Below are 144,179 nucleotides of genomic sequence, written 5' to 3'. Positions count from 1 at the left end.
GTGCTTAGCACTGTGCCTGGCACCTAGTAAATATGACATAAATGTTAGCTATTATTGGGCCTATTATTACCCCCTACTGCGGTGTTTAGTTGGTTCAACTGTGTCCAACTGTTCTTCACTAGCAAATTTGGGGTTTTCTTGGCAGAGATTACTGTAGTGGTGTGCCATTTTCTTCTCCAGCTCATTTTACAGATGAGGAAACAGGGGTAAACAGGGTTAAGTGACCTGCCCAAGGTCACACAGCTAGTAAGTGCCTGAGGCTGGATTTGACTCAGGTCTTCCTGACTCCATCCATGGCTGGTACTCTATGCACTTTGCCACCCAGTTGCCCCATCTTGGGGACATGTTGGGGACCTGAAAACAGGTCTTCCAGGTTCAAAGGCCAGCTCTTTAACCAGTAAGCCAAGCTGCAACAAATTAGAGTGAGAATTAAGTACTCACAACAGAGATCTGGAAAGAGGTTTTAGTTCCCCAGTCCTCTGCTTGCTTCAGCACGTCATCCCTAGGTGATGCTCAGGTGGGCCCCAAAGGCCCCTAGACCTGGCCAACTACCCCTAGTGTCCCTGGGCTTTGGCCTCTGCCTGTCCTGTACACCCTCCCCCAGGTCATCCCCGACCGTCTTTCCACAAGTCCTAAGGATCTGCCCCAATGTAAGGTCTCTAGGTTCTCGGGCCTCCAGTCGCTACGCAGTGCAGTATAAAAACTCCGGATGCGTTAACAACCTGGGTTCAAATCCCGACTCTCTGCTGCTTTGGGCCGGAGTGACCTTAGGGAAGGCCGCCGCACCTTTCCGGGCCTCAGTTTCCTTCTCTATAAAAATGAAGGTGTTAGGTGGGGTGGCCCCTCCTCCCGCGGGCTCCCGGGACCCGCACAACCCCGCCCCTCCCCGGTCACCCACCGATGGCACAGATTTTGCGGTCGCCCAGCCAGACGCCGGTGTAGGGCGGGGGCCGGGCGAGGGCGGCCGGGAGGCCCAGGCGGCGGCACAGACCCACGGCGCAGGCCTCCAGCGCCGCCACGTGCGTCCGCAGGCGGAGGCCCAGGGGCCGCAGGTCCAGCACCGGGTGGGCCAGCAGCTGGCCGGGCCCATGGAAGGTGGCGAGGCCGCCGCGGCCCGTGCGCCGCACGTCGGCGCCCAGCGCCCGCAGCCGCGCCTCCTCGCCAGGCTCCAGCCCGCCCCGCAGGCCGGCCGTGTAGGCGGGCCCCGCGGGCTCTCCCAGCAGCAGCGCGCCCGCCTCGGCGCCGGGGCCCCGCCTCGCCTGCAGCCGTCGTAGCCAGCGCTCCTGCAGGCCCAGCGCCTCGGCGTAGGGCAGCCGGCCCATGCGCACTAGCAGCACGCGCGGCCCCATGCGTCCGGCTCCGCTCCGGGTCCTGGTTCCGATTCTGGTTACTGGGTCCCGGGTCCCGCGTCCTGGCTCGGCTCCGGGCCCGCTGTCCCACCGCAGGAAGGGGTGGGCGGGACTCTCGGGAGCCCCGCCCCGCCCCCTGCCTTAGGGCGGGGACTTCCGGAACTGGAGCGTCCCGGCGCGTTAAGAACGCTGACCTCTTAGGAGTTCGGTCCGGTCCCATAGTGGAGGAAGGCCAGCGTGGCTTAGCGGATGGAGAGCCCCCAAGAGCTGGGTTCAATCCCGCTTCTGACCCCAGCTGGCTAGGGGACCGCCCGCCTCCCCCTAAGACTGCCTTGAAAAAGTGCCGCCTAGGACCTTCCTCATCAGTGTCCTATCCCCGTGAAATATCACAAGCTTACATCCTCAAACTCTTTAAGCAATGAATAATTAGCTATTGAAATTAATGAGTGTGATCCAACTGGAACTTAGCACTTTAAGGCTTCTAAAACATTTACAAGTATTATCTCGTTGGATCCAAACAACAACCCCAGGAGGTAGGTGCTATTATCCCCATTTTACAGATGAAGAAACTGAGGCAAAGAGCAGGTGAAGTGACTTGCCCAGGGTGACATAGAAAACACAGGTCTGAAGCAGAATTCAAACTCAGGTCTTTCTTAACTCCAGGTCCAGCACTCTAGCCACCGTGCTCCCTAGCTCTTTTAATATTGCTTGTGAATGCCTGTTTTGTTTTCTACCACACTCTTATTGAGGATGCTTTTGGTTCATAAAGAATTTGTACTGGAGAGAGAAGACGCATAGATCAATTAAGTCAATTCAATATGCATTTATTAAGTACCTGCTGTTTTGCCGAGCACTGCTAAGCATTGGGAATGCAAAGAAAGGCAAAAACAGTTCTTGCTCTCACTGAGCTCCCTTGTGATGGGAGAGGCAACATGCAAACAACTATGTATGAACAAGATAAAGACACAATAATGGGAGATAATCTCAGAAGGACTTGGTTCACTTTTTTGGTTTGGTATTTTGGGGGGGTATTAATAAGGTATGAAAAAATTTTTCCCATGCCTTTTGTATCTTTCTCTCCTTCAGATACCTTGTATATCTTTCAATGCCTTCACGATTGTTTTGACTGCAACACTAACCTCCTCCCTATGTACTCACTCCAATCTGACAACTTTCCCTATCTTTGCTCTTTTTAGGGGCACTTCTACCTTCCCTCTAAGCACTGGGGTGCTTCTGTCTCAACCGCATCTCTTCGGACAGTTCTGTACTAAGGAGCTAGCTTGTCTCCTACTGGGACTCTGACAAGGTCCAGAGATCCCACTGGTTTTGGGGGGTGGGTTAGGGAGAAGGAGGTTGCCCAGAAACTTCTGCTCTGTTTCCTTATTCCACCCCCCCCGGGCTACCTCCAAATAGCCCCAGATCACACTGACTTCAGGCTCTGATGTTGTTCAAACTCCTGGTGACCCCATTTGAGGTTTTCTATTTCCTGCTCCGGCTCATTTTACAGATAAGGAAACTGAGGGTTAAGTGACTTGCCCAGGGTCGTAAAGCTAATTAAGTGTCTGAGGCTGGATTTGAATTCGGGAAGATGTCTTCCTGACTTTAGGCTCTGCACTCTATCCACTAAGCCACCTGATTTCCTTCATTAATAGTATTCTTAACAAGATGTTACAAATAGTACATTATAACAGTCTCAATTTTCAAGTAGTTCTTTAGAAATTTATCCAGATGCCCAGTTTCTTCTCTATCAGCTGCATCTTTGAGAATCTTCTAGTACTGAAGCTGTCTTAGGTTCTTCTTATTCAAAAGTGTCCTACAAGGCTGCCCTCCTCAGCCTCCAAGTTCAAAGTGGGAGAGAATTCCTGTCCCTCATTTCTTATTAATCTAATTTATCCAAAGAATACCACAATCCAAACAGATAACAAATCAATCTTAGAAAAAGGAATAGCCGTTGTACCATCTTCTAGTTTAAACAATTCCACTAACGCCAGAACATGTTCCAAGAATCAGAGCACAATACATAAATAAACTGAATGCATAGCTTCCCTTTGGTTTACAATATAAGCTTACTGTAACCTCATTAGTTAGAAAGTAAGATTGTAAAAGCCTATAGCTCCTTCATGGTCCGTATAAATTCAAGGCAAATACCTAAAATCTGTAAGATTGCTGCAATTAAAACAGCAAGCATAGCACTCAGATCCTCTGAGAGGATCCCATCCCAAGTATGTAGGATGGACTTAACATTTCTGGTATCACTAGTATTGTTAATATCCTTTCCTAAACATGAATAGTTTAGATTTGTAATATTTTCCCCAATAATGAAGCACCAAAATTAAATGATTAAAACAGAGTATGATAACAATAATAGTAATGGCTTAGATTTATGTGGAGGGCACTGTGGGTATATATGTAGGGTACAGGGAGTTGGCTGATGCTGGGCTAATAGCTATGCGAAAAATCTATATCAGAAATTAACCCCTAAAATACAATCTGTCTCTCTCTCTCTCTCTCTCTCTCTCTCTCTCTCTCTCTCTCTCTCTCTCTTTCTCTCTCTCTCTCTCTCTCTCTGTCTCTGTCTCTCTCTCTGTCTCTCTCTCTCTCTCTCTGTCTCTCTGTCTCTCTGTCTCTCTCTCTCTCTCCCTCTCTCCCTCTCTCTCCCCCTCCCCTCCCCCCTTGACCTTAGCTCCCACTTTTTACCCATGTATTTGCTTCCCCTTTCTTTATCTCAAACCCTCAAATTTAGGGGAATATACAAATCGATATTAATAGCTGTGTGATTTATTAGCCCTATGTTCTTTGATACACACAGAAAACGCAAATAGACATTAAAACAATGACTAGCAATAGAGGGTACAGCTGGAATTGATTTTTTTCTTTCCTTCTTATACTTCCTCCTAGCTAGTCTGAGGGGAGTATTATAGAAAATGGATTGGAATTTAAAATGTGTGGGGAAACTTCCTCATCACTATCTCTGGGGGTAAAAGGTGGTGAAAGGAGCTGTGGACCAGATTGCACTCTCTCACCAACAGTTGCTGATGTATTCTGATCCTGTCCTGGATATACTTTGTATTTCTCTTCTGATCATCACATCATATGGTAGGAGGGATCAATGAATGTCTTTTTTTAAAAGCTACTGAAAGTGTGCTTGAGACTCAATTGACTCAGGGCAGTTGACATAGATTCCTGGTGCTCAAATACAAAATTCAGAGCTTGAGTAGCTGCCTGGCTCCTTCCTCAGGCCTCTGACCAGCAGCAGACCAGAAGTGTGATCAACGTCAGCATGGCAGCCTGTACTCCCCTGAATCGGTGCTGAATCCTTGCTGAATAGCTTTTTGTCAACTGTCAGATGTTCCAAGAGCATCTTATTTCATTCTAATCTCAAACCTGAGGTAACAGACCAGCCCGAGTCAGTGAGTCTGCTGTTGAATCCTGCCTGCTCTTTGCTTTTTGTCTAATCACAACCTCTCTCTGTTCTCACTGTCCCCTGGTTGTAACCCCAAAGTGGGACAGCATTCATCATTATTTCATCCTACCTCTCTAGACCTGGCAAGTATGGAGTTCCAGAACCATGCTCCTTCCACCTTCTTTTCCTCTTGGACTCATGTAAATCCTGGATGGAAGTTCCCTTTAAGGCCATGAGAAACACAAATCCTTGTACTGTGTGTCTGTGCACAGTCTAGCCCTGTGATCCCCTATGATCTCCATGACTTCATTTCTAGAGGTAACCTTCTTAAGTTTTAAAGATTTACGTAATGTTTTACATGCATTTTTATTTGATTACAAAACAAAAGCTTGTTCCTAACAATTTACTTTTAGCAAAAAAGCTGAATACATCTCCAGATTATCCAGTTAAAACACTCTATGCCTATCTTTCCCAGTTTTAGCATGCTGTGTTGGTTGCATTCAGAAACCACACTAGAGTTAATCAATAAACATTTATTAAGCACCTACTATGTACCATGCTCTGTGCTAAGCATCAGGGATACAAAGAAAGGGAAAAGACAATTCCTGTCCTCAAGGAGCTCACAGTCAAATGAGTATCCACATTAATGTCACAACTTCAAAGGTGTGGGTGGCGTCACTGCATGTCAGTGACTAACCTCAGCAAAGATAAAAAATGCCAAGGGTAAGATTTGTCCCCAACTAATATCACAAGCTAGAAACATTTTCAAATAATGTATTAGATCAAATTAGATTAATATATTTAACCTACTTCAAATCTGTATCTAAATTTATCAAACATAAAATGGCAAATATCAAATTACTTGCCAGAGTGATACTGAATTCCTCAGACAAATATGCCCAATAGTCAGTGCTCAAATATTATTATCGAGTGAGATAATATGTGTAAAACACTTTGCAAACCTTAAAGTACTATGTAAACATAAACGAGAAACTTGAATCCCAGATCTGTTGATCTAATACTAATGATGATCATTATGATAATAGCTAATGTTTGTATATATTAGTTAGTGTTCAGTGATTATTGGGCAAGTGACCATCACCTGATTTTGGCCTCGCCAGCACAGCTGAAGATTTGAAGAATGTTGCAGGTGGTCGCTATAACTTAGTGCCAGATCTCTTACTGACAGGGATCCTGAATCAGGAAGCCTTGTTCAAAGGAAAGGCTATATCTTTGTATTCCTACTTCCTACCTGGGAGATATGAAGCCTCAGAGCCAAGTCCTTGATGAAGCAGAACTAGAGAGGCTTCTTCTGGTCCTAGGCTAAGTCTTCAGTCTTTGTGAAAGGTGGCAGTAGCCCAGCCAAGGATTTTAACTGAGCGTGAAGCTGGCAGTAGAAGAAACAATAGCTGCCTATTAAGGAACAAGTCCAGGGATTTCAATGGATAGATCTGTCCAGCAGAGATGCCGTGCCCTGTGAGGTACTTAGAAAGGTAAGTACACATGCTATGATCATCAATAAACTTTACGAGATCTCTACAAAGTGCAAAAGGACATTGAGACCCTATAGATCTCAAGTTGTGAGATGCTTTTGCCACATATGTATATTACACAAATGGTTTATTACCATCACACTCTTAAGTTTAAATCTTCTCTTTCCTCTATATCTATTATGAGAGAGAATGCCCCAGGCTTATGGGGGAAATGTTTTATATCAACTGTTCTTACTATATATCATCTTAATAAATGCCTTTGCTAAGAGCTGGTTGAATTTACTGACTGATTGTTAATTGGAAGGCACAACAGTGGGGGCTTGTAAGCTGTAGTCAGTGGTGTGCTGGAAAAATGCTTAAAAATTGACTCTGTAAAAAAATGCACACATGACACACTTTTAATCTGCAATATTACAATTTTCTCCATCACTTTCTAAAGTCTAAACAATCAACAAAACAATAACTCAAGTAGTTACTTGTTTGTTGTTATGTCATTTCAGTCTGGTCTGACTCTTTGACTCCATCTGGGGTTTTCTTGGTAAAAATACTACAGTGGTTTGCCATTTTCTTCTCTAGCTCATTTTACAGATAAGGAAACTGAGGCAAACAAGGTTAAGTGACTTGCCCAGGGTCACAGAGCTAGTAAGTGTCTGAGGCCAGATTTGAACTTAGGTTTTCCTAACTCCAGAACCGATGCTGTATCCACTGCATCACCTAGCTGCATCAAAATAGAAATGGAATTTTGTGATTTGGAGTCTTTGACAATTTCCAAGGTATAAATTTTCACAGTAAAAATTTAACAGTCAGCTCCTGTTTGAGCTGGTTTGAACACATCTCTGTGTTCTGAGTTCTATATAAATATTAGCGATTATTGTTCTTTTTAATTTTTTTCTATTTCTGCCTTACACTTATTCTCCAGAAAAGTCCTTATTAGCTGTAAAAGGAGTGGTCAGGGGAACTTCTGATCAGTTTAATTAGTTACCCAATTAAATTGGTGAAATTACGGGGTGTGGATCTTTGTTGAAGGCATCTAAGGGGGACCTCCCCATAGAGTGTGGTCATGCCCAAAGGAAATTTTCTAAGAGGACACACAACACTTAATTGGTTCTCAAAGTTTATATGAAAGCTGGAGTCCTGTTGCCCAACTTTGGCAAAACCTTGACATGAGTTATATCATGGATATATTAGGAATTTTCCTGGAGTAACTCCACTTGGGGTCAATGAGCCAAAGAGATTAAATCCTCCAAAATAAGATCTAGTTCATGTGAGTCCAACATCTTGAGGTTCCAGGGCCATAGGCTGTAGCTTGGGCTTCTAAACTGAGGAAGGCAAGAGAAAGAACAAGAGTGAGCCGGTTCATCAGCTTGTTTGTATAACGGAGGTGGACTGGTCTAGCACGTGCAAATATTCCCTGCCTGCTTCCAGTCCAACTGTGAGGAAGACACTTAGGTAGAGACTGTTTCCTGTCAGCCATGGATGACATATTGCTGAGAAGAGACTGTACTTGGCTGCTTAGCTGGAACTCAATGTACACTTTCAAAGGAGATGACCTTCCCCTTCCTCAATTTTTCCTTTTTGGCTTTAATGAGGGAGGGCTGCTTTGGTCTGCCTCCTAAGTAGGGGAGGGCTGGTTGCCTTGCACCCACCCAACCAATGGTAGCTGTATTCCTTTCTGATCATAGGCAAGCAAGTATTCTAAGGAATGGATCACATTTGGGAAATCCAGGGGTTCCATTAGTGGTCAGTCAGTCAGTCAACCAACATTTATTGAGCTTCTACTATGTGCCAGGCACTCTGCTAAGCCACTGAGGCTGAATGACAGCTAAAGTATCTACCAAAGTTATAGTGGCCTGTGATAGTGTCTGCATTGGGACAGAACGGAGCATAGTGCCAACTCTTAACTGAAGTGTAGACCCTTAGAGGCCAGCTGGGCTACCCATCCAGCAAGGAGCTACATTATCATAGCTAACATTTATATAGTGCTTACCATATGCCAGTCACTGTGCTAAGTGCTTTTAAATAATGAACGTGATAATTAACAACTAGAATTTATATAGCACTTTAAGGTTCACAAAGTACTTTACAAAAATTGTCTCATTTGATCCTTACAACAAGTCCGGGAGGCAGGTGGTATTATTATCCTCATGTTACAGATGAGGAAACTGAGGCAAACAGGGTTAAGTGACTTGCCCAGGGTCATACAGCTAGTAAGTGTCTGAGGCTGGATTTGGACTCAGGTTTTCCTGACTTCAGATCTAGTGCTCTGTTTGCTGTGCCACCTAGAGAAACTTCACAAGGACTCTAAGAAAAGGGAAAAAGCCTTCCAGGACTAGGAGGCAGGAGGTACCTCTTTGCAACTGGAGTTCTACTTCTTAATGTTAGGTGTGGACCCACTCTACCTAGAACTTCATACGTGTAAGGAGAGTTTGTATTCCAGATTTGGGGAAATGTTTTGTATACTTTGATCTTGCTCTACCTTCTCAATAGATCCCTTCTCTAAAAGCTAATGTAATCCGACTAATTGTTAATAGGGACATACCAATGTGGGAAGGGGGGAATCATACCAGAAACCCAGTCCTTAAGGATTACTTCTGGAACCCTGAGAGTAGCAGTAGCATTTGCCCTTCTGGGAACCTAACCTGCTAATGCAAGTATGTTTTAAGGAAGCGTGGATGCTTCCCTTTTAAGGGCCATTGAAAGATTCTAGTTAGCCAGCCCTTTGGAAATCCCTGTGTGCTACCAAGGTGTATGCCCATACTCCATGGAGAGGTGCCTTTAACAACAGTGTTGCTAGCAGCTGCTGTAGGGGTGTAAGGCCAATAACACCAGCATACAGGAGGGCTGCTAGCACAGGTTCTTTGATCTGCTTTTCTAAACAGAGCAAAATAACACAAATCAACAGACAGGCTTCTAGCTGTCTGACCAAGGGAACACATATATCGTTACCAGAGAGAGAAGCACCAATATCTGGGTGTTCAAAGCTGGGGCGGGGGGGGGCTCCCTAACAACTACCCAGAGTCTTCTCTGGCCAAATCACACAAATACTCTTCCCATGAGTGAGCCCCCAAAGCAAAATGATAACCTCAGAGCATAAATACCCTGTTTAGGGTCTTGGGGCTTAGTGCCTACTTAGCAAAAGGGTGTAGGCCTGAGGCTTAGCTTCTACTTAGCAAAAGGGTATGGGAAAAATCTTTAATCATGACTAGCACCACATCATATATATTGTTTCCAATCAATGACTCTTGATTCAAACAAAGGGCAAGACTCAAAGGCACTTGATTGCCTTAGTTCTGAGAAGCACTCCAAAACAAAAGACAACAAAAAGTCCCACTTTGCTTGCCATTACAGTGCCCCTCAGCTGCCTCCAAACAAAGGCCCCCACCTTGTAATCTCAGGTTGATTAAGGAGCTCATCAAATTAATTCCAGACTTTTCTAATCCACCCTTCTCCCCACCATCACCTCTAACATAGCATTCAATTCAATTTCCAGTCCATGTTGTACTCAAGTATTACCTCTCACACGGAGCCTTTCCTAAGCCCCTTCCTACCCCTACTGCTAGTATCCTCCCTCCCAAACTATCTTGTATCTCACATTTTTGTATCTATTTATATTTGTGAATTTTATATTTATGCTGCATGTATTTTTATATGTGTACTTGTCACCCCCATTAGAATATAAGCTCATTAGAAGAACGGATTGGTTTCATCCAATACTTAGCCCAGTGCCTGGACATTGTGTATAAGCACACAGTAGGAACTTAATAAATGCTTATTTGCTGGCTAATTCAAACCCTTCTAATTCTCAGTTTTCACTAACTAACTTTGTTTTCCCATTTAAATTTTTGACTCTCCAATTGTCTACATTTTTTTTTGCAATTTATACTGGCTCTGTTGCAAGTTAATCTTAGTGTTTTCATGTTTCATTTTATTTTGGGTAGATGACTGATAACTTTTTAACCTTATACTTTTCTGTTTCCCAGTTCTATTTAATTCTATTTCAAAGCCTTGTTTTTCTGTTCCCACTTGCAAATCAGCGTATTCCTCTTTATGTGGCTCTTTCCATATCTAAACATACCTGTAAAGTCCCTACCAAACACACTTCCTTCTTAGCTTTATGTGGCTTATGGTTTCTGAAAAATTTTTCATATTTGTTGCGTAATTTGCTTGGTGGATCACCAGATGTGAAATTGCCAGATTTCTAAATACATTTCCCCTTCTTCATAGGTCATTTTTCAGCTTCTACCTCTTCATAAAGTGGGCCCAGCCCTTCCTGGCTACAAAAACATAGAAATTACCTCCTATTCCTGATTTTCTTCAGATAATCAAATGGTTACCACTAGATTGGTACATATGGTGCTTCAATTTGATAAACAATTAAATTCAACCAAATCATTCAGACTAGCTCATATAGCCAGACAAATTTTTGTTTTTTCCAAAATATTTCCTTTTTCTCTTCTTTTCCCCTTGTTGTTTTTTAAGTTTCAGAAAGCCAGAACAAGACCTCAGAAATAGTGAGGAGATTGCTGCTCTATGGATCAGAAAGGCTTTGAGTTCAAGTTGTCCCTTTGAGGCACACTAGCTCTGTGACCATAAGCAATAACTCAACCTCCCAGTGTCTCCAGGTAATTCTTTAAAACTCTAAATTACAAATAAGTTGCTGATATACATAGTTTTCACAGCAGAAGTTTCCCACACAGATGAAATCACAAGTTTAAAAAAAAGCCAACAAAGGGGAAATATGGACCCAAAGGTTAGTTTCAATGTAGTAGGTTGGAGGAAGATGTTGATTAGGGTAATCAATTCAATTGAGTCTTCCAGTCTGCTTGTTGCAATTACAGGGCATTGGGGGCAGAGTTAGGATGGTGGAGGAAGTACAGTGAGCTTCCCCCTAAAAAAACTCCTCCAAACTAATATAGAAAGCCTACCAGACAAAATCCTGATCAGGAAATCCAAGAAAAAAAATCACAATGAGTCATTTTTCCAGCTCAAGTTGGCATAGGGAGATAGAGAAGTCTGAAGACTCTAGGAACTACGTCTGGCCAGGGGCCTCCATAGGAGCAATTCAGCATAGGAAGAGGCTGTTTCCCAGGGTGAGAGGAGGTCCCAGATGCAGCACAGAAAGAACAGGTCAACAGGCAGTTCTGTTGCTCACTGCCCAGTTCTGGGTCACAGATCCCAGGAAGACTAAGGAGGGGACCTGTGCTTAGGGGTGGCATTCCAGGGTAAGGAACAGTCTCAGGCCCTTGGCTGATACTGAGCAGGGGTCAAGTTCAGAAGTTAGCAGCAGCTGTGTGTTTCTGATCCCAGGAACAGATCAGGGTCTCAGTTCCAGCCTTTAGCCCAGTCTGAAGCCTATAGTGGAATAACCAGGGCAGGAATTGCTGACCAAAAGTGAACCTGCACTTCTGTCCCTCTGAATCAGCAGAGCTTTCCAGCGGACAGCTAGTAGCTGAGTCTAGCAGTAGTATACTGGAAGTCCAAACAGGGTAAGTATATTGCTCAGCCCCAAACCCACCCAGGTCAGGAACTTGCAGAGATGAGATTGAGGGTGGGGAAGCAATCAGATTTTGCCCTGGATTATTAACCTCTTTGGGGACACTGAAAACTTATAGGTCACCAGCTTGAGCTATTCCTAAGATCCTAGAATAATGCAACATTCAAAGGTTAAAGAAAACAGCATCAAGACCAACTCATACATTTTCTCCATAAGTGCAGAAAGCCTAGTCCTAACATAAAATCTCAAGTCAGAAAGTAAGCTGGAAGAATGAGCAAATAGAAAAAGAATTCTGCTACAAAAAGCTATTATGTTGACAGGGTTGCTCAATAAAAAAAAGCTAGAAAAAGAAAATGACTTCAAAATATCTATATATGGAAAATTTTTTTAAACTTAATTATTTATTTAATATTTTTATATTTTTAGTTTCCAGCATTGATTTTCATGAGTTTGAATTACAAATTTTCTCCCCATTTCTACCCTTCCACCCACTCCAAGAAGGTATATATTCTGATTGCCCCATTCCCCAGTCAGCCCTCCCTTCTATCACCCCACTCCACCCCATCCCCTTTTCCCTTACTTTCTTGTAGGGCAAGATAGACTTCTATGCCCAATTGCCTGTATATCTTATTTCCTAGTTGCATGCAAAAACTTTTTTTTGAACATCTGCTTTAAAAACTTTGAGTTCCAAATTCTCTCCCCTCTTCCCTCCTCACCCTGCCTCCCTAAGAAGGCAAGCAATTCAACATAGGCTACATGTGTATCATTATGCAAAACCCTTCCCCAATACTCATGTTGTGAAAGACTAACTATATTTTGCTCCTTCCTATCCTATGCCCCTTTCTTCATTTTTCTCCCTTGACTCTGTCCCTTTTCACAAATGTTTGCTTTTGATTACTTTCCCCCTATCTGCCCTCCCTTCTATCATCCCTCCTTTTTTATCTCCTTCCTCCTTCTTTCCTGTGGGGTAAGATACCCAGCTGAGTGTGTATGTTATTCCCTCCTCAGGTCAAATCCAATGAGAGCAAAATTCACTCATTCCCCCTCACCTGCCCCCTCTTCCCTCCCAATAGAACTGCTTTTTCTTGCCATTTTTATATAAGATAATTTACCCCATTCTATCTCTCCCTTTCTCCCTCTCTCAATATATTCCTGTCTCATCCCTTAATTTGATTTTTTTAGATATTATCCCTTCATATTCAACTCACCGTGTGCCATCTATCCATCTATCTATCTATCTATCTATCTATCTATCTATCTATCTATCTCTGTATATTCCCTTCAGCTACCTTAATACTGAGGTCTCATGAATTATACACATCATCTTTCCATGTAGGAATGTAAACAAAACAGTTCAACTTTAGTAAGTCCCTTATGATTTCTCTTTCTTGTTTACCTTTTCATGCTTCTCTTGATTCTTGTGTTTGAAAGTCAAATTTTCTATTCATCTCTGGTCTTTTCACTGAGAAAGCTTGAAAGTCCTCTATTTTGTTGAAAGTTCATATTTTGCCTTGGAGCATGATACTCAGTTTTGCTGGGTAGGTGATTCTTGGTTTTGATCCTAGCTCCATTGACCTCCAGAATATCATATTCCAAGCCCTTCGATCCCTTGATGTAGAAGCTGCTAGATCTTATGTTATCCTGATTGTGTTTCCAATATAGTCAAATTGTTTCTTTCTGGCTGCTTGTAGTATTTTCTCCTTGATCTGGGAGCTCTGGAATTTGGTGAGAATATTCCTAGGAGTTTTCTTTTTGGGGTCTTTATCAGGAGGCAAATGGTGGATTCCTTCAATTTCTATTTTACCCTCTGGCTCTAGAATCTCAGGGCAGTTCTCCTTGATAATTTCTTGAAAGATGATATCTAGGCTCTTTTTTGATCATGGCTTTCAGGTAGTCCAATAATTTTAAAATTCTCTCTCCTGGATCTATTTTTCAGGTCAGTGGTTTTTCCAATGAGATATTTTTACATTGTCTTCCATTTTTTCATTCCTTTGGTTCTGTTTTATAATATCTTGATTTCTCCTAAAGTCACTGTCTTCCACTTGCTCCAGTCTAATTTTTAAGGTAATATTTTCTTCAGTGGTTTTTTGGACCTCCTTTTCCATTTGGCTAACTCTGCCTTTCAAGGCATTCTTCTCCTCATTGGCTTTTTGGAGCTCTTTTGCCATTTGAGTTAGTCTGTTTTTAAGGTGTTGTTTTCTTCAGTATTTTTTGGGGTCTCCTTTAGCAAGTCATTGACTTGTTTTTCATGGTTTTCTCACATCATTCTCATTTCTCTTCCCAATTTTTCCTCTACTTCTCTAACTTGCTTTTCCAAATCCTTTTTGAGCTCTTCCATGTCCTGAGACCAATTCATATTTTTCTTGGAGGCTTTTGATGTAGTGTCTTTGACTTTGCTGACTCTTCTGGCTGTATGTTTTGGTCTTCTTTGTCACCAAAGAAAGATTCCAAAGTCTGAGTCTGAATCTGAGTCCATTTTCAATGCCTGGCCATGTTCCCAGCCAACTACTTGATCCTTGAGTTTTTTTGTCGTGGAATAACTGCTTGTAGAGTAGAAAGTACTTTGTCCCAGGCTTGAGGGGCTGTGCTGTTGTTTTCAGAGCTATTTCTACACAGCAAGCTCTGCCACACCAGCTCTCCTCCTCCCCCAAGAACCACTAACCCGGACCTCAACTCAGATCTAAGCAGGATCCGCCACTTAATTCCTCCCACCAGGTGGGCCTGGGGCTGGAAGCAACTGCAGCTGTGGTTCTGTAGCTGCACCACCTCTGCTGCCCCCAGGGGCGGTGGCTGAACTGCGAACTCCTTCACTCTATCCCTTGCAGCTTTTCCCACTAACCTTCTCTGTTGTTTTTGGTGTTTGTGGGTTGAGAAGTCTGGTAACTGCCACAGCTTACTGATTCAGGGTGCTAGGGCCTGTTCTGTCCTGCTCCTGGTCTGGTTGGTCCGGGCGCGGCCCATGCTGGTTTCTGTTCCGCTCCCAGTTCAGTGCGATAGACCTTACCCAGTGACCATCCAGACTGTCCTGGGCTGGAGCCCTGCTTCCCTCTGCTATTTTGTGGGTTCTGCAGTTCTAGAATTTGTTCAGAGCCATTTTTATAGGTGTTTGGAGAGTCCTGTGGGAGAGTTTAAGCAAGTCCCTACTTTCCAGCTGCCATCTTGGCTCTGCCCCTCTATATAAGCAAAGTCTTTAAGAAATTCATAAGTTGGGTATGAATTCAACTAGAATTCCTGGAGAAGATGAAGCAAGAGTTTAATTCATTTATTTTTTGTTTTCAATATTCACTTCCATAAGATTTTGAGTTCCAAATTTCCCTCCTATCTCTCTCCTCCCGTCACTCCAAGACAGCGTGTAATTTGATATAGGTTCTACATATACATTCGTATTGAACCTATTTTCACATTAGTTATGTTATAAAGAAGAATTAGAACCAATGGGAGAAACCACGAGAAAGAAGAAACAAATAAAAAAAAGGAAGAAACGTGCAAATAATATGCTTCAATCTGCATTCAGACTTCATAGTTCTTTTTCTGTATGTGGACAGCATTTTCCATCACGAGTCCTTTGGAGTTGTCATGGATCCTTGCATTGCTAAGAAGAGACATCTATCAAAGTTAGTCATTGCACATTGTGGCTGTTACTGTGTAAAATGTTCTCTTGGTTCTGCTCACTTCACTCAGCATCAGTTCATTCAAATCTTTCCCAGGTTTTTCTGAAGTCAAAGAAAGAGTTTAAAAAAAAGAATTAAACTTTTTTTTATAAATGAAATGAGAGCACTAGAGGAAAAAATTGGAAAAGAAATGAGAACTATGAAAGAAAGAATTGGAAAGGGAAATAACATCTTGGCACAAGCGCTATAAAAGTTTGCCCAAGCAACAAACTTCCTAAAAATTAGAATGAACTAAATAGAAGCTAATGACTCCATGGAGACAACATGAAATACTAAAAACAAAGTTGAAAGACTGAAAGAATAGTAGAAAATGTAAGGTATGTAATAGTAAAAACAACTAACTTGGAAAATAGATCAAGGAGAAAAAATGAAGAATCATTGGACTACCTGAAAGCCATGACCAAAAAACAAACAAAACCCATCATACTTCAAGAAATGAAATCAAGAAATATTAAATTTCATGAAAAAGAAATATTAAATTTTAATGCAGAAACCTGCTCAGATCTTTTAGAACTATAGGACAAAATAGAAATAGAAAGAATCCACCAGCCAGCCACCTCAAAGAATCTCCAAGATTAAATCTTCCAGGAAGACTATAGTCAAAATTCAGAGCTTCAAGAGAACAATTTATATAATGACAATAATATTTACTCTGATCAGTGTAGTGATGATTCCGTGATTCCAGAGGACTAATGATGAAACATGCTACTAATCTTCTTATACAGAGATGAAAGACTAGGAGTGCAGAATAAGACATAACTTTTTGGACTTGGCCAATGGAGACATTTGTTTTGCTTGACTACATATGTGTGCAGCAGGGGTTTTGTTTTTCTTTCATTTTTGTTTGGAGTGGATGATAGATTTTTGCTGATTGAAAACAATTTAATTTTTAAAAAAGGAATTTCAGGGCATTAGACCTTGAGTGGTCCATTTACTGCTTATGAGGGGTGTGAAGATTTGAGTTTTCTCATATGAAACCAGGACCCTTTTACACTCTTAAAAGTTATTGAGGACCCCAAAGAGTTTTGTATGTGTTTGTATGTGGGTTATATCTATTGTACCATATTAGAAACTAAAAATAGTATGCTTTGAAAATAATTATTTATGAAATAGCATGATAATAAACCCGTTGCATGTTAACATAAATAACATATTTTTATGAAAAATAGCTATTTTCCAAAACAAAACAAAAAAAAACTAGTGAGAAGAATGCCTATTTTTGCAAGTCTCTTAAATGTCTGCCTTCCTGGTAGACAGCTAGATTCTCATACCTGCTTCTTTATTCAATCTGTTGCCATATGTTGTTTTGAAGAAAAAACTGACTTCACACAGATAGGTAATTTGAAAAGGGAGTGTTTTAATAGACAATAACATTTTAATATTATTATGAAAATAGTTTTGACCTCATAGACCCCTTGAAAGTGTCTTAGAGACTCCCAGAATTCCTCAGATTATACTTTGAGAAGAGAACTAACCCTAGTGTAGCAAGTCAGGAAAGTAAACTATGGTGGGAGTTCTGACCTCTTAAGGACTTGCTTTTTCCATCTTGTAGATTGAGTAGAGGAGGGAGATCTCTCTTCTTCCCCTCAGCAGTGGCTTTCTGCAGTAGAAGCAGCTGGCAGTAGGAAGATATGTGTTTGCAGGGAGGCTGAGAGGGATATTTGTGAATGTTGTTTCCTGAACTCTAACTTTTTACAGAGATAGAGATTTGATTAAAGAGAGCCCAGCATCTGGAGAAAGATGCTGCGGAGATCCCGAAGAACTGAGGAGGCCTCCCTCTAGTCCTAAGGCAAGTGTTTTGATTCTCCCTGAAAGAGAATGTCGACTGACCCTGAAGTCAAAAATAGCAGACTAATTCAACCATTAGGGCAAGGGTCCCTTACACAGAGTGGCCCCAATGTGCTCAATTGAGCAAAGCACCTAATAGTGAGAAGAAGTAATGAACCTGGAAGGGCATTTCTCCTTAGCCAAAACATCTTGTCTAGTGAAGAGGAGCATGAGAAAATCACAGAAGGTATCGGGTCCTTCAGCATTGGAAGTACAGGTTACCGTTTTCTGTTCTTCTTACATGTTGGCCAATCATAAGTGACCTCTGTACTTTCTTATTCTCCCCATTGGCCACATATACATTTGTGGGGCAGCTTTACTTTGGGTTGGTTAGGAAATGCTATACTGCAGATCCTTTTACTATACTACTCTATTAATACTTTTGTTCTGAGCTAATTGTGTCCTCTGGATGACTACTGAAAGGTAAACACATCAGTTAGGGTTCATGAATTATAATTTTAGGATTTTAAATTCTCCAGGGAACTCAAGCCACTCACCATCCTTGTGTTCAGTTGTTTCAGTCACATCTGACTCTTTGTGATTCCATTTGGTTTTTTCCTTGCGAAGACACTGGAATGGTTTGCCATTTCCTTGTCCAGCTTATCTTACAGATGAGGAAACTGAGGCAAATAGGATTAAGTGACTTGTTCAGGGTCACACAGCTAGTAAGTGTCTGAGGTCAGATTTGAACTCGCTGACTCCAGGCCAGCCACACTATCCACTGCCTGCCTACCACTCCTTCATATCTGAGGTCTTCCCCATTAGTGTAAGCTCCCTGAAGGCAGGGGCTGATTTTGCTTTGGTATTTGTCTCCCAGCGCTCAGCATAGTGCTTGTCACATAGCAAGTGCTCAGTAAATGTTTTTGTCATCATTCATTTAAAACATAAATTGATATCTTTTATTTTCCATTCCCAACATTCTCCCATCCCTTTCCCTTGTGGAGAGCTATCCATTACAACAAAGAATTTTAAGAAACAGGGAAAAAAACAGATAAGCAAAACTAATATTCTAAAAAGATCTGGTGTTATTTGCTGGGTTCTACAACCATAGTCTCCTACCTCATGCAATGTTCTTTTCCTTACACCACAGTCCAGGGGTATGATGGTAAACTATGGTTCTCCGAGTGAGGTATTCAAATCCTGCCTCCGTCACTTACTTAACTGTGTAGCCCTGGGAAAATAACTGAATCTCTCTTAGCTTCAATTTCCTCATCTATAAAAAGGGACTAATAATAATTTTAATGATGATGATGAAAATGATTGACATACGTCATAGAGTTGTTGGGAGGAGCAAATGAGACCAATATGCTGGTAAATGTTTAACTACTGGCTCTCCAGAAAAGAAAAATGTATTCATGTGACACTTTTAACTTTAATCTACATTATTGACATTCCCCCCATGGCTTTCTTAAATCTAGACAATTAACGAAACAATCAATCAAGCCTTGATTTGTAGTGTTGGCCAATTTCTGAGATATAAATGCTCCCACTGACAATTGAACAATTGGAGCCAGCCAATCTGAGATGGCTCCAGCAGATCCCTGCATCACACCATTGCATATGTGGATGATAACAGTAATACTTTATTTTAATCAGGCCTATTATTTCATTGTTATAGGGAACTCCAGACCAGAAGCTTCCTCTGCCAAGGAAGACTGGCACCTTCTCTGCAGCATATAGTCTTAGGGAGTCACCTGGGGCATCGAGGTGAAATGACCTGACCATGGTGTGTCAGAGACTGGACTTGTGCCCAGGTCTTCCTCACTCTGAAGCTAGCTCTCTATATGCTGTGGGTACACTGACTTTCAGTAATGATGATGATAGTAATAAATAATATTCATATAGCACTTTAGATTTGCAAAACATTTTACAGGTATATCAATCTGGGGAAGCAAGTATTATTATTATCTCTATTTTACAAATGAAGAAACTGAGGCAGATCTGAGGTTAAGTGGCTTGCTTAGGCTCATATGGCTCATAAGTGTCTGAGGCTAGATTTGAACTCAAATCTTCCTGAGACCAGGCCCAGTGCCTCTTATCTGTTATATGACCTAGAATAACCCTCCAGAGGTGGGGAACCTGTGGCCTCAAGGCCACATGTGGTCTTCTAGGTCCTCAAGTGCATCCCTTTTCCACATCCATCCCTTCCAATAATTGAAGCCAGCTGTCATAGCCTCCCTAAGCCTTCTCTTCTCCAGGCTAACTAAGCACCTCCAATTCCAGCTCCCACTCTGTGTGTCTATGACTTGATCCTTATATGGCATAATCTCGAGGCCTTTCACCATCCTGGTCTGCTGGATGTTAACTGTCTTATCAAAGCCCCTCCTAAAATGTGGTTCCCAGACACAATATGTCAGGTATGGTTTGACCAGAGAAGAACATGGCAGGACGATTACTTCCCCTGCCCCCCTTCCCAGATATTATGCCATTTTTGAAGGTGGCATCACTAGTCATTGGTTCTTTGGACTGCCACCTCACATGGTTGACTTCTCTCAATAACGCTTTAGGTAGTATCAGTATTATCCTTATTTAGCAGGTAGGAGGGGTGGTCCTAGGGCCTTTGATTTTGTTGGTATAAGGAACTACTTCTGGTGAGCGCAAACTCCCTTTACCAGCACAAGCAGGCATCTGTTCTGAGACCTATCAGCTTAGAATGAATGAAAAACCATGTCAGTGTCCATTGTGTGCCAATCATTGTGTTAATGTGTAAACATATAGGAGTGAAGCATGGCTAAAGTGTAGGCCTAAATGATATGGACGACTGAAGCAACTACTAGTCAAGACAATAGGACCCCAGAGTAGGAGTTTCAGGCCTGAAAGGGTTAAGTTCTTGAAGATGGCTTCCTTTCTGTTTTGACATGACATTTCCATCATGCCCAGACCTAAAGAGGAGAAATATCCAACAGTGGAGGCTCCCCACAGACAGATCAGTGCAACTAGATGGATTCCCATTTAGCAAAGGTAGCAGTTCACTTGATGGCATCACCAGAGGACATCAATTGCTCAGCAGGGCCAGAGGCATGAGTTGCTTTGACCCGAGACAAACATATTTTCTATGTGTATGTCTTCCATGTGTGTACCAATTAAGAGGCAGCATGGCTGAGGGGAATATCATCCTGGGCTTGGAGTTGAAAAAGGCCTGGGTCCAAATCCTGCCTCTGACTTATAACACTTATATATACTTATAATAGCTAGCATTTATATAGCGCTTCAAGGTTACCAAGATGCTCTGGAAGTATTATCTCATTTGATCCTCACAGCAACCCTGGGAGATAGGCGCTATTATTATTCCTATTTTACAGATTAGGGAACTGAGGCAGACAGAAGTTAAGTTACTTGCCCAGAGTCATAAAGCTAGAAAAGGTCAGAAATTGGATTTGAACTCAGGTCTTCCTGACTCCAAGTCCAAATTCTATCTGCCTAGCTGCCTCCCTGAGTTGTTGTGAGGATCAAATGAGACAATGCCTGGAAAAGTGTTTTGCAAACCTTAAAATGCTCTGTGAATGTCAGTTAGAATTCTGGTTGTGACTCAATTTCTGCCCCCAAGGACCTTAAAATTTTTATTATAAACTTTAAAACTATTGACAGAAAACTCCTGAAGAAACATGGACAAAGTCATAGCCTTTAACAAGGTGGAATCCAATGAATTAAAAAACAACAAATAAGCAAATAAAATGTTTTTGTTACACATCCCTTTCCAGGCTTGACTGGTCACCTGCTGCCTATGGCCCTGTTTTCCTTCAAAGAGAAGAAAGAGTCCATATACAGACAATTATGGTACAAGATAGAATGTTCTAGGGGCAAAGGGAAGATCTAGACCAAGTGTCCCCAGAACATGTAAGGTCAGAAGGGGCACCTTCAGCTGGGTGGATCAGGGAAGGTTTTACTGAGTAGAGTGCACTGACTGGAACCTTGAAGGATGGAGATTTGGGAGAAAAGGGGAAGACAAGGTGAGGCAAACCCCAGAAGGAAGGCCAAAAGCAAGATTGGGAGGCAGTAAGCGTATTTTAGCCAGGGAGGCCACCTATGGGAACTCACAAAAGTAGGAGATATCATGACAAGTTCTGTTTGGCTGGAACATAGCATGGGTGAAGGCCATTAATGAAAAATAAAACAAACAGAGTAAGGTACAGTCAGATTGCATAAAACCTTAAAGCCAGACTCTCATAGCTTATGGGCAGTGGGGAGCCACTGAAGCTTCTTGAGCAGGGGAGTACCACAGTCAGATCCATGATTTAGAATGATTACTTTGACAGATTTGTGGTGGCTGAATTGGAGAGAGAAAGACTAATTAGGAGACCTGGTGAGAGGTGACAAAAGCCTGAACTGGGATGGTGGCAGTGTTAATGGAGAGGACGGGACAGATGTGAGAGATTTTTGAAGGCATGATCAATAGGACTTTGAATCTGGTTGTGTGTGTATGCATGTGTGTGGGGGGAGGTGTTTAGGGTAGGGGTAGGGGTAGGGGTGAGAGTGAAAAAGTGCTGCTTAAGGTTTTAAGCAAAGCAGTAACTAGGGAAGACCAGAGTGGGGTTTCCCTAGGGTGTTGACATTCAGCTTATACTGATGGCACCTGTACTCTAACACCTGAGTATCTAGTTAGCATGAAGACTCAAATATACCAATGGATCCCATCTATGTGATTTTTCCCTCTTACAATTGCAATTCCTCCCTTTTTGCCGTTCTTGCCCACGTACTCCTATAAGTCCATAGCAGGAGGTTCCAGGCACACCATTCTGGGGGACTTCTTCGTTTTCTCTTGACAGTTTGAGGAGACTAATGGGGCACATGGGCTACCCATTGGTTACCTCTTACGCTCACTATGTAACCAGCTTATCTTCTTTTTCATGCATATATTCCTTTGATTACATGCTTTATGCCATTTTTGTAGGTCACCTATCCACTGCCTTTTGAGTGATCCTCAATTTCAGGACTTCAGAGATGATAGTGTTCCATGACTCACAGTCATGTGAGAAACAATGGATCATAGACTCAAACATTTAGAGGTGGGAGGAACCATGGCATTCAGCTCCTTCATTTTACAGATTTGGAAACTAAAGCAAAGAGATTAGGTGACTTCCCTGGAGAAATAAAACAATTAGTGTTTGAAGCAGAATTTGAAACTAGGTCAGAGGCATCTAGGCTGCACAACAATAGAAGTCTGGGACTAGAGTTAGGAAGACTTGAGTTCAGATCTAGCCTCAGATACTTTCTAGTTGTATGACCCTGGGCAAGTCACTTAATCTCTATCTGCTTCAGTTTCCTCAACTGTTAGTTGGGGAAAATAATAGCACCTTCCAGGGTTGTTTTAAAGATCAAGTGAGATAATATTTGTAAAGCACCTGGCATGGTGCTCGGTACACAGTAGGTACTTAATAAGAACTTGTTTCCTTTCTTCCTTCCTTTAAGTCTAAAGTCCTATCCACTATACCATGTTGCAAGACTTTTTTTTTTTGTTAGGGTGAGGCGATGGTGGTTTCTGGATCTGTGACTTCATCACAGTGTATAGAACATCCAATGTGGAAAGCTCCTCCTTTGATGCGAACCAACAATTCACCTGTAACCAGTAGAGTGTAAAAGTTCCTGAGGTTGGGAATGGGATGAGCAGGGGGCCTCAGTGGTGGGGCAGGGAAGGGGTGAGATGTGGTGCTATCATTTGGAAAGATCCTGTAGGAGGGATTTGCACAGTTAGACCCTTGAGGGACAGATGTAGCACGCTTGGCTCTGAGAGAGGGAGACACAGCATACTCCTTACATATGGATCTGTGATTCTAAAATTCCATAGCTCTAGGATTCCATGCTCTGAAATTCTGTTTTTCTAAAGTTTTGTTTCTAAGGCATAATAGCTACTGACCATAGTCATAACTTTAGGCCATTTTGAAAATAACCAGACCAATTAAGGTTCATTTCTAAAAGCTGCGTGTTCATGTGGGAGCATTCTCCCTGGGCAAAACATCTAACTTAATCAGTAAATTCCATTCCTTACAGTGCCAGAGCATTCCATTCCATCACCCCGCTTCACACTCAGGAAAGCCTGGGGCTCTCCCGCCCTGCTGGAGCTTCTTTTGCTCCCACTTGTCCATCTCCTATAGTTCTGCTGTGGCTTTCCTGTTGAATCTTCTGTTGTTGCTCCAGTTCCTAAATCCCTTCCCAGGCCTCTCCTTGTGAGCTGAATGGCAGAGTATATACTTCTTCTCTTCTCTCTTCCTTCTTCTAGAGTCCAATTTCCTTTTATCTCTTAGCAGTAGGTATAATTCCTCTAGTTATCATCCCTTTATCCAAATCTGTTTTAGCCAGAACTTTACCATGGCCATGCTCATCTCACTAGTTTCTGATACCCAGAAATGAATTGTGTGTCTTATAATATATGATGTAGGAGAGAGGACAGAATATTCCTCTCAGCTTCCCTTAAACAAAAAGGTGTGTAATCTGATTTTTTTGGTTTTAAATAATATTTTATTTTACTCCAATTACATGTAAATTTTTAAACATTTTTTTGAAGTTTTGAGTTTCAAATTCTATTCCTCCCTCTCCTCTCCCCTCCCTGAGGTAGTAAGTAATCTGATGTACGTATAACCTGACTTTATGTGCTCGGACCTGAGCCAGATCTTGCTCAGGCCCATCCTGCCCACCTCAGCCTTCTAGACTATTTAGCATGTTGGGCACTGTAACATAAAGTACTATGATTCTGTGATTCTTACATAAAGGAGAAGATTTAACACCCCCACTTCAGTCAGTCAATCAATCAATCAATCAACAGACGTGTTTAGGTTTAAAAATTTTTTATATGTCTCTATATCTATACTTAGGCAATTAGGTGATGCAGTGGATAGAGCACAGAACCTGGAGCCAGGAAGACTTATCTTCCTGAGTTCAGATTGGGTCTCAGACACTTACTAGCTGTGTGATCCTGGACGAATCACTTAACCCTGTTTGCCTCAGTTTCCTCACCTGTAAAATGAGCTGGAGAAGGAAATGGCAAACCAGTATCTTTGCCAAGAAAACTGCAAAAAAGTTGGATAGGATTGAAACACTGATGTCTATACTCTGTGGTCCTTTTATCAGATGTAAACTTCTCTTTAATTGGGTTAAGACAGGGAATGCCAGTTTTGGCTAATCAAAAAAGGCTAATTTGTGCCCCCAGGGATTTTAAATAATGTTGAGTCTAACTGAGAAGCAATCCATTGATGAAAAACTCTAGGTTCAGGTCTCTGACAAGGGATTACTGTTGGGAGAAGAGAGGAGAGAATTTCTTTTTTCTTTCTTTCCTCACCCTGCAATGACCAGGTCATTGGAGAGAAGAGGCCAGTAGGAGACAAGGCATCCAGATGAGAACAGAGATGAATACCAGGACAAACAGACCCAAAAAAGGAAAGGCTGTACCTGGGAGCAAAGAGAGCCTCACTGAGAACAAGCAAAATGTAGACATATGGAAAGATAGCCACCCAGGGAAAGAAGCAGCTTTAAGGAGCATTATCTTTAATGAGAAGAATGGACTCAAGAAAGAACTTCCAAAAGCCAGTAATGTGGATTTACCCTTTGGCCACATGTGTGCCGCTATATGTGTGCCTCACTGCCATCAAATGCTTCAAGTTTAAGCCTACTCTCCCTGTGGATTTTGTGTGTACTTGTACTAGTGTTCCTAGGCTTTTGGGGGAACTGTTTTGTACAAACTCTTTTTATTAAACTATCTTGGTGAATACTCTTTCTAAAATCTAGTTATTTCTTGCCAATTGTCAATGACAGGCATACTAGTGGGGGCTCATGAGTGACATGATGAGAAACCCAGCCCCTCAAGGATACCCCTAGACATTTTAGTAGTAGTCAAACTACATTCTTGGAATGTGGCTGGCCAATGGGAGTGGGAGCTCTTGAGATTCTCCTAGGTGAGGAAAACAGAGACTAAGAGAGAAGAAGGAACAAGCCCAAAGTTACAAGGCAGTAAAGTAAGTAGCAGAGATGGAATTCCAACTTCAGTCCTCTTGATTCCAAATCCTGCTCTCTTTCTACTCTGTCACATTCCTTCTGAGGAAGGATCTGCCCTCCTTGTTGTTTTTTGTTGAAAGTCATAGGTGCCAGCCCCCTACCTCCTACCACCCACTCCCCCTGCTTTCAGAGTTCAGACCTCATTCATGTGTCCTAGGGTCCCTGGAGGGAGGTAGGATAAATTCAGAAATAGGGCCAACGAGAGCAGGATGGGGAATTAGGAGGGGAAGTGATTAAACCTTGAATGAGGATCTGGCAGGGGAGAGGTCAAGGCCAGGTTGACCTTCTGGGAAGGCTGCACAGGTGGGGGCCAATAGCCCCCTTCACCAGGGAGGAAGAAGGAAGTCGGGGGTCAGGAAGGACACTGATGCTTCTGGCCATGAGAGAGAGGTTAGGAGTCTAAATTAAGCAAAGTGGAGGAGGGGGGGGAGTAGAGTTGGGGAGGACAAAGAACATTTATATACTCTCATGTTGCCAAAACAAATGCTTCCGAGCTCCTTCCCTAAAATAAAAATGAAAAATGAAATGCCCGTCACCCAGCCCTCTTGCTCAGATCCGCCAAGGGCGACGTGAGCAGAAAGAAAAAAACAAAGGCATTTTAGAATCCAGCTGCCAACGGGAGATTACACACCGGAGCGGACATTGCCTTTTTTTTTCTCTTTTCAATTATGAGCAATACCTTGCCCGCCCGTGGGCACCTTGCCACCATTTGGAGAACCGTGAGAAACTGCAAGATATGTTCCCCAAACACTATGGCACTTAGGTCACAAGGGATCTTTGTTCTCCCTGGAGGAGCCCCTGGCCAAAAGCAGGAGTAGCTGGGGAAGATAGCGATAAGCTGGAAAGAGACCCTTACAATCCTAAAACACAAAGCTAAAAAGGACCTTAGAATATAGTCTATAGAATGTTAGAGCTGGGAGGGTCCTGAGAACTCAGAATGTCAGTGCTGGAGGGGATGTTAGAATATAAAACTCAGAAAATCAAAGTTAGAAGGAATCTTAAAACATAGACTATCAGGGCTGGAAAGGAACTTAGAATTCAGGAAGACAAGGTGGGAAGGGACATTAGCAAATTGGATATAGAATTCAGAAGCTGAAAGGAACACAATGCCAGAGGTGGGAGGCACCTTACAAAACCAAATGTCAGAGTGGAGATCTTAGAATATAGAGCAAAGAGTCTCAGAGTCAAATGAGACCGTTGAACATAGAACACAGTTGAAAGGGACATTACAGCATGGAATGTGGAATGTTGTCATTGTAAAAGAGTGTAGGATGTAGGACACACAATGTCAGAGCTGGAAGAGACTTTAAAATACTGAATGCTATAATTAGAATGAATGGCCCTTAGAAGCAGAACATAGAACATAAAATCTGGCAAGAACCTTAGAACATAGGGCATAAAATGTCAAAGATGAAAGGGGATCTAGAACACAGAATGTTAAAGCTGGAAAATACATTCAGACATAGAATGCCTGAGTTTAAAGGCCTTAGAACATAGTAAAAAAATGTCAGAGGTGGAAGGCACTTATGAACACAAAATACAGGATGCTGGAGTTGGAAGGGACACTTGAACATAGAATATGGAATGCCAGAGTTGGAAGGGACTGGAGAATATGGAACAAAGAATGGCAGAGCTGGAAGCCCCTCTTCTCAATGTTGGTATTGTTGTGTGGCTATGAATCTTAGGAAACCCTAATCTGGGAAGAATTCCAATTGCAAATGACCTATGAGCCAATGGAAAGGTATATGGTGGGTACATATAGTGTGACACCAACAATGACGTTTCCACAAGAAGGAGCCCAAAGGACATCACCAATGGTTTGTATGAGGAGAAAAGCAAATACCATTAATAATGTGTATGAGAAGAAAAGCAAGCATGTGCTAGGAACTAAGACACACACACACACATACACACACATATACAGGCATGTGACGGAGCTCCTCAAGAAGTTGATAATCTAGTTTGGGTATCAGTGGTATGTTATGGCAATAAAAACAAGCTAAATACATTTTAGGTTGCATTAATAGAAGCATCTAGCCTGGCGTTTGCTCTAGTCAGGCCACATGTGGATTATTGGCTTTGGTTCCAAGGCCGCATTTTGGAAGGACATTAACAAGCTGGAGTATGACGATGATGAAGAGATTGGAAACTCCAGCATATAAGGATTAGATGAAGGAACCAGGTACATTCATCCTAAAGAATAGAAATCTTTGATCTGTCTTCAATAACCGAAGGACTGTCATAGGACAGAGGGAGCAGATTTGTTCTGTATGGCCCCAGAAAGCCAAACTAGGGCCAATGGGAATAAGTCATGGGGAGGGAGCTCTGCGATCAAGGCTGCCCAATATGATAATACTGTACCTCACATTTCTCTAACACCTTCAGCATCCTTACAACAAGCCTCTGAGGGCAACATTTCAATTCAGTTCAACAGGCAACTGTTCCCTACATGCCAGAAACTATTCAGGGTCCTGGTGATCAAATGTGTTGTTTAGTTGTTTCTCAGTTGTATCTGACTCTTTGTGACCCCATTTGGGGTTTTCTGGGCAAAGAGACTGGAGTGGTTTGCCATTTCCTTTTCCAGATAGTTATACAGATGAGGAAACTGAGGCAAACAGGGTAAAGTGACTTGCCCAGGATCACACAGCTATTAAGTGTCTGAGGTTAAATTTGAACTCAGATCCTCCAGACTCCCAGTCCAGCACTCTATCTACTGTGCCACCTAGCTGCCCTAGTGATATAATAATGGCTAGCATTTCTAGAGCACTTTTAAGATTTATAAGGTCCTTTATAAATATCATCTCATTTAATCTTCACTAATGGCTTAGAAGGGAAATGCTATTATTATCCTCCTTTTATAGATGAAGAAACTGAGACAGACAGAGGTTAAGTGACTTGCCCAGGGTCATATAGGTAGGAAGTGCTGGATTTGATTTCAGGTTGTCCTGACTCCAGGTCCAGTCTTCTATCCACTGCCGTACCTAAGTGCCCAATATAAAGACAAAAATCGAAACAGTTACAGAACTCAAGGATTTTATATTTTATTGGGGGAAAACAACATGTATAAAGAAAAGTAAACACAAGATCTACACAAAATAAACACAAAAAAATTTGAGTGGGGGGGGAGAGAGCACTAATTAGGGGATCAAGGAGGGCCACATTTAGAACCTGATACCTGAGCTAAGATTTGACTGGATGGATGGATTCTAAGAGCTAAGAGTGAGTTCAGTGGCAGCACTCAATCTCAGGTCTCTTGAATTCCAGTACTCATGCAGTTATACCATGCTTCCCACTGAAATATAAGACTGGGTTGTGTTAGTAGGTAGTCAGCTCTCCAAGCACTGGAGGTGTTCAAATGGAAGCTAGAACAATGCATTCTCTATTACTGGAATTGTTCAAGTAGAGGGCAGACAATTGCTTGTTGTGGCAGAGATTATTGCTCCAGGTACAGATTGGACTGGAGTCTTCTAGAAAGTCTTACAGTTCTAAGATTCTGTGCTAAGAAGGTAGCACCTACAAAAGCCATATGAATAATCCAAGCTCAAATTCAGATGCTAAAGGTGATCAGTATGGGTTGGAGACAACAGGGAGGTCTTGGAAAAGGTGAGATTGACCTGGGCTTTGATGAATGTGTAGGAATTAGATAGCTGGGAAGAAGCCATGATGGTAGGAAAGATCATTCCACGTAGGGGCAATTGTATTCACAAGGACCAGTGGATTTGAGTCAAGGAGGCTGAATTTTAATCCTAACTGTTCAATTTCCTTACTTACAAGATAAGAAGGCTATTCTTGATGGGGGTAGGAGGGTTGCGGAGGGAAGGATCTTAACCTGGGGGTCTGTCAATTAAAACAATATACTTTGATAACTGTATTTCAATATAATTAATTTCCTTTGTAACCTTATGCATTTTATTTTATTCATTTAATAACATGATTCTGAGGAGGGGTCCATGTGCTTCACCAGATGACATAGGGGTCCATGACACAAAAGAAATTAAGAACCTCTTTCCTAGATCATCTCTGAGGTCCCTCTTGGCCCTAAATCCAGCGAATTCTTTGTGCCCAAGTACCTTGGGGATGTCTGAAGGATATTCCCACTATCATGGTGACAGTGACGGAAGCAAAGAGAAAAGAGGAAGTCCACTTCTTGGCCTTCTCTCCCGGCTCTATGCACAAGGGGCTGCCTGGAGGAAGTCGTTAAGGAAATTCCCTGGAGTGACTGAATTGTGTAGGTTGGCCAGAAGTGTGGATTTCCTTGTTTTTCTTTGCTTCTCTCCACCACTTTAAATATACTTTCCAGCTAGTTATCAAGACCCATTACCTTATCACAGGCTGGGATTCTGGTAGGGCCAAAAACCCCTGATTTCCTGCTTATGATCTGGTACAGTGGAAATAAAACTTGTCTTTAAATTGGAAGATCCAGTTGGGTTCAAGTCCCAGCTTAGCTCTTTCCGAGTTGTGTGATGTTGGACAAGTCCCTTCTCCCCTCTGAACCTCAGCTTTCTCCCCTGAAAAATTAGGGGGTTGGACTAAATGAGCTCCCAACTTTTTAGCTTGCAAATCTGAAGTCATACCTGTGTCTCTATGCCAGTATCCTTTGGATTTTTGCCTTAGCATTGTACATAAAAATTGAGAAATCCAAACAACAATGTGATGTCACTTTGGATGTAAAGCCTATGAAATAGTAGCTTTGAAAACATGAAGTTTCAAAAGGAAAAGATAAGGAGTTAGTCTTTAACTTTCTGAGGTTCTTTTTGTGTGAATACACTCTGTGTGATTTGTGCCAACTTTGGAAGGAATAATTTTACCACTACCTTCATTCTCAGGTTTTTTTTTTTAATCATCTCATTGTAAGTGGTGTTATGTTCATTTAATTTTAATGCAGTTTGAATTTTCTTTATTAAAATTACAAGTTAAGCATCTTGTTTTTTTTTAAAGATCTCCCAAGTTCCAACTCCATTCTCCTATGATCTGAGGGGGTCATTCTCTCAGAACCAGGGCAAGAGAGCAGCAAATGGTTTTGGTGACTGGCAGCTTGTCTCTCCCTTGGAGTCAGCCTTGTTAGGAGAGCAGGGGAGTCCTTGATGTGGCTCAGCTTGCTCAGCTGGAGCCTGGCCACAGCCCACTCTTATTTCAGCAGGCAGCACAGCATGCTCATTTGAAAACCAGTGGAAAGTATGCTGGACTTGGGATCTGAATTGGGGTTCTGTTCTGGCTCTATGACCCTTGAGTCTTGTACACTTGGTGAAGTCAATTAAACTCTATGAGCCTCAATTTCTTCATCAAGAAAATGAGAGATGCTTATTTTCCAAGTCCCTTAACCTTTTTCTGAATTTCTATTTCTTCATCTGTAAAATGAAGGTGGTGATAGTTCAAAAGGACATCAATTCAGAGTGGGAAGTGACCTTAGAGGCCTTCTATTCCAACTCTTCATTTTATAGGTGAGGATAGAAGGGTTAAGTGACTTGCCCAGGGTCTCACAGCTAGTAAGTAGCTGAGACATAATTTGAACATACTTCACAGAGATGTTGTGAGAATCAGATGAGATCATGAAGGTAAAGGTCACTTCCTTGTGGTATAATGGAAAACATACTAGCTGTGGAGTCAAAGGGTTTGCGTTCAAATCTCTGCTTAGCCATTTTGCTTGTTGTGTGACTGTGGGCAATTCAACAGACATTTATTAGGTAGCTGTGTGACCTGTCTAGGCAAATCTCTAGGACTAGAAGTTGCAGAGAGGGTGCCCATCTGCATCAATGGGAGAAGTTCCCCACACCAATAAAATCACAGGTCCTAGTCCCTTTTCCTTTCCCTACTCTATAGTCAACAAGATACTATCAGGTGCTGGTGATATAAAGTAAAAAATGAAATGATGTCTGCCCTCAAGAGGTTTATATTCTATCTAAGGCAAGTCACTTCTAAAAGCCTCAATTTCTTTAATCTGGAAAATGAGGGTAGTATTTAAACTGCCCACCCTAAGCAAACCAAGCACAAGAGTCGGTGTTGATACATTTTTGGTGTCCCTTAAATGCCCTTGTCACTTTTTGGACCTAGCCTTTCTTGCTATAGCTAACGTGTATAATGCTTTTGGCAAAGGATTTTGCATATGTTATCTCATTTGTCATTCACAACAGCCCTGTGAGGTAGGTGCTGTTATTACCCCCATTTTGCCTTTGGTCTATTTCTTTGCTCACCCAATAAAAGCTTTTTTTTAGGCTTGGTGTATAGGCTGTACAAGTTTATGGATGAGACAGGATGTGAAAGGCCCAGACCCATGGAGTTAGCGCACTGTCACAGAGTTGGAGGTGTAGGCTCTCATGTCTTCCATAGGGATCAATGTGCTGGAGGAGAGGAGAGGAGAGGAGACCCCAGCCATCATCTGTGTAGATTTGGAGGGATAACTAGAAACCTGGAGCTAGGCTAAGAAGTATGATCATCCTCGAATCCTTTTTCTTCTCTCGGCTGGCCCATAGATCATCACACCCTAGTTAGATTCCTCTCTTGTTGCCCTTTCCTTTGCCCCTGTGCTTTCTTCTCCATACTCCCTTCCTTTTCCCTCCCTCCTCCATCGCCACCCCCTTGAGGGTGTTCCATCAAGCCTTAAATCTTACCTTGAGTGAATTAAAATGAGCAAATAAAGGCCTCTTGTTTTTGGCATCATCGTCCTGTTTGGCTGGCTTCTAAGTCCTCAAAATAACTGTAATGAACCAGGGTGGCCTATCTCACCAAAATGCTGGCTTGTAGAATACCTATTGGGATTAGCCAACCTACCGGCCAGTTAATTTTGACATGAACCTGAATCCAACTTTACTCAAAGCCTATGTAATGAAGACAGAGCATATTTCACAGACCATGCATGGAGCTGAGCTAAACTTCTGTAGGCCACTTCTGGGGATAGATCCATGTGTTCAGTCTTGAATGATTTTGGGATGTCCTAACAATCCCTTGGTCCCTGAGAACAGCTGTATCCAAAAAGGATTGGCCACTGAGCCAGGTAGAGCAGTCTATTCAGTAGATTTTAAAGGGTGGATCAACTTCATTTCTTACCCCCATCTTCCTTTCTCTCTCTCTCTCTGTTGGTCTTCCTATGAAGGCAAGAGGGGCTTTCTTCTTCCTTTCCCAATCTTAGCTGTGGTAACTGTTCACACGCGGCATCATGCATATGTGACCCTGAGAATGGATCTCAAGTCTAGTCTGTTTTGGGTTTCTTTCTCTGAGCATTGGTGATTGAACAGTAATCCTAAGATGAGGCTTTCCAACTTTGGAGATAACCTTGTGAGTTTGAGAAGTTGGGAGATCCTGGCAGTTGGTGCCAGCTGCATTGTAGGAGTACTCCTTGAATTTTCTACAATGCTTCTTGAAGGGGTCAGGAAGATGAGCCCATGCCGTGCCCCGTGTTACAGAAGATATGGACTTTAAGGGAATTGTGGAGAGCTGAGGTAAAAATGAAATAGTTGGTCAATAGTCCCACTGTGTCATCTTATAATGCTTAAATATCAACTTCCTGGAAAAGTATAATAGGAATTATGGACTATTGTTTCATGTTTTAAATACCTGTCAGTGCCCACCTATGGGGGAGGGGGAGGGGAATAAGCATTTATATAGCACCTACTATAAGCTTGATACTGTGCTAAGCACTTTTTATGATGATCTCATTTGATGTTCACAACAATATTGGAAGGTCAGTACTATTAATTTCCCCATTTCACAGTTGAAGAAACCATGTGACTGGTATTTTAAGCATTCCTTTAGTAAGGAGGACCTAAGAATCTATCTGTATTATATATTGAGTACTTTTCTAAGCTCTTTCATACTTAAGATTTAAGTGATTTTTTTCCCCTTGGGAATCTGGGGTGGGAGCTTAAAGAGATAATTAGAAAGAGTCTGACCTCTCTCTCTAGAGGTCATGTTCTCCCAGGCTTGAATCTGGCCCCTTTGGTTGTAGAACCTCTTATGGGGAGAGAGTACCCCTACCCAACCTGGGCCAGTAGGATCTGTCTTACACACACACACACACACACACACACACACACACACACACACACACACACACACACACACACACACGAAGGCCCTATAGAACATACAGCATCTGAATTTGAAGGGTCCTTCACACAAAGAACATGTAATGTCATACTTGGAGAAGGGATTTTAGAACTCAGAATTTCAAAACGAAAAGGGACCTCCTTTTTGGTTTTGTTTTTGGCTCATAACAAGGATTTCGTTGGAATAGGGAATGTATCTCAGCAACTACGTGGACAACTTATGATCTTAGAGACTTGCCTGAGGCATTGAGAGGTACTGCAACCAGGTCCCACAACTGGAATGTAGCAAAGACAGGACCTAGAACAATGTCATTCTGACTCTACACATTAGGCCAACCTACCTCAGGAGGGTCTGCAGAACATACAATACCAGAGTTGTAAAGAGTCTTTAACCATCAAACAAAGAATGTTAGCTTAAAAGGAGGTAGGAACACCACACATAGCATGTCAGAGCTGGAAGAGACCTTAGAAGATAGAACATAGAATATTAGAGCTAGAAATAATTTATTCCAACAACCTCATTTTACAAATGGAAAAAAAAATAAAAAAAAATAAAGGGATGGGGTGGGGAGGGAGGGAGGAGGGAGAGAGCAGAAGGAGAATTGACTTGCCTAGGGTCACACAGTGAGTGAGTAACAGAGCTGTGGTTCCGTGTTGAGCTTCCTTTCTAGACTGCATCGCTATCTCTGCTTCCGTCCACCCATCCATCCTGGAAGCCCTGCCGACGTACACGGATGCTGTTTGTTTATCAAAGCCAGGAAGTCCCCCATGTGGCCCCCCAGGGGCCAGGAAGGCCTAAGAGGAAAAAACAAAGGATGAAACCTTCAGGATGGCCTCCTGCTTTCAAGTCACCAACAACACCTTGGGCCTGAGGATTCCTTTGGCTCGTGTTGCTCCAAAACCTGCGTGTGTGTATGCACGGACACACACACACACACACACACACACACACACACACACACGCCACTTTTCTAGGAAGCCAGAAGGATTTTGAATCATATGCAAGAGGAAAGAAAGATTGTGAGCCTTTGGGCAAGAAAAGTATGCATGACATTTCCTCCCAAATTAAGCCCATGACTGTGAAAGGGAGTTTAAATTTGCTGAGCAGACAGAATAATGACAAACAGAGCACCCATATCTAAGGTTCTTTAAGGTTTATTAAAGCCCTTTCCTTGAAATTTTTTTTTCCTGTGAGGTAGACAGCACAAGTATTATGCTTCCATTTTATAGATGAGAAAACTGAGGCTCAGAGAAATTGAATAACTTGCTCAATACCACACAGCTAGTCAAGAGGCCATGTGGCATATAGTGCTTGACTCAGAGTCAAAGAGATTTGAGTTCAAATTTCACCTCAAACATTTACTAGCTGCATGACCCTGGACAAGTTGCCTCACTGAGACTCCGCTTTCTCATCTGTAAAATGGGGATAATGATCCCAGTAATAGCTACTTCACAGAATTGCTATGAGATTCAAGTGAGATAAAACTTTTTTTTAGGGGCAGGAATACCTTACATTCCGTACCCTCTCTGTGTTCCATCTCCTCTCCCCCAGCAAGTCTCCAACATACACTCGCCCAGAACAAACTGCTTCTAAGAGCTGTACAGACAGGTGAGATAGAAAAAAAAACAGCAGCAAGCATTTATGCCCTGTCCAGGAGGAAAAGGCAGGGCTGGGGACTGCTCAGGGTCTCTTAGGTCTCTCTCTGTCTCTCTCTCTGTCTCTGTCTCTGTCTCTCTCTCTCTCTGTCTCTCTGTCTCTCTCTCTCTCTGTCTCTCTCTCTCTGTCTCCCTGTCTCTATCTCTGTCTCTCTCTCTCTGCCTCTCTGTCTCTCTCTCTCTGTCTCTCTCTCTCTCCTGTTCTTTGTCCTGGTTCTTCTATAGACCCAGACTCTCCGAGCTACAGGGGGCCTCAGGATTCACCTCTACAGCCTCCCTGAGAAAGGGTCCATCAGACTCTGCTTAGACACCTGTGGTGATGGGGCCACCCCTGGCAGGAGAAGGTAGGGATGGGCAGCAGGGAGAGGACAGGAGCCAGAGCTGCTCTTAGCTCTATCTCTCCACCATCCTGCACCTTCATTCTCACAGTCTCAGACCTCAGAACATTTAGTCCAACTTCTACAGATCTCCTTGATGAAGGGTCATTCAGGATCTATTGGAACACCTGCAGTGTTGGGCAGCTCATTCACTCTCTTATTGCCTGATTCTGGGGGATAGGGTCACTTTGCAGAACTCTGAGGAAGTATGCTCAGGGGATGTCACCTCTTACTCTTTTAAAGGCCTAAATCTGTGTTGGCATCTTTAGAAACCATCCCTAGAGACCCAAAAGGAAGATGCAGCCTTGTTCAGGGGGTCTGACTCATACTGGAGTTGGAATGAGTGTCTTCAGAACTTTATACACCAAAGAAGCATAAGGTAACTGTGTAAGTGTGTGTGTGTGTGTGTGTGTGTGTGTGTGTGTGTGTGTGTATGTGTGTGTGTGTGTGTGTGTATGTGTGGTGGGACGGGGGAAGAGGGTACAAGCAACAGCAAAGTCTTCATGTAGAAGATGGTGCTTCATCAGATTTTTGGAGAAAATAAGGAATTCTAAGTGGTAGAGAAGAGGTGAGAATGCATTTCTAGGCACGGGGTCAGCCAATGCAATGGCAGGTCACAGAGACAGGAGATGGAGTTTCATACGCGAGGAAGAATAAGAAAGCCAACTTGGGAGAATTGTAGAGTGCACGAAGGGGAGGAATGGATCAGAAGACTGGAAAGGTAGGTTGAGACCAGGATGTGAAGGACTTTAAACATTAAACAGAGGAGTTTATTTTTGATCTTAGAGTAAATACAAAGCTATTGGAGTTGATCCCCTGGGGAACCCCTTCCCTTTTTGGATAGCTCTACTTGTCAGGAAGCTTTTCCTCCTCCCAAGTTATGTTCTAGACTTTTACGACTTTTTCTGTTGTCAACCTCACTCCTGTTTCTTTCCCAGTCCAATACTTTAATTGGGCTTCTGAGAACTCCTCTGGACTTAATGCTCTCATTCTCCTCTGTCTTGATAAGAAGTTAATATTGATAGAAGCCCATTGCCTAAGAATCAAAACATTCATTTTATTGGGGTCAAGTTGTTTGGGTCCACAAGGCTGAATTGTTCTTTTATTAAAATGAAGCAGGAAGCACGAAACCAAAATGTAAACATTGTTTAGGAACATCTTAATCACCCAATATAAACAATAGTGTTTTTGTAAAATAAAAAAAAAACCTAGGACTATGAATTTGTCATTGACGTTGTCCTTCAGGGATGGATGAGCCAGGGACTTAATCCAGACTTCTTTGAGGAGAGTCCCCTGGTTTGGCATTTCCTAAATTCTTAAACAATTAGTGTTCATTCATGGTGTCCCTACCTCATTCCTCACCCTTAGCCATACCTTTTTAGGACCTTCCAACCATCTCCAGCCTCATGATTCCCTTATGTTCCAGGAATTCCTACCTTAGTATTTGAAATTTTATTTGAAATGTTTTTCTTTCATGAAAATTTATCCATATCTCTGCCAAGCACGCTAACCTGGGATTTGGGAGAATCTGATTCCAGTTCAGGTTCTGTATTGACTTTATATGCAGAATGAATCAGTCATTTTTCTTCCCTGAGACTCAATTTCCTCGTCTGAAAAATGAAGAGAATCACAAGACTAGGGAAAGGCCTTCCTATTTGACAAGAACTCCTAAAAAACCTGGGAAGAAATTTGGCCAAAAAATGGTTTAGACAGGCAACTCTTATCCTATACTATAATATATGGTTATAAAAGCTAAATATTAAAGGTACTATAATTTTTTAAATTAGAAGATAATGGAAGATTGTATCTTTCAAAATCACGATTATAGGGAGTACTCATAATCAGACAAGGAATAGAGGAGATTATAAAAGCCAAAACATAGTTCCAATCACACAATATTATAAAAGCTTTTTCACAAACAAAACAAAAAAAGTAGAAAAATAGAAAAAAAATTTAAGTTATGAATTAGGGAAGAAATTCTCAAGTATTTCTGATAAAGGGTGGATCTAAAACATGATAGGGAAATGGACACCAATATAAGAAGACTAGGGTCCATTCTACTTTAGATAAAATGGTCAAAAGTTATGAGCAAACAGCTTTCAAAAGAATAAATTCAAGCAACAAAAATCAAATGAAAAATATTCCAAATAACTAAAAATGAGAAAAATGAAAATTAAAACAATCCTGAGGTATCACTTCATAGGTACGAAATTATCAAAGATGATAAAAGATGGGAATAGTCAGTGTTAGCGAAACTTTGGGAAGATAGGCACACTAATGTTTGTTGGAGCTATGTATTGGACCAACTATTCTGAAAAACAATTTGGAATTATTCAAGAAAAGTTACTAAATTTTTCACATTCTTTAATCAAGGGATGCCATTATTGGGTATAACCTGAGGAGATCTATGACAGAAATAAAGGTCTTGTATATGTCAAAATATTTTTATTATTATAGTATTTTCCCAATTACATGTAAAGATAGTTTTCAATATTCACTCTTGTAAGATTTTGAGTTGCAAAATTTTTTCTTCTTCCTTCCCCTCCCCCCTTCCCAAAAGGTCATGCAATCTGATATAGGCTACACATGTACAATCATATTGAACATATTTCCACATTAGTCATGTTGTGATAGAAGAATCAGAACAAAAGGGAAAAACCAGGAGAAAGAAAAAAAAGAGAAAGCAAATAGTATGCTTCCATCTGCATTCAGACTCTATAGTTCTTTCTCTGGACGTGGGTAGTATTTTCCACCATCTTTTGGAATTGCCTTAGATCATTGTGTTGCTAAGAAGAGTTAAGTCTATTGAAGTTGGTCATTGCAAATGTTTCTGTTACTGTGTATAATGTTTTCCTGGTTCTGCTCACTTCACTTAGCATCAGTTCATGTAAGTCTTTCCAGTCTTTCTGAAACCTGCCTGCTCATCATTTCTTACAGAACAATAGTATTCCATTGCATTCATATACCACAACTTGTTTAGCCATCCCCCAACTGATGGACATCCCCTCAGTTTCCAATTCTTTGCCACCACAAAAAGAGCTGCTGTAAATATTTTTGTACATGTGGGTCCTTTCCCCTTTTTTATGATCTCTTTGGGATACAGACCTAATTGTGGTATTGCTGGATCAAAGGGTATGCACAGTTTGGTTGCCCTTTGGGCATAGTTCCAGACTGCTCTCCAGAATGGTTGGATCAGTTCACAACTCTACCAATAATACATTAGTGTTCCAATTTTCCCACATCTTCTCCAACATTTATCATTTTCCTGTTTTGTCATGTTAGCCAATCTGATAGGTGTGAGGTGGTACCTCAGAGTTATTTTAATTTGTATTTCTCTAATCAATAGTGATTTAGAACATTTTTTTCATATGACTATAGATAGCTTTAATTTCTTCATCAAAAAGCTGCCTGTTCATATCCTTTGACCATTTATCAATTGGGGAATGACTTGTGTTGTTATAAACTTGACTCAGTTTTCTATATAGATGAAGCCTTTATTAGAGACACTGGCTGTAAAATTATTTCCCAGCTTTCTGCTACTCTTCTAATCTTGGTTTCATTGGCTTTGTTTGTGCAAAAACTTTTTAACTTAAGGTAATCACAATTATCCTTTTTGCAAGCATATCAAAATATTTGTTGCAGCACTTTTATAGCAGCAAAACACTGGAACCATCTGAACCAATCACATGAGGAATTGCTGAACAAATTGTTGTATATGAACGGAGTGGAATTATTATTGTGCTATTAGAAATGATGAATGTGATGAATTCAGAGAAACATGGGAAATATGGACTGATTCAGAGTAAAGAAATCAGAATCAGGAAAACAATATGCATGACTACAATAATGTAATTGAAGATGACATCGAAAGACAATAGAATTCATATCAAATCAAATGCAATGACCAATGTTGGTTCTAGGTATGTGATGTGTTGCATCACACTTCCTTTGTCTCTGCTGAGAGGTGGTGAATTATTGGTGAGGAATTTTACTTACTGTCAATCGTGGTCCCTGATGCTTAACTTAAAAAAAATTAGGGAGGATATAATTGTTGGTTAATATTTATTGAGAAATGATTATTGTGTTAAAAAAAAGTCCTAAAGGTATCAAGAAAACACATAAATAAAAAGAAAAAAGAAAAATAGGGGATTAGGGTTGGACTAGAAGTGCTCTTAGGCACCTTCCAGCTTTGACACTATCTGTTCTACATTCAAAGGACCTTTCTTGCTCTAATAGTGTGGGTTCTATATTTTAAAGTTCTTTCCAGCCCTGAAATTCTATATTCTATGTTCTTAGGGCTCTTCTAGGTTTGAGTTTTTCTCCACATTATTATCATTCTGCTAAAGCAGAGCTTGCTTAAGGATGGGAGAAGTTAACAGATTATGCAACTCTGCCATCTGCTGTTCATTTGGGTTATACATTAATTCAGCTCTTATTTGCGGTTGATCTTACAATAATTTGGAAACTGGTTCATCTGATGACAGCCAGGTCCAGGAAACTTTCATACTAGAAGTAAGGTAGGTTCAGAACCCAGAGGTTGGTGAATCAAAATTATTTTGATACTCCTTCCCCACCCCTCAACTAGAATGTGAGTTTCTTTTATTTATTTCCTTTTAGTTTTCAACATTCATTTCTATAAAATTTTGAGTTCCAAATTTTTTCCCCATTTCTCCCCTTCCCCCTCCCCCAAGATAGTGTGCAATCTGATATAGGCTCTACATATAAATTCATATTAAACATCTTTTCACATTATTCATGTTGTGAAGAAGAATTAGATCCAGTGGGAAGAACCACGAGAAAGAAGGAATGAGAGAGAGGGAGAGAGAGAGAGAGAGAGAGAGAGAGAGAGAGAGAGAGAGAGAGAGAGAACAAATAGTATGTTTCGATCTGCATTCAGACTCCATAGTTCTTTCTCTGGATGTGGATGTCATTTTCCATCATGAATCTTTTGGCGTTATCTTAGATCCTTGCATTGCTGAGAAGAGCTATAGACTATGAGTTTCTTAAGAGTAAGGTCTGGTTGTTGGACTGAATGAGCCCTAGAGATGGCTTAGGTACAAACTGCTCCCTGATATTGCCTCTGCCATTGGCCTATCATGAAGGCTCCCAGATCTCTACCATTGGGTTTACACCTTTGCATTTATAAAATTAATCCAGTTTTCTCTAGCTTTTCATAATTGACAAAGCACTTGAATGAAAACAACATGGTGAAAAAGAGGCAAAACCATACAAGGAAAATGCACTAGATTTGAAGTCAATGAGACTTGAATTTGAATCTTGGGTCCACTATTTGCTACCTATATGACCTTGATGAGTCATTTAGTCATCTCCTTGGGCCTCAGTTTCCTTACCTGTAAAGTGAAGGAGTTGGGTTAGATGACCTCAGATGTATCTGTCAGCTCTGGAGCTAGGCTTTAATGATCTTCTGTGAGAAGCCTCAAGGCACAGTGGTTAGAACACTGGCCTTGGTGTGTGTGTGGAGGGATATATATATATATATATATATATATATATATATATATATATATATATATGTGTGTGTGTGTGTGTGTATATATATATATGTATGTATGTATGTATAGTCTGTACCTATAATATGAATACATATATAGTCTATACCTATGTATGTATGTGTGTATGTATGTGTGTGTGTATAGTCTATACCTAATCCTGTGGGAATATACATAAGATGGAGGCATGGTTCTTATCTTCATAGAGCTCATAGTCTCATGTCAGATTGAGCAGGAGTGAGGTGGTTGGGGAGGGGTAAGGCAGGAAAAAATGTTGGTTTAGAATCTAGAGTCACTCTAGATGAGCCCTAAGGTTCTATGAAGCTATGAGTAACCCATATGAAAAAAGAGCACAGTTACTGCGGGTGTGTGTGTGTGTGTGTGTGTGTGTGTGTGTGTGATACAAACAGTACATGCTATAGGAAGGATTTCTGAGGAGTAAGAGATCAATGTGAGATGGAATCACAGACCTAGAACCAGAAGGGAATTCAGAGACTATTTAATCCAACCCCCTCATTGTATAGATAAGGAAAGGAAATAAATGACTTTCCCAATGATACAGAGGGTACAAATGGCAAGGATTTGAACCCAGGGACCCTGACTGCAGAGGGCTCCTTCCACTGTACCATGCTGCTTCACTTAAGAAAGCCTTCCTGGACAAAGGGAGATATGCCTGGGCTTTGGAGGATAGGGGAAGATTTAGAGAGGTGGGAAAAAATGGAGGGAGGCATTCTTTTTAAAATTTTTTTTTATTAATTTTCTAAATTAAAAAAAAATTTAGTTTAGAACACTCAGTTCTACATAATTTGGAGTCCCAGATTTTCTTCCCCCCTCCCCGCCTCCCTCCCCAAGATGGCGTGGAATCCGATATATCTTCTACATATAACTTCACATTGAACTTATTTACACACTAGTCAAGTTGTGAAGAAGAATTATGACCAATGGAATGAATCATGAGAAAGAAGAGACGGAACCAAAAAAAACCCCATAAACAAAAACAAAAGAGAGAAAAAAAGGGGAAAAAAGGCAGGCATAAAGTGTGCCTCAATCTGCATTCATACTTCATAGCTCTTTCTCTGGATGTAGATAGCATTCTCCATCATGAATCCTTTGGAGTTGTCTTTGCACCTTGTGTTGCTGAGGAGAGCAAAGTCTTTCAGGGTTAGTGGAGGGAGGCATTCTTAGAACCATGAGATCCTAGAATGCTGATGCAGCAGCAACAATCCCATCCACAACATCCTTGGCAAAAAAGTCACTTAGCCTCTGGTAAACACCTCCAGTGATGGGGAGCTAACTTCTTAAGGACACAGTTCATTCAAGGGGGTTGTGGGATAGCTCTGATAATTTGCAAGTTCTTCCTTATATTCAACTGAAATGTGCCTCCCTGTAACTTTCCCACAGTGGTCTGGTTCCTTCCCTTTGGAGTCCCACAGAATCAACTGACTTTAACCCTTCAAATAGCTGAAGAGCAGAGATAAGCAGCAGACAAGAGAAGGAGCTGATGGTGCAGACAATACCACCGAGGCCAGAAGAATACTGGTGTATAGATGGTTTTCTGGTTATCATCAGGTATAGAATGGGTGAAATCAAGAGTGTTTCTTGGTGTGGAGGAAGTATTTGTTCTGAGTTATCACAGAGTGACACTTCAAAACTCAGATCAAAGCAGTGATAGATCATGACCTCAGGAGACTCATAGTGGAGTATGCCTCCTATCTTTTGGCAAAGAGAGGTGTGCTTCCCAATTAAACAAATCATTCACAATGATACCATTAACTCAATCATAAAAATTTACTAAACAAGAAGGTAAAAAAGCAAGAATAATCATAACAGTCCACCCATAAACCTGAGTCACACTCTCACAACAATGCAATTGGATCTATGGGGGAAAGTGGTCACAATCTTGTAGAAATGTAGCAGAGAGGTACATGAATGGGGAAATCCTCGTACTCTGGGCATCTCACAGCTCTGGACTATAGTACTTGATGATCTGAACAGAAAATGGTCTGTATATGAAGTGTCACCTGCTGGGCAGGCCCACTTTTCTTTTAGACTTCTCTGCTTTCCTGCTGGTAGAAACTGATTCTCTGATGGCTGTTGCTCTTGGACCACTGAAGCAATGCTAAGCTCTTTTAGTGGAAGCAGACACCCTAGAATAGGGTCTGCAAGATTATTTAGATGCACTCTCTTGTCTAGGCTCTAAGACAGCATCCTAGGAACAATTTTTTAAAAAAAAGTTTAAATATTTTATTTTTTCAATTACATGTAAAAACAAATTTAACCTCCTCCTCCTTCCAATTTTAAATTCTAAATTCTCTCCTTCCCTTCCCCCTTCCCCCCTCATTGAGAAGGCAAGCAATTTGATAAAGGTTATAAATGTTCAGTCACGCAAAACCTATTTTCATATTAGTCATGTTGTAAAAGAAAACAAAAAACACCCAAGAAAAATAAAGTAAAAAAAAATATCAGTATGCTTCAATTTGCATTCAGATTCCATCAGTTCTTTCTCTGGAGGTGGATGGCATTTTTCATCATAGGTCCTTCAAAATTGTCTTGGATCTTTGTATTGCTGAGAATAGTTAAGTCATTCACAGTTGATCATTGTACAATATTGCTGTTACTATGTACAATGTTTTCCTGGTTCTGCTCACTTCACTTTGCATCTGTTTATGTAAATCTTTCCAGATTTAGGAAAAACTTCTTGAATCTGGTTGCTGACTGATTCATATCTTAATAAGAGTTTCCTGGTGTGAAGGGATTTGCCTCTATCTTGTGGTGAGAAATAAAAGTCATGTCTTTGTTACATACAATACAAATAAGCCGTTTATAATTATATGGCAAAGCTGGTCATAAATGCATCTGCGATCTCCTTGATATGGGAGTTCCCTCAACTAGGCAGATTACAACCCATCTGTGCCTTCCCATTCTGTGCTACTCTTATCCTTGTCCTCCCAAAAGTTCACCAGAGGGGGCCCACTAAATGTACTGGAGGACTTTCTCACTTTCTCCATGACAGCTATTCAACATGTCATGCATTGCTCTTTCCATGTGATTTGCCCATCTTTTCTTTCTGTTATACAATTGTTTGATGACATCCTTTGCTCCTGTTCTACTTCAGTGTTTTATTATATATATATATATATATTTATATATTATATACGTTAGAACCTGTTCATACCCACTACATACTTTTCCATTGCCCTTTGTGTCATGTTAATTTTTTAATTCTTTGGGGACAATGGCATTCAGCTAACAACAATTCTGGCAAAAATGTTTGTATTAAAAAGTTGGACCTTTGAAATTATGAGTAGGTTGGACTCACAAAAAGTCCTTTTCAATTTTTCAAAAGGAATTCAACATGGTTTCCTCCTCCTTCTCAACTGTGGGCCAAGCTCACTGTCCATAAATATTGTCTGTGTAAGATATATGTGTGTGTATATATATATATATATATATACATATATATATATATATATATACACATACATACATACACACACACACACGCACACACACACATATATATGTATATAGTGATCAGTAAAGGATGTGTTCAGCATTTCTGCTTTTTCTACATTTGTTTATGAGGTTTTTGTGCCAAGATAGATGGTCAGTTTTTTTAAAGGTGTTTTGCCCATCTGAGAAATATATGAACTCTTTTCTGTTTCTTTGGTAATTGTCAGAGGTCTATCATATCTATATTTTTCCTTAAGTTCTATTCAGGTAATTAATGCCTTGCTTATATTTTAAATGATTTATCTAGGTTTTACAGCAAATGGAGAAGTTTTGAATACTATGGATAAGTTCACTAATCTTGACAGTGTACTTTCTGGGGATCTATACATTGATAATGAGGTTGACACACACACATTACCAGAGCTAGCTCAGTGTTTGGGAGGCTCCAAAGAAAAGTGTGGCAGAGAAGAGGTATTAGACTGACTACCAGACTGAAGGTCTACAGAGCTGTTGTGCTGACCTCATAGTTGTATGCCTGTGAAACCTGGACAGTCTACGAGCGCCATGTCAGGAAACTGAATTGCTTCCATTTGAATTGTCTTAGGAAGATTCTGAAGATCATCTGACAGGATAAGGTAACAGACACCAAAGTCCTTTCTTAAACTAAACTGCCAAGCATTCAAACTCTACTGCAGAGAGTACAATACTGATGGGCTGGTCACATTGTTCAAATGCTAAATGTATGATTGCCTAAAAGATTATTTTATGGAGAACTCACACAAGGCAAGTGCTCACATGGTGGTCAGAAGAAGTGATACAAGAACACTCTCAAGGTCTCTCTTAAGAACTTTGGAATTGATTGTGTGACATGGGAGACACTGGCACAGGACTGCTCAGCATGGTGTGCCCACATCAGACAAGGTGCTGTGCTCTATGAGCAAAGCAGAATTAAAGTAGTTTTAAAAAAGTGAGACACACAAATTTAGAGAATACACCCCAAATGTTCACATAGACTGTTTGTGCCTAACCTATGGTAAAGTATTCCAAGCTTGTATTGGTCTGATGAGCCACAGTTGGACATACTGTACCTTGACCCTAACATAGTGGTGTCATTTTGGTCTTCTTCAAGAACAAAGGACAACAACTAACCAACCAACTATGTCTGAAAGTGATATACTGTGTTTCCCCACGTGGAAGAATATTAAAAAGCTCCTCTTTAGTCTTTCTAAAAAATTAAGAAATAATATTTTTTTCTGGCTTAGAAAACCCTTTCCATACTTCTCTGCTTAAAGATGAATTAGGCCAAGGACAAAAAAGAAGTGGATTAAGAGTGATAATCAAATTTAACTCTCGTCTAAGTAAGACCATTATCTCTCTAACCTCCAGAAGCATTTGATATTATGATCCACCTAAGGGCAGTATCTTCTTCACATTAAAGGTTAAAATACTGATTGAAGGAGTAAAGCCTTTTTCAGTCCTTGAGGGGGAGTAACCCAGAAAGGAACTGAGTAGTGACTATTGTTTTGGAATAACCTGAAACTATATTTTAATATATTATGATCTTTTCTTTATATTTTAAAGATTCATGATTCCTATAGATGTTAGTTCAAATCATCTTGGGATAGGAAGTCATGTCCAAGGACACGAGTACTAGGTGCTCCTTTTCATGATTAAGAAAGGTTTGGTTAGAAAGAAATACTGTGCTTAACACTAGTGAGTATAGTATAGTTGAAGAGATCTTCTTCCTTTCCCCTCTTCTGTCATCTTTCCCCAGTCCCCAAATATGGGTTTTCACTCTGTTTTTCCTTTTAATCTCCCCTTCATACTCTACTCTGATGCTGGAGTTTTTTGGCTTTTCATTATGTCCTCACCTACCCTGCCCTCCTTAAACTTTCCTTCCCCTCTTCTCTCCCTGACTCTACTTCTCTGTTGAGTTTAATGTATTTCTACACCAAACCATTTGTGTGTGTGTGTGTGTGTGTGTGTGTGTGTAGGGTTATGGGGAGAGGAGGGGGAAAAGAGAAGGGGAAGAGAATAGGGAGGAAGAGAGACAAGGGGTGAGAGACAGAGAGGCAGAGAGACAGTGACAGAGAGATGATTGAATATTCCTTTGTCTGGTTCAAATTAAAATGAGGTTCATGGAATTCATGTTTCTCCCACTCCTCACTCCACATTTATATTCTAGACCTCACATACACCTATTATGTGTTCCCTCCCTTTTCTTTCCTCCCTAAAATATTTCCATCTCTTTCCCATTATCTTTTTCCAAGACCATCAAAACTGAACAGAACCTGTCCCACCCTGCCCCAGTCTTCCATCTTATTTAACACTCTCTATGTTCCTTGAAGATTAGAATTCCAAGAGGATATTTGTTTTTCTTCCCCTACTAGACTGTAGTCTGGGTCAAATAAATGTATGAATGTATTTCCCTTTCTATGTTTCTCTTGGTTCCTGCATTTGCTTTTCAAAGATTTTACGCAGTTCTGGCCTTCCCATTAGGAATTCTTGAAAGTCTTCTATTTCATCAAAGATCCATTTTCTCTCTTTAGAATGATACTCAGTTTTGCCAAATGTGTTATTCTTGGTTGTAAATTTTTATTATCCTCTCCATTTTTGAATATTGTATTCTGAGCTCTTCTCTTCTTCAGATGGCAGTTGCCAAGTCTTGTGTAATGCTGACTGTGTCTCATTGGTACTTAAACTCTTCTTTTTAGACACTTTCAGTTTTTCTTATGTAACCTAGAAGTTCTAGATTTTAGCTATGATGTTCTTGGAAGTTTTCATTTTTGAATTTTATTCAGATGGTGACTGTTGGATTCTTTCTTTTTTACTCTCTCTTCTGTTTCTAATATTTCTGGGCAGTTTTCATTTATTATTTCTTAAAAGACAGTGTCCAGGCTTATTTTTTTTGGGGGGGGGTCATTATTTTCAGGTAATCCTATGATTCTTAGATTATCTCTCCTTGCCCTATTTTCCAGGCAGTTGTTTATGATAATATATATCTTACATTTTCTTCTATTTTTTCAATTTTAAAAAAATTCTCGTCTCATAGAGTTATTGCTTTTATGTTTGGCCCTTTCTAGTTTTCAAGAAGACCAGTTCTTGGGTCAAGTTTGCCACCTTCTATTCTAAGCTATTAATTCTTCTTGCCTTTCTTTTTTCCCTAGTTGCCATTTTATTTAGTATTTTATTTTATATGCTTTATTTCCTCCAGGTATTCTTCTTTTCACTGAGGTTCTACTTGGATTTGTATAGTTACTCTCTCCTTTTGGGCTTTTCTCAATCCATAGTGTTTCATCATTGTGTTTGGCACTTTTTTCTATATACTCCTATCTCTACCCTCAGTTTCTGGTTTTGGGGGCTTTGCCCCTGGATCAGATTCTGCTTCCTCCTGTACTTTTGAATGGTATCGACAAGCCTTGTTTAGACCTGAAGTGGGTAGCTAAGACTAAGCCTCTACCTTCTTCAGAAATTTCTGGGGTTTGGCTCAGTCTTTTGGTGGCTTGACTAAGATTTTGGCCTTGGCCCCTTCTCCCTCTTTCTCCTTCCACAGCCTGAAACCTGAATTTGGCTCCACTCCTTTGTGTGACCCTGTCAGACCCTGGTCAGATGTTGTTGATGGGGCTGGCCCCCACAAGGCCTCAGATACTTTTATTCCCTGGAATGTCCCTGCCTTTTTTTCCTACTGTAGTTCCTGACATGGATTCGGCTTGGGCTCCCTGAGTGCTGGCTCGGTCCTGTCTCCTTTACTGATTTGCATGTGGACTGCCTATGCTCTAGGTTTGGCATGGGCTGCCTGGTCACTGGATTGGGAGTGGGCTGCTTGAGTATTGGTTTAGCCCTGTCTCCTGCTGTGGCCAGGGGCTAGGCTGCATGGGCCCTGTGCTGGGTGCTGTTCTGGCCCTGTGTCCAGCTGTGGTTCTGGCTGCTCTGCTTTGCTTTCCCCCTGCTCTGGCTTGTCTTTGCCCAGAGCCTCTGCTAGAATCTGGCATTCTTTTTGTGAAGTCCTGGATGGGATAGAAAAGCCTAGAGCTGTTTCTCTTTGGTTTCTTTTTAACTGTTCTTTCTGGTTCATTCCTGGGAACTTTATTGTGGGGTGTGTGTGTGCGCGTGTCTGTGTGTGTGCATGTGTGTTGGTGAGGGAGATTTGGCCTACTCTAAGTTATAATATGCTTCCATTTTTTTACCATTCCCTTTCCAGGACTTTTATCTGAGGGGCCACTTTCTTTCAGGTTCTCAGAACTCTGTATCTCTGCCCTTAAAAGTCTACTTTTCTCATACAAATGTCTTAAAAATTTTTTTTTGCCACTTTCATCAAATAAAAATGTCCATATAAAAATAGACTACAGGGGAACCAAGACTCAGTGAGAGCTGTGTTCAGGAGTTTTCTAGGGCAACTCATCAGAGCAGGACCAGTCCACAGAGAAGGGTGGTCAAGCCACGTAATACCACAGTGTTACAGTGCCCAGAATGGAATGGAATCCTTTAGACATGGTCAGATTGGGGCAGAGGAGAGGGGTACTATCAATTCTCTCTCTTTGGACGCTGTAATTTTATTGACTAACCCTAAGGTAGAAAGGAAAGGAATAAGTACTTATGTAGCATGTACTGTGTGCTAGGCACTGTGCTGAGCACTTTACAAATATTATCTCATTTGATCTTCCAACGACCCTGTAAGGTAGCTGCTATTACTACCCCTATTTTGCAGTTGAGGAAATTGAGGCAAAAAGAGGTTAAGTGACTTACCCAGGGTCACATAGCTAGTGTCTGAGGCCAGAATTAAAATTAGGTTTTCCTAACTCCAGGTCTAACGCTCTATCCACTGTACCATCTAGCTGCTTAATTAGCTCATTAGCTAACAAGTTCATTAGCTTTCTTGGTTGCCATCTCATGCTCCTGACATATACAGCTCAGAGATTAGACTCGGGGCAAAGCATGGGCGAAAGCTAAGAGCATGGTAAGTGTGGGGAACAGGGTGGCAGCCATGGAGTGTATTAGTGAATACCAGGATACTTTCTATTCTCCCCTCCCGTTATCTAATCTCTGGATGAGGGTCAGCTCAAGACCTACCTCCTCCATGAAGCCTTCCCCAACTACTCCAACTCAAAGGCAAGGGATGATAATTATTTTATTGCTACAGAGTAATGAATTCTGCACTACTGTACACTAGAAATTGGTGTAGTGAGAGGCAGCATGGAATAGTGGATGGAGAGGTAGCCTAACAGTCAGGAAGATCTGGGTTTGAGTCTTGTCTTTGATGCACACTGGCTATGTGACTGGACAATTTATTGAAGTCTTCAGCGTCCTAGGCAACTCCCAAAGTTGCAAAGCAGATGCTGATCTCCACTCTTCTATAGGTATTGTCTTCCTCTATTAGAATGGAAGTTCCTTATGGGCAGGAACTTTATATCTGAATCCTCATAATTTTGAATCCTAGGCACAGTGCCTAGCACTCTGTCATTCATTCATTGGGGGATGAAAGACTGTTACAGGTATGAGGAACTGGGAAAGCAAAAGTACAGAGATAAAAGAGAGCAGGATGAAAACTGGCATTTTGAAGACGGATATAGAATGGTTCAATTTGAGTACAATATACTATATGTGAAAGAGGGGGTGTGGGTGAGATAAGGCAGGAGCAAATAGACTGAAGCCAGATTAGGGAGGGCATTGAATGCTAAAATGAGAGTTTTATTGTGAATACCAGATTGGAAAGATAAAATTTAACCAGGATAAATATAAAGTCCAGCTCTTGGGTTCAAAAAGTCCACAAGTTATGTAAAGGATTAGGAAGATAGTGGCTTAAAAGTAGTTTCATATGAAAGAGATATGGAGAGTTTAGTTGACCAAAGACTCAATATAAGTGAAGACTGTGATTTTTATTCAGTAGGTAATAGAGAATCACTGAAGGTTTTTGAGTTTAGGAGTGACATGATGAGAGAAGTGCATTGTGAAAAACATTGTGGAAGCTAGATGAGAAAGGCGAGACCAGCAGCAAGGAGGTTAGAGAGGAGGTCATTAGAACAGTCTCAGTGAGCAGTGGTGAGGAGGATCTGAATTAGGGGGTTCAGCATGGGAGAGGAGAGGAAGGTTAAGATATGAGAGAGACTAAGGAGCTAATGAGGACAGGATTTTGTTCACTGACTGGATGTGTGTTGTTGTTGAGTTGTTTTTCGGTCTTGTCTGACTCTTTGTGACCCCATTTAGGGTTTTCTTGGTAAAGATACTGGAGTAGTTTGCCATTTCCTTCTCCAGCTCATTTTACAGATGGGGAAACTGAGGCAAACAGGGTTAAGTGACTTGCCCAGGATCACATAGTTAGTTAGTGTCTGAGGCCAGATTTGAACTCAGGAGTCTTGCTGACTTCAGGACCAGCACTCTAATCTACTGTGCCACCTATGTGGATGTGTATAGAATTATTATTTTTCACACCTGACCCTGTTGGTAATTTTACTTCTTAGATTCTGAAATTTGGCTCAAAATGAACTTCCTGCCCTCACCCTCATTTCTAATCTCTGAGGGCCAGGCTGTATATTTCCCTGAAGGCTACCACAATTGGGTCCCATCCTTTGAACCTGAGCTTCACTGAGTTATCTTATCAATGCTATATAACCCTTGGCCACTGATGTAACAGAATATTGAATGGGAGATCAGTCAAGTCTTTGTACTAACATTGTTCTTTAGAGGCCTTTTTAGACAAGCAAAAAGTACCTTGTAGATCCTCTAGTACAGTTATTAGGCAGAACACATGTTTCATTCATTTCTCTTTTTGGAGTGTTTACCGAATATAGATTATATGCCCAGCCCTTTGATAAGTACTACGTAGGTAGGGCTTATAGTTTGGATTTGAAACCCTACATAGTTCAGTCTGAGTAATTGCTCCTAGGAATTGTGCCTATAATTGTGTTAGTTGCCACCAAGTGAACAGTGGTATCTTGAGTTATGATATCACAAACCAACTGTGTGGGCAACTATAATTTAAATTATGAAAGGTCTTAAACTGAGGAGTTTGGAGTTAATGCAATGGGCAATGAAGAGCCGTAATAGCTTCTTGAGCAGGGGAAGGAGGTGTTAGAAGTACTGTTTTATTAGTGTAATAGGCCTTTGGCCACTCTCACAGGGGAAAGTGATTCAAGAGACTTGGCGTGAAGTACCTGCTGCTGTTGGCAGAGTGGACTGATCTTGATTCTTAACCTTTAGATTTATGGGAGCAAGTGGAGCAAAGTTTAAAACTAAGGAGAGGAGGGTTCCCATTGAAAGAAAAGTGGGGCAGATTAGAGACAACAACCCAGCTGAGTTCTCTCAACATTCCCCTCCAAACAACTTTAAAACAATACTTCAGATCAAATTGTGGAGTGACAGAGCCAACAAAAGGTCAGAGTGAGGCATTTTTCCAGCCTAAGAAAAAGTAGGAGGTCAGCAGGAGAAGTCTGTGACAACAGGGTAGAGGTCTGTCCAGAGCACACACATGCAGTGTCAGCAACAGTGCTTGCAAGAACAGCAGCAGCAGCTTCAGGAATTCTCAGTCCAGATATGGTAAGGGGGTTGGACAATCAGAAAGAGATTACAGGGGACCTGTTGCTGACATTGGGTACAGCTGGCACTGATTGGCAGCTCTATTGCCCATACACAGTTCCAGGTCAAATTCCAGAGCGGAGAGGAGTACTTGTGATTGGTCACAGGGGAACAGGGGACCTGCTCATAATTCCAGGGCCAAGAGGAGCACTCATGCTTGTGGCTGCAGGGGAGCAGGAGCCCTTCCTGAGTAAAGACTAGAGCAGAGGGGCAGCTAGGTGGCGCAGTCAGTAGAGCACCGGCCCTGGAGTCAGGAGGACCTGAGTTCAAATCCGGCCTCAGACACTTGACACAAGTACTAGCTGTGTGACCTTGGGCAAGTCACTTAACCCCAATTGCCCTGCCAAAAAGCAAAAAAAAAAAAAAAAAAAAAAGACAAGAGCAGAGACCAAGAGAGCAGTGACCACTCTCCCCAGATCACACCACCTTGGAAGCACTAAAAACTTGCAGACCCCCAGAATTTAGTTCTGAAAACAGCAGAACAAAAAAGCCTGAAGCTTGGGACAGTGCCTCCCCAGCTCCAGGTGAGCAGAGTTCAACTTTAACAAAAAGTTCAAAGTCAAGAGATAGGCTGGAAGATGAGAAAATGACAAAAAAAGAACTTGATCACAAAAAGCTACTATGGTGGCAGGGAAGATCGAGACACAAACTCAGAAGAAGACAACAATATGAAAATAGCTATGAACAAAGCTTCAAAGAAAAATGCTAATTAGACTTAAGTCCAACAAGAATTCCTGGAGGCATTAAAGAAAGCGATAAGAGTAATAGAGGAAAAATTGGGAAAAGGAAGAAAAATAATGTAAAAAAATTATGAGAAAACTACGAAAAGGGAATTAATAGCATAGTAAAAGAGGCACAAAAATACTGAAGAAAATGACAGAATTAAAATACAGAATTGGTCTAATGGTCAAAGAGGCACAAAAATTCACTGAAGAGAAGAACTCCTTAAAAATCAGAATTGGCCAAATAGAAAAAGAAATGCCAAAACTCACTGAAGAAAATAATTTCTTAAAAATTAGAATTGGGCATCTGGAAGCTAAAGACTCCATGAGACATCAAGGAAACAAAGTCAAAAGAATAAAAAAAATTAGAAGAAAATGTAAAATATCTCATCAGAAAAACAACTGACCTGGAAAATAGATCAAGGAGAGATGATTTAAGAATTATTGGACTACCCGAAATCCATGATCAAAAAAAGAGCTTAGAAATAATATTTCAAGAAATTATCAAGGGAAACTGCCCTAAGATCTTAGATCTAGAGGATAAAATAGAAATTGAGAGAACCCACTGATCACCTCCTGAAAAAGATCCCAAAATGAAAACATCCAGAAATATTATTGCCAAATTCTAGCATTCCCAGTGTGAAAAGAAAATATTGCAAGCAGCCAGAAATAATTCAAATATTGTCAAGCCACAGTTCAGATCACACAAGATTTAGCACCTTCCATGTTGGAGGAGTGGAGGAGTTGGAATATGATATTCTGGAAAGCAAAGGAGCTAGGATTACAACCAAGAATAACCTACTCAGTAAAACTGAGTATAATCCTTTGGGGGGTTGGAGGGAGGGATGTGGATATGGATATTTAATGAAATAGATGACTTTCAAGCATTCCTGATGAAAAGACCAGAGCTAATAGAAAATTTGACATTCAAACACATGACTTAAGAGAAGTACAAGATGGTAAATATGAAAGAAAAATCAAAAGGGAATTAATAAGGCTAAACTGTTTACATTACTATATGGGAAGGCAATACATGTAACTCCTAAGAACTTTATCATTATTAGGGCAGCTAAAAGGTGCTTACATAGACACGGGGCATGGTGTGAGTGGATTGTGTTGGAATGTCAAAAAAAATGAGGAGGTGAGAAAGAGGGATGCACTGGGAGAAGGGAGAAGGAAGAGGTAGAATGGGGATATTTTTCTTACATAAAAGAGGTGTGCAAGGAAGAGCTTTTATAGTGGAGGGGAAAATGGGAGTGATGGTGGCAAGCTATGCTTGAACCTCACTCTCATTGGGATTAGTTCAACAAGGGAAGAAAATATATATATATATATATATGTATATATATACACACACACATATATGTATGTATGTATGTATGTATACACACACACACACACACTCTTTCAGTTGTATATAGAAATCTATCTTACCCAATACGGAAATAGAAGGGGAAGAGGACAAGAGAAGGGGGTAGGGAATGATAAAAGGGAGGGCAGATCAAGGGAGACAGTGGTTAGAAGCAAAATAGACTTTTGAGGAGAGGAGGTACAGGGTAAAAAGAGAGAGAAGAATAAACAGAAGAAAATGGGATGAACAGAAATATGCAGTTGGTAATCATAACTGTGAATATGAATGGTATGAGCTCACCCATAACACAGAAGTGGATAGCAGGATAGATTAGAAACCAGAATTCAGTAATATGTTGTTTACAAGAGGCATGCTTGAAACAGCTAAAATAAAGGGCTGGAGCAGAATATAATATGCTTCAGCTGAAGTAAAAAAGGCAGAGGTAGCAATCATGATCTCAGATAAAGCAAAAGCAAAAAGTGACCTAGTTAAAAGAGAGAAACAGAGAAACTACATTTTGCTAAAAGGTACCATAGACAATGAAGTAATATAAAAATTTTTTTACAGCAAGTTTCTCTGATAAAGGCTGCATTTCTCAGCTAGATAGAGAATTGAGTCAATTGATATATCTTGAACAGGCAGTTTTCAGAAGAAGAAATCAAAACTCTCTATAGTCAAATGAAAAAATGCTCTAAATCACTATTGTTTAGAGAAACTGGTCCAACCCTTTTGGAAAACAATTTGGAATTATGCCCAAAGGGCTATAAAACTGTTCATACATTTTGACCCCATAATACCATTAGGAAAAGGACCTATATGAACAAAAACATTCCTATCAACTCTTTCTTGTGGCAAAGAATTGGAAATTGAGGGGATGCTCAGCTATTGGGGAATGGCTAAACAAGTTGTGCCATATGATTGTGATGAAGTACTATTGTGCTATCAGAAAAGATAAGGTGAGGTGGTTTCAGAAAAACAGGGCAAGACCTATACAACCTGATTCAAAGTAAAATGAGAAGAACTGGGTGGTCATTGAGCACAATAAGAGAAATGTTGTAATGATCAGCTGTGAAAGACTTGGCTACTCTGATCGACAGAAGATAATTTTCAATAATATACCTGAGATACTTTTCTCTTTAGTTTTGTTTTGTTTTCTTTCTCATGGCTTCTCCCATTCATTATATTTCTACTATGCAATATGACTATTGTGAAAGTGTGTTGAATAAGAATGTATGTGTAGAGTACCACAGATTGCATGCTGTCTTGGGGAAGGAGGAGGGAGGGAAGGGGAGAAAATTGAAAACTTATGGAAATGAGTGTTGAAAACTGAAAATAAATAAATCAAATATAAAAGAAACAACTAGAAAAAATATACCTGAGATAATTACAAAGGGCTTATGAGGGGATAAAAGCTAACTACCTCCAGAGAGAGAACTGATGAACTCTGACAGCAAACTGAAGTATCATTTTCTCACTTTTTTTGCTTTTTTTTGGTAATATGACTAATATTGAAATGTTTTGCATGATTTCACATGTATAATTGATATATTGCTTATCTTCTCAGTTGGCGAGGGAGGAGGTGGAAGGGGAGATGAGAATTTGGAACTCAAAATTTTAAAAGAAAATAATGTTAAAAGTAAATAAATAATAAATTTTAAAAAGGAAAGAAAGAAAAGTAGAGATGTGGGATTTCACAAAATTTGAGAGCGAAGCTAAGCCAAGAGCTGTAGCTTCCCACCTGGCTAGACTTGGGAGCCCTATTGAGTGGCAGAAATACTGTGTGCAGAACTGGGAACAACCCAGAAATGCCTGGCTTTGATCTGACATGTCTGTATCTGGTGTCTTTTGGTGAGGGAGATCTTTAATGTTCTCTATGGATAGCACTCCTGCTCTCGCTTACTTGTCCTAATCTCATAGGCTTTTATCCTTCTTCACAGAGCTAGATAGAAGGAAGATATTGAGCTGCAAGCCTCCCCTTTTTCTTCCCCTTACTCGCTGTAGCCTACACAGATGTGACTTAGAATTTTAGTATTACCTTTTAAGGTGGTTATGATACTTTGTGAAATTACATTAAAAAAAGATAACTATCTGATCTCTGTCAGGTGCATTTTGTCTGAATGTCATTCAGTTGCGTCCTATTTCTCATGACACCATTTGGGGTTTTCTTGGCAAAGATCCTAGAGTGATTTGCCATTTCCTTCTCCAGCTCATTTTACAGATGAGGAAACTAGGCAAATAGAGTTAAGTAACTTGCCCAGGGTCACATAGCTAGTGTCTGAGGCTGGATTTGAACTCAGATCTTCTTGACTTCAGGACTGGCACTCTATTCACTGTGCCACCACTGGAAGAATAAAAGGTCATGAATATCAAGGAAATTAATGAAAAGAAATGCAAAGGAGGGTGGCCTAGCTGTACCAGATCTCAAACTATATTATAAAGTGGTAACCATCAAAAGTATTTGTTACTGGCTAAGAAATAGAGTGGTGGATCAGTGGAATGAATAGATTAGCTACACAAGACACAGTAATTAATGACTATAGTAATCTACTGTTTGATAAGCCCAAAGACTCTGGCTTCTGGGACGAGAACTCACTATTTGACAAAAACTGCTGGGATAGCTGGAAAATAGTATGGAAGAAACTAGGCATAGATCAACAACTCATAATGTATACAAACATAAGGCCAAAATGGGTACATGATTTAGACATAAAGGGTGCTACCTACCATAAGCAAATTAGGAGAGCAAGGAATAGTTTACCTGCCAGCTCTATGGAGAAAGGAAGAATTTATGACTAAACAAGAGATAGAGAACATTATGAAATGAAAAATAGCTAATTTTGATTACATTAAATTAAAAAGTTTTTGCACAAACAAAAGCAATGCAACCAAGATTAGAAAGAAATCAGAAAGCTGGGAAATAATTTTTATAGCCAGTGTTTCCAATAAAGGCCCAATTTCTCAAATATATAGAGAACTAAATCAAATTTATAAGAATACAAGTAATTTCCCAATTGATAAATGATCAAAGTATATGAACAGGCAGTTTTCAGAGGAAGAAATTAAAGCTATCTATAGTCATATGAAAAATTCTCTAAATCACAATTGATTAGAGAAATGCAAATTAAAACAATTCTGAGGTACCACCTCACACCTATCAGATTGGCTAAAATGACAGAAAAGGAAAATGATAAATGTTGGAAAAGATATGGGAAAGTTGGAACTAATTTAGCATTGTTGGTGGAGTTGTGAACTGATCTAACCATTTTGGAGAGCAGTTTGGAATACGTCCAAAGGGCTATAAAACTGTGCATTATCTTTGATTCAGCAATACTGCTTCTAGGTATGTATTCCAAAGAGATCATAAAAAAGGGGGAAAGGACCCACATGTGCAAAGATATTTATAGTAGCTCTTTTCATGGTGGCAAAGAATTGGAAATTGAGGGGATGCCCATCCATTGGAAAATGGCTGAACAAATTATGGTATATGAATGTAATGGAATACTATTGTACTATAAGAAAAGATGAACAGGTAGACTTCAGAAAAACCTGGAAAGACTTACATAAACTGATTCTGAGTGAAGTAAGACGAATTAGGAGAACATCGTATACAGTAACAGCAACATCATGTGATGATCAAGTATAGATTTAACTCTTCTCAGCAATGCAATGATCCAAGACAATTCCAAAGGACTCATGATAAAAAAATGCTGTCTGCATTCAGGGAAAGAACTATGAAGTCTGAATGCAGGTCAAAGCACACTATTTTCACTTTGTTTTTGTTTTTTCTTTCACATGTTTTTTCCCTTTTATTCATATTCTTCTTTCACAACATGAGAAATATGTTTAACATGATTATATGTGTATAACCTATATCAGATTGCTTGCTTTATTGGGGAGGGAGGAGAATAGGGAAGGAAGGAGAAAATTTTAGAATTCAAAATCTTATAAAAATTAATGTTGTAAACTATCTTTATATGTAATTGGAAAAAATAAAAAGGTATTAAGTGGGAAAAAATCCATACAATGCCTGGCACATAGCAAATTAATAAATAACACATTAAATAAAGCACTAATTTTTTTAGACATTGATAAAAGAAAAAGAAATGAATTGCACAAATACAAGATGGAAAGAGTGGCTTAACAGTAGTTTGTCATGGGTCATAAAGTCAGAACCAGAAGAGATATTAGAAATCATGTGGTAATAACAGTGCTTTATAAACATTATTCCCATTTTATTATATCCTCATTACAAAGAAGGAAGGAAAGAAACAAGCATTGCATTTGTTAAGTTCCTACTATGTGCTAAGCACTTTACAATTATTGTCTCATTTGATCCTCATAACAACCCTGAGAGGTAGATCTTATCTCCATTTTACAAATGAAGAAACTGAGGCAGACAGTGATTGTGTGACTTGCCCAAGGGTCACGTAACTGGTAAGTATCTGAGGACAGACTTCCTGAATCCTAGTCCAGTGCTCTATCCACTGTGCCACCTGGCTGCTTAATCTACCTTTTAATCCAAATAACCTAATAGTGATATGGAGAGATAGACACACATGTTTACTTTCTGTCAAACACCCTAACCATTCAGTTCCTCAGTAGTCACACCCCTGATGTCGCCATTACCTACAAATACACCATTTCCATATTGCCAGTTGTGCACCACCAAGCCTTGGATCACTCCTATCATCTGCTGCCTTCACTCCTGTATATGTACTGCTGAACAAAGGTGGCGAGAATCAGTCAACCATTCTAAATGGGTGCACCACAAATTTATGTTACACAACCTCAACTGGACACTCATTGCTGCTAGGCAATCTTTCTATGCGTTCCTTATCAGCTCACTGTCCCACTCTCCATAGCGGCTCTTCCAAACCTTTTCATTCGTTTCCTCTCCCTCCATCCTCTCTTCCTCCATCCTCTCAGCTGAGAATATTGCCTTATACTTTACAAAAAAAAAAAAATTGAGGCCATCTGCTGTGAGCTCCCTCTTCTTCATCCCATATCACTTAAATAACTTCTTCCACCATCTCCTCCTTCACTTTTGTCTCACACCAAGTGGTGGCCTTACTCCTTGCCAAGACAAACCCCTTACCCTGCACAAGTGATCCCATTCCTTCCCATCTCCTCCAACAGGTTGCCCCCTCAGCCATCCCCACTCTTTCACTTACCTTCAATCTCTCCCTGTCTACTGACTCATTCCCTAATGCCTACAAACTTACCCATGTCTTTCCTATCCTCAAAAACCCCTCACTTGGTCCTTCTGTCCCTGCCGACTATCATCTTATCTCTTCTGCCTCTCACTCTTAACCCCTTACAATTAATTCTGCTTCTGACCTCGTCTATTTATTTCAGTGAAACCATTTTCTCTAAAGTTACCAATGTGCTCTTAACTGCCAAATCCAATGGCCTTTTCTCAATCCTCATTCTTCTTGATCTGTCTGCAGCCTTTGACACTCACTGGTTGATACCCGCTTCTTGATACTCTTTTCTTTCTAGATTTTTAGGACACTGATCCCTCTTTGTTCTCCTCTTACCTATCAGACCACCCCTCAGTCTGTTTTGCTGTATCCTTATCCAGGTAATATCCCCTAACCATTAGGGTTCCTCAAGATAATACATATCAAAATAGAGATGTAATTATGCTTTGTCAACAAAGCAGAACTTAGACAAAGGACAATAAGTGTTAAGAGAAAATTAAAGAGTTGGGTCTGTACCTAACACATTTAGAAAAGCATCAAAACAACAGAAAGAAAAATGGCCAAGATCAGATTAGAGATCAACAAAAAAAATGAAATAAATAATTGGAATGATACATAAATCCTAAGACCTGTTTTTGAAATGCTAAAATAGATCTGTGATCTTATCAATGTGTGTATTCTGTCCAACAATTCAACCATCCATGCCCTACCAGTTTTATAGGAGGAATTTTTTTTAGGTCAAGTTGTACCATATGGCCTCTGAGGTCCTTGTAAATCTATGATTGATCAATCAATCGATTAGCATTTATTAAATAACTATTATGAACTAGGCACCCACTTCTGGTATAGAATCAAACAGATTGATTCCAAGTGGAAATGACCAAGTATTGGTAATAACCACTAGGACTAAAACTTGAACATGTTTTCTTTTTATAACCCCACTGCTACTAAAGATGGAAGGTCGCCTGGGACAACTGCCAACAATCTGCCATGGGCTAGCCCTGACCTGCATCCCTTCATATTGACTCTGACCCAGAATATTACCAGTGATGGTTTGGGTGTAAGCAGTGATGTAAAAGAAATCCTTCTGGATGTGTATGACTGGAAGAGGCAGACTAATTATGTAAGGGGAATGAGGAATAATAGATGGACAGCTTGAATGTAGCTCTGGTATCCGCAGCACACAGTAGGTGCTTAATAAATGTTTGTTGATGGATTGATCCATGAAATATTAAAAGGCACAGAGGAAATCCTTCAGTATGTTAAGCAGATCTCCTGCCACCTCAGGCTATGGAAAATGTAGGTCATTTTCATAAATCCAACATACCTCTTGGGCATGGGAGGAGATATGGGTTATTTGTTAGAGAATGGGCTGATGAGGTCAGTTAGAATGGGCCAGCTAATCCAATCCTAGAAAACCCTCTACAACATAATCAGTGGTCATATAACTTCTACTTGAAGACCTTAAATGAAGGGGTACTGAATCCTTCCTGGAGCATCCAATTCTATTTTTGGACAGGTCAGGAAGGAACCTTAGAACACAGAATAGCAGAGTTGGATGAGCTCCTGATAAGATCATAGAATCATAGATTCAGATCCGGAAGGGACCCCTCTAGTCCAACCCCCCCCATTTTATGGGTGAAGAAACTGAGGTCCAAGAGAGGTTTATTGACTCGCTCAAGGTGACACAGATAATAAGTAACCCATGTTCTCTGACTCCAAATACAATCCAAGTTTTACAGAACAAATCCTTTTATTTGGGGGATTTGTTCTGCGAAGTTCGGATTCGGCCAAAGGGCCGCACCCGAGGACCTAGAGGGCCACATGTGGCCTCGAGGCCGCTGGTTTCCCACCCCAGCCCTAGGCGATTTCTAAGGCGTCTTCCATTTATAAGTTTGGGGTCATGACCTCCGGCCTCCGGCAGCTCTTCTCTGCTCCCTCCCTCTGTCAGCCTCCCCTTAGCCCCGCCTCTTTCAGGTCACGTGCACCCATTCCGTCTCCAGCGACAGCTGGGCAACCTCGCCTCTGGTTTGATCCCTCGGCGGCCGCCGTAGTGCTTCGCCCTCGTTGCCAAAGAAACGCTGACCCCAGCGGAAGCACTCGTTCCGGCCCCCAGTGCGCGGAGACTCGTTTCCCGCCGGCGGGAGCTGTGGAGGTCGTGGCGGCGGCTGCTGCGGCGTGAAGGAAAGGAGATGGGGACTGTCGAGCCCCGCGCCATGGCGGACCAGCTGTACCTGGAGAACATTGACGAATTCGTCACGGACCAGAACAAGATCGTGAGGAGCCCGGGGCAGCGCACGGGGGGAGGGGAGGGGCTTCTGCCCTGGGGCGGTGCGCCGGCACCTGGGCCGGGAGAGGCTGGGAGATGTGGAGAGCCGCGCTGCACTGCCGCGGGGTTTGAGGGAGGGGACCGGCACGGCCTGAGCTGGTACCCCCAAGGCTTCGTGCCCTCGGGCGGGCGCATGCTGGGGTTCCATCCCCCCTCCCCCACTCTGTGAAGAGAGCGGAGGAGCTTGGGACCACCCACCCGGGGGCTGGCAGAGAGAGAGTGGGGAGGGGAAACGAAGAGTCTAGGTCTGTTACCACTAGAATAATAAAACATAAATTTGTCTTCCTGAGGCCTTCGGCAGCGCGGTCTGCCTCCAGCCCACCTTTCCTGCCTTAATGTCACATCCCGTGGCCTCTCTTACGACGCTCTCTATTCCAGCCCAGCTGGCCTGCTCGCTTTGCTCTCCCCGCAAAGAGCCGTTGCACAGGCTGTCCAGCGTGTCTAAAACGCCCTCCCTCCTTACCTCTTTGTCTCTTAGAATCCTTCGGATTCCTTCTCGTACCCTCTCTAGCGCTATCTCAGGTCAGCGGTCAAGTCAGCCTGCATTTATTAAGCACTTGCTGTGTGCCGGGTCTTGTGCTAAGGGCTGGGGATTCGAAGAGAGGCAGAAAGAAGCCCCAGCTCTCCGGGAGCTCACAGTCTAATGGGGAGAAGACAGCGCAAAAACAACCACCTGTAGACAGGATAAGTTGGAGATAATCAATACAGAAGAGGCTCTAGAACCTGGTCGTGAGATAGGAGGAACAAGGGGAAAGGAGCTATAATTGGATTATTATTTTTGAACCAGATCTGAGATTTCATGGGTATGAGTTCACGCTCACCCGGCCAGATCTATACCTCCTCTGCAACTTAAAGTGTTAAGAGGTTGTGCCTTCCTCAGGGTCACGCAGACTGGACTCTGTATGTCAGAGGCAGGACCGCAAGTCGGGTCTCCCTGACCCTGAGACTGCCTGTAGCCACTCCTCCACTCCTGCTTTGCGTGGGGCTGTGATAATGTAATAGTCTGCCTGATTGTGAGACTTTACAGAGTGACCTTTGAATAGAAAGCACGACTTATCCACTCAGCTGGTATTCCAGGCAAACCACATTGCAATAAAAATAAAAGGAGTCTATTTATCTATTTATTTATCTAGACTGCATTATTTCTTTTGCCCTTTGTAGCTAAACTCCTCAAAAAGACTGTTACAACAGGTACCTCCACTTTCTTTCTTCTCTCTTACAGTCCGACTTCCACCAAAATTGCTTTCTCCAAAGTTACTAATGCTCTCTTAGTTACCAAATCCAATGTTCTTTTCTCAATCCTCATCCTTCTTGACCTTTTTCCAGCCTTTGACATTATCGATCACTTTCTCCTCCTTGATACTCTCTTTTCTCTAGGTTGTCGAGATCCCATTCTCTCTCCTAGTTCTTCTCCCACCTCTCTGACAGCTCCTTTTCTGTCTCCTTTGCTGGATCCTTCTTCAGATCATGCCCTCTAACCATAAGTGTCCCACAGAGTTCCATTCTGGGCCCTCATCTCTTCTTCCTCTATACTATTTTTCTTGATCTCATTAACTTAGTTACTATCTCTATGCTGGCAATTTTCAAGTCTTTTGTACCCCAGCCTCTCTGCCGACCTCCAATTTCACATCTCCAAATACTTTTCATACATCTTGAAATGAATGTCCAGTAGACATCTTAAACTCAACTCCTCCAAAACAGAATTCATGATCTTTCCCCCAAGTCCTCTCTTTTGCTTACCTTCCCTATTATTGTAGAGCAGGGTTGTCCGCAGGCGATTTATGTGGCAGCCTACAAGTGTAGAAATTTACATAAATGCTTTAGTAAATGAAACCGACCTACCGCAGAGATCTGACTAAAATGGCAAATCAAAATATATTATCTATTGATTGTTTCAATAAAAACCTAAAGTTGGACAGCACTGTTGTAGAGGGTAATAATATCTTTCATTTTTTTTCTTAATAATATTTTATTTCTTTTCCAATTACATGTAAAGATAGTTTTCAGCATTCATTTTTGTATAAAATTTTGAGTTTTCAGATTTTTCCCTCTCCCTCCCCTCTGCTCTCCCCAAGACAGCAAGCAATCTGATATAGGTTATACATGTACAATCAGGTTAAATATGTTTCTGTGTTAGTCATATTGTGAAGGAAGAATCAGAACAAAATGGAAAAACCATGAGGAAAAAAACCAGAAAAAAGTGAAAATAGTATACTTTGATCTGCATTTAGACCACATAGTTCTTTCTCTGAATATGGGTAGCATTTTGCATCTTTAGTAATTGTCTTGGATCATTGTATTGCTGAGAAGAGCTAAATTCATCAAAGTTGGTCATCACACAGTGCTGCTGTTGCTATGTACAATGAATAACGTCTTTCTAATACTTCTGGATCACAGCCTCGGAGTCATCCTGGATTCCTTGTTATCTCTTGTCGCCCCATATCCAAGCTCTCGCCAAGACCTGTCAATTTCACCTTTGCAGCATTTCTCACGTGCTCCCTCTTCTCTCCTCTGACACTTGCCACTGGGATGCAGGCCATTGTCACCTGGACTATTGCAATAGTCTATAACAGGGCTGTCCAACCTTAGGTTATCTTAGGGACGCATTAAAGTGAAATAATTATTCAAGGGTTGCACCCAGAATAAAAAATACAGTACACTAATAGAAAGTGGGGGAACGCACATCATCAGTATGACAGGTGAAGGTGTGAAGCGCTAAAGCAAACACAAAACAACAGTATAAAGATACGTGCATATTGACTAGTCTGCCTCAAACAGATGGAACGCATCCCACAGATCGATTGAAAATTCTGGACAATATGTTCCATCCGTAATACTGCTTAAAAATACCAAAGAAAATTAATATCAATAAGATTATTATTAGTGATAGAAGACTATTATTAGTGATGGAATTAAAAATCTAATACACATTCCATGCAAATTATTATTTTATTTTTTTGCTTGTGAAAATTAAAACCCACAGGTGGGCTGCATAAAATTGCACTGCGGGCCGTATGCAGCCTGTGGGCCGTATTTTGGACAGCCCTGGTCCGTAAGGTGGCTCTGCCTGCCTTAAGTCTTTTCCACACTCTTAGTCATCTGCCATTCAGACACTAAAGAGATTTTCCTACAGCTCAGTTTCATCCATGTCACCCCTCCTACTCAATAAACTTAAGTTACTCCTTTTTATTTCTGTGATCAAATACAAAATCTTCTTTTCAAAATCCTTCAAAACTAATTCCCTCCCACCTTTCTGGTCTTCTTAAACCTTATTCCTCACCATGTATTCTTCCATCTAATGACAGGAGATTTGTTCTCTGTCTCCAGGCCTTAGGCGTTTTCTCTGGCCTGGAATGTTTTCTTCTCATCTCTGTCAACTGGCCTTCCTGGCTTCCTTCAAGTCCCAATTAAAACCTCACCTTCTATAGGAAGCCTTTCCCAACCCTTCTTAATTCTAGTGACTTCCCTCTTTTAATTATCTCCTATTTTTTCTGAATATGGTTGGGTATATATCCTGAATATTTTGTTATTCAGTTGTTTCAGTTGTGTCTGACTGTTCATGGGTGCCTTTAGAGTTTTCTTGATAAAGATACTGGTTTTCCATTTCCTTCTCTAACTCATTTTACAGATGAGGAAACTGAAGTAAACAAGATTAAGTGGCATGCCCAGGGTCACACAGCTAGTGTCAGAGGCAGGATTTGAACTTGGGAAAATGAAAATTCTTCACTCCAGGCCCAACATTCTATCCATTGCGCCACCTAGCTGCCCCATCATAGAGGATATGCTGAATGTGTGTATATACAAACACATATATATGTATGTATGTATATATATGTATATGTGTGTATATAAATATGTAAATATTCCTCTATATCCTGAATACAGTATTTGTTATGTTTTCTCCCCCATTTAGATTGTAAGCTCTTTGAAGGCAAGGAATATCTTTCGCCTCTTTGTTTCCCCAGCACTCAAGTACAGTGGCACATAGTAGGCATTTAATAAATGTTTACCAATTGATATTGCTTAATAGTAGTTCATATATCCTTAAATCTTCAAATTGATCTGTGATCTTACCTATTTGGGAGTTCTGTCCAACTAGGCAGGCTATAATCCATCCAGGCCTTCCTTTTTTGTGCTGTTGTCATCCATGTCCTTCAGAAAGCTCATCAGAGGGCATCCACCCTCATTTTCTCTTTTGCATTAGCACTGTATGGGTGTCATCAGATGAATGTTGAAATCTGGGAGGTAGACGTTCTCTGTTCATTTGGGTTTCCTGGTGTGGTTGGACAGAAAGTCCCTTGGGCTTCATCATAGCTAAGTGATTATTATGATAGGTGTCATTATTTCTGTTTTCCTTTTCCTACTTCTGATTTTCAGTGGCATGTTTAAATGATTCATGGTTGAATCTTCTTAAATGTATGTAATATTTTTTTGTGAAAATCAAATAAGATAACATTTGTAAAGTGCTTACTACAGCACCTGGCACATAGCACATGCCACATAAATGATAGCTATCATTGTTATTATTCTAACAGTCTTTGTATTATAAATTCTTATTTTAGCTCTTACAGGAAGATGGTCTGACTGTGCACAGACAGCTGACAAGAATAATGTCCACATCCATAATAAATCTTTTTCTCTCTGTTAAAATGCATTCAGTTTCATTCTTTGTGACATTTGGTGTTTGTCATGTCCAGATCCCATCATTTCTTTTTCTGAAGAAAGGTTTCATGATAGAGGGCTGTGAGGCTTCTCTGTAATCTGAAATTCTTTGGCTTTGCTTGTTTCTTTCTCCCGAACCATGCTTTATTATGTATTTTTCCCTATCCTTATTTTTTTCTACCTTTGCATTGAAGTCATCAAGTATCAAGAGTGTGTGTTGATTTGATTTGGAGGGTCACATGCTTCTGGGAATTTTCTCTACCACTTCTTCCTTAGTGACTGATGTTGATGCATAAGCTGCAATTATTTTTCTCGTGGGTTTTTTGCAAATACTTGTCATTAGTACAATACATGATGATTGTAAGTCCCAAGACATAGTATTTCTTATAGCTTTGGGGTATAAAATAATAATTACAGCTGACATTTTTGCAATGCTTCATGGTTTGCTAAGTGCTGTGTTAGCTCTTTTCATCCTTAAAACAACCCTTTGAGGTAGAGGTGGTTATTATCCCTGAGGCCTGAGAAGGTTAAGTGACTTGCCTAGGTTCATACAGCTGGTTAGTTTCTGAGGTTGGATTTGAATTTAGGTCTTCTTGACTCCAGGTTTAGCACTCTGGCCACAGCATCACCCAGCTGCGATGAAACCCAATCTGCCTTCTCCTTTCTTGGCCTCCCAGGAATGTTTGTGAGCCATTTTCCCAATTACCTATAACTTCTTTCAGTAGCTAGTAAGTGTGTCAAGCAGTATGTGAACTTAGGTCTTTCTTCCTCTAAGTCTAGCCCTCTATCCAGTGTGCCACCTAGAGTGTAAACTCCTTGAGGGCAGAGACAGCCTTTCTTTTTGTTTATTGTAGAGTTCATAGGAATGGGTTCTTAGGGCTAATTTGTGTTCTGCCATCTATACATGATAACATTTTGAAAATTGTTTCTTATAGGTGACCTACAAATGGCTTAGCTACACACTAGGCGTCCACGTCAACCAGGCCAAACAGTAAGTAACCAGATTGCTCAAAAACTTTACTTTGCTTTTTTTATTCTTTTTATAAGCTCCAAGTTTCTTTCCTATTAAAAAAAACCCAAATGAGTTAGGTTACTATTATGAATTGTAACTTATTTAGGACAAGTGCAAAAGAGCATTTACTGATTATTTTATTACTTTTGTTACTGTTGATAATAACCATTTATGAAGCTCCCTACTATGTGCTGGGTGGGCACTATGCTAGGTGCTATGGCTACAAAAGCAAAAGACAGTCCTTGCTTTCGAGGAGCTCACAGTCTAATGATGGAGACAATGTGCAAACAACTCTGTACCTACAAGCTGTGGATAGGGAAAATAGGAGGTAATCTCAGAAAGAAGGCATTGCCATTAAGGGGCATTGGGAAATACCTTTTGTAGAAGGTGGGATTTTAGCTGTCAGTTGACAGTACCCAGGAGACAAAGAGGTAGGAGGAAGAACTCGTTTAGCTGGCATCTTGCCAGGGTGAGAGGTGGGCTCCCACTGGAAAAATGTGGTGGACTTGTCTGTAAGGTTCTGAACCTTGAGTCCTTGGCAGTGTTTCTTGGTTCTGTCCCTTTTTTTTAGTATGCCCTCCCCTCCACCCCGTCTGCTACTAATGCCTGAACTATGACGATACTTAAGTGAAGGTACAATATGGGTGCTTTCTCCCATGCTGTGAATTGTTACCTATCCAGCCCTGCTTTCTTATTCTGTGTGCCTCTTGTCTATTTTTCCCCGTAAATTCTCCACATGTGATCCACCCAACAAGTCTGCAACAATAATAGAACTGACACTTATGTAGCACTATGAAGTTTGCGAGGACTTGACATTTACAAAGATTTTCTCATTTGACCCTCACAACAATTAGCTAAGGTATAGATAGTACAGGTATTATCTGTGTTTTACCTGTGAGGAAACTGAGGCTCAGAGTGGCTAATTGATTTGCTGAAGTGTCTCAGCTTGAAATTGTTCAAGGTAGGGTTTAAACCAATCTTCCTGACTCCCAGGTTCAGCGCACTCTCTGTGACATCCACTGCAAGCTTTCAGATTGTTCATCCCAGATTTGGATTGTTTGGAGATTGTTGTTTCATGATTTGTTGCCATGTAATATGACCAGAAGACTATTGATGTTTAAAGGATGGGCTTTTGTGACAGGGAACAGGTTAGGCTATTTCCCAAATTCAACCTGGCTTTCTCTCTTCCTCTGGTTCTGGGCCTAACTCGTTGTCTATCTGTGGTACTTCTCTGAGATGCTCCAAGTTCTGGCAATGTAATTGCCTTGATGTAATTGCCATCTAGTTTCAGTTGACCATCTGTACAGCAGGCCTTGCCCATCCGTTTGGTTCATCGTCTGTGGATTATTCAGCTTTTCTCTGGAGTGTTCTTGGGATTCCTTGAGGAGGTTTGAGGGCTCGTTTGAAACAAGAGCATCTGGTGGACTATATTTCTCCCACTTGGATTCTGTGACAGAGATGAACGTGAGTGCTGTCAAGCAAACATCTTTCTTATTGCTTGTCAGGGGATTATTGTCCAAAGATCATTTTCTTGTTGCAGTTCTCAAAGAATCTTGTAAGATTTTAATATTTTTGTGGGAGGCGGTTTGTTACAGGAGAGTTTGGCAATCCATTTTGTCTCCTGAATTAAATACCTTTAAAAAAAATCAGCAAACAGTGAAATCTTGTATTCCTATATCTTTCAGGCAGTTGGAACTCTGAAGATGTCTAGAATATTGTGAAAGCCCATGTGTTCACTTTTTAGTTGTCCTTGAGGATAACTTTGTGTGTGTAGATAATTATTATAAAAATTCTGTAGTTATTAGAAAATAGGCATATGGGTCAGTAGTTACTGGTGTTATCCCAGTCAGTTTTAGAGGAGTAATGATGCCATTTACAACTTTTTCCAGTCATCTGATATCTTTTCTTCTTTCAGATATTTTAAAAACTTTACCGTCAATACTTTCATCATTGCGTTTCTTCCATTGTGGATTTATACTCATCCTTGATTTGGTTGAGCTGCTCTCTTCCCAATTTCATTTTTAAAGTTCTGTTTCCACGTCTGTGTAGCGTATTTGGGACTGAGATTTTTTTGTTGTTGTTCCGTCATTTCAGCAGTGTCTAACCCTTTATGACCCCATTTGGGGTTTTCTTGGTAAAGACACTGGAGTGGTTTGCCATTTTCTTCTCCAGCTAGCTTTACAGGTGACAAAACTCAGGCAAACAGAGTTAAGTGACTTGCCCAGGCTGGATTTGAACTCGGTGCAGTGCTCTACCCACTGCACCACCTAACTGCCCCGGACTGAGATGAGAGAGCAGATATGATAGTTCTCCAATAGTAGAGAATGAAAATTGGTTACTATAGAAAGAAAGTCTGGCATATTTCTTCATTTTTTTGGTCTGTTTTTTATTCTCCCAGTTTCATCTGAAACTGTTCTTAGAATAATCTACCTCTTTTGGGTTTCACTGCAAGATCTTTGTGGTCATTTTCCTTTCCGCTCTAAACCTACCCCACTTTTAAAAAAATTTTAGACTCAAACACCAGGACACAAGTATGGAATGGAGAAAAGGAAAAAAAAGATACCATAAACTTAAATAGTGAAACTTAAATACAAAGTAAGAAAGGAAAAAAAAAAGCATGTCGTGTGCATAGCAGAACATAAGAGAGGATTCAAAATATGTAGCGACACGTTTTCATTTCAAGGAAGCCCGTGTGATAAATACTACATGTTGTTTGGAGAGCTGTCCATCTTTTCTTTGCTTCCTTTTAAGTTTTCTTTTGTTCTCTGCTGTGCACTTTTTACTTTCTTCTCTCCCCTCCTCCTGGGCTACAATTAAGTGTAGATGTATTTTTATATAGATATATACATGCACGTATATACATACATACGTACCTGTGTAGACATACACTTTCCCTAACAAACTCTACTCCTGATCTTCGTTTTTATGTTTGTGTATATCTCTTATTTCCCATCTCTCCTGATTCTTCTACTGTACTTCTGTCTACTATCTTCCCTACCTATTACTTAGCCTATTCCCCTCCTCCCCCGACTCCACCCTCCTGCCCAGGATCCTTCCCCATCCTCCCATTCCCATAAATCTAAACACCCTCCTATACCCTCCTTTTAACCTCCTCCCTCACACTTCCCTCTAGAGATCCCTCTGGTATCTTTCCAAGGATCCCTCCTTTATCCTCCCATTCCCGTTGATCTAAACACCTTTCTATACCCCCTTTTAACCTGTTCCCTCACCTTTCCCTCTAGAGATCCTGCCCTTGTCCTCTCCCCCCTCCCTATCATGTTACTGTTTTATTTCTTCTGAATTTAGAAGACTTATACTCTTCTAAATATATATGTATTGTAGGTTACCAGAACTACCAGCCCTCCTTCCCCATCTAATTCCTTTGTGTTGATTCTTCTTCTTCTCATTTGTATAAAATAATTACTCTTTTTAGCTGTTCCTAAATGGTTTAACTTTTTAAAGTCATATCATACTCAGGGCTACCCCAGTTCTTTCTTACAAACTACCCAATTACTTATGTCAATATTAGACATACATTTTACATATATAAAAGGTAAATGGTCTGTCCTTATTGAATCTCTTGGAATCAGTCTTTGGTATATACCTTATGTTTCTCTTGGCTCTTGTGTGTCAGATCTTCTATTAAATTCAGGTGGTTTTTTTTTTTTTAAACAAAATCCTGAAAGTCTGACAGTTGATCAAATGTCCATTTTTTTTTCATTCAGGATTATGCTTAGCTTTGCTGAGTATGATATTTTCAGCCAGAGCACCAGTTCTTTTGCTCTTCAGTATATAGTGTTGCAAGATCTGCAGTCCTTTAGTGTCTCCACTGCCAGGTGTTAGGTGGTTCTAATTGCTGCAATGTCATGTTTAAATTTTTTTCTTGTTGCTCTTAATATTTTATCCTTGAGCTGGGGGTTTCAGAATTTGACTATAGTTTTCCTGTGGGTTTTCCTTATAGGATCTCTTTCAAGTGGGGATTGATGGATTTTTTTCTATTTCTACTTTCCCCCTTTGTTCTAATGCTTCAGGACAATTTTCTTTAATTATTTCTTGTATTATTGTATTAAGATTCTTTTCTTTCAATCATAGCTTTCAGCCAATCCAGTTATTCTTATGTTTTCTCTTCCCTATCTGTTCTCCCTATTTTTTCATTCTTTATGTTTTATTTAATTATTTCTTGATCACTTATAACTGCACTGGCTTCACCTTGCCCAGTTCTATTTTTTTTTTTTTTGGCAGATGAAATAATGGAATTCCCTTATTTGAAAAATGATACTGAACGTCAGAGATCAGTTAAACGTACTACTGGAATGGGGGTTCTTTTTTAGACTCTGCTGTTCCCTTTCTTTAGCTGTACACAGATGGTCAGAAAGCAACAAATGAGTGTTTTCAGGACACAACTCAGCTCCCACAGCTCCCATGTTTCCATTCATCTAGGTTTTATTTCTTCTTAGCATTGATGTTTTTGCATACGCAGTTCATACCATCCTGGTATTCCTGCTGTTAGGGCTGAGCAAGACTCCATCTGCCATACCCTATCGCGGATTGTGTGTAGGCTCAGCCCTTCTGCAATCTCTGAGGCAAGTCCTAAGTCCTGCTTGTTAGCAAAGATGAGCACAGGGACACCACTTAGCTTTTCTTTATCCAGTAATTCAGCTAGTTCCTGACCTATCTCTTCAAATCGTTTTCTGTCTGCACTATCAATAAAATATATAAGTGCATCAGTATTTTCGAAACAATTCCTCCAGTATGGCTTGATTTTCCTCTGTCCACCAATGTCCCATACGTTCAGTTTAAAGTGACTGTGTAGTTGTAATGTGACTGACGTCTTCAGGTGCAAGCTGCTTCAGGAGTGTAGTTTTGCCAGCATTATCCAAGCCCAGGAGAAGAATTCTTACTCCTGGTCTGGTGTACTCTTTAATTTTTACAGGATTGAGAGTAAACCCATTCTCCCTCCTCCTCCTGCCTCTCCTGTTACCAGGGGCAGCTCCAATTCTAATTTTCAAGGTGTCATTTTCTTCCTTAAGATTCTGGTTGACTTTCCTTTCATAATCTTCCTGTTTTTCTTGGAATGATCTTTTTGTTTTTTTTTTTATTTAGTTTTTCCTCAGTCTCTCTCATTTGATTTTTAAAGTCTTTTTTAAGTTCTATAAATTCTTTGTGAGTGGGTGACCATTTGACATTACTCTTTGGAGTGAGAGAGGGTTTCTTTGCTTCAGCATTCTCCTCTGAAGATGAAACCCAATCTTCTGTATTCCCATAATAACTTTCTATGGTTGGATCCTTTTTCCTTTGCTTGTGCATTTTTTTAATAGTAGCTTAATTTTTGTAATCACTTCTAGTCCTGGGGTATGGGGGATGGTGCCTCTTGCCCCAGATCTTCAGTTCCCCTCTCTAGCCTGGAACCAAAGCCAAACCTCCAGCCTCCTGTAAGTGCCCACAGCCAGGGGCATTCCACCCCACTGCTTCTGCAGTCACCGGCCATGTGCTGGTTCCTTCTCACCCCCCGTTGCTCTCCTCAGCATAGCTGCTTCTGGCGTTCCCTGTCAGCAGAGGTTCCCTCAGTCTTTCCTGGCCCAGAGGCCCAATTCCCCTCACTATCCCCAGGGTGGGTGGTAGGAGAGTAGGGTACAAGTTTCAGTGGCTGGGGTTGAGGCAGCTTCCCAAACCAGCTAATCCCAGAGCTTGCTGCTTGTTATTAAGGGGAACCTAGCCTGGAGGTGTTTATTCTTCACAGGGACCAAACCTCATCCTGGGATTTTTCTTCCGACACTTGTTGTGCCTCTATTCTTATTTATTTTTACCGCCCCCCTTTCGTTCACCCTGACTCTCTATTTTATCTCTTTTGGGAGGGGGGATCTTGAGAGCTTGGAATTTTCTGACCTACTCCACCATCTTCCCAGAATCCTCTCCCTTTCCACCCCTTCTTAAAAAAATCATCTTTCCCTGTAATGTTTTTTCAGTCTTTTGCTTCAGTTTTAGCACTGGGGCAGCTGACCTTAGTTCAAATCTGGCCTTAGACACTTAACTAGCTTTTGTGACCCTAGGTAAGTCACTTAACCTCTCTTTGCCTCAATTTCCTCATCTGTAAAATGAGAATAATAAAAGCACCTCCCTCCAAGGGTTTTTGTAAGGACCAAATGAGATAATAATTGTAAAGTGCTTAGCGCAATGCCTGGCACATAATAAAAGGCATATAAATGTTAGTTATTATTAGCTATTATTAATTTTCAGTTTCCTAATTTTCTAATTTTTCCAGGAGTTTGTTATTCCAGTAAGGTTTTGCGTAGGTGGTGCAGTGGATAGAGTGTTGGGCCTGGAGCTAGGAAGACTCCTCTTCCTTAGTTTGAATCTGGTCTCAGAAACCTACTAGCTAGGTGACTCTAGGCAAGTCACTATTTGCCTTACTTTCCTCATCTGTGAAATGGGCTGGAGAAGGAAATGGCAAACCACTCCAGGATCTCTGCCAAGAAAACCCCAAGTGGGGTCACGAAGAGTGGGACACGACTGAAAAATGACAGTTAACAACAAAGGTATTGCACCTCTTTGGCTAAGCAGTTTATTCTTTTGCTTTCCTTTAGAGATCTCACTTTTTTTCTCATTCTTACCTTTACAGTTCTCATTTCATTTGTTTTTTAAAATAACAATTTTATTCAGAACTTAACAAACACTAAGTAAAATGGACACATACACATGATAGAAAAGAAGAAAAAGATTGCACATGAAATTGCAGGTCTCTGTTATGAATTTGTTGTCTTTATTTTTAAGTATATGTTAAACTTAACCAACAGCTTTCAAAGCTGTCCTGCTTGTTTGTGCTTCTTTCTGGCCTTTCTTTTGTTGCCTTCTCAGCATTTAAAAAAAAAAGCCTTAATGACCCTCTTTTCTTCTTTTTGGCTACTTCATTCTTATCTACCCTTGAACTTCCATTCCCTGTCTCATTTGGGACAAAAAAAAAGGCCCATATAACAAATATACATAATCAAGCAAACAAATTCCAACATTGGCTGGGTCTAAAAACCATGTGCCTTATTCTTAGCCCTTCACCTCTCTATCAAGAGGTGGGAAGTGTGTTTCATCCTCAGTTCTCTTAAATTGGAGTGAGTCATTTCGGCTAGGTGGCACAGATGAGCATTGGGCTTGGATGACCTGAGTTCAAATCCAGTCTCATTCTTACAATCTATGTGGCCCTGGCAAGTCACTTAGCCTCTCTTTGCCTCAATTTCCCCATCTATATAAAATGGGGATAGTAATAGTACCTCCATCCCAGGGTCATTGTGAAGACAAATGGTGTGATGTTTGTAAAGTGGTTTGCAAACCTGAAGCGCTGTGTAAATGCTGTCATTATTGCTTCATTCAGAGTCTTCAGGTCTTTCAAAGATGATTTTCTCTATAATGTTGTTTTTACTGTATACATTGTTCTCTTCTTTCTGCTTGCTTCACTCCATATCAGTTTATACAAGTCTTCCTAGGTTAATTTGAGATCCTTTTCATCCTTTTTCTACAGTGGAATAATATTCCACTACATTCATATGTCATAATTTGTTTGGCCGTTCCCCAGTAGATGGGCATCCCTTGGTTTCTAGTTCTTCACTACTACAGAAGGAATTGCTATAAATATTTTTGTACCCTAGGGTCTTTAAAGCTCTTTTGTGTTATAGGCCTAGTAGTGATACCTGTTGTGTCAAAGTTTAGTAAAAACAATTCAGTGAATTTTTGGATGTTTTCTTTTTTTGGCATTTATTTAGTATTTAATTTTTCCCCAGTTACATGTAAAAACAATTTTTAATGTTCATCTTTAAAACTTTTGAGTCCCAAATTCTCTCCCTTCCTCCTTCCCCACCTACCCTCATTGAGAAGTCTAGCAATTCCATATAGGTTATACATGTATAGTCATGCAAAATACTTCCATATCATAGTCATGTTGTGAAAGACTATATCTTCCTCCATCCTATCCCTCCCCCCATTTATTCTATTCTCTTCTTTCACCCTGTCCCTCCTCAAAAGTGTTTGCTTCTGATTAACCCTCTGCTCTCTCTTCTGTAATGCCCGCATTTCTTATCCTCTTCTCCCCTACTTTCCTGTAGGATAAAATGGATTTCCATACCCAATTGAGTGTGTATGTTATTCCCTCCTTAAGCCAGTTCTGATGAGAGTACGGTTCACTCATTTCCTCTCACTTCACTCCTCTTCCCCTCCACTATAAAAACTTTTTCTTGCCACTTTTGTGTAAGATAATTTACCCCATTCTACCTCTCCTTTTTTCCTTCTCATGGTACATTCCTTTCTCACTCCTTAATTTTATTTTTTAGATATTATCCCTTCATATTCAATCTACCCTGTGCCCTTTTTATATATATACACACCCATATATATGGGTGTGTATACACATATGTGTATATACATACATATATACACACATACATACACATATACATATATACACGTGTGTGTGTGTGTGTGTGTGTGTATTCCCTCCAACTACCCTAATGAGAAAGGTCTCATGAGTTACAATTATCATCTTTCCATGTAGGAATGTAAACAGTTCAACTTTATTAAGTCCCTTGTGATTTTTCTTTCCTTTTCATGAGTCTTATATTTGAAAGTCAGTTTTTCTATTTAGCTTTGGTTTTTTCTCAAGAATGCATTAAATTCCTCTATGTCATTGAATGTCTATTTTTTTCCCCTCATTGATTACACTCAGTTTTGCTGGGTAAGTGATTCTTGGTTTTAATCCTAGCTCCTTTGACCTCTGGAATGTCATATTTTAAGCCCTCTGATCCCGTAATATAGGGGCTGCTAGATCTTGTGTTATCCTGACTGTGGTTCCACAATACTTACATTCTTACTGGCTGCTTGCAATGTTTTCTCCTTGACCTAAGAACTCTGGAATTTGGCTATGATATTCCTGGGAGTTTTCCTTTTGGGATCTCTTTCAGGAGGTAATTGGTAGATTCTTTCAATTTCTATTTTGCCCTCTGGTTCTAGAATATCAGTGCAGTTTTCCTTGATAATTTCTTTAAAGATGATGTCTAGGCTCTTTTTCTGATCATGGCTTTCAGGTAATACAGTAATCTTTAAATTATCTCTTCTGGATCTATTTTCCAGTTCAGTTGTTTTTCCATTGATATACTTCACATTGTCTTCTACTTTTTCATTCTTTTGGTTCTGTTTTATAATTTCCTGATTTCTCATAAAGTCACTAGCTTCCATTTGCTCCATTCTAATTTTTAAGGAATTATTTTCTTCAGTGAGCTTTTGGATGTCCTTTTCCATTTGGCTGATTCTTCTTTTTAAGGCATTCTTCTCCTCATTGGCTTTTTGGAGCTCTTTTGCCATTTGGGTTAATCTATTTTTTAAGGTGTTATTTTCTTCAGTATTTTTTGGGGTCTCCTTTAGCAAGCTGTCAACTTGTTTTTCATGATTTTCTTGCATCACTCTCATATCTCTTCGCAATTTTTCCTCTACTTCTCTTGATTTTCAAAATCCTTTTGAGCTCTTCCATGGCCTGAGGCCAATTCATATTTTTTTCTTGGAGGCTTTGGATGGAGGAGCTTTGACCTTGTTGTCTTCTTCTGAGTGTATGTTTTGATCTTCCTCGTCACCAAAATAAATTTTTATAGTCTGAGTTTTTCCTCTTGTTTGCTCCTTTTCCCAGGAATTACTTGACTTTTTAACTCTTTGTTAAGGTAGGGCTCTGCTTCCAGTGTGGAGGGCATACTGTCTTGAGCTTCAGGGGGCTCTAGGGACCTGCAAGTTTTCAGTTCTTCCGGGTGATATGATCTAAGGAGAGGTCTTTACTCCTCTCCTGGCCTGTGTTGTGGTCTGTGAGTGACCATAAGCACTCTTTTCTGCCCTGGAACTGTGAGGAGGGTTCCATCCTGTAATCTCTTTCTGATCAGTTGTTCAACCCCGTTACTGTCTGTGGGCTGAGAGCTCTGGAAACAACTGTTGCTGCTGCCCTGGGGCTGTGCTGGGGCCTGGTCTGTACTGTGCTTCTCTCTCACCCAGGTCCAACAGACCTTTCCTACTGACCTTCTAAGTTGTCTTTGGCATTTGTGGGTTGAGAAGTCTGGAAACCGCCACAGCTACCAGTGATTCAGTCCCCTGAGGTCTGCTGTGGGTTTGCTGGCACAACCTGCACTGGACTGCATTCCTCTCTCAGCCTGGTGCAACAGACCTTTCCTCTGGACCTTCCAGGTGGTCTTGGGCTGGAAATTTGTTTTACTCTCTCTTTTTGTGGGTTCTGTTGTTCTAGAATTTGTTTAGAGTCATTTTTATAGGTATTTAGAGGGGTTTGGGGGAGAGCTCAAGTGACTCCCTGCTTTTACTTCGCTATCTTGGCTTTTGCCCAAAACTGGACTTATTTTCTAAAGCAGCTGGACCAATTCATAACTCCCATCATTAATGCATTAGTATTCCTATTTTCTCAGCCCCTCCAGCAGTTATCTTTTTCGTCATCTGGTGAATATGAGGTGCAGTCTTAGAGTTGCTTTAATTTTCATTTCTCTAATTATTAGTAATTTGAAGTGTTTTTTTCATATTTAGTAATTTTAATTTCTTTCTTTGAAAACTGCCTGTTCATATTCTTTGACTATTTATCTGTTAGGCCATTGTTCTTGTTTTTTATAAATTTAAATTAATTCCTTATATATTTTGGATGTAAGACCTTTATCAGATATAATTGCTACAAAGATTTTTCTTCAGTTACCAGTTTTCCTTCTAATTTTAATTGCATTGGTTTTGTTTAATTTCTTTTCCCATGCTTTCCTGTAAAGCTTTCATTTTATTTATATAATTCTTGTTTTATTTCTTTGAAGAATTCTGTATCTTTTTTGAGACTTTGTAGATGTTGGGGAAGCATACTGATTTTCCTTTACACACACACACACACACACACACACACACACACACACTCCTTTTTCCGCCTCTTCTTTCTTTTCAGGCTACGTGTTAAGACCTGATATTAGGACAGTATTTTAGTCTGAAGTCTACTTGGTCTAACCTGATTTAGAAGCTCATATCAGTCTTTCTTTAACTGAAATAATCCAGCTCTTAATCCCTTTTCCATCTTACCGAAGGCCCAACCACATTCTTTGAGGGTTAAAAAATTATGGGAATGCTCTCTGAGGACAGCATTAGGGACTGGAGAAGGCCAGAAACTCTTGATTGATATCCTGTTTCTCGTTGCCTGGACTAGATTAGGGTAATGATCGGATTAAGAGAAGTCTTTGATCACTTCAGTTAATGGGATTATCTCTTGAGTTCACCTTAGAGCGAGTGGTAAAATGATTCTCAGAAAAATGATTCTCTAGGGTCCACTGATGTTTTAAAATTTTTTTTCAACTAACTAGCATTTTTGTTTTCCTTCTCACCTCTCCTACACCCCAAGGAAAAGGGAAAAAAAAACTGGAACCCAAACCAAAATCCTTGCAACAAATAAACTGTCAAGCAAAACAAGCCCTTCATTTACTTATTTCTCACTTTTTGTTTGTTTTGATCAGGATGCTGTATGATTATGTTGAAAGAAAGAGAAAGGAAAATTCAGGAGCCCAGCTACATGTCACCTACTTAGTGTCGGGCAGCCTTGTTCAGAATGGAAACTCTGTAAGTACCTAAAATCCTCTGCTAAGTTGAGGTATGCTTAAACTACAGGTGTTGTTGCTTAGTCATTTCAGTTGTGTCCAGCTGTTTATGACCTTTGGGGTTTTCTTGACAAAGATAATGGACTAGTTTGCCGTTTCTTTTTCCAGCTCATTTTATAGGTGAGTAAACTGAGGCAAACAGGGTCAAGCGACTTGCTCAAAGGCACACAGCTTGACTTGCAAGTCAAATCTTACTGACTCCACAGGCTCAGATCTCTATCCACTGCACCATCTAGCTGCCCTTGAACTATAGATAATGTATAGTTAATGGTACATAGAGAATGGCTAACATCTTATAGGACCATTGACAATTAGAACAGGAAGGGACCTGAAATATCAACAAATCCAGCTTTTTTTTTTTTTTTTTTTGGAGGCGGGGAAGGTAGGGGAATTGGGGTAAGTGACTTGCCCAAAGTCACACAGCTAGTAAATGTGTCAGGTGTCTGAGGCTGGTTTTGAACTCAGGTCCTCCTGACTCCAGGGCTGGTGCTCCACTCACTGTGCCACCTAGCTGCCCCAAATCCAACTTCTTTATTTCATTTCTTGCTTTTCATATTTCCCTTAGGTCCTTACTTGACATTATTAAATTATGCCTTGTTTCCTACTGAACTGTGCATGTGTTCTCTCCCTCCAAAGGGACTCTTGTTCTTCATCAGGTATCTCCAGCACTGGGCACAGGGCCTTGAACATTGCAGGTGCTTGGTCAATTTCTGTTTGATTACAGGTGAAGAAACCAGAGGGCGAAGGGACTTAGCAGGTCTGCACAGCTCCTGGGAACAGGGCTGGGAGGCTGGTGCTCTTCACATTAGACCACACTGTTTTTGGTGCACAGAAACTTCAAAGCTCATTATGATGAGTGGTTTAGATTTTTAGATTAAGTTTGATTTGTTATTAAGAATAACAGCTTTTATTCGCAAAGTGCTTTGCATACATACTCTCATTTGAGCCTTTACCACAATACTAGTAGGTTGTGTGAATAACACCATTCCTATTGATGAGGCCCAGAGAAGTTAATATGACTTGCCTGTCATCACATAGTTCGTAAATGGCAAAATAAGGGGGAATGACAAGCATTTATTACGCACCCAGTAAATACTAGACACTGCTAAGGGCTGCACAAATCACTCCTGGGAGGTAGATGCTGTTATCGTCCACATTTTACATTTGGGGAAAGTGAGGTAGACAGGTGAAGTGACTTGTCCAGGGTCCCACAGCTGGTCCCATGCCTGAGACTAGATCTGTGTTCAAGACTTCTGACTATAGGTCTAATGCTCTAACCTCTGCCATTTATCAGAAAGTAAACCTAATTCCAAGCCCAGTACTCTTTTTAGTACAGGCCATCTCACCAAAATGATTTGATATAGTGAACGTTATAAAACTGAGATCTTTGGCAGCTCGTTTCACGATTTGCTGATGTTTTCTGAAATGGAGAAAGAAGGAGTACATTGTAGTGGAGAGAGAGCTGGCATCAGAGCCAGGAAGACCTGAGTTCAAGTCTCATCTCTGACACATACTGACTGACTGTGTGAATGGGCATGTTCCTTAACTTCTCCATGCTCTAGGCAGTTCTCTAAGGCGGTCAGTTGGAAAGAAGGTGCTAACCTGCATTGAAAGAGAGAGTTTCCTTGTCAGGCAGTTCTGTCTGTCTATGAAATCACTGATCCAATCCCTAGCCTCCAAAACAGGCAGTTAGGTGGCTGCTTTTGAAATTTCCAATTCACCTTTGTCCTATGGCCTCCTTTTTCCTTAAAACTGGGAGAGTTAGGTCATTCTCATAAAAATATAAAAGTTTCATATGGAATTTAATTTCTTATTCTTTTTAAGACTTCTGTAATTGTTAATTGTTTATGGCATGGTCTCTGCCTTAGGAACCATGAGATAGGTTCATGCTTCTCTCTCTAGAGAGATGACATTCTCAAGAAATATGACTTAATGCATTTGTACAGTCTTTATAGGTTACAAAGTTCTTCCAAATCTAATAACCCATTTGGGCTGGTGGTATTAGAGGGGAGGTCACTGAGGCCCCCAGAAGTTAAACCACATACTAAAGCTTGTAGATCAGGTTAATGGCAGAGCTAGTATTAGAATCCTTGGACCTAGCTCAGTGTCACATGACATAGCTGACAGAGATAAGACTACAGTCTGCACCATCATATCTCTGGCTCACATCATTGGACAAGTTATCGATATCTTTCAGCGATTTGTTGTGTAGAACTCTTCATCATTGCCCTAGAAATTTTCATAGTGAGGCATAAGAAGTCTGTAAATGTGTCACCTTATCATACTCCCCTCATCAGACACTCTTCCCCCCCACCTTAGAAAACCCTGTGAAATTTTCCGTGTAAACATAAAATGGGTTTAAGAGATTTCTTTTGAAATACAGGCACCAAGACAAAGTCCAAACATACTTAACAGTAGTAAAATTAATTAGGAAGAATTGTGGGAAGATGGTGTGTTAGGATCTAGAGGACCTGAGATCCCTTTACAGATACCCTAGTAAAGCTCTAAAAAAATCACCAGAAAGAATAAGACAGAAAGCCAAAGCCAAAATAGCTATAATCTTTTTTATCCAATCCAGGGTTGCACAAAAAGACTGCCAGAATTTTGTGAAAGCTCTTGAGTGGCTATCAGCCATGGTGGGCAGATGGATGCAAAGATTGCAAGCAACACTGACCCAGAGTAGGAGATAGGGCCAGATCAGTCCCCAGGCAGTCTCACCCAGGGTGCAAGAGACTCAGTGGTGCAGCACCCAGTAGGCCTGCCTAAGACATAGTGGGAGACCAGGCTAGATTAATTTCTGGGCAGCCTATACCCAAGCAACAACAGGAGAAAGGACCAGGGTAGCACCAGGGAAGAAAAGCACCTGAGGTCTTGCAGGAGGCCTGAAACCAGTGTAGTCAATAGCATCTGGTTAAAGTCTAACAGGGTTATAGTAAGGGATAGAGACAACTGCAGGTTTAGGACTGTGCAAGGACACATGAAGGACTCACATCAAAACCTAAGTTTGAGCCACCAGGAGACTGAGCCAAAACCCAGGAATTCCTGCAGAAGGCAGTCTAGTTTGAGCCACCCCATCCAGAACCAAACAGGGCATGTGCCCAGGCCATGACAGAATGTGGGAGGAACAGAGTGACTTGAGTACAAGGCCCTAAACCAGATGCTGAGGCCCAGTGTTCCAAGTAAAAAGAAGAAAATACTGTACACAATGAAGAAATGCAATGGATTTAGAGAAGCCCAAGAGGTGAATACAGAAGAGGAGAATAACCCTGCAACAGGTGCCTCTGAGAAAAGAAGGCCTGGCCACAACGTTGAAGAGGACTTAAAGGACGTATAACAGGATGAGACACAAAATGTGATGTTAAACGAAATGGCCACTGGAGAGAGAAAATGGCAAGAAGAATCAGTAGTTTAGAATGGAAGGTGATAAACCTTACCCAGGAATTGAACTCTCTGAAAATAAGAATGAGCAGACAGAGAGCAACAATTCTAGTAGACAACACAAAACTAAAACAAAATGAAAAGATGGAGAAAACAGAAGAAAATGTCACAAGCAACTGACCTGGAAAGCAAGTCAAGGGGAGATTAGTCCAAGAGTCTTTAGGTTATGTCAGAATCATTACTTTAAAAAACCTGGTTACCATATTTCAAGAAATTATTTTTAAAAATCTGCCCAGGTTTATTAGAACCAGAGGGCAAAGTAAAAATAGAAAGAATCTACCATTCACCTCCTGAACTTAACCCCCAAATGAAAATTTCTAGGAACATCATGGTTCAAAAATCCTAAGCTCCCATGTCAAAGAAAAAATATTACAAACAGCCAAAAAGAGAATTCAGGTACCAAGAAGCCATAGTCAGGATCACTCATGATTTGTCAGCTTCCATTACAAGGAGAGAAGTTGAAATTCTGAATTACAAGAGGCAAAAGATAAAGACTTGGAACAAAAAATAACGTACCTAACAAAATTGAGTGTAGTCCTGCAATGGAAAGAAATTGACCTTTGATGAAATTGAGGACTTGAAAAAAATTCTTCCTGAAAAGGCCAGAAGGGCATAGGAACTTGGAAAGGCAAATGCATGAAACCAGAGAAGTACAAAAAGGCAAATATATTTGATCATTTAGTAACAACGAGTTATTTTCTACTGAGAGAGAAGACACGGAAGACCTCTAATTGTCTTCAAGAGTCATGGAAAGAGTTAAATAAGGCAGAAAGTCCGGGTATAATTTTGTTCTACTTTAATAGTTTTTGGAGAAGGACAAGGAGGAGAAAACTTCAAGGTTGTTTTTAGTTAGTTAATATTTCATCTATTAATGCACTGAGAGGAGTGGATTAAGAGTCGATTACATTGAAAAAGGGTCAGGGAGAGTATGCATCCCATGAATCTCACTTTCATATGAACTAGATAAGAAAAGTTGCATACATTTGCCACACACACACACACACACATGCACGCACGCACGCACGAAAAGTTTTGTGCAGAAAAACTTAAACTATAAAGAAATATGCTAGGGCAAGGAGAGAAGAGAGAGAGGTTGGAGAAGGAGCCCAGGATAGGTGAGGGAATAGTCATAGACAAAACATACTCCAGCATTGGAGGGTAGAGTGTTAAGAATAGATTAAAAGAAAGAAAAAAAATGTTAGAGACAGTGAGGTGAATAGAAGAGGGACAGTGGATTAGAATAGATCTCTTCAGTTATGGGTTACTAGTGATAAGCAAACTCCTCATTCATCTCCTTCTTTATAAAAACGTGGATATGGGAGAGAGAGGGAGAGGAAAAAGTACAGGAGGACAAGATGAAGAGAAATACACAGTTAACAGTCATAACAACATGAATGGCATGAACTGATCCATGAAAATGGAGGAGGATATCGTGGATTACAAAGCAGGTTCCAACAATTGTTATTTATAAGAAAAACATTTGAATGATAAAAACTTACCCAGAATAGGATAGAGGGTTGGAGCAAAGTCTTATGCTTCAAGTGAACTTAAAAAAAAAGGCAGGGGTAGCCATCATGATTTTAAATAATACAGTGGTGATACGGACACAAAAACATAAGCACAGAAATTGCATTATACTTAAATGCACCATAGATAATGAATCAATACTTCCTATATATGCTCTAATGGTATAACATAAATACTTAAAGGAAAATTTTATTGAATTGCAGGGAAAAATAGTAAAATTATAATATTGGGGGAACCTCATTGTACTCCTTTCAAACCTATACAAATCTAACAAAAAGATAAACAAGAAAGACATTAATGAATAGAACTTTTGAAAAGTTAGATGTCATAGATTTCTTGTGATTAGGACCAGAACCTAGAAACAGAATAGGAACAAAATAGGAACACAAAGGGGTTACATATTTTTCTCACCAGAACATGGCACCTTTACAAAAAATGATCGTGTATTAGGGAATTAAAAACCTCACAAATGAGGAAAAGCTGAAATATTAAGCATCCTTTATTGACCACAGTACATCAAAAATATATTCAATAAAGGACCTTTGAAGTTTGGATTAAAATAAAACTACGTTAATCTCAAGTAATTAGTAAGTCAAAGAACAAATCATTGAAACAACAAAATATTTCATTAAAGAAAATGTCAACAGAGAGACAACATACCAAAACTTAGGGGATACAACAAAAGCAGTGCCTAGGATAAAATTTATTTCTCTAAATGCTTTCATCAATGAAGACTAGAGAAAAGATTAATAAATTGAGCATGTAACAAAACAAAAAAAAAAACAAACCCTAGAAAAGTAACATAAAAAATTCCAAATGAACACTAAAGTAAAAATTTTGAAAATCAAAGAATTTAACAAAATTGAAAGCAAAAAACCATTGTTGACAAATAAAACTAGGAACTACTTTTTTTAAAAAAACGGCTAAGTAATCTTAATTTTTTTTAAAAATAGAAAAGCAAATGGAAGAAAAACTGAAATGAATAAGGAGAATTTACAACTATTGAATATGAAATAAGGGAAACCTTAGTTAACTTTTATCCAATGTGCCAGCAAAAAGGATAACTTAGATGAAATTGATGAATATTTACAAAAAGACATGAAATTAGCACATTAGTGGAACACGAAATACAGTATATAAATAAATTAGTATCAGAAAAAGAAATGAAACAATTCATAAATGAACAATTCATAAGAAAGGAGGCACTGGATGTATTTACAAGTAATTTTTATTAAGCTTTAGAGGACAATTAAGACCAAAATTACACAAACAATTTGCAAAATATAAGAGAAGATATACTTCTAAGCTCTCAATGATGCAGATATGCCTAAACCAAGGAGTGACAAAGCAGAGGAAGAAAACTATAGCTCACTATCCCTGATGAGTAATGACACAGAAATATTAAATAAAATATTAGTAAAATAGTAACAGTATTTTAGAAAATGTTGGAGGGGCTGTGGGAAAACAGGCAGAATAAAGGACTGTTGATGGAATTGTGAGTTGGTAGAGCCATTTTGGAAAGCACTTTGAAACTATGTCTTAAAAACTCTAAACTACATCACTAGACTTTGTCATAGTGATACCATTACTAGTCCTAACACCAAAGAGATCAAAGAAAGAGGAAAAAGCTCTGTATGTATTAAAATTCTTATAGTGGCTTTTTCTGCAAAGACAAAGAACTGGAAACAAAGGAGGGTGTGCATGGATTGGAGAACAGTTGTATATATATGGTATATGCACGTAATTAGACTATTATTTTGTGAGAAATTATGGAAGGGATGATTTCAGAGAAACTTGGGAAGACTTATGTGAACTGATGCCAGGTGAAGTGAATGGAATCAGTACAGTTTAAACAATAATAACCGCATTGTAAAGAATAATAACTTTGAAAGACTTAATGACCAGTCTCAGTTCTGTCATGATGATGCATACTACCCACCTCCTAACAGAGAAGTGACGGCCTCAAAGCGCAGAATAAACTGTATCCAATTTGGGAATTTGTTTTTCTTGACCATCCATTTTTATTACAAGGACAATGTTCTTAGTTTTTTTTCCCACTGGGGGTGTGTGGGAGAAGGTCACCCCCCCCAAAAAAAAGAAGAAAAAGAAAAGAGGGTTGAAAGGACAGAAGAGAATAGAAGGCCAGAGAGAATCACAGTTAAGCAGGATGGGTTTGAAAGTTATGTGTTGAATTTGTTGAATACTTTAAAAGAAAAGCAAACTGTGCATTATAGAGATTTGCAGTTTCTCATACAATCTTCTTTCAGTTCTGATAGCTATCTACACACATATATAATATGAAAATTCTCATTTATTAGATTCAGAATGCAATTCAGAATTATTTAGTTATGGCTTTTAAAATATTTGTAATATTGAAATAAGCCTTGTAACTTTCCTTAATCTAATTTAGAAGATTCATAGTGGGAAAGACTTAAAAGGTTTTTTTTTTTAAACTTTTATCATGGCATTCAAGGCTCCTTGTAGTCTGGCTCCAAGCTTTTTTAACTTGTGCTAGTTCCCATCATGCACTTTGTGTTACAGCCAAACTGAACTACTCTTTGTTACCTTACTCTTCCTTCTCCCCATTCTCAGTGTCATTCTATCCAGTTATTGGAATAGATGTTCTTTCCCTGCCTTGACCCAGAACCTCTGTTGAAATTCCTCCCTTCTTTCAAGGTCCCCTCTGCCTCTACAGATTTATCATGGTTCCCTGGTGGAGGCCCTCTTTTACACTTAGCATCCTGTCCTTTGCATCATGTTTATGGGTGTATGTTTTTTTTTCTCTCTCCCTCTCTCTGTCTCTCCCTTTCTCCTCTCTTCTCTCTACCTCCCTTCCCTTTGCCAATTAGAATTAAAATTCTTTCAGAACAAATCCTGTGCCATATTTATCTTTGTATTTCTCAGTGCTGAACGTAGAGGTTATCACATATTTTTGAGGTATCCATCGCTGTCCTAATATTCTTTCCAAGTGCTCTTGAACTATTAGAAAGAGAGCCTTAAAATTCTAATGAAGATAAACTGTTATTTCTTGCAGTGCCACAAGGTTGCAGTAGTGAGAGAAGATAAACTGGAGGGTAAGTGTTTGAGTTGTTAAGCAAGTTTTTCCTCTTAAGGTACCAAAATGTAGGTATCATAAAAAGCTACTTTAACATCTGCACATAATACTTTCAGCTGTTTAACTGAAGAGTTCTGTATTCCTTTTATTACCAGTTTCTCAAACCTTTTAAAATATGATACTCCATCTGCCTAACCTCACACTCTTATAACTTAATAACAACTGACATTTATATAGCACTTTTCATCAGAAGACCTCAGAACTTCTGATGGACATTCCAAACTACTGAAAGCTCGATGGATTTTCTTACCAATCATGGAGAGACAGTAGCCTTTCATCAGTGCACTGTGCACTTTGACAGTTGTTTGGGAAGGAAATGAAATATAGAACTTCTCTGGAAATCCCAAAGGTCTTCGTGTCACTTCCAAATTAAATGTTTGAGCACCATAACAAGACTCTTCTGTTTTGTTTTGTTTTGAAGCAAAAAAACAAACAAAACCCCAACAACCTATATTTAGGAATCTATATTTAACAGTGAGTTGTTAAGGTCTTGGATTTCTGTTTCCTACCAAAGCATTAGCTATTGTCTTTGTATGTCAAGATTTATTTCCATATCAGACTTTCCATTGTTAGCCAAAGTTAAATTTGATGTATTAATGTTGGTAGTTACTTTTTCCCCTCATCTCTTTGCTTATAGTAACATTCTTCTGGTAGCAAAAGCAAGGTGGCTGATCTAGGGTCCTAGATGTATCTTTTCCCTCTGTTTTTTCTTTATGTGATTGGCAGGTACTGTTGTATCTACCTTACAATAATAACTTTCATTTAGATGAGTGTAATAGGATCATAGATTTAGAACTGGAAGAGACCTTAGAGATCACTAAGCCCAACCCCCTCTTTTACAGATGAAACTGAGGCCCAGAGAAATTGTGACTTGCTCAAGGCTATAAAGTAATAGGTAGAAGAGTTGGATTTGAAATCAACTTTCTGACTCTACACCATACTGTCTTCTCAGGCAAGACTTTATGAGAAGACTTATTTCATCTTTCCTCGATGCTGGGCTCTCATAATTCTACTAAAGTGCCTATTGATCATTGTTAAATTTACAGTAAAAATGAAACTTAAATTTAAAAAAATTCTGAGACTTTAAAAGCCCTTTGTTTCCAAAGGATTGTGCTTTTATGATTTACAGCTGGAAGAGACCTTGGAGATCATCTAATCCAATCCCTTTTGTTTTTACAGAGCAAAACAACCACAGAGGTGGTAGGTGCCTTGCCCAAGGTGGCAGAGCCTGCCATGTCTTCCACCTCCAATCCCAGCCCGTCTTTTTACTCCATTATGCTGTATTCCTAGGAGTAACCCTGAGGAGTAGTCAGGGAGGGATTATTGTTCTGTTTCACTGATGAAGACACTGAAGTGAAGCAAAACTGGCCCTCAAACCTAGTTTTCTGTCTCCTCTTCTACTACCCTTTCCACTATACCGTACTAAGCATCTTCCTAAGAGAATAGTATCTCTGTGCAGAGATTAATAGATATTACTATATATTGGTTCAGGCAGAAGTGACCTTCAGCAACCTTGTTTCCCCCCAGCAGTATGCTAGACTACAAATCCTCCAGTGACTGAGGGAAAGAGAAGCCCTGGTTGTCATCATCAGTCATCAGTTACTGTTTATTGAGTGCCTACTGGCTGTGGGAGACGATAGTGGGTTCTATACTGCCTGAGTCACTACCACCTACCTTGTCAGAATGTCCCTGTTTGCAGACAGATGAGCTGATGTTATTGCAGGGTGGCTTGTTAGCCTTTTAAAGCTGTTGGACTACCACAGACTGCGAATGGTTTAATGCAGAAGGGTTTCTTGTTATATTCCTCTTCATGCCATGAAGACTATGTATTAACAGCATGTTCTTCCTGTTGACTTGTAGCAGTGAAGTCCAAGCTTGCTGTGACTGCCAGCATCCATGTGTACAGTGTCCAGAAAGCCATGCTCAAGGACAGTGGGCCTCTGTTCAACACCGACTATGACATCCTCAAAACCAACCTGCAGAGCTGCAGCAAGTGAGTGCTTTAAACCTTCTCTGTGGGCTTCTTGGCTAATTGGTCTTGTTTGTACAGTGGCTCCCTCTTAGAGTCAAATGTCAGCTATGGTTAAACCCCCATTGCCTTACAGGATAGCCACTACCTGGTTTGCTAATGCATTGTAAGCTGAAAAAACCAAAAGGTCTGTAAGAAGGATGACTGAATTTCCCCAGGACCCCCCTACTGAAATCCCAATGAAGTTCCTTCTCTCAGAAAGAACTCCAGTGTTTACTACCATATGCCTCAAAATGATTATTTAATAGAATCACAGAACCTTGAAGTTGTCATGGATCTTAGAAAACTGTTGTAGTCTGATCCTTCCCTTGAAGCAGGAATCCCCTCTAGCACAGACTCAGAGAATCTCAGTGTTGGAATGGTTCTGGGAGGTCACCTGGTTTAGTCCCTCCCAGATGCAGAAATACCCTTTGTACCATCCTGATGAGTGACAGTCCAACCTTTGCTTGAAGGGGTGATAGGGAAACTATCTCCTGAGTGATGCAGCCTGCTCCACTCATGTTGAATTGAAATCTTCCTCTGTAGATTGATAACTTTCCTCCTTTCCCTCCCAAATTCTGTCCCACAGGAGTTAAGTAGTACATGTCTGTTTTCTCTTCCATGGGTTGATCCTCTGGATATTTGGAGACAGTAATGTTATCTCCCTCATTCCTTTTTCATTTCACCATGTAGGGTGAAGTTCACAAAATCTTATTTCTTTTCTGATGCTGACTTTGTAAGTCATCATATAATCTGAGTTTAGGCTAAACATCTGTAGTTCCTTCAAGATGTCCTAGTTATCTGATAAGTAGTCTTGCAGCCTCTCTTTGAACATCTCTGATGATGGGGAGCTCAGTAACAAGGCAATTTCTTCATAAATTTAATAATCAACAAACATTGATTAAGTACCTACTATGTATAGAGTACCTGTTGTGCTAGGTACTGGGGAGGATCTATAGTTTATATCAGATGTGGTCCCTGGCCACATTTGGTTCACGGTCTAGCAGGGACATCTTTTCAGTCAGCCTAGCTAGGAAGTAAGTTCTGAAAAGATAAAAAATTTGTATGATTTTTATGAGAATTGAAAAAAATATTAGAAGTCGGTAGGTGTCAATCAAGTTGAATGATTATTGGTTTTTGAAAAGCCTTCTATGTTACAATTTGGAATGACATGTTAGGTTCCAAAAACTAGTCACCGTATTGCAAACAGCATGTCAGTAAGTAAGAAGAAAAGAGACTCAAGCAATTTGAAAATGCAGTTTGCTCAGGGCCCCCTAAAATCAACAAGGCAAGTGGAAAACTTGGTAACAGGAAGCATTCTAATGAAATTTCACTTAAGCTATTCCCAGTAGAAATATGAAAAATTTATCTTCAATAAAGAAGTTTGTATTTAGCTCTGAGAATTGTGGGTCACCAGGGAACTGACTCATTTCTAAGATTGTTTCATGTGTTTGAAGAAGTGCTATGGAATCAAGAGTTGAAACTTTAGAACTGAGCAAAGGGCCTTTGTATCCTGGCTCAGATTTACAACCTAACTTGCTCTTTGCCCTGTTGCCGTTTCCAGCCCATTCCTTAGGCTGAGAAATATAGACTGAGAAGGGAACAGATTGTCACTGACCCATCAGTAGATATAGACAGTTCTGTGAAACATAGTCCCCTTGATTGAGAAATAGACATTTTTCCATTTTTACTTGTATAAGGGAGCAGAGTAGCTGGGGAGGTTGAATGGTTAATAGCATTGCTGATACCCTGTTCCTAACTTTAAGTGGACAAAATTATTTTTTAAGTATAGATTCTTAAGAGGTGATCTCCATGTGGGAACCTTATGTTTATATAGTCTTTGGAAGACTTTTACAAGGGTGGCTATAATAATAGCTCTTATTTGATACTCACAACCACCCTGAAAGGTTGACGCTACTATTATCCCCATTTTACAAATGAGGAAACTGAGGCACACTGAGGTTCAGTGATTTACCCAGGGTCATTCAGCTAATAAGTGTCTTGAGGCTGAATTTGGATGCAGATCTTCCTGATTCCAGGCATAGTATTCTATCCACTCTACCACCTAGCTGCCCTGTAGCTTGGGGTGGTTTTTGAAATTTAATGAATGATAAGTAGATTATAATCCATCAGTAAATCTTGAAGCCAGATCTTCTTGATATCCAAAACAGCAACTACCACCACACACTCTTCTCTATGACTTGAGTGATTCCCAGTGAGGGGGACCTCAAGTTGTTGGTATTCTCTTCACCTCTATCCCTCTCCAAGGATCTTCATAATACTAATAGCTAATATCTCCATAGTACTGTAAGGTTTACAAAGTACTTTCTTCATAACCACCCTTTGAGTGGCAGTAGCACAAGTATTATTAACCTTTTTTATGAGGAAAATCTTTTACAAATGAGGAAACTGAGACTTGTAAGTTTGATTGACTTATCAGGGTCATATAGTAAGTGGCAGCAGAGCTGATACTCAAACTTTGAGTCTTCCACAGTCTGGTCTGTACTCTAAAGTTGGGGTCAGGGAGGTGGGGGAAGTTAGGGAGGAAGAAATCAAATGTCCTCTTTCAAGCAGAAAACCTTGATGACTCTAGCTTGGGTCAACCCTGAACAGTGTGTCTCCTAGAGACCCCATTTTCTTTAATCCTCAGCAATGATGCTCCTGGAATAGTAGTGCCAATGACAAATTTGAGATGAGTTCTCATGAACTTGGGTCTTTGTTCTAAATATTAGGAGAAAAACTTAACCTCTAATTTCTTTGTTTGGTTCTATTTATGCTAGGGTTAAGTTCACTAAAGTTACTCTTTTTCTGGTGCTGACCTCATAAATCATCAGAGACTAAGTTCTTTCTTACTTTCTTTTTTAAAGGGGGCTACTTCAGTAGATCAGGGGATTGCTATAGACCTAGTTTATCTAGATTTTTTTTTTATGGAAAAGGTGGAAAGCTCTGGGCTACATGGTCTTCCAGTGGAATCAAGTGGCTGTATTCACAGCTGTGAGAAAGTAAATTGGCCAGGTCTCAAGAGGAGTCGGTAATGGCTGGATGTCAGCTTGGAAGGAAGTCTCTGGTAGAGGGTCCCCCAGGGAGCTGTGCTGCTTAACGTCTCAGGCAGAGAAATAGAGGCATCTTTATCTAATTTGGAGAAGGTCTAGTTAGGAGGAGTAATAAATACACTGCACCGCAGGATCCAAAAACATTAGAACATTGGGCTGAATATGAGAAGATGCAATTCATTATAGGTTAATGTAAAGGCTTATACTTGAAATCTGATTTCATACTCACAGGATGGGGAGGTAAAATTATACAGCAATTTTAAAGCAGTCTGGGAGTTTTAGTGGACTGCAAGTTCCTTAGGAAATAGCAGCATGATATTATATCCAGAAAGGTCATGTGATCTTGGATTAAGGGAGGCAAAACTTCTGGGACTAAGAAAGGGGTCATTCCACTATATTCTGCCCTCATCAGGTCACATTTAGAGTGGCAGGTTCAGTTCGGGATACCATGTTTTGGGAAGGGCATTGGTAAGCTGGAGCGCGACCAAAAGATAGTAACTAGAATGATGAAATACCTGGAGTCCGTACTATGTGAAGATCAGCTGAAGGAACTGGGGATGTCCAGCCTAAAAAGAGGGTGGGGATGGAGGGAAGCAGCATTTACATAGCACCTGCCATGTGCCAGGCCCTGTGCTAAGTGCTGTATTATCCCATTTGATTCTCACAACAACCCTGGGAGATAGGCACTACTGTTATCCCCATTTTACAGATGGGAAACCTGAAGCAGGTATCAATTAAGTGACTCCCTCAGGGTCCCCCAGCTAGTGTCTGAGACCAGTCACGTCTACTGCATCACTAGTTGCCTCCAAAAAGAGAAGTCAGGCAGGACATGAAAGGACTTGAGAAGCCATCTTTTTGTTTCTTTTGGTTAAATAATTTTTATCGATATCTTTTGTTTTTACGTTGTCTACATTTCTCCTATTATCCTTCTACTTCCTTGTTACCAGAAAGCCATCCTATATAACAAAGAATTTTTTTTAAAAGGAAATAAAAAGAGGAGGAAAAAATCAACAAAACTGATCAGTACATTGAAACAGACTCAAAATACATGCAGTGTTCCATACCCCTGAGCCTCTTACCTCTTCAGAGGAGTGGAAGGCAGTATTTTCTCATATTTTTTTTTAGAGTGATGCTTAATTTTTTTGTAATTTTTCAGCACTCACTTTTGATTGTTTTGTAGTGGCTCTTTTTCTATTGTATAGTGTTTTGTTGACTCTGCTTACTTCTCTCTGCATCAGTTCGTGCGAGTCCATTTTTCTCTGTATTCATCATCGTCATTGTTTTGTATGATACAGTAAGATTCCATTACAGTCATGTACCACAATTTACTTAGCCATTCCTGAATCAGTGGACATCTACTTTGGTAGGCTTTCTTGTGGAGAAAAGATCAGACTTGTTCTTTTTGGCCACAAACTAAGATCAATGGATAGAAACCTTCAGAGACTCCTTTTGACTTGATGTCAGGGGGAAAAAATCCTAACGATTAGAGCTCTCTAAAAGTGGAATGGACTTCCTTAGGAAGTATTGGGTTTTCTCTCTCACTGGAAGTCTTCAAGCAAAAGTTGGATGACCACTGGTAGGTGTGTTGGCCATTGTGACTCCTTCCAACTCTGAAATTCTATGATACAGAGTTGGAGGGACATCAGAGGTGTCAAACATAATGGTCCTCTGCACTTCCCTGGTGCAGAACCAGGTTAAAGTATAACTGGAAAATGTTTCAGAAGATAAATTTAAAAACAGTAGAATGTAGTATATAGTGTGACTCTTAAGTTATATTCATGTTAATTTCTAAGTCAGTATGTGGTCTTAAGGAATTCTTATGTGTGGTTTAGTGGCCCCTGTTTTCGTTTGAGTTTTGACACCTCGGATCTAGCATGCCTCACTTCAAAGGTAAGAAACCCTCTGCAGGCCACTGCAAGGCTTAATTAATGAGAGTAAAACCACCATTTCTTTGGTTTATTTTTGGTAGTCAGTTAATAAGTCTTAAGCACTTACTGTGTGCCAGAAGCTGTGCTAAGTGCTGGGGACACAAAGAAAGTCAGGAATATTGGTTCCTGCTCTTAAGGAGCTCACATGTTAATCAGGAAGACAGTATGCAAATAACCATATTGTACAGGACATGCACAATGTAAAAGGAAAATAAAAATCTTAGAGGGAAGGGACCAGCAGTGGTGGCGGGGCAGGGAGAAAGAGGTGGGAAGAATTCGAAACGTGTTAGAAAGTTAGTCCTTGTTTTGAGCTAAAACCTGCCTCCCTATAACTTCCCCATGATTTTAAATTCCTAGAATCTTAAGAATTGGAATCCTAATAATAACAGCCACAATAATAGCTGGCATTCATGTCGCCTGTTATGGTTTTCAGAGCTCTGATCCTCACAGCTAGGAGCTCGGTGCTATTATTTTTCCCATTTTACAGACGCCCAGGGTCACACAGCTAGTCTGTGTGGCAGAATTTAAACTGGGGTCTTCTCGACTCCAAATTCAGCTTTCTTACCTCTGCCCTACTGGCTGCCCTCTACAGATGCCTGCATCTCCTTGGTGATATCTCTGACCAGTGTTAATCCACCCTCCACTTGAAAGCTTCTAGCCATGGGGAACTTACTGCTTAACCGAGGGAGCTCAGGCTACTTTGGGGCAGTTCTTATCATTAGAAAGTGTTCTTTTACATTGTGCTAAAATCTGCCTTTACCTGTTAACCCGTTGCTCTTACTTCAGCCAGTAGAGGCCAAGCAGAACAGATCTAATCACTTTTCTGCCGACAGCCAATTTACTTTCTCACAGCTGTGAATACAGCATTTGATTACATTCTCCATAAGACTTTTTATCTATATTTAATATGCCCCTTTGCCATTCATTCCATTGTTGCCCCATTTGAACATAAGCTCCTTGAGGACAGGGGCTCTTTCTTTTTTAAAAGCCTTTGTGCATCTAGCTTCTACTACAGTGCTGTGCAAATAGTAGACATTTCAGGTTTGTCAAATTGAATTTTTGAATATAGTAAAATTATTATGTAACACTGTATTCAAAATAGCATCTGTTGTAATATCAATTTAATTTTGTGTAAACCTCAACTTAAATTATTTGACACATCTCGCTTTTGTTTTAGTCAGATGCATGTGTGTGTGTGTGTGTGTTGTGTATATGTAAAATAAGATGCTAAATTTAGTTCAGTTCACTAGTATTGAACTGAATATTTTTATGTTTTAGAGTTCCATGAGAAAGAAACATACAAAGAAAGAGATTGTTTCTTTATTATCTGTGCAAAATATTCCAGCATATTTTTCTACCTGTCCTGGGTGTTCTTGCCCATGTGGTACCACTAATTGATATTATGGAGAATTAAGTATAGCAAACAGATATGTAGCCATAGGTCATTGGAGTTCCATGACTCAGAACCCAGCTACTTTCTTGTATTAAATCATGAATAGTACCAGCAAAGAAATTTGCCAGTAATTTTGATGTTTAAGCCCCTTAGCTTCGTATTTATTAATTATTAAATATTTGCAAGATAATTGTTACTATAGATTTAGGATTAAGAGCCTAGTAAGACATTCAGTTTCACATTAATAGTGGCTTTGCTAAGGGTGGTTGTTGTTATTTGCTGGTTTATACACCATCCTGGATTGGGTTGCTTCTTTTCCAGAAACTAAGTAAGTAGAGTTAATTGAGAGAGTATTCTTTTGGGGGAAGGTTAAGATGGAAAGGAAGGCCAAGGTTGCCTTCATTTTGTTATGAAATGAAATTAATAGAATGCTTTCTTGTCCCAGGTTTAGTGCCATCCGATGTGCAGCTGCTGTCCCCAGAGCCCCTGGTGAAATTTCTTCTTCGGAAAAATTTGGACAGGCTGATCCTCAGACATCAAATGAGGCCCTACCCAATGGTGGGCCTGCTGTCAATGGCCATAGTCCTCCTGCTACCAAACAGACTTCACAGCATCCCAAAGGAATTATGGGAATGTTTGCCTCCAAAATGGCTTCCAAACCCCAAGACACTAACAAAGAGACTAAAACAGAGTCAAAAGAGGCAACAAATGTAAGTTAGTCATTGGATCATCCTGCCACTTAAAATATTTTAAGTGATATTTTAATATTTCATGGTAATTTAACATCAATTTCAGCTTCAGTCCCATAACGCTTATAGTTTTTACCTCATGATGAGAGAAGGGGCATGATATGGTGGAAGAAACACTGAGTTTGCAGTGGAAGACCTGAATTTGAATTCTAGATCTGCCCCTCTCCAGCTGTGTGACCCATGGCAAGTCTCTTGATCCCTTGGCCTGTTTCCTCCTCTATGAAATGGGAGGAGGTTGGACTAAATGGTCTTTCTGCCCTTCATCTATGATTCTCTGACTGACTGGTTTTGGTTAACCTGCTTTGTTTCTCTATCAGGTTGGAATTCTTATGGATTTGCCCTTTAAATGTTCTTCACTTGCAACTCTTGGTTTGTCCTTTGTTTTCTCTCCAACGTTTAATTGCATTGACTTCATTAATAGAGTGATAAGGTTCATCATTCAGTTGGGTGCCTGCCTATACGATTATCCCCACTGCTTTACCTCCCTGCTTTGTACACATCTACCAGATAACATTTGGCTCAGGTGTTTTAAACATCATTAGAGAGAAATTTAGTCGTGTAAAATAAAAAGTAGCATTTCTGTCAAACTAGGGAGAAATATTTGTTAAGGGTCTGAGGTTTCCATGTTGTGGGTATTGTCTCCAGCAGTGTGAACTACAGTCTCTTTGTACCTTACTGATCGTCTTCATCTATTGCTGGGGCTTAAAAAAAAATTTTAAGAGTGGCCTACTCAGTAATAATTCTTTCTCCATGAGCTGTGGGCTGATCCTTACCCAGGAGATGTTGAGTCCTTCACTAGGGCTCAGTTGGGAGCTTTTGTGGCACAGTGGGACTAGACACACAACCTGTGTTCCACTGTGTTCTACTCAAAGTCCCCCTACAGTTAGCATCGCAGAAAGATGTGACAATTATAGCGCTTGTTCTCTGAGAGTGACACCAGGGGAATACTCAGAAAGTGTCTTCAATTTATTATTTTGTTTGAACTTCACAATAGTCTTATGGAGTAGGACTCGGTTTTCTCATCTGTAATATAGGGTTGCTAAATATTTTACTACCTACCTCATGGGATTTTTATAAAGGGAAGTGTTTTGTAAAATATTATATAAACATGAGCCCCTTTTAGTGTGATCTGAAGGTTAATAGACTAGATTAAATAATTTATCACCAGTTAATGGTGGAACTTGAACCCAGGTCCTCTGACTCTAAATCTGGGTTTCAGAACAGCTTAAATATATTTGCTAATTATATATCTATAATGGATTACTAAGAGGAACTGGGCCATTTGGAAGTTTATCTCAAACCTTTGGTGGTTGTTAGAGAGACAGACCACTCATGCCCTCTCCCATCTCTTGATATTACTGTCAGACAAGTATTGAGTTAGGTGGACACTTGGCTCCACCTCATACGTGCTTTTGTCTGAGCCACAGATAGCCCATCTAATTTATGAATTCTTCCACCCTGGATGATATCTTTACTGTTGGAACGGATGGTGAGGACTGCTTTGCATAGGTAGGATGAATTTGACACCAGAATTGTGAAACAAACTGTTTTCTTTTCTGTGCTTTCAGACATCTTCAGCAAGCAGCAAACCACCAGGGAAAGGGAATGTGATGAGCAATTTTTTTGGGAAAGCTGCTATGAGTAAGCATGCCTTTGTCTTCCTAGATGCTTCTGCTAATGAATAGATTTTTTTTTTATTTTTGTTTTGACCTGTGATTTCATTAGTTTGGGACCTCCCTGTTATTCAGACTTTCTCTGCCCTGCAGACCAGCAGCTTCTCTGGAAGTTAGCTGAGTTAGAGTTGCTTGTGCCCTGGAGCAGCAATATGACTTGAGTGAGATGGTGCAGCTGATGTGTATGTCAGAGACTGAGCTCAGGCTCCTCTATTCACTACACCAGGTTGCCTCTAGATAATGATTCTTTACCTTTTTGGAGTCATGGACCCTTTTGGGAGTCAGGTGAATTCCACGGACTTCTTCTCAGAATGTTTGTAATTGAAGAGAGAAGCCTAAATTTTAGTCAGACGCTAGTAAAAATAAAGATGTAATTTTTTTCCCATCCAAGTACAGACAGACCCCCCCCCCCCGAAATCTATCCATAAACCCTCATGCATGGATCCTAGGTGAAGAGCTCCTGATCTAGTCCAGCCCCCTTATATTAAAGAAAATGATGCTTCTCTTCTGCCTCCTTTAGTCCTTTATGATTTCCAAAGCACTTTGCTTATAGTAGTCTAGCAAGATAATTATTGCAAGTGGGTTATTCCATTTGGTAGATGAGGAAACTAGGCCCAGTGAAAGGAAATCAGTTGCCTAGTGTCTCATTGTTAGTGAGTGTCAGAATTGAGACTTGAACCTGCATTTCCCGACTCCAGATGGAGTACACTTTGTGTGATGCTGTGTTATGAAGTCGGGCGTAGGTGGCAAATCTGCCCTTCTTTTCCATATGACCTTTTATTCTAATCTCTGTGCAGCAGGAAAGACAGGTATGCAACCAGCAGTTTTCCTCCCCACATTTGCATCTGTATAACTTCTTCAGTTCATAGCTAAAACTACCATTTACAAAACCTAGTGCTGCTTTTCAAGTTTCTCCTTTGTCTTAAGCCAGGGCAGAGCAAACCCAGGGCCACCATAGCACCAGACAGTTTTATTATGGTGCCTGGTATTCAGAATGAACCTTTGGAAAGGGCAGATGGGTTATTTATCCTGCCAAGGGAGTGGCCTAGCTATGTTAGATTGGCCCTCTTCCTATTTGAAGGAGGCCTTAAAGTGGGTGGGGGTTGTGAAATGTCTTAGGTATCAGTAACTCCATCTTCTGTATCTCATCTTTAGAGAGGTCAGAAATCCTGATCAGAGTGAGGATTGGAAAGAGGACTCCAATTAGAGTTGAGATTTAGATTTAAGGATCAGTCATGGGATTTTAGGAGTACCCCTTACCCTCTTTGAGCCTTGGTTTTCTCAGCCATAAAATAGATAATAGTATTACCTACTTTCTAGGGTTGTTGTGGAGAAAAGTATTTTGTGCTATGAAAATGTGATTTTTTTTTGTTTGTTAATGTAGTTAGGATAGAACTTCAAAGTTAGAAGGATCCTCAGAGTCATATAGTATAATTTTATTTTTTAGTGCTTGAATCATCTCTGCAACATCCTCCACAAATGGTACTGTCATCTCTGCTTGCACATTGCTGGTGCTGGGCAACCCCCAAGGCAGTTGATTCTGCTTTTGGAAGGTTACTTCATTTTGTTGCTCTGTAATCTGTCTACCTGATCTCTCACCATTTTTTCTCATGAAGGTAAAGAGAGTTGTCAGTTTCAACAGGTAGAGGAGACTTCAACCAGCTGAGACAAAAAATGTCCTACTCATGTCGAAGCTAAAATATTAGGTTCTCAGCTTGTTTATGTGTAAAATCTAATATATTTTGTGTGTCTTTGTTGAAATGTGCTTGCCGTGTAGTTGGACAGGCAGCCCACCTAATTGTCTGTCAGTAGGTATGTCTTAGACAATTGGTGTAGATAGACAGTGACCCAAGCCAAGAATTGAACGAGATTCAGAGATCCAGAAACCCCATATTTAGAAAACTGCATAACACTTTCATTGATCTGTTCACTGCTCTTTAAGCCAAGCATTCCGCTAATGAGGTCTCTGGATTACAAAAAGTCTGCACCTGCAGAAAACTCAAACTTGCCAGGTACTCACAGGGCAGTGGAAAGCTCTGTAGAAGATGGATAGGAATAGACTACACCATGCCCATGACTTCCCATGAAAATGAGAAAGTACATCCTTGAGGACATGCATGACTGGAAAATGGGTGGTTCATTTGTGGAGCTAGAGGGAGAAATAAAAGACGGATAGCCTGAGTGCTACCTTGGTGCCTCTGAGAAAATCATTAGAAGGTCTTCAGGATTTTGGGTGACTCCTGCGGAGGATTTAGGAAAAGAAGGCATAGAAATCAGTGATCCAAGAAAGTGTCACTGTCACTGAAACATACATTTTGAAAACTAGTCTCCTCTTTTGGCCTGCTCTTAGGTTCAAAGCAAATTTGTTGAGCCCATTTTTATACTGTTTTCAGGGTGGTTGGGTTTTTTTTTTTCCAACCCAGTCCAAGCTATCTGTGCCTGTAGTGTGCCAGGCTAGTCTGTATGCTGCATTGGTTTCCCACAGCTAGGCCCCATTGTTTGAATTTGTGCTTTGGTGCATCCCTGAGGGTTTTCCCCCCTTTTCCATCTTAATTTGCATTTGCCCTAGTTTGGTGCACCATACAATGGCTATTTGGGTATTCTTTTATCTTTTAGCCAGTGGAATTATATTGTAACTGGGCTGTGCTTCAGGGCTGGTATTTGGGCTCTGTTCTAGGATCTCTGTGTTGATGATCTTCCTTTGCCCTTTAATGTTAATTGCAATTCATTGCTGACACTTATAAGATTCCTTAAAGAGATCAAGTGTCAGGTCCAGCCATAAAGAAGGCTAGACACTACCACCTCACGTTTTAATTTGATCTGCAGTGTGATGCTGGACCAATGCCACAATCCATCTTCCAGATTCACAAAAGATGTGGTGACTTGGTTTTCTTTTAGTTGTTTTCCTATTCCCTTGTCAGTTCTTAATGGCCATTTGACATTTTATTGAGTACTTACTATGGGGAAAACCCTTAACAGAAGTTGGGAATGACAATGTTAGAAGTAGAGACCAGTGCCACATATTCCAGGTGTTTAGTGAGATAAGATTTAATCTGGATAAACATAGTCCTTGGTTTAGTTTAAAAGAAATCAGTTATGCAAGTATAGGATGAGGGAAGTGTGGTGAGATAACATTAAAAAAAACAACTTAGGCATTTTAATTACTGTAAGCTAAGTATGATTTAGCTGAGTGATGTGATTGCCAAAATAATATAAATAAAATAAAAGCTAATGTGATCTTAGATAGACTTCACTAATGGAAATATAAAGTCCAGTGAAGTCTTATAGCCCTTTCCCTGGTCATATCATTCTCAGTGCCACATTTTGGAAGGGACATTAACAAAATCAACCATGTCCGCAGAGGAGAGGGAAGGCAAGCAAGATGGTGAGGGGACTTGAAAATATTTCATAGAAGATAAGATGGAAAAGACTGGGGAGGTTAGGCCAGAGAAGAGAAGATATAGCAAAAAGGTGACTTGATTTCTGTCTCATTTAAAAGGCTACCATAGTCTTATCTATGTGGCTTCAGAGGGGAAAACTAGGTCCATTGGCTAGAAGATAAAGGGAAGTGGGCTTAGGCTCGTTTAGTACTTTGCAAAAATGGAATAGCCTACCTTCTTAGGTTATGTTCCCCATTACTGGAACAATTCAAATGGGGTGGATGACCCCTTGTTGGGTTTATTGTAGAGCTTTGGTTATGAATTGTACTAGATTGCCTCAAGGGAGAATGAAGGGAAAAAGCTGAGGATGTGCTTCACATGTATAAATGATAAAATTATAAAAGATAGTGATTAGATTTCTACTCTAAAAGAGCTAAAACTCAGATATGTGCTTAATAATACTGATAATTTATGAGGTGACAGTATTGACCGGTGTGCTTGATCGAAGAGGTGATGATAAGGTAATTTAGTATTACCTGACAGAATAATATTGCCCTTCAATTATATATATAACTTGCCCTGCTGTGTTCACAGATAAACTTAAAGTCAATTTGGACTCAGAACAAGCAGTAAAGGAAGAAAAAACATTGGAACAACCTCCAGTTTCTGTCGCTGAACCAAAGCTGGCATGCACTGGAGGCCTGAAGAAACCCTACAAGAAAGTAGAGCCTGTTAAAATGCAGCAAAAGGAGAAAAAAAGGTAGGAAAGTTTTGTGGAGCTTGGAGGAAAAGCATCTCTGCTGGGGGCCGAGAGGTCTGAGCTTGAGCTTGAGTGGTTTTTAGCTAAGTGGTGAGGCCTTCCTGGTACCATAGGACAGATCCATATGGTCAGAATGAAGTAAAAAGCCAGTGAGTACCACTGTATCTTGTGAAGCCAACCCTTTCAGGCCTGGATCATTGTCTCCCCACCTTTATTTTAGTCTTGTAGACATAGCCTAAGAATGCCTATTTTTTCTTTTCTTTTTTAACTTCAAATTGCCAATTGAGGGTTTACTCAGGGATACTGTTTCCAGTCAAGTTTAAGAGAAGACTTTTCTGTGTTTACTTTTTCTATCAATGAGTTTATTTTTCAAGTGGTAAAAGGTAATTAGAAGAGAAACTAAAAAGCACGTAAGCTATTAAAAATGGGTCCAGGAGTTTGAGACACTACCTCATAGTCAGTAGCAGTAAGTCTGTTGAAAGAACCTCTGAGCAACTCTGTCAGGACCGATAGGCCCTAGAAAGGCCTGACTTTTGTGCGGAGGTTGGGGCTGTTTCTTTGCCAGGCAGATGTTAGCCAGTTCTCCTGAGGTTTCAGGCTGAGCTAGAGCACTATCCAGGGGACTTCACCTTGCCATGAACAGGTGATACGGATGGATTAAAATGTCCCCAACTGTGGGTGCACCACTCACTGTGATGGCTGTTGTTGGTTCTGTAAGTGGGGCTGGCAGAGTTTCCAGGGGTGGGAGGTGGGGGAGAAGAGCTATTGTATACTAGTGGAATATCTCATTTACAAAGTATACTGTACAGAACTTGTGGTTTTTATGGTCCTTGAAAGAACAGGCTGCTACCTCCCAGTTAGGGACTGGGGGGATTGGACATCTAAGTCTCATCCCAACTCGAACTCCTGTGACTCAACCCATTCCATCTTTTATGTTTTTAGGGATGCTTTCAGCAACCTTTAAAGGATTTTGGGGTTTGGCAGCCTTTTGTAAATTTATTCCCAATGCCACTAGACCACGTCTTTGCCTCCTTCCCTCCATCTACCCAAGCCAGCCATTGAGCTAGCAGTACTTTACCATCTATTAGGGAAAGGGTAGAAGTACACTTTAGAATACTCGAGAAATCATGGAATAGAGAATCCCAGGGATCTTTCCTGAAGCTCCCTTCCCTTTTGGTCTGTGTCTGTTCAGTTTAGCTTAAAGAGTAAGTACCACTAAGCCTCGACATCACAGAGTGTTTCCATTTTGCTCCTGGGAGCTCAGATAAGGGCATACTAACCTTAGCTTTCCTCAAGCTTAACTCCATGAGATCCTGCGGGCATTATTTAGCCTTTTTGGGGCTCATTTCTCTCAACTATAAAATAAGAGGATTAGATAATTAGATCATCTCTAAGGTCCCTTCTAGATCTAAACCTTATCGTCATCCCTTCTTTCTAGAAGCCCTTGTGTCTGTTGAATTTATGAGCCAATAGCCGTATCTATACCATAAAAGCTGAGTTCTGTTTATTCCTCAAAAGTGGGTTGTATGTCATTACACATGCTCCTCCTTAAGGTACTAATTATGCACTTGGTAGAATGGACTTGTATGTTGTAATATTTATGAAAATAGCCATATATATATATGGCTATATATATACGTGTATGTGTGTGGGGGGGGGTGTATTCAGTAGTTTCCTCAAGACAATGTGAAGTCAGAGAACATCCCATTTTATAGATGAGGAAACTGAGGCCCAGATGAAGTAGTTATGGACATAGGAGTAGTAAGTGGCAAGGCCAGAATTTGAATTTGAAGTCTTCTGACTCCAAATCCAGTGTTGTTTCCTCGATATTAGTCCGTCACTTCATCCAGAATACTTGAAAAGGGTCCACTTTTTAACAGACATGTGAACTCATAGTTGGCTGTTTTGACACAAACAGAGTTATAATGGGTGATAATGGGAAAAGCATTGGAAAAAATAGAGGAGCAGGCATGTAGGTTTTAACCCTGATGATTCTATTCTAGTTCTCATGAAATTTTCCCATGGAATTTTTAAGGTGATTCAGAATAGGCTTCCTGGGAGAAGGGCCCCTTGGGAATTGTGCTTTGAAGGGACTTTAGTTAAAAGGTCATTTCAGCCAATTCCTTGTCTGCAGGCACAGTTGTACCTAACCGGATAAATCCCTTTTTTTTCCTAACAACTTCCAAAGAAAATTTGTTGTTCACATTTATATAAAAAGGATTATGAAGTTCTTAAAGCTCCAGGATCCATGTCTTGTATATGGTTTTTGTCCCTTACAACGCCTGTCACTGCAGAAATACTCATTGAATGGATGAAAAGGTCTGGTAGGATGTGTAGGAGAAGTAGCCCTGGAGAGGACTGGAAAGGACAGTGAGAAGAAAAATGGAAACTCCTCTGATCATCTTTGAGCACCTCTTCTGGTCATGGGATGGCGGTGGCAGTGCACTTCAATTTCATTTGTACTTAAATAACTATCTAGTCTTCTTTCAATTCTCATCTTGTTAACTTGGATCCACTTTTCCCTCTCTGGTGCTCATTTTATGGGCTTTATCAAGCAGGACTGAGGGACCACTCCAGCATGAACAGTGGAGCCAATGGATTCTTGCCATGTGTGACATTTTCTGTTTTTGAAAGTAAAGGCACTTACTGAAATGCAAACAAACAAGCAAAATATTCTCCCATAAACTTGGGATACACTATCTCACAAATACACACAAAGAGCTGTCTCACAGATTGCCTTAGTAGAGAGGCACATGTGTAGGGAGAACAGATCACCAAGGCAGCTCACAGCCTTGGCACTGCGGCTGCTCTGGAGTCTTCCTGCAGCTGCTCTTGCACACTGTGTACCTGCTAGGTGGTAGGTGGCTTCCTCACCTGCTCCTTTATGCAGCTCAGTCCCAATCAGTAGGGCCGGCTGCTGTTCTGAAAGATGCTGTGGTTGCGGGTGGGCCAAGGAGAAGAGGTACAAGGGATAGTGTGAAGAAACATGCTCATTTTTATTCTTGGATGGCAGCAGGGGAAAGCGGGCAGAACTCTCAGATGATGAAGCAAAAGAAACTGAAAACCTGAAGAAAAAGAGGAGAAGAATTAAACTTCCTGAATCCGACAGCAGCGAAGATGAAGGTGAGAGTTATTCATCTTTGGGCTGTGGGATTGAATCTTTGCTCTGGTTGTTCATCTTTTGCTCACTTACTATATGGTTATCTAGGCTCTAAAAGTGGCTTTATTTTAGGTATGATAAGGAAGGTTGTCCTGGTTAGGGGTTCACAATTGTGGCTCTTTATAGAATTCCTTCCTTGGAAAACATATCTTATTCTTTTTCAGAAATAAACAAAGTTCTCCCAGCTTAATGGTGAGATAGCACATCTAGTTGAATATTAGACTACTGTTTCTGAGGGATTCCTTCTTCCTTAGTAGACTTGTACCCTGGGTTATGTGGGTTCTTCACCTTTCCTGACCCAGGGAAGCAACAAAAATCCCTTCTTCCTTTAAATTGATAGACAAACAGTAAGGATACAAAATCTAACTTTTTTGTTGTTCATTCATTTCTGACTCTTTGTGACCTTATTTGGGGTTTTCTTGGGAAAGATACTGGCGTGATTTGCCATTTCCTTTTATAGATGAGAAAATTGAGGCAGATAAGGTTAAGTGACTTGCCCAAGGTCACACAGCTAGTAAGTATCTGAGGCCATATTTGAATTCACAAAGATAATCTTTCAGACTCCAGGCCTGAGGCTCTTTCCACTAGCAACTTAATAAATATTATTTGACTGTTAACTTACTGTAATGGATTCACATAGCTTTGAAAAATGTACGTAACTTTCCAAAAATGGGTTTTTATCATCACAGAACCTTTTAAACTATAAATTAAATAAATAAATAGCTGCCTCTGAAAATTTTCCTCAGCCCAGCTAAACTAAAAGGAAGACACCTTACAGTCACACACAGTTGTTCAGCAAACAAAAGCCTAAATGTAGATAGAGATGCTCTTAATTTCCTAGGGGAAAGAATTCTTGCCTCAAAACTTCTTGTCTTGGATAACCTTCTGATGATGAGCCTCTCTAAATGTAACTAGGCTAGTTCTTTGATGACAGACACTCTGTCCCTTGCTGGGCCTAAATTTGAAGCCTTTCAGCCTGGTGCTTAACCAGAACCTCCTTGAGAACCAAAGGTATCTTCATGCTGCAGTAAGGCGCGGAAAACTTATTCAGCTAGTGAGCTCAGAACTCGGTCAGCATTGACTGGTTACTCTTCAAAGTCTGCCTGTGAAGGAGATCCGAAATGATTCCATTTTGCCAGTAGGGAAATGGAGGTCAGAGCATATTAGGAGGGTTCTGTAGGGCTACGAATGAACTCAAGAAGTTCTCATTTTCATCTTCTCTAGACACCAGAGTGGATTACATTTCTATAGCACTTATAATATTAAGCCTAGACAAAAGAAAACTTAAATGACATTAATCTTTAAATATTTGTAGAGCAAACAAGGGGAAGAGACATTAGATTGGTTCTTCTTGGGTCTGGGGGCAGGGAAGGGTAGAATGAGGAACAGTGGAGGAAAATTGCAGAGAAGTAGATTTTGGCTTGATGGGATTTCAAAACAAAACAAAACTTCCTAACAGAGCTCTCCAGAAGTGAAATGGGCGAGCTTGAGAGATAGGTTCCCCTTCATTGGAGGGTTTCAGGTAGAAGTTGGGTAGTCATTTATTAGGGATATTGAAAAGTGATTCCTTTTCAAGACTGTATTGAACCAGATGATCTTGAGGCACTTGGGGAGTTTTGATATTCTGTCGGGGCTTTTCAGTTCTGTGATTTCCTCAACACCAGAAGGATTCAGGTGGAGGCTGGATGGTAGCTTGTTATGGATTGTCAAGGGTGATTTATTCTTTATGCTGGAATTTAACTAGAAGAGCTTCCTGGTCCCTTCCAACAATTTTGTCATTGCTATTATGGTTCTCAGAGCTATAAAACCTTATACAAATAACTTAAATGAAATTCCAGCAGTGGACATTTCTAGTTTTTTAGCATTGAAAAGTTATTAGAATGAATTGTGCTCTTGATAAGGATATTTTTAACTTGAAAAGTGATTGGTTAGGTGTCTTGTTTTAGTCTAAAACAAGCCAGTTTAAAAAACCTAGAAATAGATTTTAGAAATGAATCATTTCATAAAATTATTAAGTAGCTTTTCTTTGACTGCTGATTCAGTTCAACAAATATTATTTTAAAACTTTTATCGTTGAGTTTTGTTTTCCATTCATGTTCTTGGAATAGGTCCTTCTGGGAGCTCTTTGAATTTCAATGCCAGCTCATTCAGGGTGTTAAATTCCAGTGGTGGGAAATGATACCAGTGCTCCGAATGTGGCCAGAGAGCTATCTTTTGAAAGAATTCCTCCAGATAATCCTTGGGTAAATTCATCTGTCTTACAAAAATCAGAACATTTCACATGTGAAAGAATGAATAGATTCATTCTGCTTGGCTCAAGAGGACAGAACTAGGACCAGTGGGTGGAAGCTTCAAAGAGGTCCATATCAGCTTGATGTCAGGAAAAGAGCTTCCTAACAGTTAAAGCTCAGCTGAAGCAGCATACTCTCTCTTAGGGTATAATCAGTTCCCCTCCTTGGATGACTTCAGGAAGAGGCGAGATGGTCACCAGTTCAGCTTGTTGCACCTTGATTCACTATGGATTGGACTAGAGAGCACCTGAGATTCTTTCTAACTCGGGCTCTGGTTATCCTGCTTTTGTTTTATAAGCAGTAAAAAACAGGAGGCTTAAACTCTAAATGGGGAGAGTGAAAAGTCTCCTCTGCCCTGGAATTCACCATCACGGGAGCCCTAGATAGCAGATGAAGAAATGGCTTTGATGTTTTTGTGTTTTATAGCAGTCTTGATGAGGTTCTTAAAAATGCCACAGTCATTGGTTTGTCATGTAGTTCCTTCATTCTCCAGTCCCAAAGGAACGTGTTCATTGTTTATAGTGCTCACTTGCCCGACACAGCAGTATGCAGGAGAAGACACCAGACGCCCTTGGGTCAGTGGATCAAAATGTGATAGGGGGTGAATGGGGAGAGCCCTATAGGGATTCCTCTCCCTGAGAGCTGGCCAGGAGGTCTGAGGGGGTTGCTGGGAGAAAGACCTCTGGTAGTTCTTTTGAGGGATTCAACTGTCAGTGTATTTCATTATTTTTCTTACATGTAATTGAGGTTGATAATGTATAGTTTTCTGGAGGTAGAGAACATTTTCAGTCATTTTGATGTGTGTATGTGAGTGGTTTTTTTGAACCTAAAACACCAAAAATAATAGCATTTCCATACATATAGCAGAATACAAAGATGAAACCATGAATCTCTATTTCATACCCCTTGGTTAAAAAAAGAAGCCTATAATAAATTCTACATATTACTTTCAAAACTGCCTCCTTCTGAAATTCCTTCTCTTCTGTGGATTAAAACAGTTGTTTCAGTGGTCTTCTGTTCCTTCTCCTCTTCCTCTTTTCCAATAAATAATAATAAAAAAAGGTGCCAACAAAATAAAGGCGACCCACTAGCATCTAAGACTAAAAACTATTTTGGAATGTGTCAAAACAATGAAAAAAATGGAAGTAACAACATAGTCCCAAGGACCCTTTTCAGTAACAACAAATGCATAGTTTCTCCCCTTCTGCTGGATGTGGAATCCAGCTTCCAAGGAGGCAATAAGGAATGAACACACAAGGTTTTTAAGGGGTGGAGGCCCTGGAGCATCACTATGGCTAATTCCTCCCTTTTAACAAGCATAGTGAAGCAAAACCAGATTGGCACATGTCCGAGGAATAGGATCCTTTTTGTACCTTGTGTCATCTAGAAGTAGATGACATGCTCCATCCGTCCCAGGTCCTCAGAAATCCTGATTGGTCAGGGCATTGATCAGAGTTCTCCAGTCTTTCAAAGGTGTTTTTCTTTACATTGTTACTATCCTCATATAGGGTGTTCCTAAAGTCTGGACACATAGGCAGTTGATGGCAATGTGGAGTTACTGCATCGAGTTCATGTGAATTTTGCAAAGCACATCAACCTTTGCATCACAAATGATGGAAATCATATTGAAGATGTTATTTGTTAATATTCCAATTAAATAAAAATTTCATTCATTTCATTTCCTGAAAATATGCATTTTTGCCAATGTGTCAAGACTTGAGGAACATCCTGTATAAATTGTTCTCCTGGTTCTGCTTACTTTACTCCTCATCAGTTCATAGTACCCAAAATTCTTTGAAATTTCTTTTGCTTATGACTGCTTCCTCCCAGACATTATCCTTCCTCTTAACACTTCCTCTCCCCTGTGTCTTGCTGTTGAATTTGATCCGTTTCTACCCTAGACTGCCCGTGTTTGATGTGTTCAACACTCCTTTGTCCGTTTCAGAGAAGAGTAAAGGCTCTTCAGGTGCCCATTTCTCCTACCCTGTCTTCCACAGTTGTGTACTTTTCTTCTCACATGCTCCAAGTATGAGCAGTGGCAAGTTCCATGCCCTTCTTCCTCTTTGGAATACTCTGTATTCTTTTCCCTCTCCCTAGAGGCGGCTAGGGAGTTCCATAGTGCACAGAATGCTGGGCCTGGAGTCTGGAAAAGCTGAGTTCCTATATGGCTTCAGACAGTTCCTGGCTGTGTGACCCTGGGCAAGTCACTTAACTCTGTAAGCCTCAGTTTCTTCCCCTGTAGAATGGAGATAATAACAGCACCCACCTCACAGAGTTGTGGGGTTCAAATGAGATCACATTTGTAAAAAGTTCTTACTAAAGCATAGTGACTGCACATAGTAAGCACTAGAAATGTTGATCCTTTCCCTCTTCCCATCCCCTTTCCTTTCCCCACTTAAAGCCTCCAGGACAGTAGTGATCATCCCCAGGAACAAGTTCCTGGCCTTAATACCTTTGAAGATACCAAGGTTTTGAAGGATGCTTCTTTTTTTTCTCCGGTTAGAATGTTAGTTCTCTATCTTTGCATTTGCTTAAATAAATTTGCCATTCTAGGTTTCTCTGGACTCTTGTGTTTCTGAGTGCAAGATTTGGTGTCAGAAAGACCTGAGTTCACACGTGACTTCTCATTTAATAGCCATGTGACTTGGGGAAAGTCATATGGGAATAACAGTAGCACTGATCTCGCAGTTGCTTTGAGGACCACATGAGATAACTTAAAAAACAAAAGCTTCCCAAACCTTAAAGGGCTGTATAAAGAATTCTTTTTATTATTAATTCATTCATTCATTCTTTCACTTAGTTATTCATTTCCCTGAAGTTCCTACTCAACTCTGGTCATTGCATTAGAATGCTTAAAATCCTCCTTTCCATTAAAGGCTCATTTTCCCGTGTAGCTTTGCAGACTAAGTTGTTCTTGGTCGTCAGCCTAGATCTCTGACCTTTTGCAATTTTCTACTATCAGGATCTGCTGGTTTAGCGAAAGTGGTCAGGCTTTGTTTGCTGCTAGCCATAGCTCCCTAGTACTTGAGCTGCCTCTTTTTGGAAGGCAGTGGTATCTTTTCTCTGAAGTGGGTCCTTTCTGGAGGGGACTTTTCCTTTTGGGGTTCCTTCTATGAGGTCATGGGTAAATGCTTCTTACCTGCACTTTGTCCTCTGGTTCTAATGGATCAGCAGTTTTCGTTTATAGTTTCTTGAAATTTGGATTGAATTGAACTGAATTCAATTGAAAATTGAATATTTCAATTTCTTGAAAATTGAAATATTGATACCATTCAGGTTGTTTTAGTCACGATTTCAGGCAGTCCACTGATGTTAAAATGGTCTCTCCTTGAGCTATTTTCTATTTCAGAAAGTTTTTTTTATTCTTTTCTGTCATCTCTTGCTGTGTCATGGAGCCATTGTTGTTTATTCTAGTGTCCAGGCAAAGCCCTTCTCAGCGCTATGGGGTTGTTCCCCACTTGTCTTCTGTCTCTGGGCTTCCGAAGCCCTCATCCTGGGGTTTTCTGAGCACTTCTGCCGCCATATACACAGAGCTCTGCTGGCTCCCAGGGTCCCTGGCCTGTCTCTGGCTACGTTTTGCTCTGAGAGATTACCTCAGACAGCTGTTGCCCTTGATCTTCTAGCTGACATGTTGGGCATTTGGGGGAGTGCAAGAAGTCACTGTAGTTTCCTGATCATTATTCAGTCTGGTGGGAGCTCAGGGGTTTGGCTGGAGAGGTATGTGGGAACCAGGGAGTCTGCCTCCCTGTTCAGGCAGCCATCTTGGCCAGAAACCATCTCATCAGACATTAAGTGACTGCTATGTTACAGAGCACTGTGCTAGGGACCAGGGGAAGACTACTAATACACAATAACAAGTGACACATTAGAAAACAAAAACTAAAATGTGATCTAAGTTCTGAGAAGGGGGAATGGTTAAGAGTCATGTGATATGGTTTTTTCCCCTCTTGGGAAAAAAAAAAATTAAACAAAAACATGATAGTTTGCCCACTTCAGCACCTTTACTTTCGGGGAAATAAGTTGTTTGGTTCTCTGCTTTCTTTTTGTCCCACTTGAACTCCTTTTTCTGTTGTGGCTGTTTAAAGTCCGATATCCTTCTGGGCAGCATCCATCCCATTGTGGTTCTGTATCTTTTATTCCAAAGTTCACTGTCTCAGTTCATACTTGCAGTGGATAATTTATGGTTTCGTGTTGGCTGCTGCTCAATCTTCTTCACCTCTGCAGGTCATTTGGCCTAGTGCCCTGTATGGTCGTAATTTTTAATACTGACTGACCTAATCAGTGGGGAGAATAGTAGATCCAGATTTTGTGTTGAGTTTGAATCCAGGCATGAGATTCAGGGAGCAGGTGAGGCAAAACAGCTACTTAGTCCTCTGTCCAAAAATTTCATTATGCTGATTGAGCAATAGGTCAGTTGAGGATTTTCAACTTCTCTACTCATGGGCTTTGCACATTTGCTAAAAGATGGGATCTCCTCAGTGACACCGTCCTTCATTTTCCTGTGATACAAAGGCTTCCATAGGCTAATGCTTTCCCTCTGAGATTACCTTCATTTTACTCTGCAGAAGTCTTATATGCACACAATCATTTTCATACTGTTTTCTCCATTACAGTGTGAACTCCTTAAGAACAGGGAACCTTTCTTTATAATAAGCGCTTAATAGATGCTTACTTACTGGCTTATCAACCATGTCTTCCCCTAACAATCTCTCTCTCTCTTGCTAATCTCAGTGTAGAACATTCTTCCCAGGTGAAGAACAGGGTCCATGAGAAGCTTCCTCACACAGGAGCAAGATCAGCATGGAGGGAAGAGTGCTTGGAGTTTGGAAAGCCGAGTTTAAGACTGTATTCTGCTACTTCCTAGCAGTGTAGCCTTGTTGTGGCTCTTTTCTAGGATTAGTTTTCTCCTTTGTAAAATGAGGATTTGGACTAAATGATCTCTTAAGGTCCCATCCCCATTTCCACAGTAATAATAATTGATGACATTTTTACCAAGTGCTTTGCATATATTATATAGTAAGATCTTTTCTAGTTCTGACCCTCTGGGTAATACGTTCTAATGTACATTTGTTTTAATTCAATTCTGAAATTCTATACATTTGAGTCTTGACTAGGAAAATACTCATAAGCTCATAAGCCACAGGTTCCAGCCCATAGCCATATGATGATGTCCCTGTTGGGGAAAGACCCCAAGCAGGCCTTGTTTGCAGCATACTATACTTGCCAGTGGCATGCGTCCATTCAGTGCATTCTCTTGTTTATATGTTCCCTTCATGCAGACAAAGGTCAACTTAAATGTAAATCTTCTGCTTGCTTTCTGACTGGTAGGAAAAAAGACTTGTGTACTTTTTAAAATTTGTATACCAACATGTACTTTTTTTTTCTTTTTTTTTAAAACAATTTTTATTAGTTTTGAAGTTAAATACGAAAAAGAACATTTCCATGTACACAGCACAACACGAAAAGAGGATTCAGTATAAAACCATGAATTTCCATTTCATGCTGTTTACTTTTTTTTGAAAAACTAATAAAAACTACAAAAATCATTTTCACAGCTACCCTGCTTTTCTGTGCTTCCTTCTAAGTTTTGTTTTGTTCTCTGCTATGCACTTTTTTTTCTCCCTTCCTCCCCACCCTGCTTTAGAGAAGGTTACCATTAGATACAAATATGTTTATATGTGTAAAACCATATAATACATACTTCTGTGGATAGCATCTTCATAGGTCCTCTGTAGCTGATTTGAGTATTTATAATACTCAGAATGACTTAATTGTGCAAAATTGTTCTTAGAGCAAGATTACTGTTACTGTATACAACTTTTTCTAGGTTCTGCTCATTTCACTCTTTGTTATTTCATGCAAGTTTTTCCATGTTTTTTCTAAAATTAACCAGCTCATCATTTCTAACATGTAGTATTTAAGAGAAAATGACCAGAAATCCCATTATTGGACCTGGTAAAGTCAAGTGTAAGTAGGAGACCGTTTCCTGGAGAGTGTAGCCAGTTCTCATGTGTCTAATTGGTTTTTGTTGTAGTTGTGCCAGATTCTCCAGGGGCTTATGAAGCTGAGTCACCACCTTCAGGTCCTCCTCAATCTCCCCTTCCTGAGCCAGCCCTGCAGGCCGAGCCAGAGCCTCCTTCCATCAAGGTAAAGTGTCTACGGCTGGAATTTGCTGTTGCCTTGCAATCTGCCTTACTCATTTGAGGGTCTAGAGTTTCTGTAGCCCTATCTCTCCCATACCGTACATGCTGTTTGGATAATTGTGGACAAAACAACCCTGTGAATCTCAGTCTCCTTCTCTGTAAAATGGGAATGATAGTTTCACTACTGACCCCGCAGCATTGTGAGGAGCGTGCTTTGTGAACATTTAAGCATAGTGTGAGTAGTCGTTACTGTTCCTCTTATTATTGTCATGAATTATTCTTCAACTGGAAGGCCTTTTTTATTATTTACTCACATACCCTTAAGTAGTTGTAGGCCTGCTGTCAGTCATGTAGTCAGAACTACAAGTGTTCCCTTCTCTTAAATTGGAGTTTTTGGCAAGGGAGCACGAGATAGTCTGGACATGAGTCCTTGTAGCCATTTTGCCCACTTGCCCAAAGACAGAATAATGGGGGGAATAGAGGGCAAATTCAGTTGACTCATTTTTACTGCATTCTGACAGCCTCCTGTAAGAAGGTTGAGAAGTACAATAGTTTAGCAAATAGGAAAAGAATAATAGCTGATAATGATCTGTTCTAGGCTCAGAGATCTACAGCTGGACTGGTCTTCAGCGGCCATAGAGTCTATCCCCTTCATTTTACAGATGAATAAACTGAGGCCTCACACAGTTAAGTGACTCACCCAGAGCCGTAGATCTATTAAGTGGTAGAGCAAGGGTTTGAAAGCCAGACCTTCTGCTGCTAAAACCAGGGTTATTTCCACTGTCCTAGGCTCCCTCCTCTTCTTTTATGGATGTATAAAGTACTTAATGTAAATAGCTTCATTTCACCCTCACAAGTCTATGAGAGGAGAGGAGCAGAGCAGATTCTGCAGTTATCCCCCACTTGACAGATGAGGAAGCAGAATCTCCAAGAAGTTAATTAGAACATTCGAAGTCACTTAGCAACTGGTAGAGCTGGAGCTCTAACCTAAATCTTCTGACTAAGCGAAGTCCTAAAATTTGGGTGTCTACTTTCTACTCTGTGTTATCTCATTTTTCAGTAAATTCATTATTTCTTGCTTGGACTTTTTCAGTACACTCCTAATTGGTCTCCCTGCTATCTAGTCTCATCCCTCTCCACTCCATCCTTTGTCAGCTTTCAGAAGATCTTCCTAAAGCACATGTCTGATCATGACACTCCTATTCAAGAAGCTTCAGGGACTCCCTATTGCCTGTAGGGTCATTCAGTCAATAAGTACTAGGCGACTCCGTGCATAGATTGCTGAACTTGAGTCTAGCATAGAAGTCAGACAGCCAGTAAACATTACGTGCCAGTGCTGGACATAAGCATAGAGTCAGGAAGAATTGAGTTTGGTTCCTGCCTCAGAAACTTGCTGCATGATCCTGGGCAAGTCACTGAAGCCTATTTGTCTCAGTTTCTTCATCTGTAAAATGAGGATAATAACAGCATCCCAGGGTAGTTTGAGGGATAAGATGAAATAACGTATGTAAAACTCTTTCTAAATCTTAAAATGCTTTATAAATGGTAACTACTGCTGTAAGTGTGATACCCTTTCAACAGGAGCAGAAATTGTTTTTCTTTTTGTCTTTGTTTTGCTAATATCTTGCACATAGTAGGTGTTTAATAAATGCTTATTAATTTAGATTGCATTAATATAGATAACTGAGAGCTGAAAATATGTATGTTTATTGATTCGTCGAAAATATCCTACCCTCCAACAGTGAGGATCCTACAAGGTTCTCTCCTGGGGTTAGAAGGGCCATGAGAAGCTTCTACCCAGAGGAGTTAGATCAGTGTGGAAGGAAGAGAGCCCTGGGACTTTGGAGACCTGAGTTCAAGGTTGTCTTCTGCCACCGATTAGCGGTTCCTTTAATGTTCCTCTTCTTTCTTCACCTTCTCACTCATTGATCATAAATCATAGATTTAGAGCTAGCACCTTAGAGGATATTGAGTTCAAACTTCTCAATTTATAGATGAGAAACTTGAGGCTCAGAGACATTCGTTTACTTGCCTAGACTCACATGGTGATTAAGTGTCAGTCAGGATTTGAACTCGTCTTCCTGATTCCCAAGTCTGTAATGTTTAGACATCCATTTATCCAGGTTTGTAATCTTGCAGTATGATCTACAACTCCTCATTCTGTGTACTCTCCTGGGGTGCCTCCTCATCAGCTCCCATGGGTTTCGTTAACCTCTTCCTGCAGATAATTCCCAAATCTACATGTCCAGGCTTAGTCTCTCTCCTGAACTTCAGTCTTACATCTGGAACCACCTACAGCACATTTTGAACCAGATGCCACTTCCAACTCAACATGTCCAAAACAGAGTTCATCATCTCTGCCCCTCCCAAACTTCCCCCTCTTCTCTGTTTCTGTGGAGGGTACCTCCATTCACTCAGGTTAGGACCCTGTGTGTTATCCTCGCCTCTTCCCTCTCTTGCACCCCACATTCCTAACAAATCTCCAATCTTATTCTTTCTCCCTCCACAATGTCTCTTGCATTTGTCCTTTTCTCTACTCCCAGGACCCTTCTAGTTTCACCCAGACTGTTGCAATAACATAGGACTATTGAACCCTTCATGCCCTTCAGTCTGGGGGGTCAGGTATTCAACAAGCATTTTGTTCACTGCCTGCTACGTGCCAGGCACTGAGCCCTCAGGCAGCTGAGGTTCTAATGGGGAAGATGACAAGGACACAAAAAAGTATAGAGGGAATAAATACAAAGCAGTTTGGGAGAGGTGGCCTTTGTGGCCTAAGAAGGGCTTTATGTAGAAGGTGGTGCTTGAGCTGCATCTTAAAGGTTTAAGGTGGAGGTGATGAGGGAGTTCTTTCCAGGACTAGGCATGACCAGTGCAGAGGCCCAGAAATGGACTGAAGTAGCATGGGAGAGGAACAGAGAAAAGGCCCGTGGGACTGAGGGGGTTGGGGGTGTGAGGTAATGACCAGTGAACCTGAAAAGGTTAGGACCAGGTTGAGAAGGATTTTGAAAGTTAAAAAGGTGTTTTAGTTTATCCTTGAGGCAATAGGGAGCCATTGGAGTTGATTGAGTAAGGGAGTGACTTAGTGATATTTGTGCTTGAGGAAAATCACTGGCAGCAGTGTGTAGGATAGAGTACAGTGGGGAGAGGCTTGAGGCAAGAAAGCCTATTATAAAGGTATTACAATAATTTTGGCAAGAGGAGCTGAAGACCTGAACTAAGGTGGTACCTGTGTGAGTAGAATGGAAGGATCAGGAGAGAGATGTCATAGAGGTAGAAGTGGTAAGGGGTGGCCACTACTTGGGATGAAAGGAAAGTGGGGAGAGAAGGATAAGGAGAGATGAGGTGCCTTCACCATAGAAGTAAGAAAGTTTGGAAAACTTTGGTTTTGAGGAAAATACAATGAGTTTAGTGTTGGACATGTTGAGTTTGAGCTGTCTCAAGGATGTCCGTTTGAAGTGTCCAATAGGCAGTTAGTGACGTGGGTCTGACGCTGAGACTGGGGCTGGATCTCTATATTTGTAAGTTACCTGCATAGAGATGACAGCTAATCCTGTGGTGTTAGATGGGGTTTCTGAGGATTTGAGTTGTGAAGGGCTTAGAACAAGTCCTTAGGGAACCCCCACAATTAGGAGCTATGATAGAAATGATGAGTCTTGAAGGTGGAGAAGGAAGCATTAGAAAGGGAGGAGAATCAAGAGAGAGGAGTGTCATGAAATCCTAGAGAAGAATGAAGATTTGGGAGGAGCGGATGCCAACAGTTGTGAGACAAGACCATCATCTGCCCCCTCCCATTCATTCTTCATCCAGCTACTAAATTGGCAGGTATTCTGAACCTTTTTCATGGCCAGGCCTCTCTTGACACTCTAATGAAGCCTATGGACTCCTCAGAATTAACAGTTTTTTTTAAAAAAAATCCTTAATCAAAAGAAATGCCAATTTTCAGTTAGAGGTCAGTGAAAATAAAGATGTATTTTTGGACTATCCAAATTCATAGCCCTCACCCCACCACCGCACCCCCGTCCCCAAAATCTATCCATAGATCCCATCCAGGTTAAGAATCCCTATACTAAAGTGATTTTTTTCTGTAGTTAATGTCTGACCATCCTATTCCCTATTGACAAGCTCCAGGGTCGTCTTATTTCTTCCAGGATCAAAACAGTAGCCTCTTTGGCTTTTAAAGCCCTTTTCAACCTGGTCCCACCTTGCTTCGCTAACCTTTTGAAACCTTATTTCCTTTACACATTCTGTGGTTCAGCCAGACTGGCCTTCTTGTTGTTCCTCACACCTGACCTGCTGTTTCTTGCTGTTTCCGTACCTGGCTGTTCTCAGTGCCTGCACTGCTTGGCATCCTGCCTTGTGTAGAGTCACAAAATTCTTCCTTCTCTTTCCGACACAAAAGTATTCAGTGGCTTAGATTGTAAAACGTTGTCACTCTCTATCAGTCAGTTGTGTTCACTTTGTCATTTTTGATCCTTCAGGCCACGAGTGGAGAAAAGAAAAGAAAACGGAAGAGAGTATTGAAATCCAGAATCTTTGAGGATGAGGAAGGCTGCATGGGTAAGGAAGGAGGGCTGCTACTGAAATGGGCTGCTGTGTGTTTTTAACCAGATCATTGAGATTAGCTGAGTTATCAGTGAATTGAGAAGAGTCAACAGAAAATTGTGCAGCCAGGAGCTTCCTCCTGCTTCTCCCTTCAGTCGTTCCTTTGAGGAGAGGATTTTTCCTTCCCAGGATATTAGCACCTCTGAGGTCAGCTAGTCTACCCCTCTCATTTCATAGGCAAGAAAACTAAAGCCCAGAGAGTTGGTGACTTTCCTGTGGTCACACAAGTTGTACATGGCAGAATTCCAGAGTTTGCCAAATCCAACACTCCTTCTATTGCATCATCCAGTTTTCCTTTGATTTTGTGTTCTTATTTTGAGGGGTCATGAGACAAAATAGCAAAAGTAATAAGATAAGGAGAGGGGAGGGGAGGGGGAGAAAATTTAAAACTTAAAAGCTTGTGGAACTGAATATTGCAAACAAAAAATAAATAAAATAATAATAATAAGAAGAAGATAGTAGCTCATGTTTCTAGGGTGCTTTCTTCATAACATCCCACAAGGAAAGAAATCTGAGTATTCTTACCCTTGCTGCCTAGAGTGGTGTTCTATAGGCCCTCCAGATACTTGGAAGGAGCTGTGATTCTTTCAGTATAGATGAGGACTTAGTAGATGGAAAAGCTTCGCTAGTGATTATCCTTTCCATGATCCTTTCTGAGCTCACCAGATTGGTCCTTGGGTGACAGGCCACCTCTACCCCACCCCCATCCCTGATCCCTGCTAGAAGAATCCTTTGTCATTTAGTGAAGGACTTGCTAGTCCCCTGCCCTCCATGAGTATAGCCTTCAGGAGCTGGCTTCACTCATGCATCTGAATAAATAAGACCTTTACACAAATGACATTTAATTTTGATTGCATGAATTTTCATAGTCTCAGTCTTTTTTATATGACTTGTTCATGGTCCTACAACTATTTAACTCTTAAACTCAGGTCTCAGCCAAGTCTGTCTGTAAGTTGTTTGCCAGTTATTCTATAGCTGGGTTTTATTTTGTCAACACCCTTCCCACAGTTCCATTCAGCAGAGAGTTATTAAGCACCTACTGTTCAAAAGGCACTGGGCTCAAATATGAGTTTTTTTCTTGTATGCCCTTGTTAACTGTGTGACCTGATATCCATTGAAGTTTCCCATATTCCAGCATTTCCGCATATGGAGAGTTATAGGATTTGTCCATATCTCTTCCACTCATCTTGGTCCCAGTAACCCAGGTTTCCTAGTCCTAATAGAGACTGTGTGGTGTAGGCACAGAGCCACAGGTAGAGTCAGGGCATTGGGGTCTTCATGCTTGGCTCTGCCTTCAGCTAGCTCTCTGACCCGAGAGAGCATAACTTCCAGTGGCACTAGTTTCTTCTGTCAGATGGAAATCGTAATTCTCTTAGCAAGTGGTACAAATGTTATTGTGAGAAAAGCGGTTTATAAATTCTAAGGTGCTCTGTAAATATGAGCTAATTTATTAGCATGATTAGTATCCTTACCACTTAATTCAACTTTACCGAGAAATTCCTTTCTGCCTTCTAGTTTTCATTTTAAAATTCAAATTTCTGTGGATCTCTGCCATAGGAGAGAAGGCTTTTTTCTAGGAATGCAGCTGTTAGCTAAGCTACTCATTACCTTGACCAAGTTATTTAACTTTCTGGGCCTCAGCTTTTTCCCTCTGTAAAATGAAGAGATTGGACTAGATGACCTATTGTCTATTCCAGTCCTGAATCCTGTGATCCTAAGTTTTTCAGCAACGTCCATATCCTGCTAAATTATTTGCTCCCTGGAAAAGTGCCCTTTAAGTCTTAATTGCTATGTATACTGTTAGAAAGTAGTATTTGTTAATTACCAAAACTTGTCCTCCATTTCTAGACTTTGGCATTCAGTGCCTTTTTAAGGACTATGGTTTCATCATTAATAATGGGTGTGTGTGTGTGTTTGCATTTAATCTGGTCTTTAGACCCCCCCACTTTAGAAAAAAGAGGAGGATAGAGGTGGGACACACACTTGGGCTAGACCTTCTTGTCTTTACTAATGCCGAAAAGAGAAGCAAAATACAACATGACCATGTGAGGGAAATGAATGCATGGGGGGATGGGGGGGTGGTAGTTAATTATTTGTGGCTCTGTTCAAAACCTAGTTCTTCAGTTTTGGCCAGGTGCATACTGTGGGCCTTTTGGCACTCCTCTGCCCAGACAGGATTGTTAGGAGCCTTGGATGCAACAATGAAAACCGTGCTCCTCCAATAGAGGTTTTTTCCCCTTGAAATGTTTGAGTCCAGAGCTTAACCTAATGCATCTTGGCTCCTGTTACCAACAAAGGAGTTCTGCTTTTCTCTCTCTGCTTGGCCTGTTCCAAACGTACCAGCACAAGGGGGCTTGTCCTTTCCTGTCCCTGATCAAAGTTTGTCCTGCTGGTTTTAAATGGCCAGCCTTTCCTTTTTAATTCGTTTAATAGCAGACGTGGTGAAGTTGTCCCCCTGAGATGTATTTGGAAAGTTCCCTTCCCCCAGGGTAAAGGGGAGGGCCAGGCCTGTGGATTTCTAACTGCAGACCAGTTGGTGAGGAAGAAATCAGATGTTATCCACATAGATGGTGCCTTGTTATGGCAGCTCAGAAAAGCAGTGCATGCAGTATGTATCACTAGCTACAGGAGCCTTGATGACTTTGGAGAAGCTGTTGGCTCACCTTTAGGGTATAGTGGAAAGACCACTGGATTTGGATCCTAAGGACCCTGTGTTCAAGTCCTGGCTTGGCCACTTATTACTTCTGTGACCTTGGACAAATTATTCTGGGCCTCTTTGAGCCTCATTTGGACTTGATGATCTGTTTCTTCCAACTCAAAAACCTATGAGTCTGTAAGGTCCAAGCTTTTATTAGAGTTTCTACTTTTAGTAGGTAATTTAAAAGGTGTGCCCTGGATGCAGAGCTGCTATTTCATCTTTTAGTAAAGCACTATATATTAGTGTGTGCAGATGCATGGAAGGAAGCGTTAGACTTTTCTGCTTGACCCCAGAAGGAAGAATGAGGAATAATGTTTGGGTGGGAGCTGAAGGGAGACAGGTTGCCATGCATCCTAAGAACTTCCGAACAAGTAGAGTTCTCCAGCAGTGAGATGGGCTGTCTATCTCATATGGTAGTAAGTTCCCTCTCACTTTAAGGAGATGTAGAGCTTCTGGTGACTGATCATGGTCTGATTATCATGCAGAGGCGATGTAACTGATCCCGGTCATAGTAACTTAGAGTTGGGAGGTCACCTTCCAGACTCCCGTGTGAAGAATAAAATCTTCAGCCTCTGCAGGGAATTGTCCGTGACAGAAAACCTATTACTCTATGCCAATTCTATTGTTGGGCAGCCCTGACCACCTTCAGGGGTTTTGTAGAAGAGATTCATACTTCAAGTAAAAGTTAGCCTGTATATATTGATAGTGGTTCCCATTTATATAGTGCTTGAAGATTTACAAAGTGCTGCCCGTTCCCATGTAACAGTTTAGTGAGTTTGATGGTCATTTTGCCTATTTTACAGATGAGGGAGTTGAGGTTCAGAGGAGATAATTTGTCTTCTGATTCCAAGTCTAGAACTCTGTTTCATGATACCTCTCATGGCAGCTCAGAGGGTCTTTGGGGTCCCCTTCAATTTGGAAATTCTGTGCTTTACAAAGAGGGACAAAAGTGGATGGCAACCTCCACTGTCCTGGTACTCTCCGTCTAGTACAGACAAATAAGTACAGTGCTAGGCATACTGTATCAAGTCCCCTAAGAGTCTAGAGAAGGGAGGAATTGCTTACTTTGGTTGAATGGAAGTCTGACAAAATGACGTCGTCCTGCCTGGTTTGTAACTGCCCCAGGCACTGCACTGTAGTCAGGTTGGCAGATAAGTCAGACAGAAACACCATTTAAGCTCTTTCATTCTGTATATTAATGAGCTAATTGACTAGAGAGTATAATTAATTTTTGTCAGCTGTCTTATTTGATTATAGATAGAATCACATGTACTCAGAGAGACGCAGAACTTTGTGCTATACCTTAGAGATTGCTACTAATAAGTGCATTTTCTCCCCGTCTTCCCTTATAATGTGCTTAAAGCTCCCTAACAGGAGGTGCTGAGTTAACAGAAACAGTTCCTGGTCAGTTTCCAGGAGTCGATGATCATATTGCTTCTCCAAGTGGGGTAGTGAGAGATGTCAGGGGATCAGAATTGTTAAGCACATAGGCACACTTCCATATGGAAGTCCCTTGAGAAAGGATTGACTTGTCACTGGTCTCTCATTTGGCAGGAGTCACCAAGCAAGTTCAGACTTTTGAGAGCAAACAGAGGCTCTCTAGAAACAAATAACCTTCAGACATTCACAAGCCACTCTCTAGGATAATGCCGATGAGCATGTGTCAGCTTGATTGTGGGAGGAGTACTGGGCCAAGGGCAGGGCATGCTCAAGGGGCCTTCCCCAAAGGGAGTCTCATGGAAGGAGGGAGCATGGGATAGTAGAGTGAAGTAGGTGTCAGGAGATGTGGGTTCTATCCAGCTGTGCCCTTCCTCTTTTTGTGCTCTTGGGCTTGATTCAGGCCAAAAACTAAACAGCTTGCTAAAGTATCTCTTCATCTCAGAAGAGAAACTCTTAAGATATTAGAGCTAGAAGGGACTTTAGCGATCATCTGCTCTAATCCCCACATTTTACAGGTAAAGAAATGGAGGCTCAGAGAGGGGGATGTTACTTACCCAAGGTTACACAGATTCAGGATCACAATCTAGGCTTCCTGACCCTTCATCTAATGTTTTACTTAGAGTGTCATGTTGTCTCTGTCACTCAGGTTGTCTGGTGACCTGGGTGTCCAGTAGGCCAGATGTTTGGCTTATTAGACAGGACAAAGCTCAAGTCCACAATATTTAGTCCAAAGCACAGGGAAGCAGGCAGATGCTGTGCACCTAGGCCAGATGGAAGGGCGAATTCTGATGAGGTGGAAGACATTTAGAAACTAGGCCATGTGTTCACGGACCAAGGATCCTGAAGCAAAAAGCCATTAAATCGTAGAATTTAGCATCAGGAGTAGCCTTTAAAATCTGGTCTTAACTCCTTATTCTAAGAAACTGACCCCTTGAGAGGTTTGATGACTTCTCCAGGATCACACAGGTAGCAGAACTGGTTGTAGGCTTATCATAGGGGCAGAGGTTTAGGTCTAGAAGGGGTTTGAGAAGCCATCTAGTCCATCCCTTTATTTTATAGATGAGGAACTGAGTCCCCAAGAGGTTAAGTGAAATGTAGTGGTAGCAGACATGGTATGCAAATCCAAGTACTCTGACTTAAAATTCAGTGCTACTCCTGTCGTGGTAAATTCCTTGGAGACCAGGATAATCAGACAGACTGCCCATCCTGATTGCCTCTGGTAGTCACAGTCCCTTCCCAAATCCCCATGTTTATTTCCCCTTACGGCACCTACCATTCACTCTGGCTTTTCTAGACTTTGAATTATAATTCAGTCACCTGTTTTACTCCAGCTATCCTTTGCCTAGTGCTGTATCCTCCTATAGCTGGCCATTATAATCTTATTTTGCCTAACATTATGCTTTCTTGTGACAAATTAAGGATATCTGGGGATTTTAGTGGACTTCATAATCTCCACACCAAGAGTGTGACATAGTAACTAAATAAAGCTATTTTGATCCTAGCATGGATTGATATAGGTATGCTGCCCAAACCAAGGGAGTCGATAGGCTTTCTGTTCCCTGCCCTACTTTAAACATGTCTGTAAAAAGATGGTATTTATTTCTGAGCATGACATTTTAAGGACATTGACAACTTGGAATGAGTCCAGAGGAAGGTGAACAGGCCGGTGAGAGACTTACGAGCCATGTTATATGAGGACTGATTAAAGGGACTGATACCGTTTAGTTTGAAGAAGAGAAAACTTATGGGGAACATGATAATTGTCTTCAGGTCTTTGAAGGGCTGCCATGTAGAAGAAGCAATAGGCCTCTTCTGTTTGGTTTCATAGGGAGGAACTTGAAGTGGTGGGTGGAAAATGCCAAGAAGCAGATTTAGACCTAATGGAAGGGAAAGTCTCTTTATGGTGAGAGCTGCCCAAAAGTAGAAATAGACTGACTTGAAGATTCCCCCATCCTCAACAAACCCTCCCTTGATCCTCCCATCCTTTAGCTGTTTATTACCATATCTCACCTCTTTTTTTGTGACTAAACTTGAGAAGGCCATCTCTGTCTGCAGTAGGTGCCACCCCTTCTTTTCCTCTCACTTTGTTAACTTTCTACAGTTCTGCTTCCAAGCTCATCATCCAACCAGTCTCTCCAAAGTTACTAACAATCTCTTAATTGCTAAATGTAATGGCCTTTTCTTAGTCTTCATTCTTGATTTCTCTTCAGCCTCTGTCATTGTCTTAAACTGTTTCTTTTCCTTGGTATTCTCTTCTCTCCAGGTTTTTGTGACACTACTTTCTCCTGGTTCTCCTATCTGACTGCTCCTTCTCAGTCTCCTTTGTTGGACCTTCACCCAGGTCATGCCCACTAAAGGTGGGTGTCCCCTAGGGCTCTATCCTGGACCCTCTTCTCCTCTTCCTATACTACTTTACTTGATATAGTCATCAGCTCCTATGGACCAGTTATTGTCTCTATGCAGATGATTCTCCAATCTCCCTCTCCTGGCCTGCCTTTCTGCCAGCTTCCACATCTCCACCTGCCTGTTGGACATCTTGAACTCAGCATGCCTAAAACTGACCTCGCTGCCTTTCCCCTCAAACCCTTCCCACCCTTCCTGTCAGGGGTACCATCATCCTCCTAATCACCCAGCCTCACAACCTAGGTTTCATCTTAAATTCTTCACTACTTCTTAGCCTACATGTCCAGTCTGTTGTTAAGCATTGTCAGTTTTACCTTCCTAGCATTTCTTTCATGTGTCCCCTTCTTTCCTCTCACACTTCTCCCTCCCTAGTATACCCCCTCATCACCTCACACCTGGTCTGTCTGCCACCAGTCTCTCCCCACTCCAGCCTAATCCTCCACCACCTTCTTAGAGCATAGATCTGACCATGTCAACCTCCAACTCAGTCAACTCCAGTGACCCCCATCACTTTTAAGATCAATGATAAAATCCTATGTTTAGATTTTAAAGCCCTTCATATCTTCTCCCCCCGCCTTTATTCAAGCTTTATTACATCTTAACACTCCCCCCTCCATGCACATACATGTACTCTGTGATCCAGCAACACTGGCCACTTTACTTTTCCTAGAATTCTCTCCCTGCCCGTGTCCACCTCCTGGTTTTCCTGGTTTCCTTCAAGTCTCAGCTAAAGTCTCACTTTCTGTGGGACTGTCCTGATCTCCATTGATACTAAGGCTTCTCTCTGAGCCTGTACGTAACTTGTTTGTATGTTGTTGTTTGCATGTTGTCTTCCCCATTAGTCTGTGAGCTCCTTGAGGGCGGGGGCTGTCTTTTGCTTTTCACTGTATCCCCAGTGATAGTATAGTGCCTAGAACATAGTAGGCGCTTGTTAAATGTTTACTGACTGACAAGATTTAGACCTGGAAGAGGGAATTTCAAGATTATTTAGTCTGCTCCAGTTCCAATGAATTCTGCCCATTTATGATGGTTTTTTTTATTCTTTTTCCAACAATAGTGACAGAAAAGACTTATGAAAGTGAATCCTGCACAGACAGTGAAGAAGATTTTAAGGTGAAGACAACATCCTTACAGAGACCTCCCTCAGTGGCTGTGAAGAAGGAGCCCAAGGAGGAACGAAAGGGCCTCAAGAAGGGGGCAGCTGCTCTTGGCAAAGCCAACAGGCAGGTGTCCATTACAGGCTTCTTCCCTAAGAAGTAAACAGCTTCTTCCTATGGAGGAGCAGACCCTCCCATCCCACGTGTTCCCAAGAGGCATCAACTCTTGCTTGCTTACTGTGTAAGCGAGTACATCTAGCTCCTCAGTGCAGACTGCAAGGGCATCTCCTGGAAGCAAAGGACAAGTGGACGTTTCAAAAGCTGCTTGCTTCTGATGACATTCTTATTCTGTTTAAAGCACAGCCTTCATGCTGTCTGAGTGGGATCTGCTCTCCGTCAGTAGAGACAGGTGACAGACTTGTTCAAGAAGTCCTTCCATGGCTTTCCCCTCCCCCTCCCCTCCTGCTCCATTTCTGTTCCTGTTAATACCTGCCTTTGTATTCTCCCTACATGTTTGGGCCATCCCCTTGAACTTCACTGGATGAATTCTTTCTCCTTCCTAGGCCCTTCTCCTCTTCCACTCTCCTCTTCCTTGTCACCCTTCCTCACCCCCCGAAAGAAAAAGTAATAAGAAGTTTTCTTTCTGCCTTTAAATCCTGATTGGACTAAGCCTTGTAACAAAAGTCTCCCTGTCATCTTCTTTTCCTCTGTTCTAAAGTACCCTGGCACCTGGCCCCAGACCAGGAGACAACCACCTTGTGCTGGGTCCTCTTCACAAAAGCCCTCTACACCTCTGCCAGAGCTCACAAAGACATTGATGGTTGTAGTTGACTCTGGGAGAAGGCAGTTCACGTAACACTGAAATCGTCATGTTCCTGATAACAGCAAGTACTTCATATTGTGTCTGGTGGTTTCATTTTTTTCTCTTCCTCCTCCTCTCTTAGCACCTAGAAAGTGCAGCCCAGCTAAGGAGGAGGCTTCCAGTGAACAGCAGGCATTAAGGATGAAAAGCTTTTGTTCTTCTAAGGAAATGCAACCTCAGTCCTGCTCTCTGGGGAGCTCCCCCAAGCTGGGGCAGGTTCTAAGCACAGAGACATACATGTCCCTCTGACCCTTTATTTGGCACCACTGTGTACTTGCCCAGGAATATGAGGTGCACAAGGAGGCAAGAGGACACACACAGGGCAAAAAAGCAAGGAAACATTTTTAACTTGTTCTTTTGAGGGGAAAATCCCTTAAAACAATCAATAAATCATTTATTGTAATTGTGGTTTTTTTTTTAAAGTGCTTTCTCTTAAGACTAATGGAGCGCTCTGAATAGATTCAACCAAGCATGGCAGTTGCTAACAATAAGCTTTAGTGAGACATGTACATGGTGCTGGCAGGGCAGTCTTCCCCATCTTGAGTAACAGACGAAGGACTCGAGACGTCTGACTTGCTGGCTACGTCCTGAAGGGGATCATTACGGTGGCTGAGGTAGTAGGCAGTGTAATCAGCTGTCTGCTATTTAAGGTTAGGGTTATAACTGACCCCAGGCTTCATAATGAGCTTCATTAATAACCATCACCCAGGGCTTTCCAGCCAAAGTAGCCCCTAGGGGCACTATTAAGACCAGAGGTTTTCAGGGTGAATTTTGGCATTATGTATAAGGACATTAGTATATTGAGGTCTGTGTAGCAAGCTGAGTAAGGGTTGGCTTATCCCACAACTGTTTCTTAATGGGAATGGGGCCTTTGTTCAGAAAGTATGGGAAACCTGGACTCTTGAGCAAAACTTTACAAAGACCCTACCTCTAAAGAGAGAAGGCTGTTAAGATGTTTATTTTTATTATTAGTGCTGAAAGTTTATTCTAAACAGTAACATTGAATTAAAAACTACCAACGGCAATCTGAGTCATTTGAACATTGTACTGGGATCATTGAAAAAGCCGATCCCTGAACTAAAGAAACTCTGCTTTGTTAGGGGCTCTGACTTGCCGGGTTAACACAAATCCTGTGATCTCTGTTACATGCTCAGTGAGCTCCCTAAATATTGAGCTGTCTGCAAAGCTTCCCCTTGTAAAAACAGCTTAGCAAGTAATCTTAGTGTGTTTTTTTTAAGGTAATACTGTGCCATGTTATTCATACAAGTTTGATAAATTCGAGAGGTTGTTTTTTAAAAGATGATTTAAACTGAGTTGTCTAATGTGTTCTTTAATTTGACAGGACAGCAGCAATGTGTGCAGTTATTTAAACTCCTAACAGGAGGCAGACTTGTTTTCAGTTTATAAAGGTTAAAACTGTACACCCTGCGGTCTGAGAGACAAGCTGTTTGCCGCCTCCGTCATTTTTTGTGGCTCTGCTGGATGCCTCTTCGTTCCAACTAGCATCATTTTTAGTTCATTTAGGACGACATTCTCTTTGCAGTCATGTCCTCAGACATTGTGTGAGCCCTGCCTGGAGTGTGTCCAAGGTCATTGGCTGGTTGCTGCATTGTTTTAAAGCATTATACTGGCTGTTCATCTAGAAATCTAAAGATTGGTTAAATAGGGAAAAAAAAATTTGGCCCTTGTCTTTAAGTCAACAAATATTTAATGAGCACTTAAACTTTCTAGAGTACTGTGCTTGGTATTAGGGAAGAAAGCAGTTGTTAGAAGACTTGGACCCTGCTATCATGGATCTCATAAAGGATATAACCCATTTGTATCACACAATTATTGAATGCAAAATTGCCCTTGAAGTATGTGAACAGCGTTATGATCAGACAGAGAGAGAGAAAGGTCATTCCTAGCCACAGGGAATCATGGAAGGCTTCCTGAAAAAGGTGATACTTGAGTTAGGGTGTTTAAAGGATGAGAAAAATTTAACAGGTAAAGGGAAGGCGTTTCAAGTTTAGTAACCATCATGGGGAAAGGCAGAAAGGCAGCAAAATACAGGGGGATTTTGGAGGGAGGAAAGACCATCTGGAAAGGGAGAATTAGTATTCAATTCAACACATTTATTAAGGGCCTTCTGGGTTCAAGGTTCAATGCTAGTTGCTAAGATGAGTCAAGATTGGACCAATAGAGCTGTGCTGGATTGTGGAGGACCCTGAAAGTGAGGCCAAGCAAATAAGGGGTGGTTATAGAGCTTCTTTGAAGAAACAGTGGGGAATGACATGGCCAGATCCATCCATTGGGAAGATTGGCCTGGCACCCATGGAAAGCTATGACTTGATTGAAAGAATATTGGATTTGGAGTCAGAAACACAGGTTTGTCCTGCTTCTGCTATTGACTTGCTCTATGGTCTTGAGAAAATAATTTAGCCTATCTATGGGCTTCAGTCTGCTCATGTGTAAAGTTAGGGAGCTAGACTGGATAAAGGTCCCCTTTATCTTTCCAATCAATAATCCTATAAAGGAGTATTTTCTAATCCTCTGAAGGAATATATTGATTTCAGATTGGAGGGGCTGGAGGGAAGAGGCTTCAGCACTATTATTGATTTCCTTTGTAATCATATTTTATTCTGAGATGAGCAGTCTGTAAGTTTTACCAGACTGTCAGAGGGACCAGTCACACACAAAAAATCTTAAAATCCTTGGTTTAAGATGAAAGGTAATCCTAGTTTTGGTGACACAGTTTGAGAGACCAATAGGACATCCAAGTGTTAGAGATGTCCAGCATGCATTTGAGAGTTTTCTTATTTCAAGAAAGGAGAAAAAAATACATAGGCATATACTCATCGGAGTATATGGAGTGTTTTTCTCACTGGATATTCAAATTTTCGTTGATCTAAATTGGACCTTGTGGTTGTACATTTTAACTGTCATCCCTCCCCCATAGCTCCCTCCTATTTCAGTGACTTTATGTCCTGAATACACACAAATATTGATGATAACATATTCTAGAAAGGCTATTATCTATACAATGGATATTTAATAAATTAAAAGGTGTATCATATGTAGGGAAAATGAAATAGTAAGCTTTAATGAGCTTAAATGAAAGTTTTACAACTTATCTACTTTCATTTTTATCCCAGCAATCAGCCTGGAAGATTGTAGTGTTTTTGTTGACTTTTCCATTAACATGGCCAATTTTTCTAGTGAAATAAATCATAGTAACGTTAACCACAGCTCATATTTCAACAGCACTTCCCTGCTTATAAACTGCTCTCTTCAGAACAACCCAATGAAGCAGGGGTAGTAAAAGTATTACGGGCTCCATTTTGTGGAAGAGGAAAATGAAGCCCAGAAAAGTGAAATGACTTGCCTGAAGTCATTTAGCTAAGCAGGTGCTGATGGATAAATCTGGGCCTGGATCTTTTGATTTCAGATTAGCTCTTCATTCCACTATGTCACATCACCTTAAAAAAGGACCTGGGAGCCGCTCAGGTTTATATGGTGTCTTTCTTGAAATGACCGTGTAAGGGAGGGAGTGCAAGTGTTTCCCCCTCTTTTCACAAATGAGGAATAACGAGAGTCATAGAAGTGTTTAGTGAGTCCGAGGTCTCAGAGCCAGAGTTCAAACCCAGATCCCCGTTCCCATGCCCTTTCCACTCTCTTGCTGGTATTCCTCTAGTGACATGAGCTCCCTGCACGAGGCACAAAGAACTGTGTCCTTCCCTGGGAATCTTCACTCCTCCAGCAGAGGCATTCGTTATCGTACAGGACAGCGCTGAACAGAAGGGCCATATAAGGAAGCTAAATAGTTTCTTCAGGACATGGGTAGAATGAGTGCATGGTATTGTGTTTGCCAGAAATGTACTCTGTCAGGACTCGTTTGGGTAAACTTGTCTCCTTTCATTGGTTACGGGATCTGAGGGTGCTGTAATATAGTTTTTACCACCGTGGAACAGAGTGAGGCTGCCTAGTGTTGTGAGAGGTAGTACTGCTTTCTGAGTTACTGCCCTGACTGTACCCTGGAGGCCCTATAAATTAGTTAGGGCTGTCACCATGCCCTCTCTGAAGGGCACATTGTACCCAAACTGTATTTAGGGTTGGATCTTGCTCTCTGCTAAATGACGCTGCCTTTCTTTCGTATCTGTCCAGCTTCTAATGGTCTATGTGGGCCACCCACAGACTGCCTGCCACGGTCCTTAGCTAGAGAAACTTGGTAAGGCTTCTGACCTCTTACTTTTTTTCATCTGGTAATCCCACCTTGATCCTACATTTTTTCATCCATTCCAAGTCCCAAATGCTGTCAGACTTCTTATTTTTTCCCCCCACCCTGCTTGTCTCCTCATTTCTTGAAATATTACTCTTTTATCCCAAGAGCTCTATGGATAGTCTTCCTCTAACTTTTCTGCCCCTTTCTGTGTTCATTGGAACATTCTAGACTTTGGAATTGTTGTGAGCAAAGTCAGGGAGGACAAATAGTTTATGTACCCAGGGTTAGGGTAGGGTACTTTGGAGGGAGTATAGATTATGTGAGGGAGAGCAGTCCAATCCAGCCTTCCCATTTTTATGAAGCACTTACTACTTGTAACATACTGTGCCAGATTGTGGGATATAAAGTCAATAAAAATCAATCCTTGCCCTCAAGAAGCTTGCATTCTGCTGGGTGGATGAGACATGAAAATAGGTATGTCTATGTGACAGCGGGAAGAAGAGGGAGAAGATGCTGACAACTGAGAGACCCAGAAAAACTTCACTAGTCTAGGCAAGGAAGGGGGCAAGGCATTTTAAGAGGAGGTGATAGACTAGATTCCAGGCATAAGGGACACATTGTGAGAAGCGCATAGGTAGTAGGAGCAGGAACGATGAGTTTGGGAAATAAGTTGGCCACTTGGACCGGAGCACAGAATGCTGTAAGCCTAGAAAAGCAGGAGAGTTTTGTAGTTTGTCCTAGAGGCTGTAGGGAGCTGCTAAAGATTTCTGGGCAGGGGAGTGATGCAGACAGCCTTGTACTAGGAAGGTTATTTTGGCAATTGTGTGGAGGACGGATAGGGAGAACCTGAAAGCTAGCAGTCTAGGTAGGAGCCTTTGTGATCTAGGTAGGAGCTGATGAAAGCCTGAACCAGGAAACGTCTGTTAGTGTAGACAAAGGGACAAGTGTGAGAGATGTTACAGTAGTAGAACTGGCAAGGATTGGCAAATGATAGAGGGAGGGGGAAGATTTGAAGATGACTATGAGGTTGCAGACCTGGGTGGCTGGAAGAAAGGTGGCACCCTCAAGAGAAATTAGAAAGTTAAGATGAGGGGTAGCAAAAGATGATAAAGTCTGTTTTGTATGTGAGCTTGAGATGCTTATAATAGAGCCTCTATGTGAAGCTGTCCAGTAACCAGGTGGTAATAAATGATAGTGAAATCATAGAGCTGGAAGGGATCTCGAGAGCCATCTCATCCAGGCCTTCATTTTACAGGTGAAGTAAACTGACAGGTTAAAAATGACTTGCCCAAGGTCACATGGGTAGCCCACAAAGTAGGACAGTCAAGGGAGATAAATCTAAAGAAGTGCTGTATGTCCTGAATTGGAAGGAATCTCAGCAGTTCTTTGATCCAAACTCTACATACCTTCTAGAATTCTACCACAAGTCTCCATAAATAACTCACTGGGACAGTCCCTTTATTCTGCTTTTGAAAAACTAATTGTTAGAATGTTGTTAAATGTATCAAGCTGAAATCTGCCCAAACAAAACACATAGATAGCATCTTCCAATACTTGTAGAGTCCTCATCTAGTCTCCCCTAAGCCTTCCAGTTTAAATATCTTTGGTTCAATCTGTGGCATGGTTTTGAATTCCCTCACTGTCCTGATTACCTTTCTCTGGACAGGTTCCAACTTGTTGGTGTCTTTCCTAAAATATGGTACCTAGAACTGAATACAGTACTCCAGGGTGGACTAAGTGGGAATGTCATCCCTTCATTCTGTATACGATGCTTCTAGCGCCATCTGTGATTTTATCTATCTGTCTATCTTGTCTCCCTTTGTATTTTGGTTTCAATATTGTACTCTTGACTCCTTGGGTTTTTAGTCCACCAAAATAGAAGTACATTTCACAGAATCAGTAATTGGTTATGTTGTAGTCAGGATTCTTTTTGGGGGGGTAGGGCTCGGGGGAGGGTATGAGTTGGACTAGATATTGTGGTTTAAAGAGAATCTTGTAATTCTGTGAATATTTAAAGATCTTTTTCACAAGGACTGTTGTCTAGCCACATTTCCCTCATCCTGTACTTGTGTGGTTGCTTTTTAAAAAATGTTTTCCAGCCTTATTTCACACGATTCTCCTTCACAAACTACGTTCCAGCCAAACTAGTATTCTAGCTGTTCCTAAAACTTGACACTCTTTCCTACGTTCCCACAAACTGTCCCTCACACCCGGGATGCTTTCTCTTCCTCTCTCCTCTGGTTCTCCAGAATCCTGGTCTTCCTTCAAAACTCTCCTTCATCAGTTTTCCTTTGACTATACTTATTTGTGTACACCACGTACCCCAGTAGAATTTACATGCCATTCTTTGAGGGCAGGAATTCTTTTTATTTGTATTTATAACTCCAGCATCTTGCACAGTGGCTTACACATGGGTTAGTTAATATATGTTTGTTGAATAGAACTTGACTCCCAATGTTGAACTTTACATTTATCCATATTAAATTTCATCTTAGACCATTTCTTCACAAGTCATTGTCAGCGACTGGTAGCATGTTGTACAGTAGTATGTTTATGTTCACCATGCATCTACCAACGATAGCTAGCATACATTAGGATTTTATGGTTGTAAAACACTTTACAAATGTCTTACCCTCATAACAACCTGGCCTGAGAAAGCATTGAAGGGTAGAGGGACTGGAAGTCTTGATGAGAGCAAAGAATAGGTTGAGGAGAGAGGGGTGAGGCAGAGGGAGAGATGGAAGGAAAAATTATGGATTTGTGAGAGGATGAGGACTAGGATTCCACAGAATAAGAAGGTATGGATGGGTTACCATTGGAGGGGGAATATCCACATGGATGAATTAATGAATACACTGAAATACACATTTATTTCATCTTGGTAAATTGACCTCTTAATTCTGATCTTTCAGTGGATCCCAATTCTGTCATTCAGCATGTTATTTCTCCCAGTTTTATGTCAATCACAGATCTGACAATAAGCACCTATGCTTTCATTCAAGTTAAGAGTGATTAAAAGATTAGATAGAATGGGGCCAGGAAAACTCCCTGGCACTGCATTAGCGACTTCCTTCCAAGTTGACATCTGTGTGTTAATCAACACTTCTGCCCAGTCATTTAACCAGTTCTGAATCCATCTATTCAGTTCACACTTTTCTTACATGTTCACTCGAACAGCCTGAGAAATTTTGTCCGATTCCTGAGTGAAATCTAGGCAGCCTATATTTAATACCATTCCCCCAATATACCAGCAGAACAGTCTTGTCAAAAGGAGATACTAGGTTAATGATATGAAACCATGCTGGCTAGTAGTAATCACCAGTCATACAAAAAGTAACAACTATGGCAACCAACAAGCATTTATTATGTGCTTACTGTGTACCAGGAACTGCACTAAATTTCAACTGGGGATTAAAAAACAAAAACCAGTCCCTCCCCTCAAAGAGCTTACAAATCTAATGGGAGAGTCTACGTGAAAACAATTACATACAAATAAGATATAAAAGGCTAAATTAGAGATAAGGAAGGCACTTGCATAAAAGGGGACTGGGAATGGCTTGCAGAATGCTGGACTTCTAGCTGAGACTTGAAGAAAGCCAGGGAAGCCAGGAGGCCACTGGGGCCCAGGCAACTCAATGAAAATGCATAGTTGAGAGATGTAGTTAGTGTCCTGTGTGAGGAAAAGCAAAGCAGCCAATATTACTGGATTGAAGAGGATGGTGGAGGTGAGGGGCAGGCGGGAGAGTAATGTATAAGAGGACAGGAAAGGTAAGAAGGGGCCAAATTATGAAAAGCTTTAAAGCCAACCAGGATTTTATAGTTGATTCAGGAGGTAATGGGGAGCCCCTGGCGTTCATAGAATGAGAGGGGGCGAGGGAGGACGTAGTCTGACCTACCCATTAGGAAGATCATTTGATGACAGTGGAGGATAGGCTAGAGTGGGGGAGAGACTTGAGGCAGGGAGAACAAGCAGAAGGTTACTGCAGTCATCCAGGGGTGAAGTGATGAAGGCTGACACCAGGGTGGTAGTATTAGAGAAGAGAAGGGGATGTGAAGGAAAGGTGTTACAGAGGTAGAATCAAAAGGAGCGGGCATCAGGTCAGATAGAGGGGAGAAGAGGAGTGAAGGATGACACTTAGGTCGTGAGTTTGGGTGATTTAGAGGGTGGTGATACCCTCACCGATAATAGGGAAATTAGGAAGAGGAAGGTATCTTTGGCAGAAAGATAAATGAGTTCAGTTTTGGACATGCTGAGTTTGAGATGTCTACTGAACATTGAGTTTGAGATGGTCAATGGCAAAGGGGAAGGCAATATACATTTATTAAGCACCTACTATGTGCCAGGCACTGTCTGTCCTAATGTTATCTCATTTGTAACCCCTGCAAGCTAAGTGCTATTATTATCCCCATTTTACAGGAAACTGAGGCAAATAGAAGTTCAATGACTTGATCAGAGTCACACACCTAGCGTCCGAGACCACATTTGAACTCAGATCTTCCTGACTCTAGGCCCAGCGCTCTTATCTGCTATGCAGCTCGTTGGCTCTGGTACTTGCAAATGTGAAACAGGAGGTCAGGAAAGAGGTTTGGCCTGGATAAATCTGAGGAATATCTGCATAGAGACAATAATTGAATCCTCATAAAATCACCTTGTGAAAAAATACAGAGGGAGAAGAGAAGAGGGCCCCAGACAGAGCTTTGGGGACACCCACAGTAAGGGGACTGGTTCTGGATGGAGAGCCAGGACAGCAAAGTAGACTTGAGAAGCATTCGGGACATGTAGGAGGAGAACCAGGAGAGAACAAATCATTTTCTCTTACAAAACACCCTTTACTAAAGTGTTCCAGAGTTTTGACAGTAATTGAAGTCACACTTACCAAGTCATAGTTGAAAGAATACATTCTCCTCCCCTACCCCCACCATTTTTTTAAAATCAGGACAGCAATATCTGGTTTCCAATCCCATTCTTCACATTTTCTTAAACATTTTACTTCTTTTATTTTTTCACCTACATATCCAAATATATTTCTTCCTCTACCCAGAATGCTAAACCTTGCAACAAATCAGATGGGAAAAAAGGTTGCAAAACTAACCAGCACATTAAACAAATCTGACAGTTTATGCAATATTCTATACCCCTAGTTCCCCACCTTTGCACAGAAGGGAGGGAGTTGCATCTTCTGATCTCTTTTTTGGGCCCAGACTTGATTATTATAATTAAAAAAAAATACTCAGTTTGGTATTTTGCTCTTTCCTTTAACAATATATTGTCATTGTGTATACTGTTTTCCTGCTTCTACTTAGTTTACTTTGTTTTAGTTCACAAAAATCTTCCTATGCTTCTCTGAATTCTTCATAGATATAATTTCTTACAGTTTAGTAATATTCCCTCATTCACATACCACATTTAGTCATTCTCCTGTCGATGAGCATCTATTTCCTTTTATTTGCTGCCACAAAAAGTACTGCTATAAATATTTTGTGGTATTATAGGACCTTTCTCTCTGACCTTCATACTGTTTTTTTCCTGGAGATAACTGATAGCAGCTCAGCAGACATTCCATTACTTCTTTCAGTATTCTTAATAGCTAGTTCTGTTGGGCCTGACCACTTAAACTAATTGAGATTTAAAGCTGGAAGATACCTTAGAGTCCATCACATCCGACTTCCTCATTTTACAGATAAGAAAATGGGGTGAGAGTTTAAGTTACTTGCCTGGGCACACAGATTTATTTTTTTTTACCTTTTTATTTTTTAAATATATAGTATTTTATTTTTTCCAATTACATGTAAATACAATTTGTAACATTCATTTTTAAAAATTTTTGAGTTCCAAATTTTCTGCCTCCCTCCCTTCCCCCCTCCCTAAGACAGTGAACAATTTGACTTAGGGTATATATGTACAATCATGTAAAACATTTCCATATTAGATCACACAGCTTTAATAATATTTATTTACATCTTTACATATAAATGTCTACCTTATTTATTTATATAGTGCTGTAAGATTTGCAGAGCATTTTACCAATATTATCTCATTGAAGCCTCTCAATAATCCAGGGAGGTAGGTACCATTTTTATCCCCATGAGGATAACTGAAGGAGAAGGAGGTATGACTTACTCAGGGTGATACAACTAGTAAGGGTCTGTGGCTAGATGTGAACTCGTGTCTTCCTGACTCCAAGCCCAGTGTTCTATTCCATTTTGCCACCTAACTTAAGAGTCATAATGGCGAACTGATTTACCCCAAATCACACAAAGTCGGGATTCAAACCCAGATCTATGGACTCCAAATCCAGTGGTCTTTCCTTCACACTGCAGTTGTCTCCTTGATTATGGGGTCGGCTGGGCTGGTTAGAGTGGTAATCCCTATCTCAGATGATTTGGTGAAGGAAGGTGGGGTTGGAAGTACCTCAAGATAGCACTAGGATGATTACCCCCAATTTGCAGCTGAGGAAACTGACAGAGAAGCCAAGTCACCTGCCCAGGGTGATCACACAGGTAATAAGTGTTGGAACTCTTCTGAGACCATGTGCAGGACTCAGAGACCCAGTCTCAACCGCAAAATGGCAAAACCTTGATTACTTCCTCCCTTTTACTTTCTACTTTTCAGTAATTAACAATAGCACATTTTTGTATCAAGGATCTTTATTTTTTTATTCAAAAAGGCAGTTTCCAAGATGATAATTAAGTCAGTCAGTATTTATTAAGTGCATACTATGTGCCAGGCACAGTGCTGAGTTGCTGGAGATAGAAAGAAAGGCAAAAGACAATCCCTGCCCCCATGGCACTCACATTCAGCTGTAAATTAGATAGAAAGGTCCCATGGTCTCTTTTTTAAAAAAAAGTTATTTATTTTGTTAAATATTTCCCAATTACATTTTTTTAAAAATTTCAACATTCATTTTTAAAAATTTTTCGAGTTTCAAATTCTCTTCCTCCTGCCCCTTCCCCACTCCCTGAGAAAGCAATAAATGTGAAGTCATGCAAAACACTTCCATATTAGCCATGTTGCAAAAAAGAAAAACAAAAACAAGAAAAATAAAGGAAGTTTTAAAAGTATGCTTCAATCTGTAATCTGAGTTCATCTGTTTTCTCTCTGGAGGCGGATAGCATTTTTCATCATACTGTGGAAAGAAGATGGTAATGGCATCATCATAAATATCGGTTTCTTATGTTGAACGGTGTGACAATACCAAGGATATTGGTGACTTTTTTCTTTCTGAGCCTTTAGGAGCTGTGCTGTGGTACCCTCAGAAGTAATTGCCAGACCACATCTCCACAGGGGTTGTTTCTCAGGCTGTCATTGATAAGGGATGACCTGGTAGCAGGACCAGAGATTCGGGGGATGCTGCCCCTCCCAGAATTCTTGGGCTTACCTTGCTGTCGGTTGGTCATCAGTTGATGGTCATGTGAAGGAAGGTGGATCTCTTTTCTCAGTGATTTCTCCCCTCGATGACACCTCCTGTACCTGAGCTGGAAGCAGGACTAGTGGTCTGAAGGACATTGCCATTCCCAAGGCTGTCAGGTTCAGAGTCCTAGGCCATTTCTGCTTGGGTCTCAGGAGAGATGGTAGTGATGGTTGGACTTGCCTGGAACAAGCTGCTTCTCCTTCCCCACTCCCCATCCCCACTTTGCCCCTTCTCTCTCCAGCTCCCTTTCTCCTAGCGCTTTGATGCTTTGGCTGGGCTGGGTTGCCTGCACTGTTGAGGAGTAGCTGGCCAACAGTTGATGGAGATGATCCCTTTTCCACACAGGTTGCTTGTAGAACATGCTTCTAGAACAGTTGCTCAACTCAGTAGAGCACTTTGGGGGTTTACAAAGAGTCCTCAGCTTGGACTTGGGAGGTAGGAGTTTTGAGACCAGCTTTGCCATTGACCAGCCAATCACCTCTCTTCCCTGGGAGGCTGTTTCCTCATCTGTAAAGTGAGAGAAGTGTACTAGAACCAGGTCTCTCCCACCTTTGATGTTTTGTATTCTAAAGTCTAATATCTGTTCCAGCTGTAGCATCCTATGAGTCTATTATGCTTTTATAAGTATTTTCACAAGATTTGAAACAGAAGAATATCTGGTTAATCCCCAGTTAATCAGAAAATTCATGTAACTAGAGGGTGCCCCATTTCCCTGAACAAGTCAGCTGATTAAGTTTTAAATTTCCAAATCAGGAAGAATAATTCCCGTTGGGGAAAGAAATCCAATTTGGGGGAAATGCCTTTTGCTTGACCCTTTGTATGAAATTCAATTCCCAACATTGCCACATAGCTCACACCTCTCAACTATGCCAAGACATGGACCTGCAGGTGGAAAAGAGGCCTCAGGATGCTTTCTGTTGCCAGGTGGCAATAACCCTTCCTTAGGCCATTGGGTGTTCTCTATTTTTAATCCATGAGCTACTGCTTCAAAGTACACCATACACGTAGACTCCCCAGGTCCCTCTGCATGTGAACAATAGTAATTCAGCAAAGCTAGAGATGCCTGTACTTTTTCTTTTATAACTAGAAGGGACCTCAGCAGTTATCTAATTTAACTTGCTTATTTTCACAGGAGAGAGTTTGATAAGCATGCCCTCTGCATCTTCATTCAAGTCACTAAATGAAAAAGATTTGAAAAATTTGAAATGAATGAAATGAATTTGAAATTTGAAATGAATGGAAAAAATTGAAAAAAAATTGAACAAAACAGGATGAGGACCTGGAGTCCAGTGACATTCACTACAGACAGTAGCTTTAACCTAACTAAAGACACCACTTTTTTTTTTGTCCTATAGCATTCACTGTAGACCTCAATTCATTTTGGGCTTCAGAATTCCTGACATTGTTAGAGGCCCATTCCACTCTCTTGTTTTCTTTGATTGTCGTCAGCCCTTACTTCTTTCTTCCATTTAAAAAAAAAAAGCTGATTTGGTCAGTGAGTTCCCTGTGCCTGGACCACTCTCATTTCTCTGTATTTGTGTTGTCAGAATTCATTTTTGAGAGCATCCCACTACTCCTGAGCTGACTCCCCCAGCAGAATTTTAGGTCATGAGATGGAATCCAGACTCCTTCAAAATTGGCTGCCCCCAAATCTGAGATATGCATCAGACCACACTGAATTTCCCCTCCTTATCTATTTTAGCAAACAATTATTTTTATTGGTCAAACAATAATTATGTCCTCTCCTAAGCTCTATCTTCACCAGGCTACTTAACATCTCTAGTTCCTTAAAGCAAGCTTCATGCAGAATCATAGGGTTAGGAGGGGCATAATCCCTGGACCACTAATCCAAGCCATACTCAAAATGAATCCCCATCATGATATATCTGACAGCTGGTCATCTGATCTTCTTGAAGGTCCTCCATAAGAAAGAAGCTGCCCCCCCCCAAAAAAAAATAAATAAAAAGAAAGAAACTGCCATCTCCCAAAGTGGTCTATTCCATCTGGTCTGTTCCATTTTCAGAAAGCTCTAATTATTAGGAAGTTTCTCCGGACATCAAGCCTACATTTGCCTTTTTACAGCTTCCCCTCATTGCCCCAAATTCTGTCCTTTGCTGCCTCATCTCCATCCTTTGGAGAGAAGAATGGTAAAACAGAGTCTCCCATCTGACCACACAACTCCCCTCTCATACTACATTTACCTCCGTCTCCATTTCCAACCTCCTTTGGAAAGAGGACTGGTGCCCTCCACTTAAGGATAAACATTCTCATACTTGGTGAGACCCTTCATGTCCCAGTGATTCTAAACCCCTATAGGTCATCATCCAAATCCCATTCATTACCCTCCACCACCCTTTTCCTCATTCTCATCCTCCTCAACCCTCCTACCCCAAAGTTCCAACCAAACACCACCCACTCCTTTCACTGTACCCTCTGGAATGCCTGTTCCATAGGCAACAAACTTCCCTACATCTCAAATCTATTTCTAAGTCCTTCCATCTACTAGCTCTTATTGAAACCTGACTCCCCCCAGTGACCATGGCCTCCCTTGTCCCTTACCAGCACTGGTTATATTTTCACTTACTCCCCTTGGCTCACTAGTCAAAATGGGGAAGTTAGAATACTTCTTGCTCCCCATAGCCATTTTCAGGTTTTCTCCCTACCCCTATCACTCAGTAACTTTCCTCCTTTGAGGCTCATACTATTCATATCTACCACCCAATCAAAATCTCGGTAGTTGTTGTCTACAGACCTCCAGGTCACTCCCCTTCCTTCCTCAATGAGTTCAGTATACGGCTCACAAATTTTTTCTCTTCCCCAACTCCTGCTCTCATATGAGGGGAGACTCTCCCTCAAACACTTTAACCACTCAGTTCCTCAGCCTACTCATTTCCCATGAGCTAGTCCTCCACTCCACCTCAGCCACACACAAAGATGGTCATACCCTTGATTTTGCTGTTGCCCACAAATGTACCACCTCCATGTTCAAGAATTCTGAAAGCCCTTTATCCAACCATACTCTATGGGCTTTTCCCCTCTGCTTAACAAAACCCTACTCTACATCCACACCATGACCTCCAATCCTTTGACCCCTCAGTTATTTCCCTTCACTGGCCATCTTGACCCCTTGGTGAACCAGTTCGACTGCACACTGTCCTCCTCTCTTGAATCTCTAACACCTTTATTATAACACATCCTGCCAATTTACCCTAACTCCCCCCTTTGCTCTTGCGCATGTGCTACTGAATGAAGGTGGAGAAAGTCATACAACTATTCTGACTGGATTCACTACAAATTTGCATTACATAACTTTAACTGGGCCCTCACTGCTGCTAGGCAATCCTACTATATCTCCCTTATCAACTTACTATCCCGGTCTTCACAACAGCTGTTGCAAACCTTTTCATCCCTCCTCAAACCTCCTATGGCTCCTCTTCCTCATCCCCTCGGCTGAGATCCTTGCCTTATATTTTACAGAAAAAACTGAGGCCATTGACCACTAACTTCTTCTTCCCTCTTCCCAATCTCATATGACTCAAGTACCTTCCACCATTATTTCCTTCTTCACTTGTCTCACATGAAGTGGTGCCCCTTCTCTTTGTCAAGGCTAACCCCGCTATCTGTTCAAGTGATCCCATTTCATCCTGTCTCCTTCAACAGATTGCTCCATTCTATCACTTATGTTCAATTTCTCCCTGTCTCTTGGTTCCTTTTGCCTACCAACACTTCCATGCCTCTCCCATCTTGAAAAAACCCTCACTCGATCCTTCTATTCTGGCTATCATCATATATCTCTTTTGCCCTTCACACCTTGAGAAGGCCGTCTACAATAGATGTCTACACTTTCTGTCCTCTTACTCTCTTCTTAACTCTTTACAATCTGACATTCCACCAAAACCACTCTTTTCAAAGTTACTAGTGATCTCTCAGTTGCCAAATCCAGTGGGGTTTTTTTTTCTCAATCTTCATTCTTCCCTACCTCTTGGCAGCCTTTGACACTCTCCTCCTTGATACTCACTTCTCTCTAGGCTTTTGGGCCACCTCTCTTTCCTGGTTCTCATCCTATCTATCTGATCACTCCTCAGTCTCCTTCGCTAAATCCTCATCGAGATCACACCCCTTATCCATAAGGTGTCCCACAGGGTTATATCCTGGGTTCTCTTCTCTTTTCCCTTTATACTACTTCCTTTGGTGTTCTTATCAGCTCTTTAGGGTATAATTGCCATCTCTATGTTGACTTTTCTTATCTACCTATCCTGCCCCAACCTCTCTGCTGACCTCCAATCATACTTCTCCATTTGCCTGTCAGACATCTCAAACTGGATGTCCAGTAGATATCTTAAACTCGATATATCCAAAACTGAACTTGTTATCTAGTCCCCTAAATTCTTCCTGCTTCCAAACTCCCCTATTACTGTGGAGGACAATACCGTTCTCCCAGTGCCTCAGGGTCCCAACCTAGGAGTCATCCTGGATTCCTCGCTATTTCTTACCCCTCCCTGCCCCCTCCCATATCCAGTCTGTTTCCAAGGCTTGTCAATTTTACCTTTGCAATATCTCTCCAATACATGTGCCCCCTTCTCTCCACTGACACTACAGATATGCAGATGATACCACTCTGATGGCAGAAAGTGAAGAAGAATTAAGAAGCCTCTTGATGGTGAAAGAGAAGTGTGTCAAAGCTGGCTTGAAGCTTAACATCAAAATACTAAGATGTTGGCAACTGGTTCCATCACTTCCTGGCAAATAGAGGGAGAAGAAATGGAATCAGTGTCAGAGTTTATTTTCTTGGGCTCCAAGATCACTGCAGATGGTGACTGCAGCCATGAAATTAAAAGATGCTTTCTCCTTGGAAGAAAAGCGATGGCAAATCTGGACAGCATACCTGAAAGCAGAGGCATCGTCTCGCTGACAAAGGTCTGCATACTCCAAGCTATGGTTTTTCCGGTAGCAGTATATGGCTGTGAGAGTGGCACTATAAGGAAAGTTGGGTGCTGCAGAATCGGTGCTTTTGAATTATGGTGCTGAAGAACACTTTTGAGAGTCCCTTGTTCAGCAAGGAGAACAAGCCAGTTAATGCTTAAAGAAATTAATTCAGACTGTTTTCCGGAAGGTCAAATACTGAAGCTGAAGCTTAAATTCTTTTGCCACATTATGAGAAGACAGAACTCATTAGGAAAGACCCTGATGTTGGGAAAGATTGAAAGCAAAGGGAAAAGGGGATGACAGAGAATGAGATGAATAGATAGCATTGTGGAAGCAACAGACATGAGCTTGGACAGACTTGTGGAGATAGTGGAGGATTGAAGGGCCTTGTGTATTATGGTCCATGAGGTCACAAAGAGGTGGACATGACTCAACAACAACATCTACAACAACAAAAGAGGTTAAGTGACTTACCCAGGACCACACAACTAGTAAGTATGTAAGACAGGATTCAAACTCAGATCCTCTTGACTACAGATCTAGCACTCTATCATTATGTAGATTTATTGTTGTTCAGTTATTTAGTAGTATCTGACTCTTGTGAATCTATGGACCATACTGTCTGTGGGTTTTTCTTGGCAAAGATACTGGAGTGGTTTGCCATTTCCTTCTCTAGTGGGTTAAGGCAAACAGAAGTTAAGTGACTTGCCCAGGGTCACTCAACTACTAAGTGTCTGAGGTTGGATTTGAACTCAGGTCTTCCTGACTGCAGGCTCTGCTTAGAGGAGCATTAGAGCATGGGTACGAATGTGAGACAACAACAAATGGCCTTTTGCTGCATCATCCCATGTCTAGTGTTCCATCTTACTCCTGCCTTGGCTGTAATCCCAGTTAAACCATGAAGACTAGATTGGTTCCACAGCTCAAGGGAAGATTCACATCGAGTCATAGAGTTAGGAGGGACCTCTGACATCATCTAGTCCAAGGATTCTTCACTTGGGACCCATGGATAGATTTGGGGGCAGGGAGCCACAAACTTGGATAGGAAAAAAATTACATCTTTATTTTTCTAACCTTTGGTTTCCTTTGTAATCCTGTGGTTTTTTTTTTCTTTTATGCATTTAAACTTATTCTGAGAAGGCTTCCATAAGGTGCCCCCAGC

General features: G+C 40.8%; 2 protein-coding genes and 1 pseudogene across 4 annotated transcripts in view; 1 reads left to right on the top strand and 2 right to left on the bottom strand.

Annotated features, from left to right (window-relative positions):
- Positions 1–1,399, bottom strand: part of LIPT2 (lipoyl(octanoyl) transferase 2) — a 3,746-nt gene extending 2,347 nt beyond the window's left edge. The window contains exon 1 of the mRNA XM_036743083.1: positions 899–1,399. Coding sequence (XP_036598978.1) covers positions 899–1,349 — 451 coding nt within the window. The 5' untranslated portion in view covers positions 1,350–1,399. The remainder of the gene's footprint in view (positions 1–898) is intronic.
- Positions 1,400–61,179: 59,780 nt separating this feature from the next.
- POLD3 (DNA polymerase delta 3, accessory subunit) lies at positions 61,180–126,881 on the top strand. 3 transcript variants are annotated; one of them, XM_036747706.1, is made up of 13 exons: positions 61,232–61,383; positions 67,034–67,089; positions 78,618–78,720; positions 86,758–86,797; positions 88,699–88,831; positions 95,666–95,930; positions 97,538–97,610; positions 101,617–101,782; positions 104,796–104,905; positions 113,268–113,380; positions 117,855–117,933; positions 124,380–124,473; positions 125,577–126,881. In XM_036747706.1, exons 1-12 carry the CDS (start codon positions 61,300–61,302, stop codon positions 124,469–124,471), a joined length of 1,314 nt encoding a protein of 437 aa, XP_036603601.1. In that variant the 5' UTR covers positions 61,232–61,299; the 3' UTR covers positions 124,472–124,473; positions 125,577–126,881. The 3 variants fall into 3 exon arrangements, with proteins under 3 accessions (XP_036603597.1, XP_036603601.1, XP_036603600.1); XM_036747702.1 differs by lacking the exon at positions 124,380–124,473 and having other exon boundaries at positions 61,180–61,383; XM_036747705.1 differs by lacking the exon at positions 124,380–124,473 and having other exon boundaries at positions 104,799–104,905.
- On the bottom strand, positions 71,554–72,061 carry LOC118840208 (annotated as a pseudogene).
- Positions 126,882–144,179: the final 17,298 nt, after the last annotated feature.

Source organism: Trichosurus vulpecula, chromosome 2 (assembly GCF_011100635.1).
Source record: "Trichosurus vulpecula isolate mTriVul1 chromosome 2, mTriVul1.pri, whole genome shotgun sequence".
Lineage (NCBI taxonomy): Eukaryota > Metazoa > Chordata > Mammalia > Diprotodontia > Phalangeridae > Trichosurus > Trichosurus vulpecula.
Note: the sequence above shows the minus strand (reverse complement) of the source record. Positions and strands in the feature narration are given on the sequence as shown.

Coding starts and splice junctions, on each gene's coding strand:
- POLD3 (XM_036747702.1), top strand. CDS start 61,300: ATGGGGACTGTCGAGCCCCGCGCCATGGCGGACCAGCTGTACCTGGAG. Junction 67,090..78,617: donor CACGTCAACCAGGCCAAACA/GTAAGTAACCAG, acceptor TGTTTTGATCAG/GATGCTGTATGATTATGTTG. Junction 95,931..97,537: donor AGTCAAAAGAGGCAACAAAT/GTAAGTTAGTCA, acceptor CTGTGCTTTCAG/ACATCTTCAGCAAGCAGCAA.